Source organism: Carcharodon carcharias, chromosome 14, assembly GCF_017639515.1.
Source record: "Carcharodon carcharias isolate sCarCar2 chromosome 14, sCarCar2.pri, whole genome shotgun sequence".
Lineage (NCBI taxonomy): Eukaryota > Metazoa > Chordata > Chondrichthyes > Lamniformes > Lamnidae > Carcharodon > Carcharodon carcharias.
In genome coordinates, this window is record NC_054480.1 from 97,877,693 (window position 1) to 98,021,871 (window position 144,179).

Genomic DNA, 144,179 nt, shown 5'->3' on the forward strand with positions numbered 1-144,179 from the left:
GTTGCTGTGGCTTCAGCTGCCTAGTCCCTATGCACTGGAATTGCCTCCCTAAATTTCTCCACTTTGCTTTTCTCCTTTAAGACACTCCTTAAAACCTACCTTTGACCAAGATTTTGGTCCTCTGCCCTAATATCTCCTTATGTGGCTTGGTGTCAGATTTTGTTTTTCTCATGTTCCTGTGAAGCACCTCGCGATGTTTCATTAAGTTACAGGTGCTTTGTAAATATAAGTTGTTTGGTTTAAATAATGTATTCATTATATGTCGATCTATGATCCATGAACTTTAATAATTCTATAATGAATATTCCAATTCTCAACGTCCCATTTTTGAGATGGCCGCTGGGATTGGATATTGCGCGCAAGCGCAGACTTCACCTCACCGCGCCCGGCAGCCCCCGCCGCGCATGCGCAGTTTGTGGCGCCGGTTTCCCTTTCGAGCAGGTGGCGCCATTTTGTCCACTTCATCCCTGGCGGTCGGATCGCGGTGATGGCGGCGGAGAGCGGGGCAGTGGCGCAGACGGCGACGGCGGAAGAGTTGCGCAGCATCACCGAGCTACGGGTGGTGGATCTGAAAGCGGAGCTGAAGAAGAGAAACCTCGATACAAGCGGCAACAAGAGCGTCCTGGTGGAGCGGCTCCGCAAGGTGAGGAGGCCTCGGCGGCCATTCCAAACCGCCAGGCCTGAGGCATCGGCAGCACCGCGGGCCCCAGGGTCTCCCATTGAGGCCGGCTCTGTCTCTCTCTCTCCACCTCCCCCACTTCCCTCCTGGGGGTGAGGCCTCTGCCCTGCTGGATGAGGCCGCACATCCTCGGCAGTCGGTTTAGTTGCCCCGCTGCCGCACTTGCTTCGAGGCGAGGCGTTTTCGGATTCAGCTCAAATTCTTAATGGAACTGCGGTTGGTTATTTAATTCCCGTTTTTCCTCCAAACAAATGCCTTTTTTTTTAGCAGAAATGTCAATGAGTGGCCTTAGTTCCAGCCCAAACCCTCTCTCAAATCGTTCCTCTGAAATTTGGGCTGAGAATGTCCACTTGCTTCTATTTAAAATCCACATTGACTTTGTTTTCTCTTAAGCTTTAGAGCTAATTTGCAATTTTGTGCAAAAGCTTCTCTGGATTTCCTTTTGTCCCTATAAATGCCACGTGTTTTCTGGAACCAATTTGAACCCTGTTACTGCAGATTGTATTTCGCTAGCCAGATTAGCAATCTCCCTGAGAATTAATATACACCAGAAAGACCTTAATTAAATACCATTTGCAGTAAATGTGCAAGTCCTTTCATCCCCGGTGTTTCACTAGACCTTAAACTGAAGTATGTTTTAAGGAAATTGTTGATAATGTTATCCGATTCTAAACTGATTGGAGTAACTGAATGTTCTTTCTAATCTCCACAGCGTCAGTTGCAAAACTAAGAGAAATAGGGATGGTAGTCTAGTGTCTTGTGTTCATGCAGAAGCCAAAATTGATAGCTCCAGCAAAGTACCAGGAAAATATCAGTGCTGGAGATTAAAACACAAAGTAATGAAGTAGATTAATAGTTTATAATAACAATTTTAGTGATTCTCACGAGTTTGACAATTACAACACGAAAAAAAAGTGTTTGGGAATTAAAAAGGATGTCTAAATATGATGGAATTTGTAAGGTTGCAAACTTAACTTAATATAAGACTCAAATTTGGGCAAAACATGGTTGCAGTGTCTGCTACTTAGTCTAAATTATCTCCATTACAGCAATTCTGTATATTTTCCAGTATTGCAGTTATTTTTCAGCCACGTCTTGGAATTTCAGCCATTTTCCTTGCATTGGAAACTGTTTTCCTTGAAGTTGCTGGTTTGGGGAATATCTAAAAGTAATTCATGATGGTGTTGGGGTGGATTCAGGAGTTACATCTGAGCTAATGTAAATCTTGCAGGTTTTCCATCTAAATGCTTGAAATAAAGATTAACTTGCACTTACGTAGTTTATGCAAAATATATCATTTGAAGATGATTTACAAGAGGTTTGGTGAATTTCAGCAAGCAGAGAGCGTTAGTTAAAGGTGATGAACGCATGGTTAAAGAGGTAATATTTAGGGAGGATCTTGAACTATGAATTGGAATGCAGCCAGAAAATTGAAGCCTTTAACAGTGTGTTAGCCAAGGTTCTGCCAGTAATGGAATGGATGGGTTGGGTTAAATCATAGGGCAATTTCAAGAACCCCTATTGGTATCAAATTCCTCCATTTGGGTAATATACTTGAGTGGAGTTTCAACAAATTCCTCAACTGGTTTAATTATTTTAACTAATCGCTGGGATGTTCACCCCTTTTAAGTATTTAGTTTTTAGCACATATGCCCAAAAATATATTTTAGATGCAAGTTTTCTCCTCTTTTTGCCTTATAATAACTGGTTTCTGCCTTCAGGCAGTAGAAGAGGAAGGAGGGAATCCTGATGAAATTCCAATTGCGGCGGACACTCCAGGACGGAAGATATCAAAGCGGTCAGGAAAAGGTAGTTTGTGTAGATGACGTGTATGGCGTATACCTTGTAAATGGAATACCCAACACCTTCCCTGTGACCATTTCTTTATCTCACCCTTCTGGTTCCCCGTTAACTAATATTAAACATCTTATTCATATTTCTGTAATTTTGATTACACTCTTAAGCTCACCATGAATAATCTTAAACAAGATCTGTATGTGTGCATCCCGTCGTGTAATTTAAACCTTGAAGATTATTTATATTTTTTTGGTGGTAGGTCGGAGAGCAGAAGATGATGGAACTGATGATGGTTTGGAGGAAGATTCTGGCGATGGACAGGTTGGTGATTGGGCAAGGTTGATGTCTGCATTGTATATTTCATTCCATAGTATTACATTTGAAGATAAAGATACTAGTAGTGGAATTGTGCAGCAAAAAACTGATTGTGTTCCACATTTAGACTCCTTCATTGTTCCTAATAACCATGACTTGAATTTTAATTTTGACTGGTCTTGTAATTTATGGTTCTTTCAAAGTAATCTAGAAAGAGTCCAGTGTAGTGAGTTTACCCAAAAATGCATCTACACTACATTTCAAACATAATACACATTGCATTTATTTCTTGATATAAAAATGATGTATATTAATTGATGCCTTTGATTTTATAGGCACTTGCAAAGGGATAAATCCACAATTTAAAGAAAGTCTGTTCATTCAGTTAATTGTTCTGCAAAATACATTAGATAGTGGAACTTCTTTTGTTTGAGTCTAAATGGCACTTAATCTTGCCTATGTTTTATAGTGCATTGGCTCTGGGTTTTTTTTGTATATAGAGAAGAATAGATTTTAAAAAGTACTTGTCTGTGAAATAGTCTTAATCTGGTGTCTTGGAAGTTCTTTGGATCTATTTTGGGTAAGGCTCAGAAAAAAGAATTTTTTACAAGTTTGGATATGGATATTCTTCAAGGCCAACAATGTGTGCTTAATTTCTCTCAACTGTGTGCACTTAACTATGCCAGTCCCCTGTGTCCTGATTTTGTGCTCGCGTTGTAACACCTGATGCCTCAAGTCAACACCTGTTTTTACAGCACCTATTGGATCATTTTCTTGTTGCTTTCCTACTTTGATGTTCTGAATTGAGTGGCATTTCCACATCTCTCCATTGTATCATATTTTGTCATCTTTGCCTTGACACTGCCATTTTGTCTGCTAAGTGCATAAAAATTAAAAGAACATTTCTGAAATCTTTATATGATGTTTTTTCAGATTTTAAGCTTTGCATTAAATTGTCTTTAGGAGTTTTCTTTTCTTTGTGCATCCTATAAATAAATATCCAAGTAGCATCCTGACTGTTGTAGGATATGTAGAAAGCTACTTGGAACATTTTAATATAAAAACAGAACATTTCTGGAAGCACAGTGGCCAGGCAACATCTGCAGAGAGTGAAACAGTTAATGTTTCTGGATCAAAACCTCAGGTCTGACAGCATCTGCGGAGAGGGATGCAGTTGACGTGAAACGTCAATTGTATCCCTCTCTGCAGATGCTGTCAGACCTGCTGAGTTTTTCCAGGTATTTTTGTTTTTGTTCTAGATTTCCAGCATCTGCAGTATTTTGCTTTTATCTTAATGTTTCTGGATGGTCACCGTGGAGTTTTTATATTTTTCTCAAATTATCCAGCTTTGTGCATTTAGTACGCTTGTGTTTTATTCTCTTCTAACAAATAAATAACAAGGTAATAATGGGCTGGTACACTTAATTGGCAGGATGTGACTAGTGATGTGTAACAAGAGTGCCTTGAGGTCTCAGCTATTCATTGTACTTGCTTAGAACTTGGATGATTAGATAGAAAGCCACATCATAGTTTTCAGATTGCACAAACACACACAGCATTGTAAACAGTGTAGGTAGAAGCATAAAAATGTAGAGAGTTACTGAAAAATGAAGTGAATGGGTAAAACTGGACCTCACTTCAGACCTCCACTGTTTCTGGTTTATCGCCATTTAGAGATTACCCAGTTTTATCCTTTAGGTCTAAAGAGACAATTGATGTACATTGATTATTAAAATGCCCTGAAACAGGTACAAAAAATAATATAAAAGCTTATTGGAGTTCTGACCTTTATACCTGGAGGATTAGAATACAAGGGGGAAAAGTTATGCTACAGCTACAGAAAGCATTGGTTAGACCACACAGTATACCATGTGCAGCTTTGTGCATCACACCTCAGAAAGGATATATTGGTCTTGGGAGTACAGTGTGGCAACAAGCAGCCCTAGCAACACTGAAGTCAGTGGGAACTGGGGAAATGTCCGCTGGTTGAAGTCATACCTAGCACTAAGGAAGATAGTTGTGGTTGTTGGAGGTCCATCATCTCACCCCCAGGACATCAATACAGGAGTTCATCTGTGTGGTGTCCTAGGCCCAACCATCTTCAGCTGCTTCATCAATGACCTTCACTTGATCAAAAGGTCAGAAGTTGGGATGTTTGCTTACGATTACAGAATGTTCAGATATTGAAGCAGTCCTTCTCCAGGCCTTGCTGCATGTGGACAACATTCAGGCTTGGACTGACTTGAAATGGCAAGTAATATTTGCACTATAAAAGCACCAGGCGAGAATCTTAACCATCTTCCCTTCATTCAGTGGTATTATAGTCATGGAGATCCACATACACAGAAAAAGGGCCTTCGGCCCATCAAGCCTGCACCGGTCAAACAAGTATCTAACTATTCTAATCCCATTTTCCAGCACTAGGCCCATAGCCTTGTATGCCATGGCATTGCAACTGCACATTCAAATACTACTTAAATGTTATGAGGGTTTCTGCCTCTACCGCCCTTTCAGGCAGAGAGTTCCAGATTCCCACCACCCTCTCAGTGAAAAAATTCTTCCTCACATCCCCTCTAAACCTCCTGCCCCTTAACTTAAATCTATGCCCCCTGGTGTTGATCCCTCCATCAAGGGGAAAAGTTCCTTCCTGTCTACCCTATCTATGCCCGTCATAATTTTATACACCTCAATCATGCCCCCCCCCCCCAATCTCCTCTGCTCCAGGGAAAATAACTCCAGTCTACCCAACCTCATAACTCAAAACTCTCCAGCCCAGGCAACATCCTCGTAAATCTCTTCTGCACTCTCTACTGCAATCATATCCTTCCTATAATGCGGATTCCAGAACCGCACGCAATACTCTAGCTGTGGCCTAACCAGCGTTTTATACAGTTCCAGCATAACCTCCCTGCTCTTATATTCAGTGCCTCGGCTAATAAAGGCAAGTATCCTATATGCCTTCTTAACCACCTTATCTACCTGTCCCGCTACCTTAAGGGACCGGTACACACCCTCGGTACTTCCCGGGGACCTACCATTCATCACGTATTCCCGAGCCTTGTTTGTCCTGTCCAAGTTTTCACCTCACGCTTATCCGGATTAAATTCCATTTGCCACTGAGCAGCCCGTCTATCTCCTCTTGTAATCTAAGGCTATTCTCCTCGCTATTTACCACCCCACCAATTTTCGTGCCATCCGCAAACTTAATGATCAACCCTCCTACATTCAAGTCTAAATCGTTTGTATGTACCACAAACAGCAAGGGACCCAACACTGATTACCATTGCTGAATCCTCCACTGTCAACATTCAGGAGACTTTCATTGACCAGAAACTGAACTGGACCAGCCATAAAAATACTGTGGCTACAAGAACGGGTCAGAGGCTGGGAATTCTGCAGCAAGTAATTCTCTTGACTTCACAAAGCCTCTCCACTATCTACAGGATACAAGACAGGAGTGTGATGGAATACCCTCCACTGCCTGGCTGAGTGCAGCTCCAGCAACACTTGACAAGCTTGACACCATTCAGGCCAAAGCAGTCCACTTGATTGGCACCCCAGCACCTTAGTCACTCCTTCCACTGGCACACAGTAACAGCAGTGTGTACCATATACAAGATGCACTGCTGCAACTTGTCAAGGCTCTTTGACAGCACCTTCCAAACCTGCAACCTCTACCACTCAGAAGAACAAGGGCAGCAGATGCCTGTTCCCATTCAAACCGTTGACATTCCTTCACTTGCTGGGTCAAAATCTTGAGATTTTCTTCTTAACAGCAGTGGGTGTACTGAATGGACTGCAGCAGTTGAAGAAGGCAGCTCCACCACTATCTTCACTATAGAGTAATTGGGCATGGGAAGCAAATGTTGGTGCCTACGTTCCATGAAAGAATAAATAACAAAATATTGAAGTGAGTAGCTGTGTATTGAAGGCTTGTGAAATTAGCACAAAGACCAAGAAGGAAATGTAAATTGGAGTTGGGTGAATTATTGCCAAATCAGAACGAAAGAAAGTGTGGAATAAGAAAGGAAATGTCTCTTTAAAAATAACATCTTTGAAATCTCCAACAATTGGTTTGGCAGGTTGTTACTAAGTGTGCCACAAGGATCAGTGCTAGGTCTCAACTTTTTATAATCTATGCTTCTGACTTGGCTGTTTTACACTGGGTCACTTCGTCTAAGTTAAATAACCGACTCTACCAAACAAGGTTGGAGAGTCTTCAAAAGCATATAGATAGGTTAAATGACTTGGCAAGGAGTTGCCAGATCGAGTACAATGTGAGATTATTCATTTAAATCATTTTTTAAAAAAAAAGAGGCCCATTTGAGTCCTCCACCATTCAGCAAGACCATTGCAGCTCTGATTGAGGCTATAACTTCACTTCCCTGCCTGTCCCCATAACCCTGATTTCTTGTCAATCAAAAACCTGTAACTCAGCCTCGAATATATTCAATGACCCAGCCTCCACTGCTCTCTGGAGAAGGAATTCTAATGACTAACAGCCTTCTGGGAAAATAAATTATTCCTCATTTGTGCCTTAAATAGAAGACTCTTTGTTTTTGAACTGTGCGCCCGAGTTGTCAATTCTCCCACGAGAGGCAACATCCCCTCAGTATCTACCCCATCAAGCTCTCAGAATTTTTTATGTTTTGAATTTTCTAAACTTCAGAGAGTACGGGTTCAACCTACTCAACCTCAAGGCATCCTTCTCTGAGCTGCTTCCAATGCAAGTATATTCCTCCTCAAAGAGAAACTCTACACAGTACTCCAGGTGCAGTCTCACCAGTGCTCTGTACAGCTGTAGTAAGACTTCCCTACTTCTATATTCCAGTAAAGGTCAACATTCCATTTACCTTCCTAAAGTCATAAGCTGAGCAGGAGTGGGCCATTTGCACCATTGCTTTACCAATTAATTTCCTAACTTCTTGTTGTACCTGCATGCTAACTTTTTTGAATCATGTAGAAGGATACCCAGACCCGTCAACATTCTGCAGTCTCTTTCCACTTAAATAATATTTTGCTTTTCTGTTCTTCCTGCCAAAGTGAGCAACATCATATTTTCCCACATGATACTCCATCTGCAAATTTTTTTGTCCACTCACTTAACCTATCTGTGGTCCTGTAGACTGTGTCCTCCTCACAACCTGCTTTCCTATCTTTTTATCATCAAATTTGGCCACAATACCTTCTGTCCCTTTAACCAAGTCGTTAATATAGATTATAAATAGTTGAGGGCCCAGCACTGATCTCTGCAGCAATCCACTAGTGTGGTGATAAATAGAGAAAATATTTTTAAACAATTGGGACTCTATAAAATGTCTTCTGAGGAATTTGAGTGACCTTGTACAACAGTTTTTTTTTTATTCATTCATGGGATATGATTGTCACTAACAAGGCCAGCATTGTTGCCCTCGAGAAGATGGCAGTGAGCTGCCTTTTTTGAGCCCTTGAAGTCCATGTGGTGTAGGTACACTCGCACTGATGTTACGGTGTTCCAGGATGTGGGCCTAGTGAAATTCATACAACAGCATTGCTCAATTGTGTGGTAATACTTCTAAACAACCTCTCTGGCACTGAAAATTAACTACTGATAGTGTAAAGGTGTTTTTTTTTCAGATTTTAATTATATAAGTAGCTAAGAAATAGAAGGTGTAGTCTATATAGCTCCATGAATCTGCTCTGCTATTAAATAAGATCATGGCTGATATTTGATTTCAATTCCATTTTCCCTACAATCCGCATCTCTCTCAAGCCCTTTTAAGAGTCCAAACATTGTCTCAGCCTTGAATATACCCACCGGCTGAATATCCAAAGCCATCTGGGGTACAGAATTCCAACAATTCACAACCCAAGTTAAGAAATTAAGCAATTAGCAAGGTACAAGAGTAAGAGAATCTTGCTGTAATTGTACAAAACTTTTTGAAAACTAAATCTGGAGTATTGTGCACAGTTTTTGTCTCTGTACATAAAGAAGGCCTTGCAGGAGGCACAGTGAAGCTTCCGTAAATGGATTCCTGGATGGCCTTCGAGTTGACTGAGAGATGATCTCATTGAAAGATATGATTCGGAAAGGGCTTGACACGTTTTGGATGCTGAGAGGCTACATTCTGACTAGAGAGTCTAAAACACGGTGCAGAGCCTCCGGCTTTTGGGACAGTCATTTAAGACTGAGGTGAAGAGAAATTTCTTAACTTGGGTTGTGAATTGTTGGAATTCTGTACCCCAGATGGCTTTGGATATTCAGCCGATGGGTATATTCAAGGCTGAGACAAATGTTTGGACTCTTAAAAGGGCTTGAGAGAGATGCGGATTGTAGGGAAAGTGGAATTGAAATCAAAGATCAGCCATGATCTTATTAAATGGCAAAGCAGATTCATGGAGCTATATAGACTACATCTATTTCTTAGCTTCTTATATAATTAAAATAGGAAAAAAACACCTTTACACTATCAGTAGTTAATTTTCAGTGCCAGAGAGGATATTTAATAGTATTATCATCAATGCTGTTGTATGAATTTCAGTGCAGGTGCAATGTATGTCAGGTACATGGGCCATATGTTCCAACGATTGGCTGATCAAATCAAACAGCATGTCCTTTATGTTGTTTGTAATAGGCAGAGTACGGACCGTGCTCACTATCAGCCTATGCTTACAGAACGCAAAACAAAACAGCAATTGTTAGATGTGATTCCGCAATTGGGTAGCACTTGCAAAACAATCCTGAGTGCACTACACTAACGACCAGTTTAAGATAATCAGTCGAGTTTGTAATGTTGCTCATTAAGCTTGCTGGAAGTGACATACATTCATGTGCAGGGACCGATTCCCTGCAAACAAAAGGAGTATGTTCTAGCCTCGCACTTTTTTTTTTGAATTAGCCTCCCTTACTCTTGTACTCTATGGCCAGCGTACCATTTATCTTCCTAATTGCTTCATTAACACTGGGCTCAAATCATTGAACACCCTTCATGGGGAGCCTTTATTTCCTCATTGTTTTTCTTCGTGGTAACACCTCACCAATCAGATTCAATGAGCACCCTATCTCCTGTGGTCTAAATTATTGTGATCGTTTGAAGTTTGGCATTCTTGCATTTGTCCTGATTGCAAGATGAAAAGCTTTGGCAACGTATCTCTCTTTTCAGCGATATTAACAGTAATTAACATTTATAACTTCAACAAGGCGTACTCAGACTGGAATTGACCAGACTTAGCTTCCTATGGTGAGCTTTAGTTTACTGCACGGATGCAACAACTTTGTGCTATTCAGTGCATTTCCACATGAGGCAAATAGTGCAATGTCATTTTCGTGAAGCAAATGCACAACTTGGGCAGCACCTTCTGAGTGTTTGAGCTTAACCATGCATCTGCTCTTCTGAAGTTGCTGTACCATTTGCTACCTCGCACTGTTATTTTGACAATACGCTATTATTCCCAAATAATTGTTGCTAAATGACGTGTTGATTGAAGAGTTTTTGTGTTTATCAAAAGACAAGTCAACTGAAAGTTGAATTCCCAAAGCTTATTAAAAACTACTTTGTTTTGAACAGTTTACACAACAAGTAAAGCATGTGTAGAGCACCTGTCGTTTGTTGAGTTTGACAGGGAGGAAAAAAATTATTTTTAATCAAATGTAGATTTCTTTTGTGGAAAAGTTGAAAAATGATCTATTTTTCCAAACTTTTTAAATCAGGCAAGAAGACCACATTCTCACTGCTCCCAAGATTCTGACCTGATTTTTCCGTGCTCCTAGATACTGCTCTTACCATTGCTCCTAGGTCTCAGGACCTGCGTCAGTGTTCCTAGGACACTTCAGAGAAATTATAGAAAGTCATGACACCAAAAGGAGGTCATTCAGCCTATTGCTACAGGGTCTGCTTTCCTGCACTTAGCCCAAAGCTCATGGCTCTTCAAGAAGACGTCCAAGTACTCTTATTAATGGTGGTAATGTTTTCTGTCTCTACCACCCTTTCGGGCATATAATTCCCATGCCTCTCCCATGCTTTGGATTAAAATGTTTCCTTATCTCCCTTCCAGTTCCTCTACCAATTATTTTAAATCGATGCCCCCTGTTTTTTGACACCTCAGTTAGGTAAATAGGTCATCCCTATTTACTCTATCTAGGCTCCTCAATTTTATACACCTTGATCATTCACCCCTAAGCTCCCTCAGTTCCAAGGAAAACAACCCCAGCCTGTCTGGCTTTTTCTTATTGCTAAAGTTTTCTGGCCCTGGTAACATCCTCATAAATCTATACACTCTCCAGTGCAATCACATTTGTAATATGATGACCAGAATTGTATACAGTGCACAAGCTGTGCTCTGACCCCCAGTGTTGTTTACTGTTCCAGCATTTCCTTTATGCACGGCTAATTTTTAAAGTTTATTCATCCACAGAATGTGGGCGTTGCTGGCTAGGCCAGCATTTATTGCCCATCCCTAATTGCCTTTGAGGGGGTGGTGGTGAACTGCCACCTTGAACCACTGCAGCCCATATGACGTAGAGACACCCAAAGTGCTGTTAGGAAGGGAATAAAGTAAAATGTGCCATATGTCTTAACTTTTAGTGACCCGTTCTGCTACCTTTAAGGATCTGTGATCATACACTCCAAGGTTTCTCCAAACTGGTAAGTATCCTTCCATTTATTGTGTATTCCTTGCCTTGTAGCATCTCCCAAAATGCATCACCTCATACTTCTCTAGATTGGATTTCACTTTTCTGCTCAACTGATCTACGTTTTTTGTGCCTTTTTCCTCATTGTCAACCACATAGCTAATTTTTATATCTGCACATCTTTTTACTATAGCCCCTACATTTGAGATGAAGTAATTGATTTTGTTCTGATCTTGATAGTGACTTAATTTTAAAACGGGAAATCCAAACATCCAGTTAATAATGGAAAGAACTATGCCTCAACATTTCACACTTTTAAACAAATAAACCAACTCTAATGTGACTTAGTGCTATAATTTATAAATAGTGTATGCTATGAACTCAGTTGTACTCCCCTGCCCTGGCCAAGAGTTCCCTTACCTTATAAAACCTTGACGGTTCATTTGCTTTCCTGGTATGCCACAGCCCTCTGGAATTCACTTCATTTCTCCTCCGTGTTCCAGCTGTTCTGAGCTACAAGGTTCCATGGGAATCTTTCCATTAGCTTTTGGTTATCGACCCCCCCCCCCAACTTTCTTTTAAGGCCTCACTCAGAGACTCCTCAGCTCCTTATTCTGGTGTTTTACATATATAGCCTGCTTTTCCCAGTCTGCTCTAAGCTGATTGCTCAACAAAGCTAATTACCTTGTTGGGTGAGGTCCCCCAGTTTGTTAACTTCCCGAATGGGACCCCAATTTTGTTCTGACCCTGGACGAGATGCCTCCAGTTTGTTACAGTTGGTTCCCAGGTGATGTCCCCCAATTTGTTAGCTTTCCAAACGGGAGCCCAATTCTGTTATGCCCCCAGCTGTGGAGGAATGAGCTGGCTGCCCTTCATTCAACTCCCTTGGTTGGTCACAACAAGGTTAATTTAAGAGGGATTTCCCCCACCCCGCGGATACCTTTTTTCCAGTCCAAATGCATTTATGTTTTCGAAGGAGCCAATTTAACCAGGCATTCTTGAGTCAAAGAAAGAGTAAGGTTATTAGTTATTAAACACACGAGAAAAAATAATAAAAGCACAACGCACATACACACAAGTCAGAGACAAGAAGTTGAGTCCAAATAAGAGTTTTTACAAAAATATACAAATCAGACTTTGGCTTGTCCATGAGGTGTATCAATCGCGAAACATCGTTGCTATTAAGTTGGGTGATTCCAATAAACTGAGTTAGGCAGTTTAGCAGTTGGTTTAGAGACACTTTGTTCTGCAGGTTGGTTGAAGAAGCTGTTTTATTTCCTCTTTGATTGTGGCTTTTCTAACTTGCCTCCAGTAACACAGAGAGAGAGAGAGAGCCTTTGCCTGCAAGCTGCAAAGGGGTGCCTAGTTGGTCATCATCTGCTGTGACTCTCACAGCATACACTAGCTCACCAGAAGTAGAACACACATCAGTTCTGCAGCTGGCTTTTTAACCATTTCATTGTGTATTCCTGGACGGGAAAAGAACGAACACGTCTTTTGCCCAGAGTCTATTTTCTTTCAACTCAGATCATTCCCGCATTCTAAGTTATAACTCAACAGGAGATGGTTTTTGCTGAGATATAGTAATCAGTCTCCATTGTCTTCACAACCACAGAAGATTAAAGTCCAATCTTTTACATTTCATCTCTTACTTTCAAGTATCTGTTTGATGTAGGCCTTGACACCTTTTGAGGTGTACATTCCATGTGCTCTCTGGACTAGTTGGTCAAGTATAATCCACATAGGAATTTTCCAGAAAGTGGTCACTTTACATTCACAGCCAGCTTTTGTTCAGTGTCTTTGCTTGTATGTCTTTTTAAAAACACATGTCTTCCTTAAAAGGAGACAATCATCTTATCTCTGACACTTCCCTTCCCTGACCTCTCTGTCTCAATTTCTGGTGATAGACTGTCCACCAATATCCATTACAAGCCTACCGACTCCCACAGCTACCTCAACTACAGCTCCTCACACCCCGCTTCCTGTAAGGACTCCATCCCATTCTCTCAGTTCCTTCGCCTCCATCACATCTGTTCTAATGATGCTACCTTCAAAATCAGTTCCTCTGACATGTCGTCCTCCTTAGTTAACCGAGGTTTTCCACCCACGGTCGTTGACAGGGCCCTCAACTGTGTCCAGCCCATCTCCCGCGCATCCGCCCTCTCGCCTTCTCCGTCCCAGAATCATGATAGGGTCCCCCTTGTGCTCACGTATCACCCCACCAGCCTCCGCATTCAAAGGATCATCCTCCGCCAGTTCCGCCAACTCCAGCATGATGCCACCACCAAACACATCTTCCCTTCACCCCCCTGGCGGTAATCCGTAGGGATCGTTCCCTCCGGGACACCCTGGTCCACTCCTCCATCACCCCCTACTCCTCAACCCCTACCTATGGCACCTCCCCATGCCCACGCAAAAGATGCAACACCTGCCCCTTCACTTGCTCTCTCCTCACCGTCCAAGGGCCCAAACACTCCTTTGAAGTGAAGCAGCATTTCACTTGCATTTCCCCCAACTTAGTCTACTGCATTCGTTGCTCCCAATGCGGTCTCCTCTACATTGGAGAGACCAAACGTAAACTGGGTGACCGCTTTGCAGAACACCTGCAGTCTGTCCGCAAGAATGACCCAAACCTCCCTGTCGCTTGCCATTTTAACACTCCACGCTGCTCTCTTGCCCACATGTCTGTCCTTGGTTTGCTGCATTGTTCCAGTGAAGCCCAACGCAAACTGGAGGAACAGCACCTCATCTTCCGACTAGGCATTTTACAGCCTTCCGGACTGAATATTGAATTCAACAACTTTAGTTCTTGAACTCCCTCCTCCATCCCCACCCCCTTTCTGTTTCTTCCCCCTTCCTTTTGTTTTTTCCAATAATTTATATAGATTTTTCTTTTCCCACCTATTTCCATTATCTTTAAATCTATATCTTTTATGCCCTGTTAGCGTTTCCACCCCATCCCCACTAGAGCTGTACCTTGAGTGTCCTGTCATCCATTCTTAATTAGCACATTCGTTTAGATAATATCACCACCTTCAACACTTCTTTGTTCTTTTGTCTGTGACATCTTTTGATTATCTGCACCTATCACTGCTTGCTTGTCCCTACAACACCCCCCCCCCCCCCCCACTTAAACCTGCTTATATTTCACCCCTTTCCTAATATTCAATCAGTTCTGTTGAGGGGTCATGAGGACTCGAAACGTCAACTCTTTTCTCCGCCGATGTGCCAGACCTGCTGAGTTTTTCCAGGTAATTCTGTTTTTGTTTTGTCTTCCTCAAAAGTTCGATATGCCCCTAAGTAATAACTGCCCTGACAACCTTTCACTGTTGGAAGCTGCTGTAGATTTCTTCCTCTAACTCCAAGCTGGGCAAAGCTTTCAGCCTCTCTTCCTCTGACAAACTGTCTCCAAACTGAGCACAAGCTCCCATCTGCGCAATGATCAATGAAGGTAGTATTTTCTCTGTTTAAATAGAAGCAAAATACTGCAGATGCTGGAAGTCTGAAAGAAAAACAGAAAATACTGGAAAAACTCAGGCCTGACAGCATCTGTGGAGAAAAAAGAGTTGAGTCCATATGACTCTTTAGGGGCACTTCTTTAGAGCTCTTATATTTTAATATAAATTTATATTTTTTGTTCATTCATGGGATTTGGGCATCGCTGGCTAAGCCGGCATTTGTTACCCTTGTTCAGAGGGCATTTAAGAGTCACATGGCCAGACCAGATGGGTTTTTACAACAATTGGCAATGGTTTCATGATCACATGTAGGCCAGACAAGGTAAGATGGCAGATTTCCTTCGAGCTTCTGAAGGGCATTAGTTTTTACAATCGACAATGGTTTAATGGTCATTAGACTTTTAATTCCAGATTTTTATTGATTCAAGTTTCGCTGGGGTGAGATGTGAACCCTGGTGCCCAGAGCATTACCCTGGGTCCCTGGAATACTAGTCAGTGACTATGCCACCACCTCCCCATATATCTTTTGTTGAGATAAGTGTGGACCTTATGGCTCTATTAGAAGCTTAGACATAGGCCATTTATGGTTTAAATTTTCTCACTGCTAACTTTGACCTTGTAAGATAAACACAGGTTACCCTTCAACTGTAATTAATCCAGACTTGGTTGATTTACATTTACTTTAGGGTTGTTTATCAGTTTCTTAATGAAGCTTTTCTATTTATCCACATTTTAAAAATTCCAATTCCTAAAGCTAAAAGTTATATTCTATAACATATAAATTATGAAACTAGACATTTGCAACAAAATAAAACTACAAAAAGCACTGAGCATTGCCAAACCCCGCTGGTAACAGCCTTCCAGTTGCAAAAACACCTGTCAATCATTATCCTTTGTTTCCTGCCACTAAAGCCAATTTCGGATTCAATCTGCAACTTTCTCTTGGATCCCAAGGGCTTTTGCATTTTTGGTCAATCTGCCATGTGTCAAAAATCTTGTTAAAACCCATGTCGACTACATCCACTGCATTTCCCTCAACAATCATACTTGTGACCACTTCATAAAAGTTTAATCAAGTTTGTCAGATGCGAACTTCCCTTAAATCCATGCTGACTTACCTAGATTAATCTTTCCTCTCTAAATGAAGATTTTTACTACCCCTCAGAATTGATACTAATAATTAGGACAAATCCAAAGCTAAGCTAACTGGCCTTTAACCACTTGGATTATGCCTTCCTTTTTAAATAATGATACAACCTTAGTGGCTGTCCAATCCTCTGGCACACTCTAGCCAGGGAGGATTTAAATATCATGGTTGAAGCTGCAATTTCCTTCCTTTTAACAATCTAGGATATATTTCATCTGGGCCTAGTGATTTATCTACTTTCAGAGATGCAAAATCCTTTAATACTTGCTCTTGCAATGTTTATCCCATCCGATATTTCATATTCTTCCTGCATACTATGGTGTCATCAGCCCCTTCATTTGTGAAGATACCCTCAGAGTAGCCATTAAAACTACCCACATCCCCCAACTCCACACATAGGTTACCTTTGTGGTCCCTAGTAAGTCTCACTGTTTCCTTAGTTTTCCCCTTGCTCTTTACATATTTAAAAGAAACTTTGGATTTTCCTTAATTTTTACTTACCAGCATTTTCTCATGCATTCTTTGCTTTCCTAATTTCCCTTTTAATTTAGCCCTTCACTTTCTGTATCCTTCTAGGCCTTTCTTCCTGTCCAGCTTAATTCTTTAAAACTAAATCTGGAACTCCCCTTGTTGGGCTCGCCACATACTGGCTTAAAAGTTTCTCCTAAATGCAGCTTAGGAGTTCTGTTCTTTTTGCACTGACTGTATCCCAGTTAATATTAGCATTACCATTACTGCCTTGTTTTTGCATGTCAGAAATATGCCTACAAATTTGATCTTCTATCTCCCTCAGATTGTTTGGAGGTCCTACTGCCAGCAATGTGATTGCCCCTTTTTTATATAGCCTCATTTAATGATCCCTCTAACAAATCCTGTAATTGTTTCTTTTATGAATATTGACACCCAACAACTTTTTCTTTAATCTCCCTCAATCTCATCTGAAAACCCCGTAACCACGAACGCTAAGCTGTCATTCCTGCTGCTTTCTAAGCCATGTTTCAGCAATAGCTAAGAAATAACCATACTTCCAAGTGGCAATCTGTGCCCTGAGCTCACCTGCCTTATTCATTATATGCTTTGCATTTAGGTATATGTCATAAAACACAATCAAACTTTTTTTGTTTACCCTGCCTTCCACTTGCGTTGTTAATTTTCTCCCATCCATTTCCAAGCCTGCTTTTCTCTTTCCCAAATCTGCTCAGCTTTCTATCCCCGCCTAGCTAATTTAAAACATAGTATAACAACCCCGCCTGTGAGGATATTAGTTCCTGACCCTACTGAGGTACAATCTGTCCATCCTGTACAGATCCGACTTCCCCAGAACCAGTCCCAATTCCCCAAGAATCTAAAAGCCTCCCTCTGCACTATCTCTCCGTGCACACATTCATCTGCTCCATCCTGTGTCAGTCCTTACTTTTAGGTACTGCTTCTTAGTCTCTTTGCAAATTCCTTAAAATTTACCTGCAGAACCTCAAATGATTTTCTACCTATGTCATTGTTCCATGGTCATTGGCTGTTCACCCTCTTCCTCCAGCCGTTCTGTGATACCTTTGATCCTGACATGAAGGAGGCAACATACCTGCTCTGAAATCATGCCTGGTAACATGGAAACACCAGCCTTTTTCCCAATCTGTGGAATCCCTTATAACTACTGCTGTCTTGACCTTTCTCCTCCCTCTGTCCACATGAGCCACCAAAGTGCTGTGGACTTGGCTTTGGCTACACTCTCCATCAGTATTTAGAACTGAATACTGATTAGAAAGCAAAATGCTCTCGGGTTGCCCGAACTACCTGCCTGCAGTATTAGTCTGGTAGTCATCCAGTCCCTCCCTGTTCGCACTCTTCCTGAAACATGCAATCCATGAAACACTCATCCTCATGGATGGGCTACAGTGACAACAACTATTGTTCAAGCTCCAAAACGTAGAGCTTACATTCCTCCAGCTGATGACATGTCTTGTATTGTTTGGTTGTCTGTGACCTGGGAGCCTTCTGGAGTTACTTCATGACACAAGACGTGCATTCCATGAGTTTGAGATGTCCTGCCATATCTCTATTTATTAGATTAATCCACTTAAACCAGATATAATTAACATATTCTTTGTTAATATATTTACTGTTTTACTTCTAATTAACTACTGTGTGTTGCTCAGATACTTCTCTGCAGAGCCTCCTGTCAGAGTCTTGAGGTCCCGTCCAAAACCTGCAAGAACATTTCCCAGTGTTCCCAGATCCCAAAAGTGCCCTAATGCTGATAAATCATTGTCTTGAACATGTTGCTTAACTAAACAGCAGCCTATTTTATCAAGTCTTTCTTGAGCACAGCAATGGTGGTTACTTCGAGTAGACAGGCTTAAAACCTTAGTTAAGGGTTAGCCCTGTGTTGTCTGATCCAACTGTATGAAAGTGTAATAACTGTGTACCTCTTTGTGAGCCAAACCGCATACATATGTTTTCAATGCACTTCCGCTCTGCATGTAGACTAAGTAAACTTTTGGTGTGGCTAAATACAAATTATTAGGCTGCTTTAGTTAACAACAAGTGAGCATTCAGAGCAATGATTACGACCCAGCTCACTTTGTTGAATTAGTCGGTGCACCTTGTCTTCGTGCAGTAATGCAGCATAATAAACATGACATTTTTCCACTGCAGTGGGTTGTTTGGTTGGACTTCTAGCTACCCAGCTGTATGAAGCCTTAGGAACTCTGCCAGCTTCCAGCTCTTCAAATTCTATGTCATAAGTTTTAACTTTCTTTGAGCCACTTAGGGTGTTACAAGATCTACAGAATGGTTACTTGGCACTGTATCATATAACTGTTTGAGCGTTTCCTGGCCTGTTGATAGTCACATCCTAAATCAATGTACATATTTCATTACAGGAGGACATTGAAGCCAGTGTTGACCAATTACAGGACATTTCAGCATTGGATGTTAATTTTGGGCCTGAAGCTGACATCGAAGGTGCAATGGCAGGGTGTGCTGATGAAAATGAGATTGAACAAATCACAGCATCTTTAACTGAGAATATTGAACACGTAGGACTACCTGTAGATATCACTATGCAGCTGCCTTTGGAAATGGGTACAGAAGAACCTCTGGAATCACCTCTAATTCTAAGCACAGATCTTCCAGCTGAAGTATGAAGAATTTGAATTAACTCACTCTTTTCATGGATGTGTATTTGCATTCAATTGTGGATGGGTAAAATTTGTTGTAAAGGGAGCAAAGCTGAACTTGGAATTCAGTTTATTCTAGAAGGGACTTGAGAGTGTAGTGGATTAAAATACTTCCTTGACCTGGGTTTGGATATCGCCCAGACTCTCGAGATAAGCGTTGCCTCTTTAGCTCTGGTAACTAAACTTACACTTTCAGGAAGTTATTAATTTCAAGTAGATAAGACCATAAATAGATAAAAGGTGTTTTAGATTTTATAAATGATATGTAAAGAACTCAAATTTGTGCAAAATATAGGTGAGGCCACAGTTGAATTACTCTGTTCAGTTTTAACTGCAAATGGGATATCAAAACCATAGAGAGCGTATTGCATAGATTGACAAGGATGGTGCCTGGAATGGGAGGATATTCAAGTTGAGGAGGAGAAACTTTAGATACAAGAGCACTGAAGACTGGAAGAACATTTGAAGAGATTTTAAAGATAATGAGCAATCTTAATGAAGTGAACAGGGAAACACAGTTTCCTCTGGTCGTGGAGGGGGTGTCAGTAATCATCAATTTAATGAGAGAAATTCAAAAAATTCTTAGGGGCTGGAAGGGGTAGAAGTTGGCTCAGGGAGTGCTTTGCATCTTTTAATGAGAAATATCAATATTTGAAGGAGATGAATAATGGAAGAGTGGAAGAGCTGGCTAAACTTGAGACTCTGGTTTTAATTTCAATTTGACTTCTACTGAACTTTGCATGTATAGCACAGATTTACTCATAAATTGGCAATCTCAGCCATAGTAGGTGGCGTACGGCATGGGGAAGAAACTATTACAGTGGCAGAGATATTAGAAGAATGGGATTAAGCAAACCTGAGAGAGTAGAAAGAACCGCACTCATTAACCCTTGCCTGAATTGGATAGTGCTAATGATTTTAAATGCTGATGTTGGGTGTCAAATGTGCCCTCCAACCCAGCAATGCTGATCCTCAATTTACAAACGTTCAATTCTGCTGTTCTTGGGTAAAATGTCACATACTAAGAAACAGGCAGCTCTTTTTGACACAATTTCTATAACAATCTGCTTATCAGAAAGTCACCTTGCTTTTCAACTTCCAACATAAATAATATTAGTATGAGAATGAAATTTTGGAAGGGGCACCAGATGGGCTAAATCCATCTATTTCTGGAACTGCAAGGTAACTTTGCTGTTGGATTTGAAATAAAACTTGTTTACATGTAGCATTTTGACTGTATGTTCAATGGACATGTTTTGCATGTCAGTTCAATTTGAACCTTTTTTGCTTGAAAAATTTAATACTTGATATATTTCAGATCGTGGATGAACCAAAGGAGATGATTGACACAGAGATGCCTTCCGCTGCAGATGAGGAGTCTATGTCAATTAAAGAAGTAGGATGCCACTTTGTGATTGTTAACTTTTAAAGGTTATTAAAGGGCTTCTTGAAACAAAACTCATTTTGAAGCAGCATCTGTGGAGAGAGAAACAAAATTAACATTTCAGGTCATACGGACTCGAAACGTTAACTTTGTTTCTCCCTCCACAGAAGCTGTCAGACTTGCTGAGTTTTTGCAGTATTTTTTCTGTTTTTGTTTCAGATTTCCAGCATCCATAGTATTTTGCTTTTATCATTTTGAAACAGCAGCATATTTTGAAAGCTGTGTCAATTCATTTAAGTAATGGTAATACTCTGTTTAAAAACAAATCTATTTGTTGATCACAAGTTCCATAGGATTTTATTTATAGCAAAATTTTGTTTGCAGATGAGGCAGTATTATGAGGTAAAAAGCAAGAGTCAGTAACAAGTGTAGCCAATGTAGTGTGCTGCAAGTCCAAAAAGTGAAATGTTTATCAAAGGGAAGTTTTGAACTAGCAGAGATCTGCAAAACATTGGCTGTGAAATTATCTATTTGCAAACTACTTCTTTAAAACTTCCATCCTTCTGTCATGATATGCCCATCCCAATCCCCCATTCCACAAATTGTAGACTGCACCCCCCACGCCCCCCCAAATGCCTGCTGGTTTTCTTTCCTCCCACTGGTGCTGATTGCCTTCTCCAGCTCGCCCCTTGCATGCTGCTGCTACCTCATCACTGACATTCCTCACTGCCATGTTTCTTAAGCATAATTTTTACATTGTACAACACTGTCCAATTGCCATTATCTTCCGATATGCTTTGTAATACCTCAATCTCTGGTGATGCTCCAAGTTAGGAAACACAAAAATTTGAAACATTATGCTGTAAGTATAATTCATGTGACCAGTGCCAGTACCCTAGTGATATTCCAGGGAGTAACCCAGTCCATTTGTGTTACTGGCTTACCCTTGCATATCACCGCTTTACAAAAGAGGAAAATGCAAAAGATCGTTGGTCTCTGGAGTCTGGGCCATTAAATATTTTTAAGGCTGAATTAGATAAATTATTGATTGACAAGGGAGTCTTAAGGGTATAGGGGGTAGACGGGAAAGTGGAGTTGACACCACAATCAGGTGAGTCATGATCTTATGAAATGGTGGAGCAGACATGTGGGGCTGAATAGCCTGCTGCTCCTAACTCATATGTTTGTATGTGCAGGAATTTTTGGAGGTGTTGGGGAGATGATTGAAGATGAGGTCAGGGATAGGTTTTGAGGACTGTTCTGAACGTTGGGAGAATTGAAGCAAGATGTAGTGATTTTGGAAAAGCACTTGAGGTCAAACCTATGATACTTGGAGACTCTGGTTGGGATACAGCAGTCCCAGAGGAGGGCAAAAGCTGGGATGTAAACACAGAGGAGGTTGATGAGGTATGGTCAGATTGCACCATGTCAAATTATTTCAAATATTTTGAACTCCGAGTAGGGACTGAAGGGGGAGTGGGATGGGAGGTTTCAGAGGCCAGTGTTTTGAGGGTGAAAGGGTGCCAAAAGGTATATGAGGCTGACGTATGTTGAAATTGTGGCGTTTTATGTTGGGAGATGGGGAATCAATGTCATTGAGAAAGTGGGCAAGTATTTAGAATTGGGTAAGATGAAGGTGAGTCTTTCAGACTGCTCGGAGTTTGTGGTGGGTGGGAGACCAGCTGCAGTAGCATTGATAAAGAGCTGGAGGTGATGAGTAAGATTTCAATGACAGGCTGAAGTAGGATTGGAGGAGACCAATATTGCACAGTTGGAAATGAACGGTTTTGGTGATGGATGGAAATATAGAGTTTGAAACAGTCCATTTCAGCCTGAGTGATTATCTCGGGAGGGGGAAGAAGACACTGGCTTGGAAACAGTTATGGGGTTGGAGTGTGCGGACTTGTAAACGGCTTTTGGTCTTGGTCAGCTGGAGGAAGCTGTGATTCATAGATTTCAGCCTGATGGAGATGGTTTTGGAGACTCGAGGTGGAACTGGGATATCTGCATACTTGGGAAAATTTGCACAGTACCATCAGGTGATGTCATTTAGGGGGCAGAATATAGTTCCTTTAAGGACTGCAGTGGTGATCTTGCAGTTAGGATGAGAAGACATTGAATGAGATGCATTCGTTATATCGGGCGGATTAGAATGAACAGTGAAGAATTCTAAATGGATGCATAGAGAGGGAATTCAGGAGGAAAGTGTATTTTTTATACCTTACTCAAAAGTTCCTCTTTGTTCAAAATGTACCCTGGGGAAACATGTCTGTTTTAAGTATCTTGGTATATTCTTTGACAATTTTAATAGTGCAACTCGCATTTATGTAATGGTTTGCAACATTGGAAACCTGAAGTGAACTGAGATGGTGCACTTTAAGTTGATCGGTTTAGTTGTAGTTGGCAGTTACCAGAGCACTGCTTTAAACTTTTTTTGCAGTGTCCTAAATTGAGAGATTTAAATTGAGAGATTTTTGAATAGTTTATGTTTTTGCATCCTTCATCTGTGACAGAACCAGTTTTCTGAAATCAACTTGGCTTGTGGGTACATAATTTTCAAAATTTTTGGCTCCCTGGCTTATGCCAGAGTACAGAAACAGGAAATGATCACAAAAGACAGATTCTTCTCTATTAAAACATATATTAAAGTGTAATTCAGGCTTGGAAATTTTATTGTGCCTAGGTCAACCAAAGAAGAGCTTGAAAAGTTACTTAAATTTTGTATATGTTAGATGATCTATGGACCTTAATTATGTACAATCTTCTTGTCAGATATAAGGAGCATTAATGATTTCTAATCTCATTTATTTTCAGGATGCTGAAGATTTACTTGAAGAAACAGGTATTAAAGAAACCCTCCTTCCATCCATGTGCCCCAGTGCAACTTTTTTTCTCACTTTTTAAAAAAAAACGTGATCACATGCAAGTATTCTGGTGTGTAATAGCAATGGTTCAGAGCAGCACAGGTACAGGGAGACTGGAAAACTTAGGCATATCCCAGATCTTCTACATTAATTCAATTACTACAAGGCTCTAATTGCACAACTGACCCAACATGAACTGACAGCATTAGAACATCTGTTAGCTTTCCTAAATGGGAAGAACCAGCTATGCTGTATATATTTTGAATGCAATCTAATTCCTGTTGAAGTCTTAATTGATAAATTGTATATATAATGCCACTCGAAGTATGATTACAGTCTTGCACATTAGTTTTATGGAACTTTAATCGCTATTAAGGCACTTAGTAACAGATATGAGATGTGGGGTAAATATTAAACCTCAGCACCTGATTTCAAATTTATTTAAATTCTGTCAGTTGTATATTTTTAATGAATTGAAACTTGAGATCCATCAACCCGTGTAATCCATTGGGTTAGTAATTTAACTCGCTGATATGTTTTCTGTCATCCTAGGGCAATAATAAATGTGCAGGTGTTCTTTGCCTGAGTGATTTTGGCCTGGGAGTTCTCTTCAGGAAGAGGGGGAAGACAGTGACTCAGTTGTGCTATATAGGCATGTATATATTAAAAAATAAGGCCAGCACACATTCATGCTGTTATCCTTATTTCAATCTAATTGGGTTTTCTAACCTCGATCTGGTGATGTGTATGAGTACACAAGAGCACTCTGTTCATATGTCTAAATTCTATATAATGGGCAATGAGGTGAAAGTGCTATTAGGAAAGTTTAGACTCTAAACTGCACTATTGCCAGAGTAAAAGAAACTGACCAGTTTATGATATTTGAATAAAAACAAAATACAAAGTCAAGTGAACTAAGGAAATGCTGCAGATTAAAGCAAATAGAAGATCAATCTCCCCAGGAATATTAAAAGACTTGACGAACAATCTACCCACATATGTTTTGTTGGACTCTTGCTTCACTTGGAAGAAATGAAGTTAATCAGAAGACTTAGGACTCTCAAAAGGAAACATTTATTGAACACTCATGGATGCAGTTTGGAAATAATAATTTCTGATCATCTTGAACTGCAAAGGAATTTCTGACTTCAACTAATTACTTCTTGGAAATACATGGACATGTCATGGTTTTACTTGAACTACTACTTCCAAAGTTATCAGTTTGCAGCATTGAGGACTTCTGATACGTGAGGTTAATAAAATATTTATTGGTAAATTAGCGAAGAAATTACAATGAATTTGATTTTTCTAGGTAGTTGTGTGCTCCCTCAGTTTTCCAATCTCCCTGTGGTTCTAGTGAAAGCTAGGGGCAGTGTCCTGCATAGTTACACGGCAGACACAATAGCTCCGTGAATGTTCTTGCTGTATTTCAGTGGTAATTAAACCTTGTGCCATTCTATTCCCATTGATCCCGTAGAGAAGGAGAATGTAGCCGAGAGTTCGGGGGAAGCTTGTAGTTCAGTCCCTATCGAGGAGGAACCCCCTGAAGAGGCACAGCTATCTACACAAGAAATGATCAACATAGAGTCCTACCAGAAAGAAGAAGAAGATGACAACATCTCAGTTACTGTACAAGCAGAGGACGCGCTGACATTAGAACTCGACAATGACTTGCTTTTGGATGCGCCCAAGAAAGAATCAAAACCACCAGGGACTGACTCAGAGAAAACCTCCGATCAAGCACCATGTGGCAATAAAAATGAAACTGAAATGAATGCAACAGCAAATATGAGCGAAATAGAAAACGACCAACAGAAACAAGAGTTAGAAGTGGCAGGCATTGAGAGCACAGAGAAAGAACAGCAGCCAGGAACTGAGGAAAGCAAAGATGAAACAATGAAAACAGAAGATGAAGGTGATTCTAATGAAGCAGCTAAGAAAGAAACCTCGATTATAGAGGGCAGTGATCAGAACAAGAGGTTTGTTGTTTCTCAGTTCTAGATCAGAAGCTTTCTTTTTTTCATTCATACTAAGATTCCAGTAAACCTATCTCGTGAATTGGCCTGCACCGTGGTGGTAATTTTGATCTTTTTTGTTTTTGTTAAAAGTTCTTAATTTTCTTTACCTGTACTGTTAGAGGCGAATTCCTTTTACACTTTCTGCTCTCCTCCAACCTGCAGAGGTTGTTCACGAACTGGAATATTTTGCTTCCGTGTACTCTTCACCGACAGTACCAAAAATGTAATGAGGCATTTTTTTATACAGTTCCATTTGCAATTGGGATCTAAAATATCATTGATGCCCCTACATCCAATATGTTTGGTTTATTGCATTCTCAGTGATCTATAACTGACAGTAGCTGTATGCTTTGGTAGGTATTCAACAGATTGCTTGGATTGGAAAAAGTTCTGTTTTTTGCAAATGTACATTCCTGAAATCCTATTTGTTCTCTATCTAATAAATCTGATTTTGTACCTTTAGCTCTGTCAAGGATGGGAAAGATGCTAAAATCGCAGCAAAGGATGAGAAAGGTAGGCCACAGAACATAGCCAGTGTTTGGAGCCATTAATGACTGTAGTTCTGTCTTGATCCAAGTTAATAACAGTAGCTATGTTCTTGCGAACATGAAATAGGAGCAGACGTAGGCCATTCAACCCCTCCAGCCTCCTCTGGCATTCAGTAAGATCATGGCTTATCTGTTTGTTTCAGATTCCACATTCCCATCTACCCCAATAACCTTGAATTCCCTTGTCTAACAAGAATCTATCTACCTCCACCTTAAAAAAATATTCAATTATCCCACCTCCACCACCTTCAGAAGCAGAGAGTTTTAAAGTTGCACAACCCTCAGTGAAACTTTTCGTCCTAAAAGGGTGATTCCTAAATTTAAAACAGTGCCCCCTAGTTCTGGACTCACCCACAAGAGGAAACATTCTTTCGGCATCCACCTTGTCAAGACCATTCATGATCTTATATACATCAATTAAGTCACCCCTCACTATTCTAAACTCCAGTGGAAACGAGCCTAATCTGTCCAACCTTTCCCCATAAGGCAACCCGCTCATTCTAGGCATTAATTTAGTAAACCATCTCTGAACTGCTTCCAATGCATCTATGTCCTTTCTTAAATAAGGAGAACAAACTGCACACAGTATTCAAGATGTGGTCTCACCACTGCTCTGCATAATTGAAGCATAGCATCCTTAATTCATCTTTTAAAGGATAGCATTCCATTAGGCTTCTTAGTTACTTGCTGCACCTGCATACTAACTTTGTGATTCATGCACTAGAGCACCTAGGTCCCTCCGCACATCGGAATTCTGCAGCCATTCTCCATTTAAGTAATAATATGCTTTTTTATTCTTCCTGCCAAAGTTGTCATTTTCCCTTTCATTGAATCCATTCACTCAGAACTTGACGCTGTTGATAAGGGCCAATTTCAAGATTTTTGGAAGTGTTATTGTGCAAGTGATTTTTCTGCCCATCATTCTTAACTGATGTAAATCATATGATCAAAGAAATAAAATTGTGGTTTTGTTTGTATCCACTAAATAATTTACTGCAAACCTCTTTGTGTTTTACTATGTAAATGTTATACGTTTAACCCCGCACCCCCCCCCAAAGGAAATTAATTTGGGATCATTTGTTGACTCCTAAGAATTATATTAATATCTGTTCACTAGAGGGATTGTGGGTAATAGAAATATTAATAGCATTGCATTTTCAGAGGACAAAAAGGCAAGAAGTATATTTAAAGTAGGTGATTAACATATGTGGAAGAGAAGCACATGATGGAAAGATTATACCTAATCTGGATAGATAGCGTGTTTTCACATTTTTGATTTTCCTAGTCTTGGCTCAAATCAGAATTTCAGGTGGCAGCTGGCATAATAAAGAACACGATGATGTAACTATCTTGAAACTTCTATTATTCTACTTTTTTCAGTGCAATGGTTGTTGATTTGAGTATGAAATGCCTTAAATGAAGTGCAGTTTATTTACAAAGTAACAGTTTTTGGATTTCTTGATGCCTGCCCAATTATTTTGGATGAATGTTGATCCAGAAAAAAGTTTTTTTTGCTTACTAAAAATACTTTGTCATCCAGGCCGATCTGGTAGCACCAGCATTTCGGATGCTGCAGGCAAGAACCTTTGGGTGAGTGGCCTGTCCTCTGCCACCAGAGCAACTGACTTGAAGAACCTCTTCAGTAAATATGGCAAGGTAACGCCTGAAGTTTTTTAGTGGCTTGTAATGTGTGAAACAACTTTATGGGTTGATGCGCCTTAAGGTATAAAACTCTGGTTAAGCGATTTTTAGTTTATTAAAATTAAACTAAATCAACCTTACAGGGCTACGGGGATAGACTGTACAATTGGGACTGACTGGGTTGGTTTATGGAGTGTCGTCATGGACTTGATGTGCTGAATGTCCTCCTGTGTCATAATGATTCTGACTATGAGACTCATGATATTTGGTAGAGAGTATATTTTTAATACCATAAACGCCTAACAGAAATGTGCTGTCTCAAAGTTGATTGTCATTTGCTTTCTACCTTGTAGGTTTGGAAAATCTGGCAGTTAATCCTAAAAAATAACGTCTTCAGTTTCTCGCATAACAGAAAACATTATGTATTTAACCAGAGCCATACCAGCTAAAATAACTAATTGTTGTTTATGCCCAAGTGCAGAAAAGCAGAGAGATTTGGGTGATGCCAACCATCCTCCCATCCTTCACCCTCCCTTAACTCCAGCTTGTCTAAAACTCTTTTGTTTTCTATACTGTAACAAGTTCCACTCGTCTGTTTCCCAAAGTCAATAGTGACCAGCATTGGTTCCTGATCTTGTGGTGTCTCAAATTTAAAATAACTCTACTTTCAATCTTTCCATGATCACAGAACTTCCTACCTCCGTAATCACATCTAACACTACATCCTCTTTTCTGTTCGCCTCAAAAAATCTCCCCTGTGTGCTTTGAATTGTGTCACTCTGGTATTCCCTCTGAATCACTCTGACCTTACAGTTTCCAGTGATCTTCAGGAATGGGCTTTCAGGAGACTTATGTAAACCAAATGCCTGCAGAATCCTTTAGCCAGATCAATCTTCAGACATCCAAAAAGAACTCAAAATGGGAAAATGCACTTCTCTTAATGTCTACTATTTTGACACAGGATTCTGTTGATATTTCTCAAGGTTCAGCTACAATATCGATTGAAAGACTGTAAATGCATATTGCCCTGAATTTTAATTGACTTCTGCCTAGGTGCCCTGCTCCCATCTCTTGGTGTTCCAGAAACAGTGATGGGCAAGGAAGCACCCTGTAGTCCATTCACCTGTCCCATACAATTGTGATATATTTTATATCACAATATGTATACTCTCCACATCATCCAAAACATGTGATCTCCTGGGAGAGACGAAAAACCAGATTTTAAAACCCTGGCCAATTTGCAGGTGTCGTTTGGGGCCGGGGGGGTGACTGAAACCTGGGGCATTCCTGTCTGACCCATCGAGCTGATCAAAACTAATCCAGGAGGCCTTTCTGCCCTTGATGTAATTGGTGATGTTCATCAGACACCAGAAACTGACCTAGCTTACACTTGGAAGGAATTTAGTGAATCGGCATCTGCCACATGAGAAGATAGCCTGGAAGGCCCTCTATATTCTGGAGAAGGAATCACCTGCTGACATCTAACCCAGATCAGGCCTTTTTCCAACTTAAAATTGAGAGAAAATCAAAACACTAGATGCAGGGAATCTGAAACAAAAGCAGAAAATGCTGGGAAAACTCAAGTCTGGCAGTATCTGTGGGAGAGAGTGTTAACGTTTCAAGTCTGTATGACTCTTCAACCCCTAGTCCCCTCCTAATCTGTTTAATTGGAACAAGCTATAATCTAGATCCTTCATCACACAAACTTCAATCAGATTACTCCTAAGTCTACACTTTAGCTTATCTTGAATGCTAAGGTGCTTTATGCTAGAAATTAGTCTAGTGGTTTTCCACAGTACCCTTTTCAAAGCTTCAGTGGCAACATGTTCTTTTGAAAGTTTCTCACTATCAATAAAGAATGCCTGCCCCTCTAACACAACACCTTAGATCAAATGGTTCTCCAATACTACATGTCTTCCCAAATACCCGGATGAACCAAAAATCATTGTTTAGATTCTGGAAGAAACAACTTGTGGTTAATATTTTCATTTTCTATTTTCAGCTTGGTGGCCTTGTTACTTTAAACATAATATATGGTGCTTTCTTTTTAAAAAAAACATAAAAATTAACTCTTTCCAACCCTTTACCCTTTGCCTAACATTCTCTTGTTCCCCTTCTATCAGTTTACCTTCACTTTGCTCTCATTTCTTCACTCTCTCCTCTCTTTTCTAAACTGTTTTGGTCCTCTTTTTCCTTCTACCTCTTGCCCCTCTCCAATTCTCCAACATAAGCCTCACGCAAATCTTTTTTGAACTCTACCCCCACCTTATGCCTGCCTGATACACTGGTTTCCCAGGAAATCAAGACTTTAGTTTTCAGAACACTCATTATGCATGTAATGTATTTGTTGAGCATTCCCTGACATTTTGTTTTTTCACCTGCTTTGTTTCTTCTCAATATTTGAATATTTCCATTTTCCACCTCCCAAGAAAAGCTCATGCATGAGCATGTTAGAAGCTGTTTTTGCTTCAAAATTCAACTTGTTTCTTATGAAAAATGCATTGTCTCAGAGATTTTCTTCATTTCTCATTCTCAACAGTGTATAAATGTAACCTGAATGAAGATTTTGAAATTTATCCTCAAGGCTTTCTTCACAAAATGTTGAAAAACAACCAAATAAATTTTGTTCAAATGCTTCTCTCTCTATGTCTTATCTGGCTTGCATAAATGTGACTTTAATTCATTTTGGGAAATTTTGCGCACTTAGCATGTTTAGTCTGCCTTCAGTTAAGAGACAGCTTCAGGAAACAATATCAGGCCTGGACTTTTGGGAGATGCTGAAGCCTTCCAAGTAGAAAGGAACAGCATTAAAAGACCTGATACAAATTCAGTGGATAAGTTTAATGATGTCATTGTGAAATTCTAAATGTTTTTATTTAAACTCATTCCAATTTGCAAAAAAAAGGAAAAAATTGATAAACCACAAATAAGAACAGAAAATGGTAGAAACAGACACCTGTAAAAAGAAAAAATGTTATATTTTGGATATGCATCATTCTTCAAAACCCTCTTCTAATGAAGGTTACATAACTGAAATATGCATTTCTAGCAATTCCTGTACTTGTTACTGATGGAAAAATATCTAAGTTTTCCGGAAAGCGTGATTATCTGGAAAATAACACAAGAATTAGGAACAGGAATAATCCGTACAGCCTGTCGAGCCTGCTCTGCTATTCAATATGATCATGACTGATCTATGGCTTCAACTTTACTTTCCTAACTGCTCTCCATATTGTTTGATTTCCTGAAAAAGTTATTACAATGACACTATAAAATAACAGAAGCCAATTAATGTGGGGCATTTGCATTTTAAATGCAGAAATGGAAATTTACAATAAAGGGTTGACTCAAATCATAAAGTGACGAGTTTTATTGACAGGAAATGAGTACTGTTGGCTGTTTTTTAAAATATGGATATAGTAACCATGGTAGTAATTGAAAACCTAGAACATATTCTTGGAAGGAAAATGGAACCAGGTAGTTGGAAACATAGCCACCAAGTGGTGGACTGAGTGGAGAATGGACACAGAAGAGCCCTGCATTGAGTGAGATGGAATTATAGTACTGGAGAGGTTAGCAGTGCAGAGGTTTTTTTAACATTGAATTTTGGGAACCACCTGGTAACATTGTCATGATGTGCACTGAAGACACTTTGACTTTCAGCCATGATATCTGTTTAGCTGAATTGTACAGAATTTTTATATAACTTAATGGCCTAGTAAGTAGTTGAGTGATGATCGCATCTGGTTGTGGTAAAATCCATTTATTATGGCAGATAACTGGTGACAGGATTGCTTTCCATTACTACTTTTGCTGATTTTGCAAAAAATTCAATTGACACAAATTAGTGACATTTCATTGTTATGTAACAAGAGTAAAGTTTTATTATGTAAAGATGGAGGTTAACTGGTTTATTCCATGAAGAAAGGCGATGCCAATAATAAGTTGGTAAATATTCACTAACAGATGTGCTATGAAAACTAATTGCAATTTTCAGATAATGAAGTTAATTATATTCCATTCACTTAGATGAAATTCTGTTTCTGTATAGGTGGTTGGTGCAAAGGTAGTGACTAATGCTCGTAGTCCTGGAGCACGTTGCTATGGATTTGTGACCATGTCAACCAGTGAGGAGGCAACAAAATGTATCGGCAATCTGCACAGAACAGAGCTGCATGGGCGAATGATCTCTGTGGAGAAGGTGAGTGCAAAGTAGCACAGGATAAATTCAAATCTGAAATAAAAGTGTTGGACGTACACTGGTTCGTTAGTATCTATACAGAGAATTTAATGGTCAATGTTTCAAATGGGCGGTCAGCACTCAATAGTGCCTGAAAATTTCATTGATAAGAGAAGAGATTTATTTAGAATTGACCAGGAAGGCAATTTGCCAAAATATCTCGATATTTTCCTGAAAATTATAACCAATGAAACTGTTTGAAATTTACAAGCATTTCTTGTGCTTGATATTTAACTCAGATCTCCATATGATTCCTGCATAGCACTATGGTGAATGTAAAAGTACAAGGCTTTGCGCTCGGAAATATTTAAAGCTATTTGATGTGCCTTTTGATTAATCTGAAGCCTATAGTGATCACAAAACTTTTGTCATTTTTGAAACAATCTCATTAGTTGCTAAGCAGCTGATTTTATATTTAAGGTTCTAGGTCAATATTGCTAAGCCTGACCAGGTTGGGGGTTTTGTTTAATTACACATATTTGCTAAAGTAACTTGGAGCACCAACATTTTGGCAGCTATGAAAATTTATTGGTTCTTTTCTCCCCCAATCCCCAAACCTGGCAGCGCATGTCACTGCGGAGCCTTTTTCTCTCCATGCCTTGGCTTGCAATGTATCTCGACACAGTGTTATATGTTAAGGAGGAAGGCGCAGCCCAATGCATATCCAGTTTTGGGTGGCATACCAGGGCTCAAAACTCTGTACAAATGGCATTCTGTGCTGGATCATCAGGCCAGCACAAGGTTTCAGTCAGACTTTATTCTTTTTCTCCATTGCCATCTCTGCTAAAGAAACTCGATGTGAAAGATGTTTTTACCCAATGGGGGTATAAACCAAAGGGATGCAAGGCACCATGTAGCAACCAACAGCTATTGGGGGAAACTGAGTCATGCGATATTATTGTGACTTGCCACTGAAAGTGGAGTAATTCATTATCTGAGAGTGGAGTATAAATATGTGTGAATTATATTGAGTGGTAGATAGAGAAAAGTTGAAATATGAGACCTGCAGAATCTGGGAGTCTTACAGAAGAGATAAGAAATTCCTGCAGAAAGGCGCAGAGTAAGCGAGAGTCTTGGATAAAAAGACAGAAAATAGCAAGAAATGTGTCCACCATACAGGGAGAAAGTCTGCCATTGTGAATTAGAGAATGAGAAATAAGCAGCAAAGACACTTTTTGGAAAGACTATTTCTGTTGTTACTGGTGAGTAACACAAGTAATCAGCTAGCTCAGAATATGACTTCTTGAGGGTTGGAGTTGTCATGGCTGCTCTGAGTAGATGAGACTATAAAATTGTTCTGTTTTCAGGCTAAAAATGAGCCCTCAGGGAAGAAACCAGATAAGAAGGACGACTCAAAAAAGGATCCAAAGTCCGCTTCAAGTCGAGAACTCAGTGGTGACAGGCGCCATTCTGCAGAGTCCAAAACCGACAAGTGAGTAATCTGCAAAAGTTATTGCATTGGTAGCTTTTTCTGAAATGGTCAGTATGACATTACTAGGTGCTAAATGTTACATAACCTGGACTTTGGTCAATACTTGAACAGTCAGTAGCAATACTATCTGATGTTAAACAATAGGTAGATGGCGATACCTTTGACTACACAGTATTTCATATTTTTCTGACCAAACAGAGCCCTGGCCACAGTCTGAGACATTAAAAATGGCACCATATGTTGTTTAGGACAGGCAGTTGTTGCAAGATTGCACACAACACTCTCACTATTCATGTAAAATGTAAGAGGAAGATGGAACTTGGCAACAACATGGTGAATGCTGCTTTATTCAAAGCATAAATGGGAGGCAAAAGAATGCGACAGTGAACCATGCAGGCACTTGTTTAAGGGGTAATCTTTAATCTGTGATGAGTTAGCTAGCCAACATGTAATGGTATGCTAAACCTGACATACTAAGGAGAAAATATCCCTCGTTGCTATCTCTAGTGATATCAGCTACTGCATTATGATAAGGAAGAGTATAGCATGCTGGAAATTGCTACCCAGACTCGCTCAAGGAAAATAGCCAGTTAGGCAGAAGTAAATACTCCTGACCACCCAATGAACCATATCCTAGCTTTGACTACTTGGTATGGGGTGGGAAAGGAGTTGGATCTCTGCATTCAGAAATAGGCTATTTGCTGTACTTAAGATTAGTATCTTGAGTGATGGGGCTGGTGAGTTGTCGCCAGTTTTGCAGTTGGGTCTAAATAATGGCTGTATTCGGTGTAAACTTCAAAGATTTCTCTTCAGAAAGTCACACCAAGATAATGTGATGTATTGCTGCTTATCCGCAAGGAGAAAGAGAAAAACAGTCACTCCAGGCTGTGTTTTTGTGCAGTGCATAAACTCAGCTTCTTAATTGAGAGTGTTGTAGGGAGAAGTGAGATGAAATATTCTATTACATTTACGTCCTTTTCCCAAAACTACCCAAAGGCTCTCATACACCTTGTATGAACTAGAACTTCAATATTGTACATGTAGTAACCCATTCACTCCATGTTTTGGGGTTAACAATCTGCTACCTTATCATGAGTTACACCAGAAATTATGCCGGAAAAGCCATGTTACGGAATATAAATTGCAGGTTGACTAATGACAATATACAAGAAAGCTAGTTAACTTAGATTATATGACAATACACCTAACTCTCAGATACAGTTAATAAAGGATGAGATCAGAACAGCAGTGAGAAATTGCCTTGTTTCAGAGGATCAAAATGTAGAATCAGTTTGGGTGGAGATGAGCAGTAGCGAAGGAAATAAGTCACGGGAGTGACTAGGCCCCCTGACTGGTTCACTTTGTAAAGAAAAGAAAATGTGAGGAGGATAGCGTAGAACTTCAAAAGGCAAGTTGGTGGAATGGGTGGACAAATGGCAGATAAAACTCAGTGCAGAGAAGTATGAATCGGTTCATTTTGCTAGGAAGAACGCAAAGATAATATGGAAATGAAGGTACAATTCTAAAGGAGATGCAGGAGCAGAGGGACCTGGGTGTAAGTTGAAAGTGGCAGGACAGGTTGAGAGAATGGTTAAAGTATTCTGGGGACATAGAGTACAAGAGCAAGGAGGTTATGTATATATTTTATAAAACACTGGTTCGGCCTCAGTTGGAGTATTGTGTCCAGTTTTGGACACCACACTTTAGGAAAGATCTGAAGGCATTAGAGCGACTGCAGAAAAGATTTATAAGAATGATTACAGGGATCAGGAACTTCAGTTATGTAGATAGACTGGTGAAATTGCTGCTGTTTTCCTTGTAGAATAAAAGGTTGAGAGGAGATTAGACAGAGATATTTAAAATCATGAGGAGTCTGGACAGAATAGGTAGGGAAAAACTGTTTCCACTAGTGAAAGGATTGAGATTTAAGGTAATTGGCAAAAGAACCAATGGAGACATAATTTGATTTTTTTTTTAACTGTGGGCTCATGAATTCTGATTGCTATAATATCCTGCAAGTACATCTGATCCAATTGAACTTGAGAGTCTGACTGCTACTTGTAATATTGGACTTGCTAATCATACAACAGGGCAAATCTTAACTGAAAATCTTGAAGGCACAGATTCTCCCTGAGCAGACAAGTAAACAAGTTTTTAATCCTTGAAATCTTCAAGGTAGAGTACTAGGCATAAAGACTACTCGAGGCTACTCAATAGCCTTATTTGATCTCTTTAAACTATTGCTGCTTTTTAGTGTTTAAAAGCTTGTGTTCTCTGGCAGATTGATCAGAATCTAAAGAAAATGCATTTATATATCACCTCATAAATGTCCAAAAGTGCTTCACCAGCAGTAGATTATTTTTGTTTGGTTAAAATGAATCTACAAAATTAAACCACCCATTGCCCACAGAGATCCAAAACTTGGTTGACTATGTTCTGAGACTGCTGTGCACCTTCCACAAAGGCACAGGAAACTATGCCTTGCAAGCAATTAGCAAAAACTATTTTGATAGAATGCAGCACTGCCGGAGGTGAATCTTGGCTTTAACTACAGGCTCTTAAACTAAAAGGACACATTGACAGCCCCTCTAACCAAAACATCCATTTTTTAAAAACCCAACCTGGCTATAATCTGATCAAAAGGTTTTAGCAGGACAATTTATAACTTGAAATAGGATGTTTCCCTGTTTGTAAGCTATAATTATGATCATGGCAGAAGTCCTTATGACACAAGAACATAAGAAATAGGAGCAGGAGTAGTCCATTCAGCCCTTTGAGCCCGCTCTGCCATTCAGTGAGACCATTACTGATATTCTACTTCAGCGTTTTCCTGCACTATCCATATATCCTTTGATATTTTTAATATGTAGAAATCTATCGATCTCTGTCTTGAACATACTGAACAACTGAGCCTCCACAGCCCTCCGGGGCAGAGAATTCCAAAAATTCACCACCCTCATCGAATGAAGAAATACCTCATCTCAGTCCTAAATGATCTGTCCCTTATTCTGAGACTGTGTCCCCTGGTTCTAGACCACCCAGCCAGAGGAAAGATCCTTCCTGCATCTACCTGGTCAAGCAGAGTAAGCATTTTGTAAGTTTCAGTGGTAAGTCCTCTCATTCTTCTAAACTCCAGAGAATAAAAGCCCAGTCTATTTAATCTTTCCACCTAGGATAATCCTTCCACCCAGGGATTGGTTTGGTGAACATTCATTGCACTTCCTCTGTGGCAAGTATCTTTCATTGGGTAAACCCAAAACTGCACACAATACTCCAAGTGTGATCTCATCAAGGCTTTGTATAAGTGCAGTACAAGCCAACATCCCATTTGCCTTCAGAATTGCTCGCTGTACCTGCATGTTAGCTTTCAATGACTCGTGAACAAGGGCACCCACATGCCTTTGAAGTTCAACACTTCCAGACCTCCCACCATTTAAGAAATTCTCTAATTCTGTTTTTCCTGCCAAAGTGGATAACTTCCACATTGTCCGTCTACCAAATTTTTGCCCACTCACTTAGCTTCTCCAAATCCCCTTGAAATGTCCTTGCATTCTCTTCACAACTCACACTTCCACCTAATTTTGTGTCATCTGCAAACTTGGAAATAAGACATTTAATCCCCACAGCCAAATCATTGGTATATATTGTGACTAGCTGGGACGCAAGCACTGATCCTTGTGGTATCCCACTAGTCACAGCCTAAAAATGACCTATTTATTTGTATTGTTTTCTGTCCATTAACTGTTTCTCAATCCATGCGAGTATATTACTCCCAATCTCATGTTCAATTTTGTTTACTAATTTATGTGGGGCCATATCAAAAGCTTTCTGAAAATCTAAATATACCACATCCACTGGTTACATCCTCAAAAAACTCATACTGGTTTGTTAAACATTTTCCTTTCGTAAATCCATATTGACTGCCCAATCTTACCATTATTTTCTAAGTATCCTGTTATCCACATTCTTTATTATAGATTCTAGTATTTTCCTTATAACTGATGTTAGGCTAACAGGTGTGTAGTTCCCTGTTTCTCTCTCCCCTCCTTTCTTAAATAGTGGGGTTACATTTGCCACCTCCCAATCTGCAGAGACCATTCCAAAGTCTACAGAATTTTGAAAGATGACCGCCAATGCATCTGCCACCTCTACAGCCACGTCTTCAACATTCTGGGATGTAGATCATCAGGCCTAGGGGATCATCTACTTAAAGAATTTATACAATTGCCTTTATTGGAAATTAACCCATATTTTACAAATTTCTAGTTTCCTTTAACTGGTATGTACTTACAGATGAAGGGTACACATCTGCAGTGCAAGAAAATCAAATCAAATCTCTTAATTGAATACTCCACCTGCATTAAATGCTGCTTTCTCTTTTTCCACCATATAGTTTTGATAGAAACTGGAGTTCTATTTGGCACCATCTACACGTTATACATTTGATGGGCACACTCTTTGAAAATATGAAGAAATTTGAGATGAACAAATATCTTGTAGTCATACTGATTTTTTTAAAAGGCACAGTTCTCGAAAGAAGATTGTTTATTTTGGAGTTGATTGGTCTCCCAAGGAAGTAATAAAGGCCGGCATCAGGGGAGAAGATTCTCCATTGAAAGCTCTAAAGGTTCAGCAAAATGAAGCAAAAAAAAAGAACATTTTACGTATCGCCATGTAATCCTTAATTAAACTTTATTTTGTTGGCCTTCACTTTGGAAGGACGACGGACACAATTAGAAATAATCCTTTGTAGTGAAGAGGAATGTAAGCTTTAGTAGGAAAACCTATTTTCAGGGATTGGTATAGAGGTGGATCGTTTTATATTAGATTTTAGATGGGTGAGCTCATCCTAGAATTAGCCCCATGGTAAGGTAACAATATTCATATTTATGTAATGTCTTGTGACTGCAGGATTTCTTAATGTACTTCATGCCCAGTGAATTACTTTTAATGTGTAGTTGTATAAGTGCTACATTTAAGATCTTTACAGATAGTGAATTATATAATTAACCAGTTAATATTTTGTTTAGCAGTTAAGAAATGTATTGGTTAGGACACCAGGAAAACCTCTGAATATGCCTGGGAATCTCGCAGGCAGAACTTTGGTTTAATGTCTCATCTGAAAGTTAGCTACCTGACAATGCAGTTCTCCCACAGTATTGCACCAAAGCGTTGGTCTATATTTCATGTTCAAGTTTTGAAGGGGACTTAACCCATGACCAAATATGTTATGGGCAATTTTTATGTCCCATTCATTTTAATAGCTTCAATTAAAACAGTAAATTAGGTTAAAACAAAAAGCTGTATTCCTGGGCAACAGGAAACAGTGAACATGATAATCAAACTACTCAATGATTAATTATGCAGATATCCCTAGGCCTGTCAAAATAAAACACAGCTCTGATTATTGTATGAAGCAATAATGCCTCCATTGATTGTGACAAATCTCAGGAATAACTTGTGATAGGAGGATGAGTGACTGACCCGAAAGGGCTCAAAGCTGGGGTGGGAGAAATGTCCCAGATCATTCCACACCTTGATGTACAGAGAAACAAGCGGACAAGCACTGGCAAACAGTGAATTAATGAAGTCGTTCTACAACACATTTTCTTCTACATAGCGACCTTGTAGAGGTTTGTCCAAACTCCACATAAGCTTTAATAGTCAAGTGCAATTTGTGCTTTAGATCCAGCAGTGGGAAAAAAGATGACAAAAGAGAAGACTCCAAGAAATTGGATGACAGGAAGAAAGATTCAAAGGATGAAAAACGAGATGACAAAAAAGATTCAAAAAATGAGCGGAAGACTGGGTCCTCGCATGCTGGTGGAAGCAGATCAGGTAAGGCACGCTGAGTATCTGTTGGGAGAGGATGGAAACTTTAAGTGCTCTTTACACTGAAGTAGATGACATGATGGGTTCGTGTAAACTGGAGTGGTGCTTGTAGAATCTCACCTGCACATCCCTTGCTGCATAGGTTCAGACAGCTTGATAATCTAGCTTTGAAAACGCAGTTCAGGATTAGCTTTCACTTTTATATATTTTTTTACACTGGAATCGAATTCCCTGCGGAGATCATTCTGAAATTGATTTACACAGTGAACAAAAGTATGCTTCCTTATCTTTACCTTTTCAGGAAGTCGGGGTTCAGAGAGAATAGTAGTGATGGATAAATCTAAGGGAGAACCGGTCATCAGTGTGAAAACAAAGTCCAAAGATGAGTCGGTAAGCACTCTTAATGGTTCCACTCAACCAAGACAATCGTACAGCTCTGTCAAGATGACTTTAATATGTCCTTCCAAACAGTTGCAATCCAGTAAAATGCATTAAAAATCACATGGTATGAAAGAATGGGAAGCCTTTTTGAAGGAATTTGTTTCTCATGGCGAGAGATATTAGGAGTGGAATATCTTTGACATCAAATATTCTCAGGTAAAATATGGTGAGACACTGCACAAAGCTTTCTCTCTTTTCTGCCCAGCACGTTCCGTAAACCAACTCATACACCATTAGCTACATTTTTGCTTTCTGATGATAGCTGACCTATGACCCTGAGTGAGATTGCCACCATCATTCTTAAGATTAGATTTGAAATCAATGTTTCCTTAAGTTGCTGCCCAGTTTATTTGCTTCTACTTTGTACACTTAATTGCTAATGATCTTAGATGATTGCTCACAGTGATTATGTCACCATCATTAATTCTTCAGGTTGAATGCCTGGTATGTTAACCAAAGTGACACTGGACTTTGGGGTCGATGCTTTTGTAAACTTGCATCCATGAACTTCAAAGTGTGTATTCATGATTAGAAGGCTAGGTCGTATTGGAGTTCAAGTGCTTAGGTATTCAGTGAAGCTCAGGTAGTTTGTAACGTGACCTGAAACTAGGATCAGGTTGTAAGTCTTATTCATACTGATACCCTTTTCTATTACAGCTGGAAGAGTTGTAAATTGCATGGCTATGGATTTATACTGGGAGCTAGACCATGATTCCTTTATGGTACTTTCCATGCTAAATCAAGTTACTGCCCCAAACCATTGTCTGGTCTGGATCCTCCATAGGCCAATTTCACTGATGGGGGTAGCACAGCACAATCAGAATTGTAAATTAGGTTTTCATCAGTGGTGAAGTAAGGGCCCATTTTGTTGTAGAGCTGATCTGTGTATACTGCCTGAAAGAGTGGTAGAGGCAGAAAGCTTCATTGCAGCTAAAAGATACTTGGACATATACTTGAAGTACCATAACCTACAGGGCTACAGAGCAAGTGCGGGAAGTTGAGATTAAGCTGCATAACTCTCCTTTTGCTAGCATGGACATGTAGGCTGAACTGTCTCCTTCTGTGGTCATAAATCTGAGAAAACAGTATCTAAGACTTGCTCAACAGGTAATTGAAGAAAACAAGATTGAAACAAACAAAGCAATTTTAAGTAGGGTCTAACAGTAGATTTTCCTCTATTGGTGCCGACCTGGAGCAGGTGTACCACACTGGAGAGAAAGCAGTTGCCCATGATTGTTTTTGCCAGCCCAAGCAATTTTGGGGGAAAACGGGAGTTCAGTTGCACGCCTGGCTAGGCCCTTTTGAGATGAAAGCAAAAAACTGCGGATGCTGGAAATCCCAAACAGAAACAGAAATACCTGGAATAACTCAGCAGGTCTGGCAGCATCGGCGGAGAAGAGCACAGTTGACGTTTTGAGTCCTCATGACCCTTCAACAGAACAGAACCTTCTGCTGAAGGGTCATGAGGACTCGAAACGTCAACTGTGCTTTTCTCCGCCGATGCTGCCAGACCTGCCGAGTTTTTCCAGGTATTTCTGTTTTTGTTTAGGCACTTTTGAGTGCTGCTAGAGAACAGTAGCTAGCCAGCGGCTGAAAGACTTTTTCGGCTCTTTAGAGAGATGAGAGAGAATCATCAGAGGATAATTTAACTGAGCTGCTTGTTCTTCAGACTGCCCTCTGTACCCCTGCAAACGCTCCAGAGTCCATGGGCTGGCCCATGAATTTGGTATCTTCAGGGCCCCTTGGCCACAGCTACGTGAAAAGGTGACACAAGTTTAGGAATACATCTACCATTTAAGATGGAGATGAGAATTTGTTTCTCTCTCAAAGGATATGTGGAATTCACTTCCTCAGAAAGCAGTGGAGGCTGAGTTTATTTAAGGCAGAATTAGACAGATTTTTGATAGACAAGTGAGTCAAGGGTTAAGGGTTTTGCAAACTGTCCACTTGCCTGGTTTACTGTTGCTATATCCCATGTGTTAGCACGAGCAAGCGCTAGTAAGTCAATATCTCACATTATTGGCGCTTCCGGGTTATTTTGCGACTTCAGCCCTTTTTGTTAACAATTCTTAATTTCTGATTCTGCAGGCATTTCAGTTGTTTCTATATTGCCCATTACGGAGGTTGATACATCAGTAATGTTACTTGTACCAGTTTTTTGCTCAACTGGATCATAATTCAGCAAGTTTTTATTCACAGAAACAACTTCACAACTGTGACTCTCCATACCACACATTTCTTTCATTTTCTCCAGATTGTTTTGAAGCTCAAGAACGTTATTGCTCTTTTCAAGATGAGGTTCTAACAGTTCATTTTTGGTTTATAATTCTGCTTTCAATCAACTATTCTGATGCATCAACAATTCCTTTTCCTGTTCAAGGTATTTTCCACAATGCGTCATAGACTTCTGATGCTTGAAGTTCATCAAGTTCACTGATGATCAACCTTTAAGTTTGCTTCTACAAATTTATCATTTAGACATGCCAAGTCCTCAGTCAAGTGTTCTACTTTCTGGACTGATGCTCAATTATTCACACCAATTCTTGATTTTCATTAGCAATCACCTCTCATATGAAAGTTGATTCTCTACATCAGGTTTTCCTTCAAGGCTTATTGTTATCAACAATAAGCTTTTCATTTTTGGCCACAGTAATTTTTAGGCGCTGGCTAAGAGCAGCATATTGACCACCTGCTGTAATACAGTTGTCACCACATTAGTGTCTCCGCTAGACACATCATTACCCAGAGTAACATCATCTTACAATAGGTGATCTAGGAATAATTCCCACTGTAACAATTCCGTTTATGAAGTCACTTCGTAAATTGACTTTACACAAAGAAACAGGTTCATAAATTCCTCTAAATACCCCTTATTAATGTCTTTTCCTTCATAAAACTGTCTTGGAACACATTGTATCATCAGCCACCATCAATGGTTGATCTGCCCTAGTATCTCTCCAAATTTTAATTTGTTTACTTATTTTGTTGAAGGAGTAAGTAATTTGAAACAAATCATCCAGAACCTCTAGCAGCCTGACTCCCTTTACTATTAATGAAAGAAGAATTCTCTGGATTATCCTGAACCATATCCCCCCTTTCTCGTAGGTTCTGAGGGGACACATTTCACACGTACTTCTACTACAGTTTTAACAACCATTTCCTTTTCTGTATGCCCTTTTCTAAGGATTCCTTTAAGCATTTCTACTACTGCAGTAGGTCTGCCATTTAATTTCCAGCAATCTGCTTGAAGATGTTACAGTGGAAACACTTCAGGCCTTCGAATGTCACTTCTACCCTCAGCACCTTCCTTTCTGCTCTGAGGAGGAATTTCTGATGAATTCCCAGATGTTCCTCCTTTTCCCTGGCTATTTGCCTTCCTTTCACCTTCCCACCTTCTATCCTCCCCTGAGTTTGTGGGGGGGGCTGACAGGAAAAAAGATTTGTATTTATGAACCAGTTCATAATCGTCAGCCCTCTCTGCTGCCTGTCTAGCGGTTATAACCCACTGGTCTTCAACATGAGTTCTAACTAATGGAGGAAGTGAATTTTTAAAATCCTTCAAGGAGAATTATTTCCTTAAGAGCTTCATATGTTGTCTCTACATTTAATGCCCATACTCACCAGTCAAAACTACTTCGCTTTACCCTATCAAATTCAATACAGATCTGCCCAGGCTGTTTCCTTATGTTTTGAAATTTCTACCTGTATGCCTCAGGGACCAACTCATATACAGCAGGAATACCCTTTTTTACTGTATCGTAATCCACAGACACCTCTTCTGACAGTGATGCATAAACCTCACGAGCTCTGACTACCAACCTACTCTAGAGGAGCAACATTCAGGTTTCTTTTGGCCACTTCGTTTTCTTAACTACTTTCTCAAGCAAAATAAAGAATCCCTTTCCTCAAACTTTGGAAGGACTTGGTACAAATGTAAACATCTCCCCACTGGGCTTTGAGTTGGAGATGTTTGTTTTCATCAACAGAATTTTCTTCAGCAACTGAGACCTTTTTAAAATTTCAGCCTTTTAAGCCTTTCTATGAGTATTGAGGTCAAGTTTTCGCACTTCCATTTCTTCTCCTTTTTCAAGTTTTCTCATCTCTCTCTCTCTCTCTCTCTCTCCTCCAATTCAAGTTTTTTCAGTTCCTTTTCCTGTTCAAGCTGCTACATATGCAGTTGAATTTTTAAAATTCATTCATGGGATGCGGCCGTCACTGGCTAGGCCAGCATTTGTTGCCCATCCCCAATTGCTCTTGTTCAGAGGGCATTTATAAGAGTCAACCACATTCCTGTGGATCTAGAGTCACATGTAGGCCAGATCTGGTAAGAATGGCAAATTCCCTTCCCATTAGTGAACCAGATGGGTTTTTACAACAATCGACATTAATTCCAGATTTTTATTGAATTCAGATTCCACTATCTGCCATGATGGGACTTGATCCAGAGCATTATCCTGGGTCTCTGGAATACCAGTCCAGTAACAATGCCATTATGCCACCACTTCCCCCTAATCCCCAAAGATGCTTGTCACATTGCGAACCAACCGGTTTCACTGAAACTCTTTCTTTCTCATCAGGGCACCCACGCTCTAAGGTCTTGCCTTAGAATTCTCTCCCAAATGATGCTTTCACTGAGACATCTTCGACAAAGATTCACTTCCAGGTTTCAATCTTCTCTTTCTGATGTTCCTTCCCCCGAATCTTTATGGGCATTCAGACTTCACCTTCCATGCCCACTCTTGGCTATTCAACCGTGCCAAGCGGAATACCACTGCTCCAAAAGCCCCTAGTAAGGAGTCACCAACCTTTGGCTGTCTCCTCTGATCTTCTGGCTTCTCTCAAGCCTGCTTTGCTTTGTCTTCTCCCAGCAGTGCTCTCTTTAATTCGGAGTCTTTTCTTGTGCTCCTTACCGTTACCTTTGCTTAACAGACCTGTTTCAGATTCCTCTTCTGGTCCCTTGACTGCCTTCCTAGGACGTCTTTCTTTCCCTCTCCCATGTGCAACTTCTTATGACATTTTCTGCAGAATGGTGTTTCTCGTCTAGGTAACCTGACCTTTTTGCGCTGTTTCATTTTCTTCTCTCCTGCGAAGGCGCAGAGCTAGATCCCAACCTGAAAAAAGATTTTAAAAAACAAACTGCACATGTGCGCCGGGCCATTTACCAGCCTTGAGGTGTGAGCATACATCAACTGCACATGTGTGGCCAGTCTCCAACCAGACATGCGCAGAACCAAGAGAACAAAATAAAAAACGACCTACGCATCTGTGGCCTTTCCATAGCTGACACATGCGCAGAGACCACCACTGGGAATTGTAATCCTCAAACTCCGAGGGCCCGATCTCCAATTTAGAGGTATTTCCTTTTTTCTTTGGGGTCCATCATAGTATTATAAAAATAATAAGGAAGTTACGCTCCTCTGCTTTCTTATCAATTATAAACAGAATAACTCTTGCCTTGTGTCATGCAGGTCCCCCTGGAGTCCTTTCAACTTTGATGCAACATTGTTGCCTGATTACCTGTTGCTTAGTACAGCTTTTATTGCTTCTTATAAGCCTGAATCATCAGTTTTATTTAAGCTGATTCCCACTCATTTAACCACTCCTGCCTCTGTAACAAAATTCACCAACCTAACTTGGCAACTGCTGGGATCAAGAGAGTAGAGTTGTTCATGGATCACTGAGTTTGGACAATCACTGAAATCTTCAACCACTGTTCATTGCATCCAGCACATTGACCAGTGTGCATGGTCCAAAGCTAACCTATACCCACTATTCCTGCTGTCTTACAAAAGTAATCTCTGAAGGTTAAGTTTTTCGTAATAACATATTTAACATATTTAACTCCGAGGTTCCCCCCCCCCTCCTGTAGTCTCAAATCCTGCAGTAAGACAGTCCTCCTTTGTTACTGCAAAGCTCTTAGTGCTAATTTTTAATGTTCTAGGCCTAATTTTTGCTTTTTTTTCATGACCAGACACTTCTGAGATGAGGAATAATAAAGTACAACTTTGAAACTTCCTGATACCACTGCACCATTTACATTATGGCCGTATTAGCGTGCAGAGGCCGGGGATTTAATTAAAGTACTTAATTAAAGGAGTCAACCTACTCCTGGAGAAAATAAGTGCTGAATTATGACCCTTTCCATTAAGAAATGCCTTCACTCATGGTTTTGTTCAAACATGTATATTTTTACTATAATGAGGCAGACTTGCATAATATTCTGTTAACTAACAGTTTCAGCTGTGCAACATTAAAATTGGAGGGATTTTCTTTTTGTTAAAATTAGTCTGCAAAAAGTCAGGACAGCAAACCAGACAGCAAAGAAAAGGACAAGAAAGACATGCTCTCCTTTGACAAGATCAAAGAGCAACGGGAGCGTGAGCGACAAAGGCAACGCGAACGGGAGATTCGGGAGATAGAAAGGCGCAGGTAAGACCAATTACATAAATCTTAACAGAACCAATGTCTTTGGGTAGCAATTTAGGAAATTTCATTCCTGTAATATTGAAAAATACTTATTAATATCTGCATGCAATCTAACATAAAACAAGGTCTGAAAGCCAGAAATGTTTGGATTATTCTTTCTTCCTAATTCTGGCTCTCAGAACTGAAATGCATGGCTTATGAATTTATGTTTGGATCTGTTCTGTGATCCCCTCATAGTGTACTCCATGCTACAGAAAATTACTGTACCAAACCATTGACCGGCCTGTATCTGCTGTAAGCCTGGTTCACTGATGGGTTCAGTACACTACATTAAGATCCATATATATTACAATTGTGTTTTTTTTTTGTTGAGCATTCTAGGTATTTATCTAAATTGACCTTTGAACAAGTTCTGTTTGTAAAGCAAGAAAATCAGATCCATAGGAAATGCTGTTAGAGATTTGAGCACTATTTTTAGGGGGTCGTCCATTTAAGACAGAGATGAGGAGGAATTTCTTCTCTGAGGGTAGTGAACCTGTGGAATTCTTTACCGCAGAGAGCTGTAGAGGCTGGGCCATTAAGTATATTCAAGGCGGGATAGACAAATTTTTTATCGGTAAGGGAATAGAGGGTTATGGGGAAAAGGCAGGAAAGTGGAATTGAGGATTATCAGATCAGCCATGATCTCATTGAATGGCGGAGCAGACTCGATGGGCCAATTGGCCTACTTCTGCTCCTGTGCCTTATGGTCTTGTATGACACAAGATGCACGAGAGAGCGGAATCACAGTAGAGCAAAGTTGACTGCCCATTTGGTATAGATTGGGGGAGGCAATACCGTAGTGGTATTGTCACTGGACTAGTGATCCAGAGAGACAGAGTAATTCTCTGGAGACCTGGGTTCAAATCCCACCATGGCAGCTGGTGGAATTTGAATTCAATAAAAATCTGGAATTAAAAGTCTAATGACCATGAAATCATTGTCAATTGTTGTAAAAACCAATCTGGTTCACTAATGCCCTTCAGGGAAGGAAATCTGCCATCCTTGCCTGGCTTACATGTGACTCCAGACCCAGAGCAATGTGGTTGGCTCTTAAATGCCCTCTGAAATGGCCTCCGTTGTATTAGACCGCTGCAAAGTCTCAAAAAAGGAATGAAATCGGATGGACCACCCAGCATTGACCTAGGCACAAGAAATGACAAAGGCAAACTCAGCCCTGTTGACACTCCAGAGCCCTCCTTACTAACATCTGGAGGCTAGTGCCAAATTTGGGAGAGCTGCCTCACAGACTAGTCAAGCAACAGCCTGGCATAGGCATCCTCATGAAATCATACCTTATAGATAATGTCCCAGGCACCACCACCATCAACCCTGGATATGCATGTCCCACCAGCAGGACAGACCCAGCAGAGGTGGCTGCACAGTAGTATACAGTTGGGAGGGAATTGCCCTGGGAGTCCTCAACATCGACTCCGGACCCCATGAAGTCTCATGGCATCAGGACAAACATGGGCAAGGAAACCTCCTACCGATTACCACGTACCGCTCTTCTCAGCTGATGAATCAGTACTCCTCCATGTTGAACACCACTTGGAGGAAGCACTGAGGGTGGCAAGGGCACAGAATGTACTCTGGGTGGGGGACTTTAATATCCATCACCAAGAGTGGCTCAGTCCCACCACTACTGACCGAGCTGGCTGAGTCCTATATGACATAGCTGCTGGACTGGGTCTGTGGCAGATGCTTAGGGAACCAACAAGAAGGAAAAAGATGCTTGACCTCATCCTTACCAATCTGCCTACTGCAGATGCATCTGTCCATGATGGTACCGGTAAGAGTGACCACTGCATAGTCACAGTGGAGACGAAGTCCCGCCTTCACATTGGGGATGCCCTTCATCTTGCAGTGTGGCACTACCACCGTGCTAAATGGGATAGATTTCAAACAGATCTAACAACTACAGACTGGGCATCCATGAGACGCCGTGGGCCATGAGCAGCAGCAGAATTGTACTCGAGCACAATCTGTAACCTTGTGGTCTGGCATATCGCCCATTCTGCCATTACCATCAAGCCAGGGGATCAATCCTGGTTCAATGAAGAGTGTAAGAGGGCATTCCCGGAGCAGCACCAGGCATACCTAAAAATGAGGTGTCAACCTGGTGAAGCTATAACACAGGACGACTTGTGTGCCAAACAGCATAAGCAGCAAGTAATAGACAGAGCTAAGCAATCCCACAACCAAGAGATCAGATCTGAGCTCTGCAGTCCTGCCACGTCCAGTTGTGAATGGTAATGGACAATTAAACAACTCACCAGAGGAGGAGGCCCCACAAATATCCCAATCCCTCAAAAGATGTAGGAGTCCACATCAGTACAAAAGATAAGGCTGAAGCATTTGCTACAGTCTTCAGCCAGAAGTGCCGAGTGGATGATCCATCTCTGCCTCCTCCTCCTCCGGAGGTCCCCGGCATCACAGATGCCAGTCTTCAGCCAATTGGATTCACTCCACATGATATAAAGAAACGGCTAAAGGCACTGGATACTGCAAAGGCTATGGGCCTTGCCAATGTTTCAACAATAGCACTGAAGACTTGTGCTCCGGAACTTGCCGCGCCCCTAGCCAAGCTGTTTCAGTACAGCTACAACTCTGGCACCTACCCAGCTATCTGGGGAATTGCCCAAGTGTATCCAGTGCACAAAAAGCAGGACAAATCCAACCAGACCAATTACCGCCCTATCAATCTGCTCTCGATCATAAGTGAAGTAATGGAAGGGGTCATCAGTAATGCTGTCAAGCGGCACTTGCTTAGCAATAATCTGCTCATTGATGCCCAGTTTGGGTTCTGCCAGGGCCACTCAGCTCCTGACCTCATATAGCCTTTGTTCAAACATGGACAAAAGAGCTCAACTCCAGAGGTGAGGTGAGAATCACTACCCTTGACATCAAGGCCGCATCTGACCGAGCGTGGCATCAAGGCGCCCAAGCAAAACTGGAGTCAGTGGGAATCGAGGAAAACTCTCCGCTGGTTGGAGTCATACCTAGCGCAAAGGAAGATGGTTGTGGTTGTTGCAGGTCAGTCATCTCAGCTCCAGGACATCACTGCAGGAGTTTCTCAGGCAGAGTCCACGGCCCAACCATATTCAGCTGCATCATCATTGACTGACCTTCCATCACAAGGTCAGAAATGTGTTGTTTGCTGATAGTTGCACAATGTTCACCATTCACGATGCCTCAGATACTGAAGCAGTTCATGCCCAAATGCAGCAAGACCTGGATAATATCCAGGCTTCAGCTGACAAGTGGCAAGTAACATTCACACCACCAGCACGCCCCTTGATGTTCAATGGCATTACCATTACTGAATCCCCCCATGATCAACATCCTGGGGGTTACAATTGACCAAAAACTGACTGGACTAGCCATATAAATACTGTGACTACAAGAGCAGTCAGAGGCTAGGAATCCTACAACAAGTAACTCACCTCCTGACTCCCCAAAGCCTGCCCACCATCTGCAAGGCACAAGGTAGGTCTGTGATGGAATACTCCCCACTTGCCTGGGATGAGTGCAGCTTCCACAATACTGAAAGCTTGACACCATCCAGGACAAAGCCCACTTGATTGGCACCCCTTCCACAAACATTCACTCCCACCGCACAGTAGCAGCAATGTGTACCATCTACAAGATGCACTGCAGGAATTCACCAATGCTCCTTAGACAGCACCTTCCAAACCCACGACCGCTACCATCCCGAAGGACAAGGGCAGCAGATAGATGGGAACACCGCCACCTGGAAGTTCCCCTCCAAGTCACTCACCATACTGTGGGTGTACCTACACCACATGGACTGCAGTGGTTCAAGAAGGCAGCTCACCACCACCTTCTCATGGGCAACTAGGGATGGGCAACAAATGCTGGCCCAGCCAGTGAAGCCTAAGTCCCATGAATGAATTTTAAAAAAGGATTGGGATGTAGGCCTAGAGAAAGCCATGAAAGAATTTGTAAATAGGGTGAAGATTTTTATTTTGTGCATCATGAAATGGAACCAACTGAAGTTATTGAGATTTCATGCAGCACATGGTGTTGGGTTTGCAGGTCTGAATGAGTTGGAATACATGGGAGAAGCTGATGAAATCATAGGAGAAATTAAATCTAGAAGTAACAATTTTATAGAGTCACTGTTGCAGAGGTGAATGTAAGCTGCCCTTGTGCTTGAATAAATATGGGATCAAAACAGATTCTAACTTTGGACCCTGGTACATAGTGAGTTTCTGGCTGTGGAACTAACTTTGGGGAAAAGGTACTGTGTTTTTGCACAGAGGCCAATTTAAGATGGAGGCAGTCCAGTTTGTCCTTTTTGTTTAAAGTAGTGTTCTTCATTGCACGGCCCACGAGCCAGTGGCAGCTACCACCAACATGAAGTGCGATTCCCCAACCAGTGCTATAGTGCTGCTCCAGCATCTCCAACCAGGGCCCGGAGAGCAGATTGCGGTGGAGCAGAGGCATGAGGCCCGGAGAGGAGGGGCTGGCTGTGAGGTCGGCAGGGGGGTAAGTCCCTGCGAAGCGGAGCCCCAGGTTATGGGGTGGGGGAAGACTGAGTGTGTGTGTTGGAGTGAGAGAGAGCGAGTATGTGTGGGAGATCCAGGAAACCGACCCATTCGTTGAGGAGTGAGCCATCACCCACGGAGGTGCCACCTGGCATTTCGATGCAATTAGTTACTGAAAATGTTCAAGGGGCAGTTGCCATTACAGCAGGATGTGATGTACTTGAGTGCGCCATTATCTCCCCAAGAAAGAGAAGCTCTTTCTGCAGGTAAATCCCTCAACCCAGCACTGAGGCTCAGTCAAATCAGTCTACTTCAAGCCTGCATTATCTCCCCCCCCCACCCCCCCCAGAAAGAACAAATATATTCTGCTTTTCAATTAATGTCCCTTCATCCTTTATGTTATCACAAGCAGGAATGAATCAGACCTCTATTAAAGTAGTTGATATGCCTCTCATATTGCTTTTTTTTTTGCTAAAATGGCCCTTGCTTGAAAAATTGTTTAGAGTGATGGCAGTTTTGATGTTGGTCAGCTAACAGAATCATTTAAAATATCAAAGAGCACTGCAGCAATGGAGATGTTCAGCTGCTTTCTGCATTCTTTGACAATGGGGAAATTTGTGTTGAATGTATGTTAGTCGATAATTTTTTCTGTTAAATGATGCTTTTGTTTCAATAATTGGTGTTGCTTTGTTTTTGTAGTTAACTGGAAATCTATTTTCCCCTAACAGGGAACGTGAGAAGTGGGAGAGAGAGCGTATGCGAGAACGCGAAGAGCGGGAGCTGCTCCAGCGGGAGAGGGAGCGGCTTGAAATTGAAAGGAAGCGTCTTGAGAGGGAACGGCTAGAACGAGAAAGGCTAGAACGGGAGAGAATCAGAATAGAGCAGGTAAAACAAGGGCCAGGAAAGATATCAATTGTTAATTCATTCAAGGTGATGCTTTTAAAAAAAAGACAAATCTAGGGGTACACTTTCATCTATTTTTGTTTTAATAAGAGATATAGAAACACCCATCTAGTTGCATTTTGTGGCCTTTTAACCATCGTGACCAACTCCAACTATGATAGTTTAATATAAGAAATATGGAAAGGTATATGGTCCATATTGTTCAGTTCAAATAGAAATGATCGGTAGATTACATTTAGAATAAAATTAAGCTTTCTTTCCTCTATTATCTGCCATATAACCCTAAAATGTCTTCCTTTTGCACAGGAGAGGAGGCGAGAACAGGAGCGAATTAATAGAGAGAAAGAAGAACTCCGACGTCAGCAGGAGCAAATGCGCTATGAGCATGAACGTCGTGGTGGTATTAAAAGACCATATGATAGTGATAGGTAAATGTTTAATCTGTAATGCCACACACTGCCCTTTGCCTACTTGCTATTGTGTATAAACCTAAAAATGTTTTTCATCTTCCTCTTCTAGACGAGACGATCAGTACTGGCCTGATCAGAAACGTATAGCCCTTGACAGTGACAGCAGGTATGGCAGTCATGGATCAGACTTTGGCCGCCCAGAAAGGTTCAATGACTTTGATCACCGTGATCGAGGTCGGGGGTTTCCAGATATGCAGGTGGACAGGTGAGTTGCAGTTCAGTGTAGATTGTGATGCTTGTTGAGACTGGGCAAATTAAGGGTGGAAGTGAATTATGCTTGCACATCCTCCTTGGATTTAACACTTAGAGCACTGGTTGTTATGGGTATTTACAATTTGAGAATTCTACATCTGCAGTGGAGTTAAATTAGTGAATTATACAAATACACAAATAAGAAACTATGAAACTTCATTATCTTGATGAATAAACCTGCAAGAATGGTGCCAGGGGAAGTGGAAACTCAGCTTTTCCCACAAAGCACATTATTGTGGTTTCGAATGCTTCCAGCTTTTTGGCTAAAAATTAAGAAACCTCAAGTTAAGTTTTTAACTTCAGGTTTGTTTACACAGTTGACTTTTAAAATATTCACTTACTAAAATGTGTTTGGTTGCATGTCTGTAATTCACCTGATTGTCAGAATCTTCCCTAAAGTTACTGGTGTCAAGTATTAATTGTGGGAAAACTGTTGACTGAAACAAGTTTGTTGATGTTAGTGAAAAATCCTAAAGCTTAAAATAACTTAGATACAATTTCTTGGGAGACATTGGACATACCAGAAAATAATAGTAAGTTAAAGCTTTTATCATTATTTATTCAAATGGGTGCCTGACATCAGCCTAACTGTTAATTTATAAATTGCTTAATTATGATTAAAATTTAAAGGATTCTAGTGATGAGAAATGCAACGTTTTGCATTTCTTCTCATGTATCATACCATGCTGAGATAAGATACAGTATGAGTTCAATATAATGCGTTTTCCTACTCTGCCCTAAATCCAAATTTGCAACCACCAGTTGCCACCCATCATCTTCCACCACAGTCAGCTTTGCAGTTCTGTTTGAGCCATCAGTTGATAAATTGTTTTAATTAAACCTGAGCTAGAGTGACTGCCAGAGATTCTTTCTACTTGAGATTTTTTTTGCAGGTGGTAGAAAGGGGACACAATTATCATGTCAGTCGGGATTGTCTTGGGGCCCAGGTGCAAGATAAAATAGTGTTCCAGTCCTAAGATCTGTGTATTAAGGTGTCGATCTTGCTTGGGTTTTTGCATTATGCTTTGTTTCCACTGGCCTTAATGAATGTTTACACAAGTGAAAGTGAGTTTGGTCATATTGTTGCTTAACATCATCTTTCTCTCCCTTCTAGGCGAATGGATCGGTTTGACCGCAGAGATAGTGGCCCACCACGTCGGGATGAAGGGCCATTTGGAGGAAGATTTGACAAGAGGCTTGAAGGATTCCACGATAGACGAGGTGGCAGTCGGGGCCGTGATATTGTTATGAAATCAGGTAGAGACCACGATAGACACCTTGATCATGGCTCTCACCGCAACCACAGTCCTCGGCGCGAATCTCCACGAAGAGGGCCGCCACGTGGCAACTGGAAACCTGAGCGGATGCCAGACAGGCGTGATTCTGGGTATGAATTAAATTCTTAAAACCAGAAAAGATCTCAGAAATGTTATGTTCTTATGAACACTGGGATTTCTCAGGGTGGGAGAGGAAGAATTAAACACATGTAGAGATGTCACATGGGTCTGTTGAAATTTAGCATAATCTCTTAGGTGATAACCTGAAAATGACAACAGCTTTTTATTGAGTTTTTTTGATCTGTCCCAGCATTAGTCATTGTAACAATTGGGGTGAATGATGCACTAGGTTGTATTGTCTGATGAGTAGGATGAGCATTGATAGGTCTGATTACCGTTTCTGCATTTTTGAAATGCAATGAATGCAGTGGAATTAGATTCTAATGATGCTTCAGCTGAGTATGAATGCATTTTCCTACTGTAAATTGCTTCTATGCAGTCTATAAAAGTTTTACAAGTTGCTGTAGGATGCGCATGACCATTGCAGGAATCTCTTTGGTTTGCATTTAAATATCTGGAATGGCATGGAAAATGAACGAGTTGAGATGTGTAATGCAAGACAGAAAGCCAACTTTGCTGTTAAAACATTGAAAAGTTTACAAGAGAGAATGAGACGCTTAGTGCTTAAAAAGCTCTCCAATGCTTTTGAACTTCAGATTCAGTTGTTCAGCTGGAAAAGTGACCAATCTAAAATTAGCTGGAATCCTTCAACAAACTTTATGTGGCATAATCTGGTATGGCCTAGCTGTTTACATTGAGCATGAATGAGTGAGCACTTTTAAGAATTTTTATCTGGTCTACAAAGGATAGCACAGCAACAGATCGTATGGCTCAATCAGTCCATGCTGGTGCTTATGCACCACTCAAGCCTCCTATCTTTCCTCATCTAAATCTATCATTGTAACCCTCTGTTCCCTTCTCCTTCATATACTTGTCCAGCTTCCCCTTAAATGCATCGATACTATTCACTTAGCCACTCCAAATTCTCCTTCCAGTTCCAAATTCTCACCATTCTTTGAGTCAAAAAGCTTTCTCTGAATTCCCTATTGAATTTCTTGGTGATTCTATTAATATGTAATTGAAAATGAGTTGCTGTTGGATGCCATGCTGGTGCAAATCCTTTATCTTAATGGTGCTCTGTCGAGGTGTTTAACAGAACTTGAAATTATCCTTTAGGCCATTTAATAGAGTGGCAATCAAGTTTTCCAGTCTGTCTCAAGTGCTTACAGCTGGAAGAGGAAACCCTATCAAGACAGTCCACTGTAGTCATACTACCTAACAAAAGTCACAGTAGTTGAATGAAATATTTAAATAGTATTTTGGAAATTGATTTGCTAATGTGTATAGTATGTGTTTCTAGTTATGGCATTCTGAATGCTTATATTAATTTAATGATGTTGTGTTCCTTTCTTTCACAGTTCTCGAGGCATGATTGGTGATAGAGATGGACAGGTAACATATTTCACTTGCATGAATTTATTAGTTACGTATATGGATTTGGAACTATGGGATTGTCATTTTCAGATCTTAACCGAGGATTGTTGTATCTCTCCTAGCAAGACAAATCCAACCTGGCCAATTACCGCCACATCAGCCTACTCTCAATCATTAAAGTAATGGAAGGGGCTATCAACATTCCTATCAGGCGGCACTTGCTTAGCAATAACCTGCTCACTGATGCCCAGTTTGGGTTCTGCCAGGCCCATTCAGCTCCTGACCTCATTACAGCCTTGGTTCAAACATGGACAAAAGAGCTGAACTCCCAAGATGAAGTGAGAGTGACTGCCCTTGACATAAAGGCAGCATTTGACTGAATGTGGCATTAAGGAGCCCTAGCAAAACTGGAGTCACTGGGAATCAGGGTGAAAACTCTGCGGGTTAGAGTCATACCTAGCACAAAGGAAGATGGTTGTGGTTGCTGGAGGTCAGTTATCTTAATTCCAGGACATCGCTGCAGGAGTTCCTTAAGGTAGTGTCCTAGGCCCAGCCTGCTTCAGCAATGACCTTCCTTCCATCATAAAGTCAGAAGTGGGGATGTTCACTGATGATTGCACAATGGGCAGCACCATTTCTGACTCTCAAGACACTGAAGCAGCCCATGTCCAAATGCAGCAAGACCTGGGCACTATGCAGGCTTAGGCTGACAAGTGGCAAGTAACATTTGCACAACACAAGTGTCATACAATGACCATCTCCAACAAGAGAGAATCCAACTGTTGCCCCTTGATGTTCAATGGCATTATTATCACTGAATCCGCCACTATCAACATGCTGAGGGTTACCATTGACTAGAAACTGAACTGGATTAGCCATATAAATACTGTGGATACAAGAGAAGGTCAGAGGCTAGGAATCGTGTGACAAGTAACTCTACTCCTGACTCCCCAAAGCCTGTCCACCATCTACAAGGCACAAGTCAGGAGTGTGATGGAATACTCCCTGGATGAATGCAGCTCCCACAACACTGAAGAAGCTTGACACCGTCCAGGACAAAGCAACCCACTTGAGTGGCACCACATCCCTCCACCGCCGATGCACAGTAGCAGCAGTGTGCAGCATCTACAAGATGCACTGCAGGAATTCACCAAGACGCCTTAGACAGCACCTTCCAAACCCATGACCACTACCACCTAGAAGGACAAGGGCAGCAGATACCACCATCTGGAGGTTCCCCTCCAAGTAACTCTCCACCCTTTCTTGGAAATATATCACTGTTCCTTCACTGTCGCTGGGTGAAAATCCTGGAACTCCCTAACCGCACTCTGGGTGCACATACACCACAGGGACTGCAGCGGTTCAAGAAGGCCAGCTCACCACCATCTTCTCAAGGGCCACTAGAGGTGGGCAATAAATGCTCGCCCAGTCAGCGAAGCCCACATCCCATGAACAAATTTAAAAATAAATAAATATATGATCAGAAGGATATTTGATGGCTTTCAGTTACAGAGAATGAGATCTGTTACTGAACATCACGCAAGGGTGGGAAGATCAGATTCATGTTGAAGGCACCACATTGCTGAAGCCCCTCAGATGAGGGTCCTGCTGGAATTAATAGGCACATGGCATTGAACCTGTCAGAAGCATTCATATTGCAATGCTGCCCTCTGTAGGTCTTTCATAACCCTGAAGGCACATGCCACCTAGGGAAAATGAGAGAAATCATAGACTTGGGGTAAAGGTTCTAAAAGCAACACTTAAAAGGACAGGTTTAAGGACACATTTTTGCAACACCTGCCCCTTTACTTCCCCTCTCCTCACCGTCCAAGGGCCCAAACACTCATTTCAAGTGAAGCAGCATTTCACTTGCACTTCCCTCAACTTAGTCTACTGCATTCGTTGCTCCCAGTGCGGTTTCCTCTACTTTGGAGAGACCAAATGCAGACTGGGTGACCGCTTTGCAGAACACCTGCAAAGTGTGTCCGCAAGCATTACCCTGACCTCCCTGTCGCTTGCCATTTCAACACTCCACCCTGCTCTCGTGCCCACATGTCTGTCCTTGGCTTGCTGCATTGTTCCAGTGAAGCTCAACACAAACTGGAGGAACAGCACCTCATCTTCTGACTAGGCAGTATACAGCTTTCTGGACTGAATATTGAGTTCAATAATTTTAGATCATGAGCTCTCTCCTCCATCCCCACCCCCTTTCCGATTTTCCCCCTCTTTGTTTTTTCCAATAATTTATATAGATTTTTCTTTTCCCACCTATTTCCATTATTTTTAAATGTATTTCCATCCATTGTTTTATCTCTACCTTTTAGCCTTTTTTGATTCCTTTACCCCACCCCACCAGGGCTATCTGTACCTTGCTCGTCCTGTTTTCTACCTTTAATTAGCACATTCCTTTAGATAATATCACCACCTTCAACGTCTCTTTGTCTTTTTGTCTGTGACATCTTTTGGTTATCTCCACTGATCACTGGCCCTCTATCCAGCTCTTCTTGTCGTCGTCCCCCCCCCTTCCTTAAACCAGCTTATATTTCACTTCTCTTCTACTTATACTTAGTTCTGTTGAAGAGTCATGCGGACTCCAAACTTTAACTGTGCTCCTCTCCACAGATGCTGCCAGACCTGAGTTTTTCCAGATATTTTTGTTTGTTTTTGGATTTCCAGCATCTGCAGCTTTTTGCTTTTATCTTAGTGAGTCATGAGCCTTGTTTTTAATAGAAGTAGGATGCAAGGTGGAGGAAAAGCACAAACGTATTTGGAATTTTAAAGGAGCAAGAAAGAGGGTTCAGAAGAGCACTAACCATTCTGATATTGATAAAATTGGAGAACCGCAAAATGAAACAGTCAACATGTACTTGTCCAGGTTTCATCACTGAGCAGTAATCTGTTTCATTATCCCAATATGGGAACTATGTTAAAAACTGTTGTTGATCGCAACAATAATTTGAAAGGAATATATGGAAAAATTAAAGCATTAAATGAGTAATCTTTCTACATAGTTTCTTTAAGCAAACTTAAAATATTTGTATTATGTCTGTTCAGCATTATCCTGATGGAAGGCATGGAGGACCAGAACGCCACAACCGCGATTCAGGGTCACAGCGAGAGGGTTGGGGCGGGTCTGGTGGTGGCTATGGACCAGACATGAAACGTGTAGGAGACAACAGAGGAGGAATTATTCCTCGCCAATCAAGGTAAGTATTTGATAAAACTGCAAGAACAGGTTGAACTTAAGTCTAGAATTAGAGGAAAGAAGGACTGAGGCAAGGTATAAGAGTGGTGAATGTTGGAGATAGGCAGTTTATTGAGGACAGAATATTTTGGGTTATAGGGAGCTAAAGTCAGGAGGCAAAGTTTGGAGTGATATGTAAGTCATTATTCATGCATGCTGATGGTGAATTTGGAGGAATCATGGAGGAGCTTTTTGATTTATTTTGAATTGGGAGATGACCCAAGCAAGTATAAGGATTTCAGCTGAGGTAGGTGAACAGGCTATTCCTTTAAACCTATTCAGCTGTTAATTTAGATTGACTAATCTGTACCTCAACTCCATTCACCCACCTTTCTTTGGTATCCTTTGATACCCTGGCATAACAAAAATTTATCAACCTCAGTCTTGAAAAGTTCTATTTGACTCAGCATTCAGAACCTTTTAGAAGGTACAGGTTCCAGATTTCCCTAGACTAGATTAAGTGCTATGATGTAAAGCAAGAAGAGACAGTTTTGGAGCACAACACCAGTGTAGACCTGTTGGGTGAATGGTCAATTTTTGAGCTGTAAAATTCAATTCTATAGATCCCTTAATCATTCTAACATCTTGATTAGATATCCCTTTAATCAACACAAGAGAATATTAACCAAGCTTTTGCAACCTGTTAATTTAACCCTGGTATCATTCTGTTGCAGAGGCGGAAGTAATCATTTTGATGATCAGGATATTTTTGAATGGGCAGTTAGAGAGGGAGATGAAATATGGTGACAGTATAGAATCTTTGACCAAAATCAGTGCCTTTGGTATCTCCAGTGTTCACTTCAAGGAAATTCTGGTTATTGTGTATTTGAGAGGGAAAGATGTAGTACTGGATATTGTACATATTAAAGACACTCCTGTGCCCATGGTTCATGTAGCTGATGGGCATTGTATAACAAAGAAGCTTGAAGGCCAGTGTGTGAAATTTTAGGGTGTAATGCAGGAGGATGAGTATGTTTGGGGGAGTCGTTGCGACAGGAATTCCATTGTTGCTGCACTGGCTCACTAGGGCAAATGAGTGGAGCCACGTAAAAGCATACCTACAAAAATGGTAAGTGATTAGAGAAGGTAGAGACGAATGGCAAAAAAAGACAGGTAATCATGTTTCACAGGAGATACTGATCACGGGTGCTTGTTTTATGGATGGGTGCAAATCAATAGGGAGTTGCGGGAGAGATGAACAGCAGAGACATGTTTAATATCCTTAGGAAGATAGGAACAGGTGTAGACCATTCAACCCATCAGGCCTGAGTCGCCATAGGTCACATGACTCCAGGATGGTATGTTGCCTCCCTGGTGCCAGGGTCAAGGATGTCACTGAACAGCTGCAGGGCATTCTAAAGGGGGAGCACAAACAGACAAAGATCATGGTACATATTGGTGCCAACGACAAAGCTAGAAAGAGAGGTCCTGCAAGCAGAATTTAGGGAGCTGGGAAGCAGATTTAAAAAACAGGACCTCAAAGGTAGTAATCTGTGGATTACTTCTGGTGCCACGCGCTAGTGAGTATAGAAATAGATTAGTCCAATGAATGCGTGGCTGGAGAGATGGTGCAGGAGGGAGGGCTTTAGATTTCTGGGACATTGGGACTGTTTCTGGGGGTGGTGGGACCTGTACAAGGCGAACAGGTTGCACCTGAACCAGAATAGGACCAACATCCTTGCGGGCAGGTTTGCTAGTACCGGTGAGGGGGTGGGGGAATGTTTAAACTAACTTGGCAGAGGAATGGGATCCTGAGAGGAGGTTCAGCAGGCACAGCTAAAATTAGAAAAGAGAGCAAGTGAGTCTGGAAGGCATAGAAATTATAGACCAGTTAAGGCACAAGGGAGTTTGGCAGGGTTGGATGGTGTTTATTTTAATGCAAGGAGTCTGACAAATAAGGCAGAGGAGTTGAGGGCACAAATCAACACATGGAAGTATGATGTCATTGCTGTCACAGAGGCATGGTTGAGAGAAGGGCAGGATTGGCAGCTCAATATTCCAGGATATAGGGTCTTCAGGCAAGACAGGAAAGGAGATAAAAGAGGAGGGGGTATTGCAATATTGATCAAGGAATCAATTACAGCAGTAAGAAGGGATGACATCTTAGAAGGTTCCTCAAATGAAGCCATATGGGTAGAACTTAAAAACAAAAAAGGAGCTGGGAGTGTACTATAGGCCCCAGACAATCAAAGCGAAATAAAAGAGCAGATATGTAGGCAAATTTCAGGGAAGTGTAAAAGTAATAGTGGGGGATTTCAACCTCCCCAACCTTAACTGGGTTAGTCATACTGTGATAGGTTTAGAGGGAGCGGAATTCTTAAAATGCATCCAGGAGAGCTTTTTAAGCCAGTACATAGAAGGCCCTACAAGAGAGGAGCAGTCCTGGACTTAATTTTAGGGAATGAAGTCTGGCAAATAGTAGAGGTATCAGTGGGGGAACATTTTGCAGATAGTGATCATAACTCTGTTAGATTTAAGGATGATTTGGAAAAGGACAAGGATGGGCCAGAAATCAGAGTTCTAAACTGGGGGAGGGCCAATTTTAATAAGATCAGATATGATTTGGCCAGAGTGGAAAGGGAACAGCTATTTTTAGGTAAATCTGTCAGAGCAGTGGGACTCATTCAAGAAGGAAATAGGGAGAGTACAGGGCCAACATATTCCAGTAAAGATAAAGGGTGAGGCCAACAAATCTGGGGAACCTGGATTGGATAAAGAGAAAAGGGGAAGCTTATGGCAGATACCAAGGGCTGAAAACAATGGAATCCCTAGAGGAGTATACAATGTGAAGGGGGATCTTAAAAAATGAAATTAGGAGAGCAAAAAGGGGCATGAAAAAACATTGGCAGGTAAAATAAAGGAAAATCCAAAGTTATTTTACAAGTACATTGAGTAAGAGAATAACTAGGGAAAGAGTAGGGCCCATTAAGGGCAATAGTGGTAATTTGTGTGTGGAGCCAGAAGGAGGTTGGTAGGGTTCTAAATTAATACTTTGTGTCGATGTTCACAAGGGTGAGAGGGATGACATGGGTATGGAAATCAGGCAGAAGGACTGTGATATAATTATATACATTAGCATAGAAAGGGAGGAGGTTCTAAGTGGTCTGGCAGGCTTAAAAGTAGATAAATCTCCAGAAACAGATGAAATGTATCCCAGGCTGTTGAGTGACGTAAGGGAGGAGATAGCAGGGGCGCTGGCAAAAATTTTCAATATCTCTTAGGCTACAGGAGAGGTGCCAGAGGACTTGAGGACAGCCAATGCGGTTCCATAATTCAAGAAGGTAGGAAAGGATAAACCAGGGAACTACGGGCCAGTCAGTCTAACCTCAGTGGTGGGGAAACTATTGAAAGCAATTCTGAGGGACAGAATTAATCTACACTTGGAGAAGCAGGGGTTAATCAAGGACAGTCAGCATGGTTTTGTTAAGGGGAGGTCATGTCTGACCAATTTGATTGAATTTTTCAAAGAGGTGACCAGGTGTGTAGATGAGGGCAATGCATGTGACGTAGTCTACTTGGACTTCAGCAAGGCTTTTGACAAAGTCACACATGGGAGACTGATGACGAAAGTAAGAGCCTATGAGATCCAAGGCAAATTGGATCCAGAATTGGCTGAGCGGCTGGAAGCAGAGGGTGATTGTTGAGGGGTGTTTTTGTGACTGGATGCCTGTATCCAGTGGGGTTCCACAGGGATCGGTGTTGGGTCCCTTGCTGTTTGTAGTATATATAAGACTTGAATGTAGGAGGGTTGATCAGCAAGTTGGCGAATGACACAAAAATTGGTGGGGTGGTAAATAGTGAGGAGGATAGCCTTAGATTACAAGAGGATATAGAAGGGCTGCCAAGATGGGCTGATCAATGGCAAATGGAATTTAATCCGGGCATGTGTAAGGTGATGCACTCGGGCAGGACAAACAAGGCACAGGAATACACGATGAATGGTAGGACCATGGGAAGTACCAAGGATCAGAGAGACTTTAGTGTGCATGTCCGCCGTTCCCTTAAGGTAGCAGGACAGTTAGATAAGGTGGTTAATAAGGCATATGGGATACTTGCCTTTATTAGCCGAGGCATAGAATATAAGAGCAGGCAGGTTATGCTGGAACTGTATAAAATGCTGGTTAGGCCACAACTAGAGTATTGCGTGCAGTTCTGGAATCCGTATTATAGGAAGGATGTGATTGCACTAGAGAGAGTGTAGATGAGATTTACCAGGATGTTGCCTGGGCTGGAGATTTTTAGTTATGAGGAGAGATTGGATAGACTGGGGTTACTTTCCTTGGAGCAGAGGAGATTGAGGGGACACATGATTGAGGTGTATAAAATTATGAGGGGTAGACAGGAAGGAACTTTCCCCCTTGGTGGAGTGATTAGTAACCAGGGGGCATAGATTTAAGGTAAGGGACAGGAGCTTTAGAGGGGATGTGAGGAAGAATTTTTTCACCCAGAGGGTGATGGGAATCTGAAACTCACTGCCTGAAAGGGTGGCAGAGGCAGAAACCCTCAACATTTAAGAAGTATTTGGATGTGCACTTGTGATGCCATGGCATACAAGGCTATGGGCCTCGTGCTGGAAAATGGGATTAGAATAGTTAAGTACTTGTTTGATTGGCGCAGGCTCGATAGGCCGAAGGGCCTTTTTCTGTGCTGTAGACCTCTATGACACTGGCTAGGCCAGCATTTATCGCCTATCCCTAATTGCCCTTGAGAAGGTGATGATGAGCTGTCAACTTGCAATGCTGCAGTATATGTAGTGTAGGTACATCCACAGTGTGTTAGGTAGTTCCAGGATTTTGATCATGGCTGATCATCCACTTCAATGCTTTTCTCCCACGCTATCCCCACACTCCTTTATGTCATTGGTATTTAAAAATCATCTGTCAATCTCTGCTTTAAACATACTCAATGACTGAGCTTCCGTCGCCCTCTGGGATAGAGAATTCCAAAGATTCATAACCCTCTGAGTAAAAAAAAACTCTCACCTCAGCCCTAAGTAGCTTCCCCTCAGTTTGAAATTGTCACCTGGTTCTGGACTCCTCAGCCAGAGGGAACATCTTACCTTCATCTACCATGTCTGTCCTTTTAAGTATTTTGTAGGTTTCAATTAGATCACTTCTCATTCTTCAAAACTAGAGAATACAGGCCCAGTTTCCCCAATCTCGCTTCTTTGGCAGTCCTGCCATCCCGGGAACAAGTTCGGTGAATCTTCGTTGCATTCCTTGTATGGCAATATCCTTCCTAAGGTAAGGGGACCAAAACTGCTCACAGCTCCAGGTGTGGTTTAACCACGGTTCTATTGAAGCAGGACCTTACTCCCCCTGTACTCAATTCCTCTTGTGATAAAGGCTAATATACCATTAGCCTTGCAATTGCTTGTTGCACCTGCATGTTAGCTTGCAGCTCCAGCAACACTCAAGAAGCTTGACACCACCTAGGACAAAGCAACCTGCTTGATTGGCACCCCATCCAAAAACTTTCACTCCCTGCACAGTGGCAGCAGTTTGTACCATCTACAAGGTGCACTGCAGGAACTCACCAAAGCTCCTTAGCACCTTCCAAACCCACAACTGCTACCATCTAGAATGGCAAGGGCAGCAGACACGGGAACACCACCAGCTGGAAGTTCCTTCCATTCCGCACGCCATCCTGACTTGGAAATATGTCACCGTTACTTCACTGCCGCTGAGTCAAAATCCCTCGAACTCCCTTCCTAACAGCATTGTGAGTGTACCTATACCACATGGACTGCAGCAGTTCAAGAAGGTGATTCAACACCACTTAAGGGCAATTAGGGGAAAGGCAATAAATGCTGGTCTAGCCAGTGACGCCTACATCCCATGAGCGAATTAAAGTGACTTTTGTACACCCAGGTCCTTTATTTACATCTGCACTTTCTAATCTCTTAGCATTTAAGCAATACCCTTCACATCTGTTCCTCCCACCAAAGTGGATAACCTCACATTTTTCCACATTATGTTCCATCTGCCATGTTCTTGCCCACTCACTAAATCTGTCCAAATCCCCTTGAAGCCACTTTTCATTTCTGTCCCAACACGCATTTCACCTAGCTTTGTGTCACCCGTGAACTTGGAAATATTACATTTGGCCACCACATCCAAATCATTGATATATATTGTGAACAGCTGGGGCCCCAGTACTAATCCTTGCAGTACCCCACTAGTCACAGCTGCCTGCCAACATGAAAATGATCCATTTATTCCTACTATTTTCTGCCTGTCAACCAATCCTTAATCCATGCCAGTATATTACCTCCTATCCCATGTGCTTTCATTTTGCTAATCAACTGTAATGCTTTATCAAAAGCTTTCTGAAAATCCAAGTGTACCATGTCCACCGACTCGACTCCCCTTTATCAGTTCTGTTAGTAACATCCTCAAAAGACTTACAGGTTCGTCAAACATGATTTCCCATTCATAAATCATGTTGACTGTGCCCAATCGGATCATTATTATCCAAGTGTCCATTTATCACATCCTTTTAGAATAGATTATATAATTTCCCTGCTACTGATGTTAGGCTGACAGATCTGTGGTTCCCTGTTTTCTCTCTCCCTACCTTCTTAAATAGCAGGGTGACATTTGGAGAGGAAGGAGGTTGGAAATGGGGCAGTCAGCAGAGAAGATTAGCTGAGGATGGACTTTTTGGCGAGGTGACATTGGAGATATCCAAGGAAAAAAAGGCCCATTTACAATCGTAGGAAGCAAGGAAAGGCAGCTGATTAGGAATTTGGTAGGTGAATGATTGAGCGCTCAACTGAGTCTCATAAAGGAGATGAGTTTAGAGATTGCTGTAGCAGGGATGAAGAACTAGTGAGTATAGAGGGTTAAGGGAAGAACACGTAAAGCAGTACGTGAGTGAAATTATGGAGGGGTTAAGTTCATGCATAAAACTAAGAGTGATGTAGTGGCACAGAAATAGAATTGAATTATAGTCCCCCTTCCTGCCCCTTGCATATCTCTTGGAAATATCTTTAGATGTTGTCTCACTGGCTCATTTACATTGTAAAATATTACTTTTGCTTGTACAGAGATGGTAGGGATTGGAATAGTGACCATGGACGGAAGATGGAAGGCCATCCAGAACGCTCTTGGCAGGGTAACTTGGAAGCAGGAATGATGGGAAGAGATCCTGATCGTTGGCAAGGTAACCTTTTAGGACAGAGAAGTTTGTAATGAAAAGTCAGTGGTCTTTTTTTTTAAAGATTCCAATCATGATTGATTAGCCTGGTCATTCTTGAGCTTGTGATCAAGATCACCATTTTACCTTTATTTATTTCCAAATGCTTTTCTCAACATTTCATCTAGATCACTGATAACCAAATAATTGCAAGTTGCTGGCTAATCATTTTACACTTACAGCAGTTGTTTTCAGGTAATATGAGCTAAGCATGGCTTATTTTTTGAAGTAATTTTGCGGCAAGACTAGATCTTTGCCAGCCTTAAGTTAACTAGTAAGTTGTGTACTTTTAACTGGAGTGTCCAATTTTGCAACCATAGTCAAAATCTAAATTGTTTGCCTGACAGTCCAGGTTTAATGTCACAGTTGTCTATTTGAAATAGCTTTTTGTTTTAGAATTACAAGTTTTCTAAACTTGATCAAAAATTAAACCTGTTTGTTTTAGCATATCTTGTGTATGGTGCATGTCAAACTTCAAATATTCCCATTGTGGAAGAAACATTCAAAAAAATCTGTTCTTGCTGCCTCACCACACCTCCCCCAGTCTTCTGTGAAACCTACCAACTGACATGAGAGATCCACGTTTTTTTTAAGAGGTAGCATTAAACAAGCAGTGTACATTGCATGTCAGCCATAGCTCATTCAGTACACTTTTGCCTCTGAGTCACAAGGTTCTGGGTTCAAGTCCTACTCTAGGAATTGAGCACAAAAATCAAAGCTGTCCAGCGCAGTACTGAGGGAGTGCAGCAATTTCGATGATTTTTTGAATGAGAAATTAAACCTGTCTGCCGCCTCCAGTGGGTGTAAAAGATTCCATGGCACCTGCAAGTGCAGGTGAAATGTTGGACTTAAAGAGCAACCGTATGATTGTGTAGCACTGTGGGATCACTCTTTGCTTATCCATTTGCATGGCATGATTTATGGTGGGATCCATCCCATGATCTCTTCATAGTGTACTCCATGCAAAATCAAATCACTGCCCCAAACCATTGACTGGCCTGCATCCTCCATAGGCCTGCTTCACTGATGTGGGCAGCACAAAGAATAATTGGTTATTCTCAGTTTAAAATGATAAGGATATTCTGTACTTTGTATCAGACCATATAACTCTATTGATGGGATGGAAGATTGCTGTAGTGTTGAAATTTCTTAATTTTGATATCCTAAATTTTAATTTTTTTTCCCCTGGCTTTTTGTTGGAAGCAGATTTGAAATCTTGCTTTTGTATTTGCTACATGCACAAACTGTTCTTGAGCACTAATGTATCAACCATGTAACAAATACTTGTTATAATTAGGGACTTTTTGTACTTTTTTTTTTAGTTCAACTGAAGATCCATGTGTGCAGTTTTACATCCCATAAACTACCGCAACTCAAATTTAGATTTTAAATAGTAGGCAGTTCCTCATGGCAGATTTAAAAGGGAAAAAAAAGTTTGATAATTGCAATCAGTAATTTAATCCCTTCAGGTTCAATACATTCACAGTGAGTACAGTACCTGTTTAAAATATATTCCACCAAATATACCACTGAAAAAGAGTAGGTAACGTGAGTGTTGGCCCTTATAGAGTGAGAATGGGGAGTTAATAGTAGATAAATCTTCTTAGATGATTGGAAAATGGTGCTTTTAAACTGGTAAAGTGGGTATATCTAACTCTTGATTAAAAAGCTATTTATAATTTTAATTTATCTAGCACCTATTATATTCCCAAGACATCCCACAGCATTTTACACCAGGGTGTTAATTTTGAAGTGCAGTCACGATATTTAGGCAAATGTAACCGATTGCACACAAGAAGTGTTAAGAATCATTTTAGTCAGGACACTGGGAGACCTCTCCTCTGTAGTGCCATGAGATTTTTTTTACACCAGACTGAGCACACAGGCACTGTATTGGTTCATCTCTCTGAAAGGTGCCATCCCCAGCAAAGCAGATCTTTCTCACTGCTCTCTCTAGCTGCCTGGTTCAAGCAATGGTGCTAAAACCCAAATGGCTTTAAAGTTTGGAACTGCATTAGCCTTTACAGCTCAATGACTTTGCATTGTCATAAGTTTTAGGACACTGAACTTCACCCTCCTGTTAGATTGGGGTTGGAAGCTTTTGAGATGATGCTTTGGTTCTAATTTACTTTCATGCTGTTGTGGAAGGCATTTTCCCTGGAAATACAAGTAACGGCAAGCAACTGGTACCCCCAATAAGGAATAAATTTGATAAAAGTTTTTGTTGAATTAATTTAGGATTTTTAAAATAAAAATAATCAGTCATAAATATTTTTTTTGCTGAAAATAACCGAGTATTCTGCTTTTGTAGGAGGGGATAGGGGCATACCTGCCCCGTCTGGGCAAGGCCATATGATACAACGAGGAGGAATGCCTGGGTAAGAAGGAACATGTCTTAATAAGTGAAGAGTTTATCAGCCCTGCAACTGTTGGCTGCTGCTGAATCCTGCTGAGCACAAGTATAATTAAACAATATTTGATCAGGAGTTCTGAGTGCCCTTCCTAGTATTGTTCATAATTTGATTTAAAGGCAGAAATCACTTGGGTCTTGGTTTGGAACCAGTCCAGTTTAATGGGATGGAAGTAGGTTATTCTTTGGCTCTTGCAGGTCCTCAGTAAGTTTTTGGCAGTTCCTTGTGTGGACTTGCTGCATAAAACTCCATAATTTGGCACTAATTTGCCAGGCTGTGCTGAAAGGATTGTTGATAGGGCTACGATTAATCTATAGGCATCCATTGGTACAACTGTGTCCTATGTTCTGTTATTTTGAACCTGTGCTTGAATCAAGAAATCAAGAGAGGCACCATTCTCCAGAATGAACATATAGTCACCAAAAACCTTAAAATTGCAATTGTGAGATTTGTGCTGCTTCTATTCCATCTTTCTGAATTTAATTGGACCATACGCATCAGAATATTACATTGCACTACTCCTTTAAGTAATCTGATAGATATCAGCTGTAAATAAATCTAGAAATTGGTTAAATTTTGTGATATCTTCTCAGTAGAAGCCTCTGGCAAAAATTCAGTTTATTCATTCCCTATAAAGCAAATGCTTTAATTTAAATCGGACTTTCTTGAACTCCTTAATCAGATACTGTCTGCACGTATATGTACATCCATTAATATAAGCTGTCTTTTGTCTTCATTTCTTGGATCTTGTTCACAGTGCGAACTGCACATATCTGGTTTCCAAAAGCTAGCTATCATTTTTGTTTAGACCCAAGTATAAGCCATGTTTTCATTATGGCTAAAATGCCTGTGAAGCATGATTAGCTTTGTCCTGTGACTGACCTATAGTCTGTAATGCTTCCAGTATATTAGGGAGATTGTATTTGCAGAAGAAATATTGTGAAGAGCTTCATGTTTTCTTATGCAGTATCATTTTTCTGGGGAAATGTTTATTGGCATGGGGTGACGATTTAAAGCAGTTAATTATACCCTTTTTTATTTTTTAGTTAGCCACTTCTTTACAAACATTTTAAAAGCAGAAAACAATCTTGGGTTAATTTTCCATTTGTGACCTTACTTTATATCCATAAGGTTACATTTAACTTCTGCTTGAATGGTTTTGGCAGCTGTCTGGATGAATGGGTAAAACCTACATCCTGCAACTGAACATGAAGTTTATTTCGTAAATGAGGGTTACTTGGTAAGAATAAATTAAAATTGAATTATTTGATCATGGCTACTTTTGTGAAAAGGTTGATCCCAATCCTTCTCATTTTACCAGAGCAACTGAGTTCATTTGGCATTCTCGGAACAACTTGTGACTGATGTAAATATGCAGAATGGAGGTCAGTATAGTCTTCATTGCTGCTGGCATTAGTGAATGAAGTCAATGCCATTATCCATTCTGTTTTGCTCCACTTAGTGAGAAACAATTGACCAACTGCTCAAATGTACTTATTACAAAAATACCTGTATAGCAAAAGTAATTAAGCGATCATAGCATATGGTCAAGCATAATTATATTTGTGCTCATCAAGATTCAGCAAATTGAATTTTAAAACTGGTTTTTAAAGAAACAAGTTTAGAGAAGACACTTCTCAGTGATTGGGTGTGGATGCCGATGCCCCAGAGTGCTCTTTTTTGAGATCTCTTCTGTGTATATTGATGATTTAGATATAAGGCTAGAAGGAATGCTATCCAAATTAGAAGATGCTAAAGTAGGAACATAGCAAATAATTCTGAGGACTAGAGGAAGCTGCATTGAACATTGAAAAGATGATGGAATGGATTTTAAAAAAGATGCAGGTGTTGAGGTACCAGAGTGGGCATAACTCTATTCACTAGGATAATGCCTGGTATGGGGAAATATAAATAGGAGAGATCTGGAAAATTGGAACTGCTTTTGTTAGAATAGAGTGATTTTAAAAAGATGTTTATGAAAGAATGAAACAGCATATAAAGAAACATTGTTTCTAGTGTTTGAAGAGTCTAAGATGTAGATATAGGGTTAAAGGTACGAGAAACACAAGGCTATACTGGAGTTAGTAATTCAAATAGCCTATGTCAACGCTTAAGAATAAATTGGTTGAAAGCAAGGGGAATAAAAGGGAATGGGAACAGGTGGGGCATATTAGCAGAAAGGTCCACTGCTCATGTGAAGGGTAAACTCCATCATGAACTGGTTCATGCATTCTTTACATGACAGAGGCTCATTTCCTATAAAGGAAACACTTTTCCCCAGAGTAATTTTATGGCATTAAAAAGTTTCAGCTTCCAATCTGTTAATTTATGGTAAGATTTCATCCTTATCTCTGCTACCTGAAACTTAGAAAATGTTCTAATTTGATATTTGTCCATGTGGACCAGTAATATAAGTATTATTGGCACTGTTAAATATAGTGTTTGTCTTGTCCTATCGTTAGATGTTCTGTTGGCTATAGAGGTCTGATTTTTGTTAGGGCTCGCACCACTATTCTGTAGATTTACTTTGACTTGTGCATGTTCATTTCTTGGCATGTCCATCGGTACCGCTGAATTGAGACAATTATCCTTTTTCCACAGGCATGGAGGATTTGTACAAGGAGGGAACCAGGGGGTTGGTGGTCAACCAATGAACCGTACTGTCCAGATGATGGCAGGTGGTGGCATACAAGGATCGGGCAGCTTTGGTGACCAAGACAGAGTGCAGAGACTGTCCAACGATCCCCGCTTCCAACATCGCTACTAGCTCTTATTTCTATTAACTGATTTTAATGTAAAGGAAATCTTTAATAGTGGTGCGTAGTGCTAATCACAGTACCATGTTCTTGTGTATTTTTGTTTACTTCCTCTGAAACCAGAATTGTTTTGGAATTAATGATCATTTCATGGTTACTTTATTGTTAAAGTACTTGTATTGAGCCTAGACTCTGAAGGAGTCACTTCAATTTTCCATAAATAAAAGTAAAAATATACTTTGGGTGTCTGAACTTAATTTTAAAACTAGATACAAATTTGGGGGTTCTCCTTTGTGATGGTGTGACTGCCCATGATGTTTTCTAGTATGATTTGATGTCTGCTAGCTTTTGAGTTTTGGTTATAGAAGTGCATTATTAAAAGAATGGCTTTTGATGCACTTTTCTAGTCTTTCCTTCTCTTCTATCTGGTCCCCAAATAACATAACCGCTTCAGAGTTTATTTTGAAAAGTAATTTGGAGATGCAGAAATATGCCTTTCAGTGTGAGGATGCTTTGGGCAGTGGTTCCGCATAACATACAAACATACTAAATAAGAATAAAAGTAGGCCATTCGGTCCCTTGAGCCTGCTCCACCATTCAATAATCTGATATCGGTTGATCTGTTTGTGTTTTGAGTTCCATGTTCTCACCTATTCCTGATAAACTTTGATTCTGTTCTTTAACAAGGATCTATCTCCCTTAAAATTATTCAGTGGCCCCACCTCCACTGCCTTTTGAGGCAGAGTGTTTCGCAATGCACTGAGAGAAAAAATTCCCCCTCATCTCTGTCTTATAAGGGTAACCACTAATTTAAAACAGTGCCCGCTAGTTCTGAACTCACCCACAAGAGGAAACATCCATTCCATGTCCACCTTGTCAATACTGTTCAGGATCTTATATACTTCAATCAAGTCAGCCCTCATTTTTCTCATAAAACAATGCACTCATTCCAGGTTATAAATCTAGTAAATCTTAGAATTGCCTCCAAAGCATTTGCATCTTTCCTTAAATAAGGAGACCAAAACTCCACACAGTATACAAGATGACTCACCAATGCTCTGTGTAACTGAAACATAACATCCTTTTATGTTCAATTCCTCTCGTAATAAAGGATAACATTCCATTAGCTGTCTTGATTACATGCTGCACCTGCATGCTAACATTTTGTGACTCATGCATGAGAGCACCTAGACCCCTCTCTGCACCTTGGAATTCTGCAGTCATTTTCCATTTAAGTAATACTCTGCTTTTGTATTCTGCCTGCCAAAGTGAACAACTTCTCATTTTCCCACATTATATTCCATCTCCAGATTTTTTGCCCACTTACACAATTTATCTATAATCTGTCTGCAAGCTCCTTATGTCTTGAGAACGCACTTTCCTACCAATCTTTTGTGTTGTCTGCAAATTTAGCTACCATGCCTTCACTCCCCTCATCTCATCTAAGTCATTGATGTAAATTGTAAAAGTTGAGGCTCCAGCACAGACCTCCGTGGGACTCCACTTGTCATATCCTGCCAGTCAGACAAAGACCCATTTATGCATTATCTGTTTTCTGCCAGCCAGTCTTCTATCCAGGCTAATATGTTACCCCCTGCATTGAGCTTTTATTTTCAGCAATAACATTTGATGTGGCACCTTTTCAAATGCTTTCTGGAAATTCAGGTACAGTATGTCTACAGGCTCCCCTCTATCCACAGAAATGTTACTCCTTAAAAGAACTCTAATAAATTGGTTAAACATGATTTCCTTTTCATAAAACCATGCTGACTCTTCCAGATTACCTTGAGCTTTTCCAAGTGCCCAGCTATGATTGACTCTTAACACCTTCCTCACGATAGACGTCAAGCTAACTGACCTATAGTTACCTGTTTTCTGCCTCCTCTTGAATAGAGGGGGCTATATTTGCTACTTTCCAGTCTGATGGAACCTTTCCACAGTCTAGGGAATTTTGGAAAATTAACACCAACTACTACCTCATTAGCCACTTCTTTTAAGACCGTAACATGAAGGTCATCAGGACCCAGAGAATTGTCAGCCCATATATTCATCAGTTTGCTCAGTACTGCTTCCCTAGTGATTGTAATTTTACCAAGTTTTCCTCTCCCACACAGCTATTACTGGAATGTTTTTTGTATCCTCTATAGCGAAAACAGAAGCAAAATATTTGCTCATTTCGTCTGCCATTTTATTATTATTAATTCTCCATTCTCAATCTATAAGGGCCAACATTCACATTTTTAAATACCCTGCAGAAACTTCTGTCTTTTTACATTTCCAGCTAGCTTCCCCTCGTACTCTAATTTCTTTCTCCTGGTTATTCTTTTTAGCCATTCTCTGCAGTTCTTTATATTCTGACCAATCATCTGACCTGCCACTCACCTTTGTGCAGTTATATGCTTTTCCCTTAAGTTTGATGCTTTCCTTAACTTTAGTTAACCACAGGTGGTGGGTCCTCCCCTTAGAATTTTTCTTTACAGTAGGAATATACTTATCCTGAAATATCCTTTGAATGTCTGCCATTGCTTCTCTTGATCTATTGCCTAGTCTAGCATCCCAGTTCACTTCAGCTAGCTCAGCTTTCATGCCCACATAGTTGCCTTTAGTTAAGTTAAAAATACAAGCCTTAGAATCACCCTTTAAAATTGGATGTAAAATTCAAACATATTTTGGTCGCTGCTGATTAGGGATGCCTTTACTCTTAAGGTCATAAATTAATCCTGTCACATTACGTAATGCCAAATCTAATGTAACCTGTTCCCTGGTTGGTTCCAGAACATGCTGCTGTACACTGTATTTAATTATCTCTTGGACCCCGTTCATTATCCCTCCCTTAATGTTCTTGCAACTCTGAACACTGGATGGAGAAAACCCTGGTAGATCTTTCTTACAACTATCAAATTTTGAACTGGCATTCCCTGGTATTTGAACTCAAAGAGTCACTGAGTCATTTTGTTTTCCAACTCCTTCGTTCTACTTCCACTAGATTTCTTTGAATGAGAGGCCTTCAATGTGAAGAACATTTCCTTTACCTCACAAGTTAGTGGTGTTGAATCTTCATTGGTTTCTTAAGAAAGAAAAGTACAGCACAGGAACAGGCCCTTCAGCCCTCCAAGCCTGCACCGATCATATTGCCCTTAGAGTAGATATTATGTTCAAGTAAGTGACTGGGTTAGCATATTGCACTAAATAGACATCCAGCAAATTCCTTGTAAGCCACAGTGCAGATCTCTCTTACTCCTTGATCACAAGACATCAACTAGTCAGGTGGGCAGAAAAATGGAAATGGAATTCCATCCAGAGAAGTGAGAGGTAATACGTTTGGGCAAACAAAAGCGAAGGGAATACATAATAAATGGCAAAATTCTGAGATATGTAGAATAAAAGAGTGGATGTCCACAGATCCCTGAAGTAGCAGGACAGGTAGAAAAGGCAGGAAGGCATATGGAATACCTTATTCGCTGAGTCCTGGAATATAAGAGCAGAGAGGTTATTGTAGGACTGTATAAACATGAGTTAGATTGCAGCTAGACTACTGTACAGTACTTGTCACTAGATGGATATGATCATACTTGAGAAGGTACAGAGGAGAATTGCAAGGATATTGCCAGGAATGGAGAATTTTGGCTATGAGGAGAGTTTGTTGTATAAGCTGAGGTTGTTGCCTTTGGAACAGGGGAAGTGAAGGGGAGATTTAATTGTGATGTACAAATTTGAGGGGTTGAGATACAGTGGATTGGATAAGAAGGACCTGTTCCTGTTAGCAGAGAGGTCAATAACCATGGGCATGGGTTTAAAGTAATTGGTAGAAGGATTAGAAAGGATTTGAGTAATCATTTCACTCCAAACTCACTCAAACAGTGGCAGAGGCAGAAACGCTCATCTGAATTTTAAAAACAGTTATGTACTTTGTGTCATAATCTACAGGGCTATGGACCAAGGGCTGGAAAGTGAGGTTAGGTTGAGTAGCTCTCCTACTGGCAGGGCAGCAAGGGCCAAATAAGAAATAGGAGCAGGAGTAGGCCATTCGGCCCCTCAAGCCTGCCCCACCATTCAATAAGATCAAGGCTGATCTGCCCCAGGCCTCAACTCCTCTTTCATGTCAGCTCCTCATAGTCCTCAACTCCCCGATATTTCATAAAATCTATCTACAATTAAATGCTTTGTGATCTAGCTTCCACAACCTCTCGAGGTAGAGAATTCCAGATATTCACTACCCTCTGAGAGAAGAAATTCCTTTGCATCTCAGTTTTAAATGAGTGCCCCCTTATTCTGTAACAATGTCCCCGAGTTCAAGATTCCCCCACTACTGAAAACATCTTCTCAACATCTATCCTGTCAAGCCCCCTCAGAAACTTGCACGTTTCAATAAGATCACCCCTCATTCTTCAAAACTGTAATGAATAAAGACCTAACCTGTTTAGACGTTCTTGATAAGTCAACCCCTTCATCTCAGGAATCAGCCTAGTGAATCTCTTTTATACTGCCTCCCCAATGCCAGTATATCCTTTCTTAAAAATGGGGACCAAAATTCTATACAGCACTCCAGGTGCGGCCCCACCAACACCCTGTACAGTTGTAACAAGACTACCCCATTTTTAAACTCCAACCTCCTAACTATACTGGTCAAAATTCCACTTACCTTAATTACCTGCTGCACCTGCATGCTAACCTTTTGTGTTTCATGTACAAGAACACCCAGATCCCTCTGTGCTGCACTTTTTTGGAGTGTCTCCATTTAAATAATAGTCTGCCTTTTGATTTTTCCTACCAAAGTGCATAACCTCACACTTTCCTACATTAAACTCCATCTTCCAAGTTTTTGCCCACTCACTCAACTTGTCTATATCCCTTTGCAGATTCCTTATGTCCTCATCACAACATGCCCTCCCACCTATTTTTGTATCATGAGCAAATTTCGATACATTACACTCAGCTCCTTCCTCCAAGTCATTAAATATAGATAGTAAATAATTGAGGACTGATCCTTATGGCACCCCACTAGTTATATCTTTCCAACCTGAAAAAGACCCATTAATCCCAAATCTGTCTTCTGTGTGTTGACCAACACTCAATCCATGCTAATACATTACCCCCAATACTGTGAGCTCTTGTGGAATAACCTTTTAGGTGGCACCTTATGGAATGCCTTCTAGAAATCCAAATACACTTCATCTACCAATTCCCCTTTATCAACTCTGCTTATTATTTCCTCAAAGAACTCGAGTAAATTTGTCAAATATGATTTCCCTTTCACAAAACCGTGTTGAGATTGCATTAATCTTTTCTAAATGTCCTGCTGTTTCTTCATTAATAATGGACTCTAGCATTTTCCTGACAGATGTTAGGCTGACTGGCTAAGTTCTGCTTTTTGTCTCCCTCTCTTCTTGAACAGGGGCTTCACATTAACGGTTTTCCAATCTGCTGGGACCCTCCCGGAATCCAGTGAGTTCTAGAATATTTCCACCAATGCCTCCACTATCTCTGCAGCCACTTCCTTTACAACCCTTGGATGCAGGCCATCAGGTCCTGGCAACTTGTCTGCCTTTATTCCCAATAGTTTGTCAAATACTTTGTCCCTCGTGATAGAGACTGTTACAAGATCTTTCCTCCCATTAGCTCCTAGCTTCTCTGATATCTTTGGAATGGTTATAGTGTCCTCCACTGTGAAGACCAATGCAAAATATTGGTTTAAATTTTCTGCCAGTTCCCATTATTAATTCTCCAGTCGCATCCTCCAACGGTCCCACGCTCACTTTAGCTATTCTCTTTCTTTTTATATACCCGTAGAAGCTCTTGCTGTTTGTTTTTATATTTCTTGCCAATTTACTTTCATAATCAATTTTCTCCCTTGTTATTAGCTTTTTTAGTCATCTGCTGCTGGTTCCTGAAAACTTCCCAATCCTCTGGCCTACCATTAGTTTTTGCCACTTTGTATGCCTTAGTTTTTGATTGGGTACTCTCCTTGATCGCCTTTGTTAACCATGGGTGTTTCAGCCTTCTCATCGAGTTCTTGTTTTGACTAGGATAAATTTTTGCTGAACGTCATGAAATATCTGCTTAACTGTCTGCCTCTGCTCATCCACTGACCTTCCCATTAGTCTTATTTTCCCAGCCACTTTAGACAACTCTTTCTTCATAGCTCTGTAATTGCCCTTATTTAAGTTGAGGACACTGGTTTGAGACCCGAGTTGCTCACCCTCAAACTGAATTTGAAATTCTACCATGTTGTGATCACTATCCCCTAGAGGATCCTTAACTATGAGATCTCTTATTAATCCTATCTCATTACACATTACTAGATCTAAAATAGGCTGCTCCAGGGTAGGTTCTGCAGCGTATTGCTCTAAGAAACAATCCCTGATGCACTCTACAAATTCATCTTCCATGTTACCCCGCCAATCTGATCTGTCCAGTCAATATGCAGATTAAAATCACTCATGACAATTGTAGTGCTCTTCTTACACCCCTCCATTATTTCCTGATTTATGCTTTGTCCTACAGTGAGGCAACTCTTCAGGGGCCTATAGATGACACCCACCTGAGATTCCTTCCCCTTGCCATTCCTTATTTCTACCCAAACTGATTCCACATCACAATCTATTGCACCTATATCACTACTCACCACCGTGCTGATACCTTCCTTTTTTAACAAAGCTCCCTCACCTCCTTTTCCTTTTTGCCTATTTTTCCAGAACATCAAATACCCTTGAATATTGAGTTCCCAGTCTTGGTCACCCTGCAACCATGTCTCTGTATTAGCTATCAAGTCATTCATTTATTCATATTTGTGCCATCAACTCACCTATCTTGTTACAAATGCTATGTGCATTCAGATAAAGAGCTTTGATTTTTTTACCATTATTACTCATTCTGGTTCTAATTTCTTCTTATATTTTCTGCCCCTTCCTGTCACACTTTGATTATCATTTGCCTCTTCACTACCCTGCACCTCTGCTCTCTCGTTTATTTTTGACTTTTTAAACTTCCCTTCAGTTGAACTCTCCCCCCTTCCTCCACTAATTAGTTTAAAACCCCATCTACAACCCTGGTTATACGATTCGTCAAGACACTGGTCACAGCATGGTTCAAATGAAGTCTGCTCCAACGAAACAGCTCTCTCCTTCCCCAGTACTGGTGCCAGTGCCCCATGAATCGGATCCCATTTCTCCCACACCAATTTTTGAACCGCGTATTTACCTCTAATAATTTGTACATGGCTCAGGTAGTAATCCAGAGATCAGCCCAAAGACCTTTGTGGTCCTGCTTTTTAATTTAGCTCCATGCTGCTTGTAGTCCCTAAGCAGAACCTCTTTCCTAGTCCTGCCTATGTCGTTGGTGCCTACATGGACCACGACAACTGGCTATTTCCCTCCCACTCCAAGTTCCTCTCCAGCCCAGAAGAGATGCCCTTAACCTTGGCACCAGGTAGGCAACACAGCCTTCGGGACTCTCTGTCTTTGCTGCAGAGAACAGTATTTATTTCCTTATCTATGCTATCTACTATTACATTTCTCTTTCTCCCTACTTGAAGTGACTGATCTCTTTGGAAAGAGATAGTGGAGGCATTGGTGGAAATATTCCAGAACTCACTGGATCCCGGGAGGGTCCCAGCGGATTAGAAAACGGCTAATGTGACGCCCCCGTTCAATAAGGGAGGGAGACAAAAGCGACTTATTATTTAAATGGAGAGAAACTTCAGAATGCTTCAGTGCAGAGGGATCTGAGTGTCCTCGTGCATGAATCGCTGAAAGCTAGTATGCAGGTACAGCAGGTAATAAGGAAGGCCAATGGAATTTTGACATTTATTGCTAAAGGAATAAAGTATAAAAATAGGGAAGGGTTGTTGCAACTGTACAAGGCAGTGGTGAGACCGCACCTGGAGTACTGCACAGTTTTGGTCCCCTTAGAGGAAGGATGTAGTTGCATTGGAGGAGGTTCAGAGGAGGTTCACTAGATTGATTCCAGAGATGCGGGGCTTGTCTTATGAGGAGAGATTGAGCAGTTTAGGCCCATACTCGATAGAGTTTAGAAGGATGAGAAGAGATCTAATTGAGGTATATAAGATACTAAAGGGGATAGACAAACTAGATGTGGAGTGGATGTTTGCTCTTGTGGGGCATTCTAGAATGAGAGGCCATAGTTTTAGGCTAAGGGGCGGTAGATTTAAATCGGAGATGAGGGGGAATTACTTTTCTCAAAGGATCGTGAATCTGTGGAATTCACTACCTCAGAGTGCAGTGGATGCCGGGACGCTGAATAAATTTAAGGAGGAGATGGACAGATTTTTAATTAGTAACAGGCTGAAAGGTTATGGGGAGAGGGCAGGAAATTGGAGTTGAGGCCGAAATGAGATCAACCATGATCGTATTGAATGATGGGGCAGTCTTGGGGGGCTGAATTGCCTACTCCTGCCCCTAATTCTTATGTTCTAAAAAGCAGGAAACTATAGGCCAGTCAGCCTAACAACTGTCATTGAGAAAATGCTAGAGTCCATTATTAAGGAATAAATAGCAGGACATTTAGAAAAGCTTAATGCAATCAGAGTCAACATGGTTTTGTGAAAGGGAAATCACGTTTGACAAATTTGCTAGAGTTCTTTGAGGATGTAACAAACGGAGTTGATAAAGGGGAATCGGTAGATGTAGTGTATTTGGATTTCTAGAAGGCATTCGATAAGGTGCCACATAAAAGGTTATTCCACAAGGTAAGAGCTCATGGTTTTGGGGGTAATGTATTAGCATGGATTGAGGATAGGTTAACACTCAGAAGACAGAGATTCAGGATTAGAGGGTCTTTTTCAGGTTGGAAAGATGTAACTAGTGGAGTGCCACAAGGATCCGTCCTAGGGCCTCAATTATTTACTATCTATATTAATGACTTGGAGGAAGGAGCGGAGTGTAATGTATTGAAATTTGCTGATGATACAAAAATAGGTGGGAGAGCATGTTGTGATGAGGACATAAGGAATCTGCAAGGGGATATAGACAGGTCGAGTGAGTGGGCAAAAACTTGGCAGATGGAGTTTAATGTAGGAAATGTGAGGTCATGCACTTTGTAGGAAAATTCAACAGGCAAACTATTATTTAAATGGAGAGAGACTCCAAAAAAGTGCAGCACAGAAGGATCTGGGTGTTTTTGTGCATGAAACACAAAAAGTTAGTATGCAGGCGCAGCAAGTAGTTAAGAAGGCAAATGGAATTTTAACCTGTATTGCTAGGGAGTTGGAGTTTAAAAATGGGGTAGTCTTGTTACAACTGTACAGGGTGTTGGTGAGGCTGCACCTGGAGTACAGTGTACAGCTTTGGTCCCCGTGTTTAAGGAAGGATTTGTTGGCATTGGAGGCAGTTCAAAAGAGATTCACTAGGCTGATTCCTGGGATGAAGGGGTTGGCTTAGCAAGAGCGGCTAAACAGGCTAGGCCTTTATTCATTAGAGTTTAGAAGAATGAGGGGTGATCTTATTGAAACATACAAGATTCTGAGGGGGCTTGACATGGTAGATGTTGAGAAGATGTTTCCACTAGTGGGGGAAATCTTGAACTAGTAGCGTAGTTACAGAGTAAGGGGGACACTCATTTAAAACTGAGATGCAAAGGAATTTCTTCTCTCAGAGGGCAGTGAATGTCTGGAATTCTCTACTCCAGAGAGTTGTGGAGGCTAGATCACTGAAAGTATTTGAAGAGGAGGTAGATGGATTTTTAAAATATCGCGGAGTTGAGGGCTATGAGGAGCTGGCTAAGAGGAGTTGAGTCCTGAGCAGATCAGCCATGATCTTATTGAATGGCAGGGCAGGCTTAAGGGGCCGAATGGCCTATTCCTGCTCTTATTTCTAATGTTCTATGTTCTTAAGGGGCCAATGCATACTTTAGCTTCCTTTTTATTACAATCTGTTTTTATATTCCTGGCTAGTTTACTTTCATGTCCTATCTTTTCCCTTTTTGTGAACTTTCTGGCCACCCTTTTCCGGTATGTATGTATGATACTTCGCTTGAGGTTCACAGTTTCTATTCTCTTCAGCCCTCAGATGTTTCCTACTTTGACATTTTAACTCCCTTCCAAAAATGATCCAGTTTCAATCAAAGTTTTCACTCACTCACTGAAGGGCCTTGCTTTACTTAACATTGTATTTGTGCATTAGAATAACTCAGAGATGCTAACATTTCAGTAGATTCTCTACAGCCCCACATATTTCTTTACTTATTGTCACCAGGTTGAAGTAAATGGGAATCAGGGAAATCTTTCCACTTGTTGGAGTCATACCTAGAACAAAGGAAGATGGTTGTGGTTGTTGGAGGTCAATCATCTCAGTCCCAGGACATCATTGCAGGAGTTCCTCAGGATAGTGTTCAAGGCTCAACCATCTTCAGCTGCTTCATTAATGACCTTCCTTCCATCATAAGGTCAGAACTGGGGATGTTCACTGATGATTACAATGTTCAGCATGATTTGTGACTTCTCAAAAACTGAAGCAGTACATGTCCATATGCAGCAAGACCTGGACAACATTCAGGTTTGGGCTGATGTGTGGTGCGAATGTTAATTGCCACACAAGTGTCAGGCAATAACCATCTCCAACAAGAGAGAATATAACCATCTCCCCTTGACATTCAATGGCATTACCATCAATGAATCCCCACTATCAACATCCTGGGGGTTATCATTCACCAGAAATTTAACTGGACCAGCCACATAAATAGTTTGGCTACAACAGCAAGTCAGAGGCTAGGATTTCTGCGGTGACTAACTCACCTCCTGACTCCTCAAAGCCTGTCCACCACCTACAAGGCACAAGTTAGGAGCATGAAAGAACACTCAAGAAGCTCTACACCATTCAGTACAGAGCAGCCCATCTGATTAACACCCCATCTACCATCTTAAACATTCACTCCCTCCACCTCTGACGTACAGTAGCAGCAGTGTGTACCATCTACAATGTGCACTGCAACAACTCACCAAGCCTCCTTCATTAACACCTTCTAAACCCACAATCTCTAACACCTAGAAGGGCAAGAGCAACAGGCACATAGGAACACTATCACCTGAAAGTTCCCCTCCAAGCCACACACCATTCTGACTTGGAAATATATCGCAGTTCCTTCATTGTCACTGGGTCAAAATCCTGGAACTCCCTTCCTAACAGTACTGTGGGTGTACCTACACCATAGGGACTGCAGCGGTTCAAGAAGGCAGCTCACCACCACCTTCTCAAGGGCAATTAGGGATGGGCAATAAATGCTGGCCCAGCCAACGATGCCCACATCCCATGAAAGAATAATAATAAAAAATGGTACAGTATTGAAAATGCATCTTTGAGAAGGCTGAGCCAATGATTAACTAATAAATTCAACCCCTCTACTAAAGCTGGAAATCTGTAATATTGGCTCAACCTGTTAGAAACGGTCAGCAGGCACATGACATTTGTGGAGAGTGCAGAAAGTGCAATGTTTTAGCTGTGAACCCTTTATCAAAACTGGATTATTTGGGAACAGGACAGCCCACTCCTGACATCACTGGGAGTGGTATTTCTGAGATAATTTCCGTCTTCATGGTCATGAATTAACTGGAATCTTGGTCACTCTGTGTCTGTCTGTTGACTTTATACTTGTATCTGTTTGGCATGAATGAGATTTTGGTGAAAAATTGCAGGCCCTGAGTCACATTGTTAAGGTGGCAACTGTGATTCAGAGGGAGTTTTTTCACTTCTGAGTCAGAATTTAAGTCCACTCCAGACTGTCTTGAGCACAAAATCTAGGGCTAAACTTCAGTGCAGTATTGCAGGGGTACTGCACTGTCTGATGTGCCAACTTTCAGATGAGAAAGCAAGGTTCTCTCGGGTTTCATATGAGAAAAATGCCTTACATTTAAATGGTGCCTTTCATGACCACAGAATGTCCCAAAAAACTTCACAAGTACTTTTGAAATGTAGTCACTGTTGTTGCAATGTAGGAAATGCAGCAACCAATTTGTGCACAGCAAGATCCCAAAAACAGCTAAGTTGCCAAGTGATGTATTTTAATAATGTTGCTTCTGGGCAAAATATTGGCCAGGGCTCGGCAGAGATCCCCTGCTCCCCTTTGAATATTGTCATGGGATTCATTGCTTTAGAGGGTACACAGGGTCTTGGCTTAGCTCTTCCTGGTGTTTCAGTCAACATTTATCCCGCAGCTAATATAATTGAAATAGATTGTCTGGCCATCATCTCATTGCTGCTTGTGGACCTTGCTGTGTGGAAATTGGCTACCATGTTTTTACATTATGGCAGCAACTCCAAAAAAACCTGGTATTTGTACTGTGCAGTGCTTTTAACAAAATGATCTGCCCTAAGATATTTCACAGGAGTGGGGAGATGGTGGTGTGGTGGTGATGTCACTGGATCAGTAATCCAGGCAAATGATCTGGGGTCACAGGTTCAAATCCCATCATGGTAACTGGTGGAATTTAAATTCAATTAATAAATCAGGAATATAAAGCTAGTCTCAGTAATGGTGACCATAACAACTATCATTGATTGTCACAAAAATCCATCTGGTTCACTAATGTCTTTTTGGGAAGGAAATCTAATGTCCTCACCTGGTTTGGCCTACATGTGACTCCAGACCCACAGCAGTGTGGCTGACCCTTAACTGCCCTCTGAAATGGCCTTGCCACTGGGTTGTCAAGTGGCTCATCACCACCATCTCAAGGGCAATTAGGGATGGACAACAAATGCTGGCCCAGCCAACAGCACCCAGATCCTCTGAAAGAATAAAGGGAAAAAAGGAATGGTTATTAAACAAAATTTAATACTAAGTCACATAAGAAAACCTAAGGACAAGTGACCAAATGTTTGTTCAAACTGTTGGATTTTAAGAAGTGTCTTTAAAGGAGGTAGAGAGGTGGAGAGATTTAGGGAGTGAATTCCAGAGCTTAGGGCCTATTGACAGCTGCATAACACTTCAAAATGTTTCATTGCCTATAAATCAATTTAAGGCATCTTAAGGTCATTTCAAGTACAAGTTAAATGCGAGCTCTTTCCTTTTTTAAAGATTCACCCCTGTCAAATGACTCGAGTTTAGAGCATTAGGTGCTCTATCTAATAGTTTTAAGTTAAACCTATTTTTCAAAGCCATTTCATTACATTTACGTTCGTGTCAGATTGCTGCATTTCCCTTGGCAAATACCACAGCGCGATATCATTGAGTAAACCTGTGATGCTGCAGTTCAGTTTCTTAACGTGCACTTGCAAGTCACTTTCAGTTTCTATTCTTGGCTGAAGAAATGGCTACTGCTTCACCTCAAGTGTGGTTAGAAGAGGAGATGATTTGTTCCATCTGTCTACAGATTTACACTGATCCAGTGATACTGAACTGTAAACACAGCTTCTGTCAAGTCTGTATCAAGAAAACCTGGGATGAGGCAGTTTTTGATGCTTATCCCTGCCCTGAATGTAGGGCAGAGTACAGGAAGAGACCAATTCTACAGAAGAACTTCAAGCTTGCGAGTATAATCCAGAAATGCAAGGCTCAAGATCCTTCAATCTGTTTGCTTTCATGCACCAGCAAACCACACCCAGCTGTGAAAACCTGCCTGAAATGTGAATCTTCGATGTGCCCCGTACATCTCGGAAATTCTACCAATAGCACTGCAGACATGTCCCTGTGGAAATGCACAGAGCACCAGGAGCCACTGAAGATTTACTGTAAGGATGATAAAGTGTGTGTCTGCACACTCTGCACTCTGATTGGGAAACACAAGGGTCACAACTGTGGGAGCATCAACGAGGGGGAGAAGGAACTGAGGGTAAGAATGGGACATTAATAATTTCTTCACTAGATTTTTTTCAATCTATATGCATTGCTGTTGGTGTGGTGCATATTGCCTCTCTTCCGACCTGCAAGAGGGAGTTAGGCTGGTCCCTGACAGAAGCAGAGATTGCATCATACAGGAAGTAAGCAGTTTTTTGGATAACATTTGGCCCATGTGTAATCTCTTGCACTGGTTTTGATAACCTGAAGATTTCAGAGAGGAATTTGCTCGAGTAATTTTCTCCTTATTGATCCTGGTTTTTTCTCAAACTTTTTGCCACTTTCAGGTTGCCATGGGGGAGGCAAAAAGATGAGAGATTAGGGAAGAGTTGATAACTCAGCAGGTCTTTTCCTGCTCATGTGTTCTATCGAAAGAAGTATTTGTACTATATCTTACTGCAGAAGAACACTCTGCTCATCTTCAAATGGTTCGATCTTCACCTAAATCTCATCCCATTTAGCAAAGCTGGCACTTAAGAGTAACTTGTCCAAATCCTCAATTTTGGAAAGGTAGCACATGCCGCAGATTTGCCTTGGTAAAATTGAATGCTTGATGCACATTTAGATCTGGGAGTTACCTCACAGGAGCAGCTCCAAGGAGGTTTCCAGCCTGTGTTTCGCATAGAATTACATAGCATATACAGAAACAGGGTTATTTGGCCCAAGCAGTCCATAATGGCGTTTATGTTCCACTAAAGCCACTTCACATCTTCCTTCATCAAATTCTATCAGCAAAATCCTTTACTTCCTTCTCCCTTATATACTTATCTAGCTTCCCCTTAAATACATCTAAACCATTGGCCTCAATCATTCCCTGTGGTAGTGATAAAAGCCAAAAAACTGCAGATGATGTAAATCTGAAACAAAAACAGAAACTGCTGGAAAAACTCAGCAGGTCTGGCAGCATCCGTGGAGAGAGAAACAGAGTTAATGTTTTGAGTCTGTATGACCCTTCTTCAGAGCTGAAGAGAAGTAGAAATGTGATGAAATTTATATTGTTTGGTGGGGAGGTAGGGCAGGTGGGGCTGGATAGAAGGCCAGTGATAGGTGGGGACAAAAGAGGAATGGACAAAGATGTCATGAGCTAAAGGAATGTTAATGGTAATGGTTAGCACTAAAAAAGGTGCTGGTAGTGGCATAAAGGTAAGAAAGCAGAATTTGATAATAACAGAACAAGGTAGCATTGTGTGAAAGTACAACATAGAACAAGTAGCAGATGGCCCTGTGGGGTTTGGAGGAGAAGGCAGTGGTGGGGAAAAAAAGGATAGAAAATGGGACGGAATGGGGATAAAGAGGGGGATAAAACCACGGATAAATGAATAAAAATAAGAATGAAAAAGTGGATGAAAAATAAAAATGAATGTGGAAAAAAGGGAATGAGGATGGAGGAGAGAGTTCATGATCTAAAGTTGTTGAACTCAATGTTAAGTCCGGAAGGCTGTAAAGTGCCTAGTTGGAAGATGAGGTGCTGTTCCTCCAGTTTGCTTTGAGCTTCACTGGAACATTGCAGCAGGCCAAGGACGGACATGTGGGAATGAGAGCAGGGTGGTGTGTTGAAATGGCAAGTGACAGGGAGGTCTGGGTCATGCTTGCGGACAGACCGAAGGTGTTCCAGAAAAAGGTCACCCAGACTGCATTTGGTCTCCCCAATCTAAAGGAGACTGCATTGGGAGCAGCAGATGCAGTGGACTAAATTGAAGGAGGTGCAAGTAAAGCGATGAAGAGGTAAAGGGGCAGGTGTTGCACTTTCTGTGATTGCATGTGAAGGTGCTGTGGGAAGGTGGTGGGGTGTTGGAACCGATGGAGCTGTGGTCCAGGTGTGCAGGGGGAATGGTCCCTATGGAATGCGGTGGCTGCTGTGGGTGAGCAGTGAGGACAAGGAGAACACTATCATGGTTCTAGGAGGGAGGGGAAGGTGTGAGGGCAGAGGCGCAAGAGATGGGTCGGACATGGCTGAGGGCCCTGTCAACCACAGTGGGTTAGGGGAGCATCAGTTAAGGACGAGGGAAGACATGTCTGAATATTGGTGGACAGGCTATCACCAGAAATGGAGTCAGAGAGGTCAAGGAAGGGAAGGGAAGTGTCGGAGATGGATCATGTGAAGCTGACAGAGGGGTGAAAATTGGAAGCAAAATTGATAAATTTTTCTAGGTCCAGGTGAGAGCATGAAGTGGCACCGAAACAGCCATTGATGTAACGAGAAAAGTGTTGTGGGAGGGGGTCTGAGTAGGACTGGAACAAGGAATGTTCCACATACCCCATAAAGAGACAGGCATAACTGGGATCCATGCATGTACCCATAGGGCAGGATTTTCCCCCCATCGGGGGCGAAGTTGAAGTGTGGTCGTGCACAGGCGCGCCTCCAATTGGTGCCCCCGATTGGGGGTTGGGGCATCATTTTACGTGGGTGGGCCAATTAAGGCCTGCCCAGCGCGATGTCTGCACGGGAGCGCTATGCTGCCTCAGGGAGATCGCATCTACTGTCAAAAATATTTAAAATAAAGAAAAAAAATTCTCTGACATATCCCCTCACGTGACACTGTCACATGAGTTGGGACATGTCCATAATTTAAAAAAAAACTTTAATTAAATTTTTAAAACCGACATGAAACCTCATCCTGCCAGTGCTTTTTCTAATTTCTGCCAGGGCTTCTGGCCTGCCCTCCAACCTTAAGGTTGGACAGGCATGTCCATTAATTAATGATTCTGTCAATGGCCTCAACTGGCCATTGACAGGTCGGTGGGGGCACAGCAGGTTTTGCTGCACCCTCGCCTACCTGAAAACTTAAATGGAGCAGGGTGACGTCGGGAGTTCTGCCCGATGTCACTGCGTGTTATTTTACGCATCGGCGAGTGGGGGGTAGGGCCCACTCGCTGCCGGGAAAATCCTGCCCACTATGTTCACTAATTGGCGAGTCCACATCAAGGGGCATTTGCCTATATTTCAACAATGACTACACTTCAAAAATACTGAAGCCTTTGAGATGGCCTGAAGAAAGACACCCCCCGCTCGCCGATGGGAAAATCCTGTTCATAGCCACACCTTTTATTTGGAGGAAGTGAGGCAAGTTTAAGGAGAAATTGTTCAGTGAGAGAACAAGGGTCATACAGATTCGAAATGTTAACTTGTTTCTCCACAGATGCTGCCAGACCTGCTCTGTTTTTCCGGCATTTTCTGTTTTAGTCCCTGTGGTAGTGAGTTCCGATCTCTGGACAAAGAAATTCCTTCTAAATTCCCTACTGGATTTCTCGGTGACCACCTTATATTGATGGCCTCTAGTTTTGCTCTTTCCCACAAGTGGAAACAATCTCTTTGATTCTACTCTATCAAAATGTTTCATAATTTTAACAACTGCTATTAGGTCATCCTTCAGCTTTCCCTTTTTAAGAGAAAAGGGGCCCAGCCTGTTCCTCCTTTCTTGATAGGTATCACCATGCAATTCTAGCATCATCCTTGTCAATCTTTTTTGCACACTCTCCAGTGCCTCCATATCTTTCTTTTAGTATGGTGACCAGAATTGCATGTGGTACACCAAATGTGGTCTAATCAAGTTTTGATACATGTTTATTAAACTTCCCTAATTTTCAAGTATACCCATGTGGAAATAAACCTAGTTCTTGATTTTCCTTTCTTATGGCTCTGTTAAACTGTGTTGCTACTTCTAGCAACTTGCATATTTTTAACCTGAGATCCCTTTTCTCCTCAACTCCATTTAGATTCTTATTTGCCTAGTAATGTGTATTCTCATTTTTCTTACCCAGATACCTCACATTAACAGAATTACCTGAAAAAACTCAGCAGGTCTGGCAGCATCGGTGGAGAAGCAAAGAGTTGACATTTCGAGTCCTCATGACCCTTCAACAGAACTGAGTCCAGAACAGTTCTGTTGAAGGGTCATGAGGACTCAAAACGTCAACTCTTTTCTTCTCTGCCGATGCTGCCAGACCTGCTGAGTTTTTCCAGGTAATTCTGTTTTTGTTTTGGATTTCCAGCATTCGCAGTTTTTTTGTTTTTACCTCACATTAACCCATGTTGAAATTTTCTTGTCAATTATATGACCATTATAGAAGTTTAATAATGTATTTTTGTAAGGTGTTTCAGCCCTCCTCAGTATTAATTACCCACACATCCCACCCACCAATCCAATGAACCCCCCCAACCCTTTCCAAATATTACCTACAAATATAGAAATCGTGTTTTTGATTCCAATGTATAAAATGTGACTAGTAATCCTTATGGGAACTCACTTTTCATTTTCAGCCACTCTTAATAGCTATCCATAAGCCCACACTCTATACCTTCCATCTTGCAGCCTGCTATCCATTCTGCTACTTGTCCTATGGCTCCATGATCTGATATTATTCATTAGTCTATTGTGCGACACCCTATCAAAAGCCTTTTGGAATTATAGATAAATTATATCTATTACATTACATTACCCTTGTCTACTCTCTCCATTACCTCTTCAAATAATTCAATTAGGTTGTTCACAGAGTCCTAGTCATTACGGCAGGGAGGAAGGCCACTCGGTCCATTAAATCCATGCCGATTCTCTGTAGAGGATTCCAGCTAGTTCCATTTCCTCAACTCTAACCCTGTAGCTCTGCAAACTTATTTCCCTCAAGAGTCTATCCAATTTCCTTTTGAAATAATTGATCATCTCCACTTCCACCACCCTCTTGGGCAGTGAGTTCCAGATCATTACTACTTACTGTGTAAAATAGTTCTTGCCCCCTCCATCTCTTTCCCTTAAATCTATGCCCCCTGGTCCTTGAACCAACAGCTAATGGGAAGTTTTTTTTGCCAACCATATTTAAACCTGTCATAACTTGGCACAGCTCAATCACCTTTGCTCCAAGGACATGCACGACATCACCTTTTGAAATCCTTGCTGACTATTCATTAATATATTTTGGTTTCTAGATTCTTTTTTCTCCTTCAGCAGGGATTCCATTTCTTTCCTGTCACTGATGTTAATTTGACTATAGTTCCTTGGACATGTTCTACCTCCCTCATTAAGTATTGGCATGATGTTAACTGTCTCCTGTCCTTTTCCTAATGAATTATTAAATATGTGTAATGGTGACTCAGCTAACTCTTCTCTAGACTCTTCTAAATCTGAACTTTTCCCATTAACATTTGGATTTATAATTCTGAAGATATCAATGAGTTATCTGCACATATTTAAAATCAAGGGTGATTGAAATAACAAAATGATTCTATTCCAGACTTCCTTCAACAATCGAACAGAAAAGATCAGGAATAACATAGAAGTTGTACAGGTTACTCTTAGAGATCTTCAGAAAGAAAAGCTGAAAACACAGGTAGGCAGCTCCTGATAGTCACTATTGTAATGCAGAAATTGCAGCTGCCAATTTGCACACATTGGACAGAATTTCCTGGGTGACGTGCAATTGCAATATTTAGTTGGGCGGGTGCGCAATGAAGTGTGACGTGTGCCCGCCATTAATTAAAGGGCTAGTTAAGGCCCTTAACTCGGCAATCGACACCGATTTTCAGGCACCTGTGCAATCTTCAGCTCAGCGCCCGGGCACAACAGGCAGGCGGGTAAGACTTTTTAATAAAACTCATCCACAGGCGGGATACGTGGGCTCAGTGGGATTGTCAATCTGGTCTGTGAGTATTTATTGCAGAAAGAGTTTTAAACTTTCCTGTGTGATCTGCAGCAGTTCAAAACGAATTCCAGCAGCTTTCTGTGTACTTTGAAGTTTCAGCTCAGCACTCTTCAGTCAGGAATCCTTATCGGGCCTACAGCTTTCCGGAGGCCTCCCTTAGCCTGGGTATGGGTTCCGATATCTCCACTAGAGGCAGCTCCTCTGATGAGGAAGGGAGGGATAGAATAAGGAGGAGGGCAGGAGTGCGCAGTCAGCCTCCAGGAGAGCCACCTTTGGGAAGACAGGTGCAGGCACAAGGGGTGCAGGGCCAAGAGGTTGTCCAAGGTGGAAGGGGCCGCACTATCCTGCTGCCAGGGTATACAGGTGGCGAAGCAGCTACCTCAATATGTCAGCGGTGCAGTGCCGAAGGAGACTCCAATTGTCAAGGGAGACAGTCAACTACATCTGTCAGATGATTGGACTGAGATCTCTCCTACCTGTGTGGGTGGACACCCCATGCCTGCGGCCCTGAAGGTCACATTTGCCCTCCACTTCTATGCCTCTGGCTCTTTCCAGGGGTCGGTGAGTGATCTTTGCAGTGTCTCCCAATCAGCTGTCCACACTTGTATCAAGCAGGTCATAGATGCTCTTTCAGGCATGCATTGACCTTCATCCACTTCCGCTGTGACCAGGCAAGTCAGGCACAGCGAGCCAGAGGCTTTGTGGCCATTGCTGGCTTCCCCCGCATCCAGGGTGCAATAGACCGGACTCAATAGTCCACAGTAGACATATGTGGCCACCAAGGCTCCAGCAGGTGAGCCCAGTGCCTTCGTCAACAGGAAGGGCTTCCACTCCGTGAACGTGCAGATAGTGTGTGACCACAGGATGCTGATTCTACAAGTCTGTGCGAGGTACCCTAGGCAGCTCCCATGATGCTTACATCCTCAGACACTCCCAGGTGCCGGGCTCTTCAGTGCTCCAGCTTGCCTAGATGGATGGCTGCTGGGTGACAAGGGCTACCACCTCAGAAGGTGGCTCGAGACGCCTCTCCGCCATCCAAGAACAGAAGCTGAGCAGCAGTACAATAGGAGCCACAGCACCACAACGACTGTGGTGGAGAGAACCATCGGTCTTCTCAAGATGCGCTTCCGATGCTTGGACCGCTCAGGAGGTGCACTCCAGTACCCCCCAGATCGGGTCTCTGTAATAGTGGTAGCATGCTGCACTCTGCTCAATCTTGCGCTGGAAAGGGGAGACACAGTTGATGATGAAAATGCTGACACAGTGGATGTGGCTGCACACAATGAATCCAGCAGTGATTCGGAGGATGAGGAAGCACAGGGCAATGATGAGGGGCTGATTGCTGACCCAGCACTACACCATGGAGACAGGGACACCCTGGAGACTTTAACCCAATGAACCTTCAGCTAGCTCCGCACAAATGGATCTGCAGGACCAGCCTTGCCTGGAGCATCCTTACGTGGCACTTAAGTGCTACATCTGCCACTTCATCAGCTGCAACTAAGAGCTTTGGACATAAACCTCAATGTCCACTCAAACACTCATGACATGTCTGTGAAACATACAAATGCAGCACAAAGGAGCAACCCTCAGCTATGGTAACACATGTGGATTTTATTTTGACCCATCATATGGTCCAACAAAATGAATTCCTAATGTTGTTACAACGTCAAAAAATAAAAATTCCCTAAACTAGGGCCAACACAAAAGCAACAGTGAGAAACCCTTCGTGTGCCTAAGGTGCCTTATGCTTACGTTTGTGGATGCCTCGTCTTGGTGCCGCCCCATCGCTCGGATTGGCTTGTGAGACAGCCTGCTGACTCTGCTGTCCTGATGGCCTCAATGACCTTGGCAGATGTCCTCTGGCCCGTGGCCTCCTGCCTGAGAGGGAGTGGCCAGTTCCACAGCTGCCATCTTCCCAGTCATCGCAGCCTCAACGGATGCAATAGTCACTGGCAGAGGGGCAGAGGAGCTGCTGCCCTCATCCGGAGCACCCTGAGAGGAGATCACAGCAACGACAGGCAGCTGCTGTGCCGACGTGAAGTTGCTTCGGACCTCCCTGCTCACCATAGATGGATGGGCACTGAGCTGGGAAACTTGGTGCCCAGACCATCTCCCACATTGCCAACGACCAGCTGTGGCCACTGGCACTGTGAGGGCTTGCAGGTCCGAATGTATCCCCAGGAGAAGCTGGTTGTTCTGCTGGAAGCCCCTCTCCAGGAGAGTCATCACTCTCTCCATGGAGGAATCCTGATGCTCTGACATGAGGCTCATAGCATCACTCAAGCTCCACGTGGATTCCTCCACCATGGAGACCAAGCAAAGCATATTCTCATGTAACACTGCCAGATGGTCCCGCACTCCCGGCCGCATTTCCTGCAGCTGCTGCATCGCAGATGACTCCAGAGGCTCATTACCACAGCCCGACTCAGCATGTGCCTAGTCCCCTGCAGTCCTCCGGCTGCTGGCGCCATCGGCACTCTCTGTCTCTGCCATCTCCTCCAGCGATTGTGAAGTGCCCTCTCCACTGTGCCCCAGGACACTAGCCGATGTTACAATTCCCACCGCTGTGCTAGTCTCTGCACTGGTGCCTGCCTCGCTGAAATGGTGCGACACAGGTGACAGTTCAGGGCCCTCAGGTGTGAGAAGGGGCATCTGCAATTCCTCCTGGCAGCCATGCTCTGATGATGCTGAAATTAACAAGGACAGTGGATCAGTTAGCGTGCACACAGTAACACACTTCATCCCTTTTCCCCCAGGCTCATAATGCGCTCAACCTTCCAAAACCTAAAGAGACGAACATTGGTGGGGTGGCAAATAATCAGGAGGAGGCCCAAACATTAACGGCAGATACAGATGGGCTGGTCAGGTGGCTTAAGGAATGCCAAATGGAATGTTATGTGGATAAGTGTGAGGTGATGCACTTGGATAGGAGAAACAAGGTACTGGAATACACAGGGAATGGTAGGACCGTGGAAAGTAAGGACGATTAGAGAGACCTTGCTGGGCATGATGACAGGCCCGTTAAGGTAGCGGGACAGGAACATAAGGCGTTTAAGAAGGTAAAAGCCATACTTGCCTTTATTAGGTGAGGAATAGAATGTAGGAATGGGGAGGTCATGTTGTAAGTGCAGAAAACGCTGTCGAGGCCACAGCTGCACTTCTGCGTGCAGTTGTGATCAGCGCTTCTTGGGAGGGATGCGATTGGAGTGGAGAGAGTGCAGAGGTCGCTGACCAGGATGCATGCTAGCCTGGAGAGTTGGAGTTATGCGGACACATAGCATATGCTGGTAAAATTAGCCGTGGAGCACAGGAGATTGAGAGGCGACATTATTGAGCTTCATAACATTATGAGGGGCATAGATCGGGTGGACAGAAAGCAACTTTTCCCCTTGGCGGAGGGATGACTAACCTGGTGGCATTGATTTAAGGTAAGGAGCATGAGGTTGACAGGTGAGGTGATGAGGAACCTTTGGACAGAGTAATATGGGATGCACTGGCTGAAAGGGTGTTGGGGGCAGAAACCCTCCTAAGATGTAATAAGTATTTGGATGTGCAGTAACGATGCCATGGCATACAACACCATGGGGATAGCGGTCAGAAATGGGATAAGGCAACTTTGGAAGGTGCTAGAGACACGCATCTTCGAAGGGCTGAGGAACCTTTGTCTCTATGACCCACATGTCTGACTCTATCAGTCTGTTAATGAGCAGTGTTGCTACATTAACGATTCCAACAATCATCAGTGCTTTGGATGGTGGGAAGACAGAGCAGATGGGACTGTGGACCTGGCCGCTCTACCCCAGCCTCACGGACACCTGTGGACCTGGGCACATGGTGCCTTTCAAGCTCCAGGGCCTCCTGCTCAAAATGGCTCAATATCACCAACTGGGCCTGGCCACCTCCAGTGCTTGAGCGCTCATAAGCATTATGGCCAGCAAGTTCCCACAAACAGGAATGAGATAATGACCTAATAACCTGTTTTTTAGTGATATAGGTTGAGAGATGAATATTGTCCAGGTCACTGGGAAGAATTCACTTGCTCTTCTTTGGAATAATGTGAAGGGATATTTTGCATTCATCAGTTAGGGTAGACAGGGCTTTGGTTTAACATGCCATGCAAAGACAGCACCTCCAATAGCGCAGCACACCCTCAGTGCATCTGTTACAGTTCACCCGGGGAGTTGCTGTGGTAATATGCACTTTTACATGCATGTTGCAGTCTGGAGCTGTGGATAGTGATGGTAGAGGCTCCAACTTTCTTTCCATCTCATGACTGACCAGGAGTCTCTCCCACTTTTACCACCTGCTATTGGTGTGTGTTGGAATGATTTGCAGGTTGATAATCAACCTGTTTGGCCACTTTACTAATCCACTTTCCTTGGCTATCAAGTTCTGTGGTGTGACTCAAACCCAGGGCTTCTGGCTCAGAGGCAGGGTCACTACCCACTGCACCACAAGACCTAATAGACTCACTATTCTGGAATTCCAGCCTAGATACGGGGACTTGAACCAGCAATCAACCTGGCTCAGAGGTAACAGTGCCACGACTGAGCTATGGCTGGCATGTTCTGGGTGCAGTGGTTATGTTGCTGAGCTAGTAATCCTGAGAACATGAGTTTGAATTCCACCATGGTGGTTTGAGAACTTGCATTCAGTTTTAAATGAAATCTGGAAATAAATGCTGATATCAATAAAAGTGGCCATAAAACTGTCAGATTGTTGTAAAATCTGATTCACTTGTATCCTTTAGGGAAGAAAACCTGCTGTGATTACCCAGGTTGGCCTATATGTAACTCCAGTGCCACACCAACGTGTTACACTCTTAACTGGCTTGTTTAAGAAGCGTAGAAATGCATAAGTGTATCAAACCCATCACTACCTTGTCAGATCACATAGGTACAATGAATGTCAGTCATACCAACAATGTCGCAACTTAAAAATGAATTTTTATCAAATCAGAAACAAAAAGGACTGAATTATCCTTGAATTTGCTGCTAATTTTTGGTATTGTTGGGATAAATGGGGCAGTAACGGCAAACCTTGCATTAAAATTATTCTCTAGAAATAGCCATGACCTTTGTTAAAAACCACTGTAGTCCTACCACATTTAAGTGGGGTCAAATGGTCATGGCTCACCTCCCACCTCAACCCAAATGCAAGCAAGGTGGTTTGGAAGATGAGTTTTTAGAATGCTTTTGTGACAGTTTCCTGTGGATCTAACTAGGGATAAAACTATTTTAGATCAAGTATTGTGCACTGAGGCAGGGCTGATTAGTAATGTCATAGTAAAAGATCGCCTGGGAAATGGTGAATTGAATTCTACATTAATTTTGAAAATGACATACTCCAATCACAAAGAACAATTTTAAATTAAAAAAAAGCTAATTAATAGGTATGAGGGGAGAGCTGGCTAAGGTTGATTGGATAAATAGCCTAAAAGGTACAGCGGTAAATAAAGAGTGGAAAACAATAAAAAAAAATACAGAATGTTCAACAAAAATACATTCCATTGAAAAATAAAAACTCAGTGAGAAAGATCCATCTGTGACTCACTCAGGAGGTTAAGAATACTATTAGGTTAAAAGAAGAGGCTTATAAAGTTGCAAAGAATAGAAGTAAGTCTGAGGATTGGGAACATTTTAGAAACAAGCAAAGGGCCATCAAAAAGTTGATAAAAAGGGAGAAATAGAATATGAGAGTGAACTAACTAGAAATATAAAAACAGATTCTAAGAGCTTTTACAAGTAAATAAAAAGGAGGGGAGTACTTAAAGTAAATATTGGTCCCTTAGAAGCAGAGACAGGAGAAATTATCATGGGGATTGAGGAAATGGCAGAAGCATTGGACAAATATTTTCTGACTGACCTCACAGTAGAAGACACAAGTTACACACCAGAAATAAACGATAACCTACGGCCTGTAAGAATGAGCACAGAAGGTAATTCATATCAGCAGAGAAAAAGTATGGAGAAACTGAAGCAACTAAAATCTGACAAATCCCCGGGATCTGATGATCTACATCCTAGGGTTTTGAAAGAGATAGCTGCAGAGATAGTGGATGCACTGGCTATGATTTTCTAAAATTCCCTAGATTCTGGAACAGTCCCAGCAGACTGGAAGCTGGCAAATGTAACACTGCTATTGAAGAAAGGAGAGAGTGAGAAACAGGAAACTACAGACCAGTTAGCCTGACATCAGTCATTGAGAAAGTGCTAGAATCTATTATTAAGGAAGTTTTAACAATACATTTAGAAAAGCATAGTATGGTTAGAACAAGTATGGCTTTACAAAAGGGAAATCCTATTTGACAAATTTACTAAGAGTTTTTTGAGGACGTAACTAGTACAGTAGATAAAGGAGAACCAGTAGATCTAGTTTACTTGGATTTCAGTATTGCTGAAAAAAGAGACATGCTGATGAAGATTTTTGTTTTGTGCTCAACAGGACAGAGGCAAGAATACCAAATTTCAAAAGGAACAACAATTTATACCACATGAGTAAAGGGTGCTGATTGGTTGGCAAGTGAACTCTGACCAGTGGGGTACCACAGGGATCAGTGCTTGGGCCCCAGTTATTCACAATATATATCAATGATTTGGATGAGAGAACCAAATGTAATATTTCCAAGTTTGCTGATGACACACAACTGGGTGGGAATGTGAGTGGTGAGGAGAATGTTAAGAGCCTTCAAGGTGATTTAGACAGGTTGAGTGGGTGGGAAAATACATGGCAGATGCTGTATAAAGTGGATAAGTGTGAAGTTATCCACTTTGTTAGGAAAAACAGGATGGCAGAGTATTATTTAAATAACGATAGATTGGGAAACATTGATGCACAAAGGGATCTGGGTGCCCTTGTATACCAGTCACTGAAAGCAAACATACAGGTGCAGCAAGCAGTTAAGAAGGCAAATGGTATGTTGGCCTTCATTGTGAGAGGACTTGAGTATAGGAGCAAGGATGTCTTACTGCAGCTATATAGGGCCTTGGTGAGACCACACTTGGAGTATTGTGTGCAGTTTTGGTCTCCTTACCTAAGAAAGAATACACTTGCCAAAGAGGGAGTGCAGCGAAGGTTCACCAGACTGATTCCTGGGATGGTAGAATTGTTGTATGAGAAGAGATTGGGTTGACTAGGCCTGTATTCACTGGAGTTTAGAAGAGTGAGCTGGGATCTCATTGAAACATATAAAATTCTGATGGGGCTGGACAGACTGGATGCAGGGATGATATTTCCTCTGGCTGGGGGGGGGGGTCTAGAACAAGGAGTCACAATCTGAGTATATGGGTTATACCATTTAGGACTGAGATGAGGAGAAACTTCTTCACTCAGAGGGTGGTGAACCTGTGAAATTCTCTACCACAGAAAGCTGTGGAGGCCAAATCACTGAATATATTTAAGAAGGAAATAGATAGATTTCTGGACTCTAAAGGCATCAAGAGGTATGGGGAAAGAGCGAGAGTACGGCATTGAGATAGAGGATCAGTCATGATCATATTGAATGGCAGAGCAGGCTCGAAGGGCTGAATGAATTCATCCTTCTCCTATTTTCTATGTTTCCACAATTGGTTCAGGTATTGCCATGTAGAATGCACCAGGGAACAATGATTCCCCAAGCTTGCTTAAATTCAAGCAAGGCAGTAGTTCACATGTAACATCCTCGAGGTCCTGTTGGAAAAGGAGATGGTGGATCCTGTTGGATGGTTCCCTGAATAAACTGTCAAAGTCATTTGGCAGAATGCCTCATCACCAGAATTTTCAAACAAGTAGCTTGACTGGTGGTGAGAAGGGCCCCGTCAGATCCTTCCTGCATGCCCAGAGTTTCGCCCCCTCTTCATGTTGCCCTCAAGGTGGCTGCAGAGGTAAAGAGACCGTTGTCCTTCTGGAATGTGTTTTTGCAATGACTGCCTGGAAAGAGATGCAGTAGTTTTTGTCAAGGTTCACCCCTGTAACACAGGACTCTGTTCTACAGGCTGTTCTCAGGAATGCACACCAAGACAAATATCAACTGCTGCTGGAGCATCATCAACTTGATGAAAGATGCTCTTTCATCTGCCTGAAATTTGTTGGTCTTCCAAAGCAAAGCTTTGTCGATGATCGCATGATGCAGACTGACATATTGCAAGGCCCAGGATTTTGTGCTAAGGGACGCACTTAAGCTTGGGGCAACTGCCACAAAGGCTCATGGGGAAAGGTCACTGTCTAAACCACTCCTGCCATAGGAGATCGAGGGGCTGAAACCATAGCAATTAGAAGGAAGTGAATAATGATGTCCCACAAGGATTTGTGCTGGGGCCTTAACTATTCACCAATTTTATCAATGACTTAGGTAACACCAAAGAGGGCCATATGTCCAAGTTTGCTGAAAACACAAGTAAATTACAAAGAGACATTGATAGATTAAATGAGTGTGTAAAACTGTAGCAAACAGATTTCAACACAGGTAAGTGTGTGTAGTAATGATCTGTCCATGGCAGGTCCCCCTGCTCATGACCAACCCCATGATTAAGTTAATTCATTTAAAACAATCTTTTATTCGTTTAGTGCTGATCTGTCCATGGCAGGTCCCTCTGCTCATTTCTCCATGCCTTGCATCCTGCCCTTTCCTCTTCAGTTGCTCGTAAGAGCCTCCCAGTTTCAATTTCAATGAACAATATGACTAGAGGAAATGTCCTAGCTGTTCCACAATCACTGCCAAAAGCTTGCTGGTCCGCTGTTGGCCATGGCTCATAACCTGAACATAGGATTTTTGCCTGGGCCTGAGGCAACTCACAAAAGGGCAGTGACAAACACCCCCTGAGGTCTCAAATGGCCTTGCTATCATAAGGTAAGTGTGAGGTCAACCGTTTTGGACCAAAAAATGACAGAACTGAGTACTTTTTAAGTAGTGCAAAGCTGGAAACAGTGGAGGCCCAAAGAGATTTAGAGATCACTAAAATGAAGTAGTCAGGTACAAAATATAATCACAAAGGCTAATTTTAGCCTTTATAATTGAAGGTCCAGAATATAAGGGGAGGTGGTATTGCTACAGCTATAGGGCCGCACCCCTAGCCAAGCTGTTCCAGTATAGCTACAACATTGGCATCTACCCGGCAATGTGGAAAATTACCCAAGTATGTTCTGTCCACAAAAAGCAGGACAAATCCAACCCAGCTAATTATTGCTCCATCAGTCTACTCTCAATTATCAGTAATGTGATGGACAGGATCATCAACAGTGCTATCAAGTGGCACTTGCTTACCAATAACCTACTCACTGATGCCCAGTTTGGGTTCCACCAGTGTCACTCACCTTCTGACCTCATTACAGCCTTGGTTCAAACATGGACAAAAGAGCTGAACTCCAGAGACGGGATGAGAGTGACTGCCCTTGACATCAAGGCAGCATTTGACCAAGTGTGGCATCAAGGAGCCCTAGCAAAATTGGAGTCAATGGGAATCTGGGGAAAACTCTCCACTGGTTGGAGTCATACCTCGCACAAAGGAAGATGATTGTGGTTGTCGGAGATCAATCATCTCAGCTTCAGGACATCATTGCAGGAGTTCCTCAGGGTAGTGTCCTCGGCCCAACCATATTCAGCTGTTTCATCAATGAGCTTCCTCCCATCATTAGGTCAGAAGTGGGGATGTTTGTTGATGATTGCACCATGTTCAGCATCATTCGCAACTCCTCAGATACTGAAGCAGTCCATGTCTAAATGCAGCAAGACCTGGCTAATATCCATGCTTGGGCTGACAAGTGGCAAGTAACATTCGTGCCACACAAGTGCCAGGCAATAACCATCTCCAATAAGAGAGAATTAACCATCATCCTTTGACTTTCAATGGCATTACCATCGCTGAATGCCCCACTATCAACTTCCTTGACGTTACTATTGACCAGAAACTGAACTGGACTAGCCATATAAATACTGTGGCTACAAGAGCAGGTCAGAGACTGGGAATTCTGCAGTGAATAACTCACCTCCTGAGTCCCCAAATCCTGTCCACCATCTACAAGGCACAAGTCAGGAGTGTGATGGAATACTCTCCACTTGCCTGGATGAATGCAGCTTCAACAACACTGAGGAAGCTGGACACCGTCCAGGACAAAGCTTCCCGCTTGATTGGCACCACATCCACAAACATTCACTCCCTCCACTACCAATGCACAGCGATTGCAGTGTGTACCATCTACAAGGTGCACAGCAAGAATTCACCAAGGCACCTTTGACAGCACTTTCCAAACCCATGACCACTGCCACCTAGAAGCACAAGGGTAGTAGATAGATAGGAATACCACCACCTGGAAGTTCCCCTCCAAGCCACTCACCATCCTGGCTTGGAAATATATCGCTGTTCCTTCATTGTCACTGGGTCAAAATCTGGAACTCCCTTCCTCACAGCACTGTGGATGTACCTACATCACATGGACTGCAGTGATTCAAGAAGGCAGCTCACCAATACCTTCTCAAGGGCAATTAGCCAGTGACACCACATCCCATGAATGATTTTTAAAAATTCAAGTTAGGTCAGGACTGGTATACAATGTAAGCGTCTGGGAACAGCTCCTTAGGATATATTGACCATGAAAGGAGTCCAGCACAGATTGACTGGAATGTTAACAGGGCCCCAAGGCGTGTTATTAGGAGAAATTACATAAACTAGGCTTGTAATACCAGGATTACCAGGGGTGATTTGACTGAGGTTTTTGGGAGTTTGAAAGGAATTGATCAGGTATAGATAAAGAAAAACTTTTTCTGCTGGTTGGAGAGTCTAAGACAGGAGCACATAACCTTAAAATCAAAGCCATGCCATACAGGAGAGAATGTTGGAAAAACCTATTGAAAGGAAGGGTGCTAAAAGTGTAGAATTCTTTCCCACTAAAAGCAATAGATTCTGGCTCAATAAGTCATTTTAAACCTGAGAATAGTAGATTTTTGCCAGGGAAGGGTATTCAGGAATCTGGACCCAAGACAGATAAATGGAGTTAAGGTACAGATTTGCCATGACCTTACTGAAAGGCAGAACCTGCTTTTGAGACTGAATGGCTTTCTCTGTTCTAATGACCCCTTGTTCTAGACTCCCTACCAGAGGAAAATGTTCCTCTCTATCTGCCCTATTGATTCCTTTCAAAATCCTAAAACCCTCAATCAAATCATCCCTTCACCCTCTATATTTTAGGAAATAATTAAGTCCTTCAGGGGTCAGAGTGCAAACACTGAGCCACAACTGGCACATGAGGAACAGAATGAGATTGTAATGGAATCTGCCATGTCGGTATTATTTACAATTTGATGAACTTCTCCTTCCAAAAGGATGAAATAAAACAAAAGAAAATTAAAATAAAGGAGAAGAGTGATGCACTAAAGAAGAGAATTGAAAGTGAAGAAAGAGAAATTTTTGACTATCTGGACAGAGAAGAGAAGCATGTAATTGCAGAGATTGATGCCCAGATCCAAGATCTCAATGGCAAAATGAGCGATTTCAAGAAATACTTGACCAATCTGAATAACGTCTCCAAGAAAAAGGAAATCTTCTTCATACAGGTAACAATTTCTGCTTCTGTAACCGAGAAATAAATGAACTAGGATTGTTTACCTGAAGAATGACATCAGCCAATTAGAAGTTGTTCCTTTATCTAATTTGAGCACCAGCCTATGTTTGTGATGTAAACAGAATAGTCCCTCTTTGAGTTATACTTTCTTCTATCTTTTCCAGGATTTTAGGATTATGATGTTGGGATTGTTTAGCTTTGTGTTACGAACTTTTAAAACCCAAGCTTAGAGAGCATTAAACAGTATCCCCTGAATTATCCCTTACAGTTTTCAGCCTGTACTGTGAGTCTTGCATTTCAATTTAGTCTTAATAAATATGCAAAGGTCTACAGAAGCTATTATGCTCTTGAACACTTGCACTTTGTGCAGCTGCTAACACACATGTTATATATTAATACTCCTCCCCATTTGTATCTTATTCTAGATGTTTAATTCTGAAGCTGGCAGGTAAGTAGCAGATTGCTTCTTTTTTATTTGAATATTTTGGAAAGTCATGTCCACTAGCCCGCGGTCAGCTGCACCTGCTCTGACCAGATAGTGCCACTGGTCAGCTCTGTTTCTGTACTTTATCAGACTTGGCTGTTGTGTATAAACCCTACATATTGGGACAAAGGGATATGATCCAGCATTACTGAGGTAGGAACCGGGTAAGAAATTGATGAGAGAATGAAGAGAGAAACCCAGAATTTGATGTAAGAATGTCCAAGGGAGATTTTGACCATTGCAGAGACTGATTGAAATCGGAGAAAGGAGGGGTTGGCTACATGAAGTGGTGCATTGTTCCTTTACTTCTGACATTTGCGTTTATATCCAGCACAGCTGGTTTAATAAATTATACAGTGATGTTGAATTTGCGCGAGGTATTGGTTAGGCCCATAGCTGGGAGTATCGGGTATGGTTCTGTATTACTCTATTAACAGAAAGAAACTGGAGCCATGAAGAAAGTGGGTGTTTAAAATGGTATCAGGAATGAGAGACTATAGATAATACACAAGGCTTAAACACTGGGAACACTCTCACCATAACAAAAATGTGAAAGAGAGGATCAAATAGCTGTGTTCAAGATAACAGAGGGTTTTCCCAGAAAAAAAAGTGAAAGGTTGTCAGTGAATCGGTAATAAGGTAGCATCAACCGTGGGTTATCACAAGGAGAATGAAGGGAGGTGTTGGAAGATTTATTTTCTACAGAGAGTTATTACAACATGGAATGTTCTACCGCAGGGGCTACTCAGGAAGATCTTCTCACATCACTTAAATGGTAATTGGATGTGTATTTGAAGAGGAAGAATATAAAGAAATATGGGAAAAGGGCAGGGAATTGAATTGTAGTAAATAATTTAGGAATATCAGAGGTTCTATGTCTGGACTGTGCTGATTTAGATATTTTTTTTTGAAATAACACCTCCATGTCCTCAGGACATCTTAGGATCTCAGTGCAGTATTGAGTGAGTCCTGCCCTATTGGAAGTATTGTCCTTCAGATGATAAGTTAAACCAGGGCCCTGTCAACCCTATGGGGTGAACATAAAAGGTCTCATGGCATTAATTTGAAGGAGAGCAGGGGATTTCTGCCTAGAACCCGGACAATATTACCCTTACACCAACATCACTAAAACAGATGATCTGGTCATTGTCACAGGGCTGCTGTGAACTTCAGCTGCTAAATTTCATATATATAGCTATATATCAACTATATTTCAAAAGTATTTAATTGGCTGTAAAAAGCTTTGTGATGTCCTGAAGTATTAAGATGGGCTATGAAAATGCAAGTCTTTCTCCTTTATTTAAAAATAAATGTATGGAAAGTATTCCAGAATATTGAAAAGAAACATACATTCCAAAGTAAAGGGCAAATGTCAAAATGAAACAATTTTACCTTCTGCCAGTATAGGACTAATCTCTGTTGCATTCCTCAGAAGCTCATAAACTTTTTTAAAGGTGTTTGTGTGAATTATCAGATTGAGAAGCTTATCAAAACCGTTCGTATCGCTTCCATCTCCGTGCTTGGATGCAACTAAACTGCAGCAGTTGGCGCATTGGTCGCAGGAACAGGTGGAGAGGAACAGAGATATCTTGGTCTTACTGTGTAAGTAGTGAATCAATAGAGTCCCCATTATTTACACTATCCAGGCTTAGCATAAGCAGCTGCCTACGTTGGGCAAATGGGAGCTAGCTAATTGTAATTTCCATTAAAGTCAGTTACAAAGGCTTCCACTGGAGAAAGCAGTTAATCTGCAGGCCAAGCAAATATCAAGCAGATGACTGGTGTCTGTTTTGAGCATGGTATCAAAGAGTTTTACATCACATGTACATACCCGTGTTCAGTTCTAAGCCAGCAATAAATCAGGAAAACAAAAACTGGTGCTCACTTCTCCAGAAAAGAGAAGGCTGAGGGGTAACCTTGTTATGGTCTTTAAAATTATAAAGGTGTTTTATTGGATAAAGAAAATGTTTCCCCTTACTGGGGAATCCAAAATTAGGAGGACATAATTATAAGGTATTCACTAATAAATGCAATTGGAAACTCAGGAGAAACTTCTTTATCCAGGGAATGGTGAGAATTGGAACATGTTATCACACAGAGTAGCTAAGGTGAAAAGTATTAGATGTTTTTAAGGGGAATTGAATAAGTACATGAGAGAGAAAGGAATAGAAGGATATACTATAGGGTTAAATGGAGTAGTGATAGGAGGCTCATGTGGAGCATAAAGACCAGCATAGAACAACTGGGCCAAATGGTCTGTAAATTCTATGTAATTGTATGCAATTCTAGGTAAAGAATGAAGCCTCTTGACCCATTGTGTCTAAGCCATCTCTCTATCCACTTACTATGCCATCCTTCTATCTTTCCCCCTTTTAAATATACTTGTTTAAGTGTTATTGTAGCTTGCTTCACTGATCCCTTTTTTATTTATTCATGGGATGTGGGCACCATTAGCTAGGCCAACATTTTTTGCCTATCCCTAATTGCCATTTTTCAGAGGCATTTAAGAGTCAACCACATTTCTGTGGGTCTGGAGTCACATGTAGGCCAGACCAGGTAAAGACAGCAGGTTTCCTTCCCTAAAGGGCATTAGCAAACCAGGTGGGTTTTTACAACAATCAGCAATGGTTTCATGGTGATCATCAGACTTTTAATTCCAAATTTTTATTGAATTCAAATTTCACTATCTGCCATGGAGGGATTCGAAACCAGGTCCCCAAGGGTCTCTGGAATGTTGGTCTAGTGGCACTACCACTATACCACCATCTCTTGCAAAACTCCATCCCATTTCCAAACTTCCTTTCTTATCCAAAGTCCTTGAATGTGTTGCCATCTCCCAAATTCGTGCCCATCTTTTGCTGGGCTCCATGTTTGAATCCCTCCAATCAGGTTTCTAACACCACCACAGTACAGAAACAGCTCCACCAGAGTGACAAATGACATCCTATGTCACTGTGACAAAGGTAAATTATCCCTCCTCTTCTTTCTCTACCTGAATGCAACCTTTGACACTGTTGACCTATCATCTTCCTCCAATGCCTCTCTACTGCCATTCCAGCTCATTGGGACTGCATGCATCTGGTTCCATTCTTATCTATCTAATTGTATCCAGAGTATCACTTACAATAGTTTCTCTTCCTGCTCCTGCACTGTCACCTCTGGTATAAAAACAGAAAGTGCTGGAGAAATTCAGCCAGCCTGGTGACATCTGTGGAGACAGAAACAGAGTTAATGCTTTAAGTCCAATATTACTCTTCTTCAGAACTGAAGAGGGGTAGAAATGTGATGGGTTTTATGCTGTTGAAAAAGTGGGCTGGGGCAGGTGGAGAAAAAGGAAGGTCCGGATAGGTTAGAAGACAGAAGAGATCAAATAACAAAGATGTCATGGAACAAAAGGGAAAGGAGTGGTAATGGTAGTAGTAAAGAAACAAAACATTGGTCCAGAGTAAGTGTTATTGGCAGAATAAAGGACAGCTCTATGTGAAAGCAAAACATGAAAACAAGATTCAGGTTGACACTTGGCAAAAACACAAATCAAAATGGAGGGCAGAGTTTATGGTCTGAAGTTGTTGAACTCAGTGTTGAGTCCAGGAGGCTGTAAAGTATCTAATCGAAAGATGAGGTGCTATTCCTCCAACTTGCGTTGGGCTTCACTGGGGACAGAAATGTGAGCATGAGAGCAAGATGGTGAAACCAAATGGCAAGTAACTAGAAGGGCACTTTTGGTGTTCCCCAAGGATCTGCCCTTGGCATCCTCCTATATCTCGTCAACATGCTACCCCTAGACAACATCATCTGAAAGCACAGCATTAAATTCCACATATATGCTGATGACACCCAGCTCTCCCTCACCATCACTGTTGCTAAATTATCACACTGCTTATCTGACATTGTGTACTGGATCAGCATAAATTTCCTTTGATTAAATATTGGGAAGTCTGAAGCCATCGTCTTCAGCCCTTGTTCTATAATCCTTTCACTAGCTACCAATTCCATCCCTTTCCCTAGCAACAAGCAGAGACTCATCCAGTTTGTTCATAACCTTGGTGTCATAGTTGATCCTAAAATGAGATTCTGCCCTTATATCTGGGCCATTGCTAAGACTGCCTATTTCTACCTCTGAAACATTACCCAACTTTGCTCCATCTCGGCTCATCTTATACTGAAACGCTCATCCATCCCTTTTGTCATACCTAGATTCGACTATTCCAACACACTTCCACATTCTACCCTCTGTATACTTGAGGTAATTCAAAACTCTGCTGCCCATGCCTTAATTCCCACCAGGTCCCTTTCCCTATCATCCCTGTGCTCACTGACCTATATTGACAACATCTTGATTTTAAAATTCTCTTCCTTGTTTTCAATTTCCTCCTTGGCCTCATCCTTCCATATCTCTGTAATTTCCTTGAGCCCCACAACCCTCCAAGATATCCGTGCTTCGTTAATTCTGCGCCTTTTGAGCATCCCTGATGTTAATCATTCCACCATTGTCTTCAATTGCCTGAGCCCTAAGCTCTGGAATTTCCTCTCTAACCCTTTTTACTTCTTCCCCTCCTCTTTAAAACCTAACTCTTTGACCAAACTGTTGGTCATATGACCTAATAAATATCTCCTTATGTGGCTTGGCGTCAAATTTTTTATAATGTGAACCACTTTAGGATTTTTTATTACGTCGTAGGCACTCTACAAATATAAGTCGTTGTTGTTGCTTCTGATAGGACTTTCCATGCCCTAATTGTCTTCTGCATTGAACAAATTCTTCTTTGTTCTTTTGGACATAATCTTAAATTCACAGCCTTCATTGGCAACTCACCAGAGAGTGGAAACAATTTACCCCTATTTGCCATCTCAAAACCTCATAATTTCAAATATCTTTATCAAATCTCCTCTTAAACCTTCTTTATTTTAAGGATAAGAGCTCAGTCTTTCCATATAGTCTCTCATTCTTAGAATCATTTAAGTGAATCCCTTGTGCCCTCTCCATGGTCTGAAGTGAGGGACACATGACTGGACATAATGGGGCATAGAAACAGCAGTGACCCACATGGCAGATTGGTCAGGAAAGTAAAAGCCCAAGGTAATGTGGCAAACTGGATAAAAGGTTGGCTTTGTAACAGGAAACAAAGGGTAATGGTCAATGGATGCCCTTGCGAATGGAAAATTGTCTCAAGTGGTGTTCCACAGGGCTCGGTGTTGGGACCTTTGATGTTTGTGTTATATATTAATGATTTGGATGTGCATGTGGGGGACACGATTGGGGAATTTGCAGATGACACAAAGATTGGCCGAGTAGTGGATAGTGTAGAGGATAGCCATAATCTCCAAAACGATATAGATGGGTTGGTGGAGTGGGTGGTAAAGTGGCAGATGGATTTTAACATAGAGAAGTGTGAGGTCATCCATTTAGGGAGGTCAGACAGTTACAGGGATTACACAATAAATGGGAATATATTAAGAGGGGTATATGAAGTGAGAGATCTTGGCGTACAAGTACACAGGTCCCTGAAGGCAGCAGTTCAAGTAGACAAGGTTGTAAAGAAGGCATATGGAATGCTCTCCTTCATTGGCAGAGGTATAGAATATAAAAGTAAGGATATAATGTTGGAATTGTATAAAACATTGGTGAGGTCACAACTGGAGTATTGTGTGCAGTTCTGGTCACCACATTACAGGAAGGACGTAATAGCTCTGGAGAGATTGCAGAGGAGGTTTACAAGAATGTTGCCAGGGTTAGAAAAGTATAGCTACGAGGAGAGATTGGATAGGTTGGGGTTATTTTCCTGAGAACAAAGAAGGCTGAGAGGTGACTTGATTGAGGTATACAAAATTATGAGGGGAAAAGATAGAGTGGACAGGATAAAATTGTTTCCCTTGATGGAGAATTCTAGAACCAGGGGACATAGGTTCAAGATAAATGGGTAAATGTGTAGGGGGGACATGAGGAAGAACTTTTTTACACAGGGGTTAGTGGGTGTCTGGAATTCGTTGCACAAGTTGGTGGTAGAGGCAGAAACTTTAAACTCTTTTAAAAAGTACCTGGATCTGCACCTTAAGTGTTGTAAGCTGCAGGGCTATGGGCCGGGTGCAGGAAGGTGGGATTAGAAAGGGCACCTGGGTATCCTCGGGCAAAAGCGATTCCTTGGCTGTAAAGCACTTTGGGACATCCTAAGCTAATGAAAGACGCTTTAAAAATGCAAATTATTTCTTCTTTCTTTATTGCCTATCCTTTGTTGCCCTGAGAGACTGGCAACTCAGTATTTTTTTGATGAGCTGCTACAGACTTTGTGGAAATTGCAGGGTTTGAATCCAGCAATGATGAAGGGAAAGCAACCTAAATTTCATTCTTTCACCACTCCTGTGTAGATGCAATGCAACCTTTGATTTTAACATCAACACAGCAGCTAGCCTCAGGTCACTTAGATACCCCTGATACCCACATCATTTGTTTAAACACAGGAATCTAAACATGTACCTGTCAAACGAACATATGAACAAGGAGCAGGAATAGGCTTCGAGCCTGCTCAGCCATTTAAGAAGATCGTGTCTGATTCGATAGTAACCTGAAATCTACATCCCACTTACCCCTGATAACCTATTACCCCCTTGCTTACCAAAGATCTATCCATCTCTTCTTGAAAAGGTGGTGGAAGCAGAGCCTTTGAATATTTTTAAGGCAGAGAGTTTCAAAGACTCACGACCCTCTGAGTGAAAAATATTCACCTCAACTCTGTTTTAAATGGGTGAGCCCTTATTTTTAAACAGTGACCCTAGTTCTAGATTCTTCCACAAGAGGAAACATCCTCTCCACATCCACCCTGTCAAGACCCCTCAGGATCTTATATGCTTCATTCTTACTATTCTAAATTCCAGCAGATACAAGCCTAGTCTTTCCAACCTTTCCTCATAAGACAATCCACCCATTCCAGGTATTAGTCTGGTAAACTTTCTCTGAACTGCTTCCAATGCATTTACATCCTTCCTTAAATAAGGTGACCAATACTGTACACAGTACACCAAATATGGTCTCACTAGTGCCCTGCACAACTGAAGCATAACCTCCCTACTTTTGTATTCAATATTACCAACACTCACTTTGTTAACTCTTTTTCCTTTTTAAAATATTTATAAAAACTCTTACTACCTGTTTTTATATTTCTGGCTAGCTTTCTCTCAAACTCTAATTTTTCCCTCCTTATTAGTCTTTTAGTCATTCTTTGCTGCTCCCTATATTCTGTCCAATCTTCTGGCCTTCCACTTATCTTTGCATAATTACATGCTTTTTCTTTAAGTCTGATACTATCTTTAACCTTTCTAGTTAACCATGGTGTGTCCATCCCTTGGACTTTTTCTTACTCGTTGGAATATGTCTATTCTATGCATTCTGAAATATCCCCTTAAATGTTAGCCACTGCATCTCTGTTGACCTATCCCTTAAGCTAATTTGCCAATTCACTTTAGCCAGCTCAGCTTTCATGCCATTATAATTGCCCTTATTTAAGTTTAAAAACTTAGGGTGCAATTTTCCCAGGTTTGCACTACGTGCGGTAGCGGGCGGGTAAAATGGAGTCCTACCCGCTGATGAAAATGGTGGGTTTTCACGCCATATCCTCCGGAGCCTGCCTCATTACTTATTCACTCCTGGGAAACAAGCTGTTACCATGGCGGGCGGGCTCTCATGCGCCCGCTTGCCATCACCCCGCTGTTGCACCACGCTGGCCGCCATCTTTAAAAGGCAGCCACCAGCAAAGCGCTCATTGCCACCAGCTCACCACCGTTGCCTGGGAGACATGGCCGGCAAAGGCAAAAGGACTGCTGCCCCCCACTTCAACAATGGGTCCCTCGAGCGACTACTGGATGCCGTGGAGGCCCCCCGTGATGTGCTCTACCCCCACTCTGGCCGCAGGATGGGCAGCAAAGTCATCAGCCCAGCTTGGGAGGCAGTGGCAGCACAAACGCCCTTCAGAGGAGGACAGCCACCCAGTGCCACAAAAGGATGAATGATCTCCTCTGTTCCCCCAGGTAAGTCACTCTTTACATCACTCTCAACTCACACACTCTCAAACCCATCACACATCCACAGGGCCCTCACTCACTGCCAGTGCAAGAGACATCACCAATCACTCTTTCACACACACCGTCATTGTCCTCATCCTGTCCATGGGACCACTCATCACCCACACAGGCCAGGCATACTTATCATCTGACCCGGCAGGCATCCTGTTACACTCTCCCCATCTCAATCCATGCAGGACAAACTGGCTCACAACAGGAGAGAAAGGTCGCAGATGGGTGGAGGGATGCTGGAGATCAAAGTTCTTACAGAATTTGAAAACAGAGCCATCCAGCTGGCCGGTGATGACAGGGACTGGTCCTGTGCTGACGGTGAGGTTGGCACTGCTCTAACAAGTTAGAATCCAGCAGTGCAACATCCATCAAAAAACCATGCTGTGAGTGATGTGTCCTGTTTCACAGGCCACTGCCATGTACTAATTATCTCCCCTTGCTTTCGCAGGCACATCCGGGAAACAGCCAGCAGAGTCCATGACCCAGGGCCTCCAATCAAGGCCCATAGCAAGCTTTGCAGAGGAATCTGAAGGTACCCTCCATGAAGTCCCGTCACAGTGCTCACCCACACCCTCCACCAGCACAGAGACTCACTTCTCAGTGGGAACTAGCTTTAGAGTAGCCTCGGGATTACAATCTGTTGAGCACATCGCACTCACTGATCCACAGCGGGCAGAGGCAGGGACTTCCTAGGTCCCAGCACTCAGAGGACTGCTGGAGGCTAGAACAATTTTGAGTCTGAGTCAGATGACCAGCCTCTGGACTCAGTCATGTCACAGTTGCTGGAGCTGCAAAGGCAAGCTCGGGAACATCAGGAAAGGATGTCCGCTGCACTCCTCAGATTGCAAGGCATGGTGGAGGAGTCCGTCTGCCTTCAGGCTGAGATGATGGTGCTGGCATTGCATCACACCAAGGTCAACTGGCAGGATGGCAGCCACCATGGAGATCTTGGTCCAGGACATCACTCCTGCACTCCTGCATTGCTGATGCCATAGTTGGCCTCCAGCAGTGTACGTGAGAGGGGTGCTGGGCAGTTCAATCTCACTCCAGCTTCCCCTTCCGTTCACAGAGTCAGCAGTGCACACTCTGGGGCCATCCACCCAGGTGACTCTGGGAGTGTCCAGCCCATCCAAATCCCCTCTTCCTTTGACTCCACAGCTCCAGCTTCACAGCCTGATCATGGAGCGCAAGTGAGCTGCCCTCAGCCAGGCAGGAGTCAGACATTCTCAGGGGCTATGTGAAAATATATGGAGTGTCCTCACTGCATGTTGATATCATCCTCCTGCGATCGAGCGGCTATTAGGGCCTCCATGGCATCTCCATGACAGGAGCATTCTCGCAGACAGTATTGGCACTGCGATAAGCCATACTGGAGTCAAATGTTCACAACTGTGATGTGAGGATCTATGGGGACACCTCACTGCATGTCGTCATCATCCTCCACAAATCTGGCAGCTATGAGGGCCTCCGGAGCATGCCTGCCTCATCTACCCAGTGCGAGAGCTTCATCTCCTTCATCATCACCATGGAGAACCCCTCACCCTCATCCCTATCAGCGTCCTCCTCATCCAAGGAGACCTCCAGCTCTTCCATCTCCTCCTCAGCCAACTTGTCTCCCTGTTGCAGCGCCAGGTTGTAAAGGGTGCAGCAGGCGACGATGATGCGTGACACCCTCTCTGTGGACTATTGCAGGGCTCCACCAGACCGGTCCAGGCACCAGAACCACATCTCCAGCATCCCCATGGCCTACTCCACCAAGTTGCAAGTTGCAGCATGAGCCTCATTATAGCGTCACTCTGCTGCAGTCTGAGGCCGCTGCACGGGTGTCACCAGCCACGGCCTCCCTTGTCCCCAAGGAGCCAAACCTACAGCCTCTGTGGACCCTGGAAGATGTCAGGGGCCTGTGACTGATTGAGGATGTAGGAGTCGTGCACAATCCCTGGAAACCATGCACATACCTGCAGAATGCATACTAGCTACATGTTTAGTAAGTGGAAGCCCTTGTGGTTGATGTAGTCCACCATGTGCAGTGATGGAGACCTGAGCGCCACATGGGTGCAGTCAATTGTACCCTGCACCTGTGGGAACACCGAGATCAGAGTGAATCCAATGGCCCTTGCATCCTGGCTGTCCCGGTCCCGGGCGAAATGCACAAAGTTGTGTGCCATGGAGAAGATGGCATCCGTGATCTCATGGATGCATTTGTAGGTGGCGGAATGTGAAATCCCACAGGGGTCACCTGTGGAGCCCTGAAAGGAGTCACTGGCATAGAAATTGAGCACCCTGGTCACTTTCACAGCCACGGGTAGTAGATGCCCTCCATGTCCCCTTGGTTCCAAGTCCTGCAGTAAATGGCAGATGTGAGCCACCAGGTCCCTGGACATGCGCAGTCATTGGCAACACTGGTTCTCAGTCATCTGCAGGAATGGCAGGCGGTGTCTATAGGCCCTGGGTGTCGCTAGGTGCTGACCAGCCACGGCTCACTGTCATTCCAGGGCAGGGTGTGCGGGAAACCCTGTTGCCCTTTCTTCATGAGGTTGCTGTTCCTGCCTTTGTGAGGCCAGGAGCCTTAGTCGCCCTCTCTTCCATCTTCTACGCTCTCTGTAAGCCATCAGGCATACAACTAGATCACCAGGATCCATAATCCTGACGTGGTCCTCCTGCAGCATGAAAGACAGAGAGACGTGGTTATCATGGGTGTACTTAGCACCTTTCCTGGCCCTGTGTGACCACCTCTTAATGCTTCCCAGAGAGTGCTGCTCACCCCTCAGATGGCCAGAGATGAATGTGCTGCATAGCTGCCCTGTCAGACTGTGACATGGGGGACACTGGTCCAAACCTGGATGCTGAGATTGCAAGAGGCTGCGAGTGCCTCCAGCAGTGACTGCTACATGGCCAGTGATGATGAGGAGATTGTACAACGTATGCAGTCCAACTGCTCCGCAGTCCAAAAAAGTGGTGGCGGAGTCAACGTCTGTGCAGGGGCAGGGGTGGGGGTGGGTGGGTGGGGGGGGGGGGGGGGGGGGGGGGGGGGGTGGGGAGTCGTGTGGGGGTGGCGTGGGGTGGCAGCTGCGGGGTCGGGTAAAGTATGGATTGCTTAGTGGCCCCTTGGTGTCTCCGTATTGCTTGCATTGGCGGGCAGCTAGGAGCTTGACCCCATATCACTGAGGCTGCGACTGACCTGTCTCAGCTGCAGAGGCATGTTCAGTTTGTACAAGTGTCCCTAATGCATGGCGACTCCCCTTGCTTGCCCTGACCCCAATCCCAATTGCCTGTGTGCGGAATACAGCACCAGGGGAGCACTTGACCCCCCCACCACTGACAACAGTCGCCTCTGAGGCTGGCAAGCACTTGCCCCCAAACACCATCACCCCTCAGCAGTTGCCTCCGGAGCCAGGCATCAGTCTCCCTCCCCACCTCGGTGCCCCTGAGGCCCGTAAACAACTGGTGAGCTGTGGAGAACGCTGCTGCTCACTCACCTCAGTTCCCCCAAAGTGAAGGCCACCAAGTGCACATTGCCTGCCTGCTGTTGAGAAACGTCAACATGCTTTCCCGCCGATGTGGACAGACGATATGGTGGGGTTCCTAGAGCCTGGCGGGATGGCCTTTTATTTACAATTAGATCCCCACCCACCGATGGCGGGAAACACAGCCCACGGACAATCACGACCTGCCTTCACACCGTCGTGAAACAGTTTGCATCATATTTTCAGCGCACGCCACCTATCACACCCTCCACCAGCGGGCTCGGAAAGTTCCAGCCTTATTCTCAGACTCACTCCTCTCTCCCTCAAACTGAATGTAAAATTCAATCATATTATGGTGCTGCTACCAGGGCCATCTTCAGAATGAGGTCATTAATTACTCCCATCTCATTGCACAATACCAGCTCTAGTATAGCCTGCTCTCTGGTTGGCTCCTTCATGGTTTATTGCACATACACTAGGGGAGTGGCCCAAAACCAAATTCTGGAGATGAGGTCATTTGCATAGCGAGGCAGCCAGAGGATACAATGACTCATCAATGCCAGGCAGTCCAATCCATGCCAGTCCAGCCTCTCCTGGAACAGGACCCTTTGAAGAGTCAAAAGGGCTAAAGACAGAGATGCACGGATCTCTTCAACTCCTCTAGTTGAAGGTATTGATGAATTCCACGCCCACCACCCCTCTTGCCAGGATCAATTCCCTTAGTCTACTAGAAGCAACTCAGAAAGATATGCCAACTGGTGAGATTTCCAATGAGGTCTGTCAGTGGTGCCAAACTTAGGGGCTCCCTGACCCATACCCTTTACCTGATAATGAGGTGGGTGGGAAATCAGCCAAAAGCTTCATAAAGTGTGACTCTCCACACTCCTAGCCCCCTCACACCCTCTCCAGCCCCAATGCTTTTGAACCATAGAATCATAAAAATGTTATAGCACAGAAAGAGGTCTTTTAACCCCTCATTTGTGCGCTGGCCAAAAAAGGAATAAAAAAGAAGCTAGCCGCTCATTTCAATCCCACTTTCCAGCACCTGGCCTGTAGCCTTGCAGGTTACTGTACTTCAGGTGCAGATCCAGGTACCTTTTAAATGAGTTGAGTGTTTCAGCCTTGACCACCGATTTAAGCAGTGAATTCCAGATGCCCACAAAGTTTTTCCTCATGTCCCCTCTAATGCTTCTACCAATCATTTTAAATCTATGCCCCATGGTAATTGACCCCTCAGCTGGGAGAAACAGGTCTTTCCTGTTTACCCTATCCAGGCCCCTCATAATTTTGTTTCCCCTCAGCCTCCTCTGTTGCAAGGAAAACAACCCCAGCCTATTCATCTTTCCTCTTAGCTATAATTTTCAAGCCCTGGCAACATTCTTGTAAATCTCCTATGTACTCTCTCCAGAGCAATTATGTCCTTCCTATAATGTGGCAACCAGAACTGTACACAAAATTCCAGCTGTGGCCTAACCAGCAGTTTATACAGTTCCATCATTACATCCCCACTTTTGTATTCTGTACCTCGTCCAACAGAGGAAAGCAGTCCATATGCTTTCTTGACCACCTTATCTACCCATCCTGCCATCTTCAGGGAGCTGTGGACATGCACTCCAAGGTCTCTCACTTCCTCAACCCCCACCAAAATACACCCATTTATTGAGTATTCCCTTGCTTTGTTTGCCTTCCCCAAATGCATTACCTCACACTTCTCCAGATTGAATTCCATTTGTCACTTTTCCACCCATTCAACCAAACCATTGATAACATTCTGGGGACAACTATCCTCTTCACTATCAACTACACGACCAACTTTTGCGTCATCTGCAAATTTCCCAAACATGCCTCCCACATTTAAGTCCAAATCATTAATATATACAACAAACAACAAGGGATCCAACACTGAGCCCTGTGGAATGCCACTGGAAACTGCTTTTCATTCGCAAAAATATCCATCGACTATTACCCTTTGTTTCCTGTCGCTGAGCCAATTTTGGATCCAACTCGCCACATTCCCCTGTATCCCATGGGATCTCACTTTTCTGACCAGTCTGCCATGTTGGACTTTGTCAAAAGTCTGACTAAAATCCATGTAGACCACATCCACTGCACTACCCTCATCAATCCTCCTTGTTACTTCCTCAAAAAAGTTCTATTAAGTTAGTAAGACACAATCTTCCCCTAACAAAACCATGCTGACTATCCCTGACCAACCCATGTCTTTCTAAGTGACAGTTTATCCTGTCTCTCAGAATCGATTCCAGCAATTTGCCCACCACTGAAGTCAGACTGACAGGCTATAATTTTCAGAACTATCCCTCCACCATTTTTAAATAATAGCACAACATTTGCAGACCTCCAATCCTCTGGGACCTCTCCTGTATCTAATGAGGATTGGAAAATGATCGTCAGAGCATTTGCTATTTCCTCCCTGGCTTTCTTTAACAGCTTGGGATATGGCCCATCCAGCCCTGGTGATTTATCCATCTTCAAGAATGTCAGTCCCTCCAGGACTTCCTCTCTCATTATGCTTATTGCATCTAACATTTTACCCTCCTCCTCTAACTAGAATATCTGCTTCATCCCTCTCCTTAATGAAGATAAAGGCAAAGTACTCATTGAGAACCCTGCCTACACATTCAGCATCAGAGCACAAGTTACTATGTACATCCCTGATAGGTCCTACCCTTTCCTTAGTATTCTCTTGCTCTTAATTTCCTGGTAACCATAAAAGGTTTCCTTTGATTTTTACCGTATTTTTTCGTATTGTCTCTGCTTTTCTAGTGTCAGGTCTTCAGATCAGCTCCCAAGAATGAAGGGTAAGAATTTACTCAGATTTCTGCTTTTATTCACAGATGGACAGACACCGATTCTGGATCCAAACACAGCCCATCCTCAATTGGTTGTGTCTCTCAGTAAGAGGAATGTGACGCTAACTAGGCAGAAACGAAAGTATCCCGATAATCCAGGACGATTCGACTGTTTCCCACAGGTCATGTGTGCTGAAGGAATGAACTGCGGCCTCGCTTATTGGGAGGTTGAAGTTCCAGGAGGGTGTTGGAGGGTGGGAGTCTGTTACAAGAGCCTGAGCCGGAAGGGCCCAGGTGCTAAATGTTCCCTGGGAATGAATGATAAATCATGGAGCTTGTGCTCAGTGTTAGGCTCATATACTGCACTGCACAATGGGAACAAAATGAAAATAACTGCTGAAAACCCATCCAGAGTGGGAGTCTACGTGGATTTTGAGGCTGGAATAATTTCATTTTACAGTGTGTCTGACAGGAAACTAACCCTGTTATATTCCTTCCAACAGCAAACATTCATTGAAGCCCTCTACCCAGCTCTGACAGTTAATGAATGTGATGATTGCATCACCATATGTGACTTGAGTTTCACATTTTCATAAGTCTTGAATTATTAATTTTTGATCTGTTTGAAGAAAGTACTCAGGAGTTTGATCTCTTAGTTCTAATGATGTGACCAAGTAAAATGTTAATGGTCTCATTTTCTATTGGCTGCAGATTTTAGACATTTAAAGGCAAAATTATGAAGAAATGCTTCTAGACAAAGATCACTGGTGGTTTCTGCAAAATTGATCAGTTTATTTTTCATAATTTTGATATTTAAACTACATTCTATTTTTACGTCTTTTGTACGTTAAAAATCTTATGTTTGTGTATACTTCTTGTCTATACAATCTTACTTCCTGATGTTACATTTCTCTCAACCTTTATCCATAATAAATTGCTTCATCCACATTTATAACTAAAAATCCCTATTGTAAAACTGTACACTGACTTATCTGAGGTGGTATTCAATCCCCTATTTCTCTTTCTTAGGGGATCTAGTATCACAGAATTGTTACAGCACTGAAGGAGGCCATTCAGCCCCTCATGTCTGCACTGGCTCTCCAAATGAGCATTTCACCTAGTGTCACTCTCCTGCATTCTCCCCGTAACCTTGCACATTTTTTCTTTTTAGATAACAGTCTAATCCCCTTTGAAAGCCTCAACTGAACCTGCCTTCACCATACTCTCAGGCATTGTATTCCAGATCCCAACCACTCGCTGTGTGGAAAAGATTTCCCTCATATTACTTTTGCATCTTTTGTCAATTACTTTAAAGCTATGCCCTATCTTCTCAATCCTTTCATGAGTGGGAATAGTTTCTCCCTATCTACATTGCCCAGGCCCTCGCAATTTTGAATTACTCTTATCAAATCTCCTCTCACCCTCCCCTTCTCCTAGGAAAACAATCCCAACTTCTCCAATCTATCTTCATAACTGATGGTAGATAATAAGATAACTAATTTTCATCCCTGGAACCATTCTTGTAAATCTTTTCTCCACTCTCTCCAATGCCTTCACATCCTTCCTAAAGTGCGGCGCCCAGAACATCATTCATCAAAGCTAAGCTGTTTGTGATTTGAAAAACCCACCAGAAGACCTCATTGCTGTAAGACAAGAGTTCTTAAAGGAGAATTCTGAATAAACACCACTGTCTCCAATTAGAAACCCCGTGAACTAGCAGCTACTGTGGACCAGGACATTTCAGTTGTGAACAAACATCTAGACACTCCATGAATAATTTTTTTTCTGACTACTTGTTACCTGGCCAAGTTTTTAATATCTGATACTCTGCAGAGTTTTATTTTCTTTTTTGTGTGCTTGGGGGTTGAGGGGGGTGGGGTTGTGTCTGTGTTGATTTTTGCATTAATGGGTAACTGGACATATTTGTACATTTTAAACCTTTTGGTAATAATTTCTGCATTTTTACCTGAGTGAGTTCTAGCAATAAAAATAACTCTTTACATGTTAACTGAAGAAACATCACTGGCTTATTTCTTGCACCAAGGTATACACAGTTAAATATATATTAAATTTGCAATATCAACAGAGGAGTCAGTTCACCCCTGTTACCTGGTCATAACACCCCATTGAAGCTGGCTTTCTCCCAGTTAATTATTCTTATTCTGGACTGCTCTTTGCCCTTTTCCATAGTCAGCCTAAACCTTATGATGCAATGGTTACTGTCCCCTAAATGTTCTCCTACTGACACTTGATCCTCTTGGCCCACCTCATTCCTAGGAACCACCAGGTCTAGCAGTGCCTCCTTTCTCATTGGACTGGAAACATACTGCTGTAGAACATTTTGTGAACACACTCTAGGAACTCTTATCACTCTCTGCCCTTTACACTACTACAATCCTAGTCAATAGTCAAATAATTAAAGTCCCCCATTATAACTACTCTATCATTCTTGCACCTCTCTGTGCCTTCCTTGTGAATGTGTTCCCATACATTCTTTCCACTAGTTGGTGGCCCTTAGACTACACAAAGCAAAGTAATTGCACTTTTTTTGTTCTTTAGCTCTAGTCAAATAGACATAGAGGTCATATCTTCAGCATAGGATCCACTGGCAAAGATGGAGCTAACTTCAAATGGCCAAGAACCGGTACCATGGAGATTTTGACTCTCCAGGCAGATAGTCATGGAGAACTGAATCACAGAATAGTTACAGTAAAGAAACCATTCAGCCCATTGTGTCTGTGCTGGACCTCTGAAGGGGCAATTTACCTAGTGCCACACATTTACCATGTGCCTAGGCCTGCACATTCTTTCTTTTCAGATGATAATCCAATTTCTTCTTGAATGCCTTGATTGAACCTGCCTCCGTCATACTGTCAAGCAGGGCATTGCAGATCCCAACCGCTCGCTGCATGAAAAAACTTTTCTTCATGTCTCCATTGCTTCATTTGCCAATTATAGAGTTCCAGCACCACATCCAAGATCTTATTCCAGATGGCAAAATCAACTCTGTGGATAGGAGTTTCACTGCCAATCTTTCCTTTCCAGTAGGAGGTGTATCCCCCACTTGTTCCTTCAGCTGCCCCTCCCCAGAAGGCGGATCTCACTAAGGGTGTCAATTTGGAATCCTGATAACCCATGTGAAATGGTTGTTGTTCTTTCCGGACAGTCACTCTTGAGATTATCCATGAAGGTTCTAACTTTAAAGTTTTCTTTTTTTGACCATGAAAATGGTGATTCCACAGGGCATGGTTCCCCATCCAGGAGAAAGTGGGATGGCTTATTTTTAGGGCACCTTTTCTAGGCCCCTCCCCATTTGGGGTGAGCAGAGGGTATTCTGAAGAGGACTGCTCAGTCACGGAGGTTGCTGCCCAAAGACAATTCTGTCCTCACAGAGATGTCCAGTGGCCTTCATGCATCTGTCACTTGTGTGCAGATTCTTGACTAGGGACTCACAGGTTCACATCTTGTCCCTGTTACCAATCCGCCACCGCCACTGGACCCTGGTAAAATGGACCCTAGTAGAAGCTTGTACATGACTTTGTTTAATGTGGGAATCTTCAGAAACCATCATTGTTCACACAATCTTGATTCCGGTCAGATTTTGGAGACTTGTCAAACTGCAATGATCAAGAACACATTGTCACTGCAGTCTTCTTCAGCCTTCACAGCAGGTAAGATGCACAGTCTTCCTTCACCTGTTCTGGCATTGAGGAATTGTTGCCTGGCACCTCCACCGACATTGCTGCCATGGATGGTCCTACCAGGAGCAAAGTGTTCCCCATGGTATCGCTTGGAGTGCACACACATGTCCACCCTGCCAAGGTGCTGATCCACAGAAAAGAGCACAGTGGTAGTGCCATACAACACAATGGAGCATGCCCTAAATGTGAAGACAGTGACCATGTGATGGCCACTCCTGTGGCATGGACAGATGCACCTGTGATGGGTAGATTGGTGAAGACAATGCCATGTAGGTTTTTCCCTCATGTTGGTTCCCTCACCACCTGTCTTTCAGCCTGTCCTAAGAGACTGGGAAAATTCTGCCCTTAGTTTCTGATCTTTTAGGGACATTGGACTATCTTTTGTGAAGAATCTCCTGCAGCTGCTAAAGGATGTTCCTCTGCAGAATAAGGTCCCACTCCTGATTCACTTTCTACATCAGGGGTATTTGCACTCTGACCTTTCTACAGGTTCAATCATGCAAAACACACAGCATGCCTCTAATTTTCGGGAGACACAGCCAGTTGCATATTGCTGAGGCCCTTCCAGAATGATTCAGACCACAGGATCAGCTCTTTAGCAATGTGACTAATGACAGAATGGCTCTCATTGTACCAACAAGTGTGGTAAGAAATCACAAGTATCAGTGGAGGGTTAGGGTTAGGGTTAGCATTTGTTGGGTCTGAGTACCTTTCACTATTCCTCATCCAACTGGACTGTGCTTAAAAATCTGAGGATTCTTTGGAAGGATTTGTTCAAAATCATCAGTGATGTATCTGGGACTCTATCACATCAATTCACTACTTATCTCCAATTGAGTCCATTTCTGAGTTTCAGCTTATGAAAGCTCACAACCTGAACCCTACTTCTCCTCAGTTCAGCCAATTGCATCAACTGAAGCAACATGGCTAAAACTGTACAAAACGTTCCAATGATGCTGTCAACAAACATATCTCTCCCTACCAGCCATTTCAGCATAACAAAGGGGCATCCTGGTCCACTCATCAATCACCTCAACAATCCCTGACCTTCTCTTGGTACCTTCCCATGCAAGCACAGGGGATACAATGCCTGTCCTCTTGCCTACTCCCTCCCCACTGTCCAAGGCCCCAAACACCCCTTCAAGCCAAAAACCGTGATTACTGTACTTCTTTCATTTTAGTATTCTCTGCTCATACTGCAGTCTCCTCGACTCTGAACAAAGCAAACACTGATTGGATGAACAGCTCTGTTCAGTCCCAAAGTGTGACCCTGAGCTCCTGGCTGCCTATCATTTTAATTCACTGCCCCACTTCACTTTGACCCCAGCCTCCTCCATTGCTGCAATGAAGCTCAACATAAGCTTGAGGAACAGCAAATCATTTTTCGATGAGGTACTTTACAGCCTTCTGGATTCAACATTGAGTTCAACAATCTCTGACCATAATCTCTGCTCCAATCTTTTCAGTTGGTAGTGATTCTGATATTCCCATTTATACCTCCTCTAGATTCATCATTTGTTTTTTTATTTGCCATATTAGCAACTTCATTTGTCTTGCACCATCATCCCTTTTTGTCATTTAATCACTCCTGCCTTCCACCCTTTTCACAAGCATACCTTTTTGTTCCTTTCCTCCCTGACTCACTTTCCCTGCCACTGTACTTACCTAAAACCTGATACATCTCTAACAGTTGTCAGTTCAGATGCGACATCATTGACCTGAGACGTTGATTCTGTTTTTCTCTTCACAGGTGCTGCCGAACCAGCTGAGTATTCCCTGTGTTTTCTGCTTTTATTTTTTAAATCACTAGTCCAGCCTCAGTTGGAGTACTGTGAACAATTCTGGGTAACACACTTCAGGAAGGGTGTGAAGGTGTTAGCAAAGGGTACAGAGGAGATTTTCCAGGATGTTACCAGGGACATTAGTTAATGAGGAGAGGTTGGACAAGTTAGGACTGTTCTCAAGAAAGAAACAAGAAAGAAAGAAAAGTACAGTACAGGAACAGGCCCTGACAAAAAGGGATGATGGTGCAAGGCAAATGAAGTTGCTAATATGGCAAATAAAAAAACAAATGATGAATCTAGAGAAGGTATAAATGGGAATATCAGAATAACAACCAACTGAAAAGCTTGGAGCAGAGATTATGGTCAGAGATTGTTGAACTCAATGTTGAATCCAGAAGGCTGTAAAGTGCCTCCAAGCCTGCGCCGATCATATTGCCCGTCAACTAAAACATTTTGCACTTCCGGGGTCCGTATCCCTCTATTCTCATCTTATTCATGTATTTGTCAAGCTGCCTCTTAAACACCATTATCGTACCTGCTTCCACCACCTCCTCTGGCAGCGAATTCCAGACACTCACTACCCTCTGCGTAAAAAACTTGCCCTGCACATCTCCTCTAAAGTTTTCTCCTCTCACCTTAAATCTATGTCCCCTAGTAATTGACTCTTCCACCCTGGGAAAAAGCCTCTGACTATTTACTCTGTCCATGACACTCATAATTTTGTAAACTTCTATCAAGTCGCCCCTCAATCTCCATTGCTCTAGTGAGAACAATCTGAGTTTCTCCAACCTCTCCTCATAGCTAATAACCTCCAGACCAGGCAGCATCCTGGTAAACCTCCTCTGCACCCTCTCCAATGCCTCCATATCCTTCTGGTAATGTGGCGATCAGAATTGCATGCAATATTCCAAGTGTGGCCTAACTAAGGTTCTATACAGCTGCAGCATGACTTCCCAGCTTTTATACTCAATACCCCTGCCAATGAAGGCAAGCATGCTATATGTCTTCCTGACTACCTTATCCTGTTCTTCTTGCAACAGAGAAGGTTAATTAAGAAGCAATCTATTAGATGTTCCAATATGATGACAGTTGTGTAGAGTAAATAGGGGAAAAAAATCCTCTGACAAATGGGGGTTGATCAAAGAGGTTATGGATTGGAAAAAGACCTAGGGTGGGATCTTCCGCACCCGCTCGCTGCTGGGATCTTCCGGTCCCGCCGCAAGTCAATGGACTTCTGGCTGGGGCACCACCTCACCCACGGCAGGTCCCACCCACAACGGGGCAGGAAAATCCCAGCCCTAGAGGGGAGTTGATGGGAATTTTTTTCACATGAAGACTTGTTAGGATCTGGAACTTTCTACCTGAAAAGTTGGAACCTGATTCCATAAATAATTTTAAGAGGGAGTTGGACAGTGGGTGAGGAAGTTTCAGGGTTATGGAAAACATGTGGCAATGTGAGACTAAACACAGCATGTCTTTCAAAGAGCCAGCAGAGACACAGCATGTTGAATGGCAGCCTACTGTGCTGCAAATATTTTATGAATACCAGATCCTAGCAACGCCCAATACTACCATTTCCTAACAATAGCAAATAATGTCAAATTCCAATGAACACTGAATAATACCAGATTCTAGAATTACCCAGCAATATCACATTATAGCAGCTCTCAGTGATACAAGATCCAAGCAACCCCAATACTAGTAATCTTCAATAATGCCAGATTCTGGCAGCTGTAGCAATACCAGATTATATCATAACCCAATAATACCAGATCCAAACAACTCTCAATAGCAGATCCTAACAACACCCATTACTGCCAGATGCTGGCCAGTGCTGGATTTAGGCTTAAGCTAATTAAGCTACAATTTAAGGCCTCACAAAATGAGGTGCCTCTAAATAAGAAAAAAAACTGACTCAATATCAAGTTTTATCATAATCGCCTGATAAATAAAGATATGAGAAAATGACTCTAAATATAAACTTTTTGTTCTAATATGACAAAAAATCCATATATATGATTACAGCTATTAGTTATATTGAGTTCATAAATTTGTGCTGATATAACAATAATTCATCTCAAAGTTTCATGAAAATCCATTGAAAAACATTGAAGCCAGGCAAAATTAAAGATTTTGTTCAGTTACCCTTCTGCTATCCACAGAATTATTGTCTCTATCTTAAATGTGTCCCACTTTGAAGTTTTAACTTGTATACTGTGTATAATACCCAGCGGCCTGCTGGTTCCAGCTGCATGGCAGACTAGTTGTGTCTCCATCCAAGTCACACAGGGATTCCTCCTCTCTTTGACAAAAGGTAAATGTCTATATTATTGAATATTGTGTGTAAGTACAACAGTTCAGTGTGTTTAGAAGCTTTAAACGGAATACATCTTAAGACACAAGTTTGTAAAAACAAGGAATTGAAGTTGGAGGAATTAGAGTTTGTATTCATGTTGGAACTTTGGAATTGTGTGTTGGATCAATCCCACGAAACTGGCAAGGCCCTACAGGATGCGTAGATAGCCCTTAGTCCATGTGCAAAACTTTACACATCACTCTCTCTGATGAACTGAATACAAAGTAAAAAAATCTGCCTGATGCAGACTATAAATGTGAAAATAAATGGAAAAGGATTAGAAAAAAAGAAGTCAATGATAGTTGTGCATCAAATGTTAATGAACTACTTTCTCCAAGAGAAAGTATCAGGTGAAATTCTTTACCCCTATGATGGATGCACTTGAAACCAATTTGAAAAAAAGTGCAATCATATATGAAAATGTTGCTCTCGGAAAAATGGGTATGTGAAAGTGTAAAGCTTTTTTTAAATTCATTTATGAGATGTGGGCTTTGCTGGCTAGCCTGGCATTTATTGCCCATCCCCAATTGCCCTTGAGAAGGTGGTGATGAGCTGCCTTCTTGAACCACTGCAGTCCCTGAGGTGTAAGTACACCTACAGTGCTGTTAGGGAGAGAGTTCCAGAATTTTAACCCAGCGACAGTGAAGGGATGGCAATATATTTCCAAATCAGGATGGTGAATGGCTTGGAGGGGAACTTCCAGGTGATGGTGTTCCCATGTATCTGCTGCCCTTGTCCTTCTAGATAGTAGCAGTCATGGATTAGGAAGGTGCTGCCTAAGGAGCCTTGGTGAGTTTCTGCAGTGCATCTTGTAGATAATACACACTGCTGCTACTGTGCATCGGTGGTGGAGGGAATGAATGTTTGTGGAAGAGGTGTCAATTAAGTGGGCTGCTTTGTCCTGGAAAGTATCAAGCTTTTTGAGTATTGTTGGAACTGCACTTGTCCAGCCAAGTGAAGAATATTCCTTCACACTCCTGAATTGTGCCTTGTAGATGGTGGACAGGCTTTGGGGACTCAGGGGGTGAGTTACTCTCCACAAGGTCCCTAGACCCTGACCTGCTCTTGTAGCCACAATATTTATATGGCTAGTCCAGTTCAGTTTCTGGTCAATGGTAACCCCCAGGATGTTGATAGTGGGGGATTCAGTGATGGTAATGCCATTTAATGTCAAGGGGTAATGGTTAAATTCTCCCTTGTTGGAGATGGTTATTGCTTGGCATTTGTGTGGCATGAATGTTATTTTCCACTTGTCAGCCCAAGCCTGGATATTGTCCAGGTCTTGCTTCATTTGGACATGGACTGCTTCAGTGTCTGAGTCATCGCTAATGGTGATGAACATTGTGCAATCATTAGCAAACTGTCCCACTTCTGACCTTATGAAGAAAGGAAGGTCATTGATGAAGCAGCTGAAGATGGTTGGGCCTAGGACACTACCCTGAGGAACTCCTGCAGTAATGCGGCCTTGATATCAAGGGCAGTCACTCTCACCTCACCTTGGGAGTTCAGCTCTTTTGTCCATGTTTGAACCAAGGCTGTATAGAGGTCAGGAGCTGAGTGGTCTTGGGGGAACACAAATTGGGCATCAGTGAACAGGTTATTGCTAAGCAAGTGCCACTTGATAGCACTGTCGATGACCCCTTCCATCACTTTACTGATGATCGAGAGTGGACTGATGGGGCGGTAATTGGCCGGGATGGATTTGTCCTGCTTTTTGTGTACAGGGCCGACCTGGGTAATTTTCCACATAGTCAGGTAGATGCCAGTGTTGTAGCTGTACTGGAACACCTTGGCTAGGGGCACAGCAAGTTCTGGAGCACAAGTCTTCTGTACTATTGCTGGAATATTGTCAAGGCCCATAGCCTTTACAGTATCCAGTGCCTTCAGCCGTTTCTTGATATTACGTGGAGTGAATTGAATTGGTTGAAGACTGACATCTGTGATGTTGGAGTCTAGATGGATCATCCACTCGGCACTTCTGGCTGAAGATTGTTGCAAATGCTTCAGTCTTATCTTTTGCACTGATGTGCTGGGTTCTTGCATCATTGAGGATGGGGATATTTGTGGAGACTCTTTCCCCAGTGAGTTGTTTAATTGTCCACCATTCACATCTGGATGTGACAGGACTGCAGATGGCAGGAGGAGGTAATGGCATAGCGGTATTGTCGCTAGACTAATAACTCAGAGACTCTGGGCACTGGGGTTCAAATCCCAACATGGCAATAAAAACCTGGAATTAAAAGTCTAATAATGACCATTGTCAATTGTTGTAAAAAGCTAGTTTGTGTTCTGCCAGCCAAATTTCTGAACCTGGCTTTGGCCCATAACGTGGGCAAAAAGACTTGAACTCCAGCATTTGACTGAGTGTGGCATCGAGGAGACTTAGCAAAACTGAAATCTCTCTGCTGGTTAGAGTCATACCTAGCACAAAGAAAGTGGTCAGTCATCTCAGCTCCAGGGCATCACTGCAGGAGTTCCTCAGGGTAGTGTCCTAGGCCCAACCATCTTCAGCTACTTCATCAATCAGCCTTCCATCATAAGGTCAGAAGTGGGGATGTTCACTGATGATTGGGCTGACAAGTGGCAAGTAACATTTGCACCACAAAAGTGCCAGGCAATGACCATTTCCAACAAGGGAGAATCTAACCATCACCCCTTGATGCTCATGACATTACCATCACTGAATCCCCCACCACCAACATCCTGGGGGTTGTTAGCCAGAAACTGAATCAGACTAGCCAGATAAATATTGTGGCCACAAGAGCAAGTGTGATAAGTAACTCATCTCCTGACTCCCAAAAACCTGTCCACCATCTACAAGACACAATTGAGGAGTGTGATGGAATACTCCTCACTTGCCTGAATGAGTGCAGATCCCACAACACTCAAGGAGTTTGACACTGTCCAGGACAAAGCAGCCTGCTTGATTGGCACACATTCACTCCACCACCAATGTGCAGCAGCGTGCACCATCTGCAGGAATTTACCAAGGCTCCTAGGCTTCTACCTTCACTATACAGGATACAAAAAACATTGCAGTAATAGCTGTAAATCAGGAGGAGGAGGGGAGAGAGGAACTTGGTGAAATTACAATCACAAGGGAAGCGGTACTGAGCAAACTGATGGAGCTGCAGGCAGACAAGTCTCCGGGTCCAGATGGACTTCATCCTATGGTCTTACAAGAAGTGACTAATGAGGTAGTAGATGCATTGGTGTTAATTTTCAAAATTCCTAGATGCTGGAAAGGTTCCATCAGACTGGAAATTAGAAAATATAATGCCTCTATTCAAGAAGAGAGGGAGGCAGAAAACAGGAAACTATAGGCCAGTTAGCTTGACATCTGTCGTGAAGAAGGTGTTAGAATTGATCATTAAGGAAGTTATAGCTGGGCACTTAGAGAAACTCAAGGTCAGCATGGTTTTATGAAAAGGAAACCAGGTTTAACCAATTTGTAAAAGCTCTTTGAAGGAAGAACATGTGCTGTGGATAATGGGGAGTCTGTAGACGTGCTGTATTTGGATTTCCAGAAGGCATTTGATAAGGTGCCAAATCAAAGATTATTGCGAAAAATGAAAGGTCATGGTGTAGGCGGTAATTGGATAGAGGATTGGATGGCTGCAGAAAACAAAGAGTATGCATAAATGGTCTTTGCCTGATTAGCACGATATGACTAGTGGAGTCTCGCAGGGATCTGTCCTGGGGCCTCAACTTTTTACCATTTACACCAATGATTTAGATAAGGGGAGCAAAGACATGGTAGCTAAATTTGCAGGCAACACAAAGATAGGTAGGAAAGTATGTTGTGAAGAAGCCATAAGGAGTTTGCAGACTGATATAGAAAAGTTGAATGAGTGGCAAAAATATGGCAGATGTAGTATAATGTGGGAAAATATGAAGTTGTTCACTTTAGCAGGAGCAATAAAAAAAACAGAATGTCTGCAGAATTCCAAGGTGCAAAGGGACTTGGATGTTGCCATGCATGAGTCACAAAAAGTTAGTATGCAGGTACAATAAGTAATTAAGAAGGCTAATGGAATGCTATCTTTATTACGAGAGTAATTGAACATAAAAGTAAGGATGTTATATTTCAGTTATACAGGGCATTGATGAGACCACATCTCAAATATTGTGTGTAGTTTAGGTCTCCTTATTTAAGGAAGGATGTAAATGTGGTTCAGAGGAGGATTACAAGATTTCTGGAATGAGCAGGTTGTCTTATGAGGAAAGGTTGGACAGACTGAACTTGTTTTCACTGGAGTTTAGAAGGGTGAGGGGTGACTTGATTGGACGGCCTCGATAAGGTGAACGTGGAACAGATGTTTCCTTTCATGGGTGAGTCCAGAACTAGGGGACACTGTTTTAAAATAAAGGGTCACCCTTATAGGACAGAGAATTTTTTTCTCTCAGAGGGTTGTGCAACTTTGGAATTCTTTACCTCAGAAAGTGGTGGAGGCAGGTCATTGAATATTTTTAAGGCAGAGGTAGATAGATTCTTGTTGCACAAGAGATCAAAGTTTATCAGGGGTAGATGGGAATGTAGAACTCGAAACACAAACAGATCAGCCATGATCTTATCGAATGGCAGAGCAGGCTCAAGGGGTCGAGTAGCCTACTTCTGCTCCTATTTTGTATGTTCGTATGTTTGTATTTAAGCCGCCAGGGCCTGTATCAATTCATCATCCAAGATAAAATTCGGTTGGCTTTCCCAACTTGTAGAAACAACATTGTGGCTATTTTTGAGTCTAACCGTAACAAGCTGCTCAGGGAAAGGTCATTTTCATGACTGAGAAACACCAAGACTGAACTGTGGACAAAATGCTGTAAGGAAAGCTGTCTGCCCTAACCATTATGTGCATCGAACGTGATAAATTTCGTAGCTTATCATTTGAGGACATCATCGATGACTTTGCTCTCCAAAAATCATGAAAGGAAATGCTTTAAATTTTTGACATACACACAGACACACTGCATGTTGTATTACTGCTTCCTTTTGGTAAGCTGCTGAATTTTGGGACAGCTTTTCTCTTGGTGTTGAAACAAAGTTTTCATATGTAATAATTAAGAAATCATGAACGTATTTTAATTTGAAAGTATTATTTAAGGCAAACAGGTATTTTGTAAGATGTTTTAGTTAGATTATAATTTTTTCTTCGCTTTTGTATCCATGTAAACATAAAGCTTTCATATTTATATTTTCAGTGTCCTTTCTGTGAGAATAATAAAGTATTATTTTTTATTGTTTCAGGCCTCTTAAGCTTGAGATAGCTTAGGGCCACAGCATGTCATAATCCGGTCTTGATGCTGGCATTCCCCAGTAGTACTGGATCCTAACAAACCCCAATAACAGAAGTTCATAGCAACTCCCAGTCAAAGCCCACAGTTCTATCCACTAGTCCGTTATTCCTTAATTACCTAAAATAACCAAATCATGTTCCCTATGTCTGCTCCTCTGCAGTGAATCAAAACCCAAGGCATAAAATCTATCTCCATTGCTTCATATACTTAAAAAGACTTTGCAAGATCTTAAAATATCTTTAAAAGATATAACACCTTTTATGACCTCTGGATGTCCTACAAGCTATTAAGTATTTTTTGAAGAGCAGTCTCCATAATGTAGGAAATATGGCAACCAATTTACACACAGCCAGATTCCACAAACAGTAATGAGATAATCTGTTTTAGTGATTATAGTTGAGGGATAAATATTGGCCAGGACACTACAAGGAACTCCACTGCTCTTCATCCAATAGTGCAATGGGATCTTTTAAGTCCCCCTCAGAGGGCATCGGTTTAATGTCTCACCCAATAACTGACTGCCCAGATAGTATGGCACTCCTTCAGATTTGCTATATAGTATCAGACTAGAATTTGTGTGCAGGTCTCTCGAGTGGGGCTTAAATCCTGATCTTACTTAGAGAAACGATTGTTACCATTGTGCTGCAGCCGATGGCTCTATGTAAGTAAGGGATCATCCATGTTGCAATAAATCTCTACCTTCTCTGGAGCCACGATGTCCTTTTTGAGGTAGTGGGGACCAAAAGGGACCATAACACTTTAGATATCAGCTTAGGCTGATAAATAGCAAGTAACATTCACACCACACAAGTGCCAGGCAATGACCATCTCCAACAAGAGAGAATTTAACCATCTCTCCTTGGATTGACACCCCATTCAGCACCCACTCTTTCCACCACCAACACACACTGGTAGAAAAAAATAAAATTTTGCACTCTGCCTGTAACTTTAACCTAATCCCACTCGTGCTATACCTGAATTCTATGCACTTTAAGCACTTATGTGCATAATTGTTCACTTATCTACATTGGAAAACATTTGCTAATCTTAGGCCCACTCCTTTAATCTACCAAGTTGTAATCAACATCCTTGACCGCCCCCCCCTCCCAAATAATTTGATATGGTGTATGAAGTGGGATCAATGTACGCTATTTGTGTTCCAGGTGGGGATTGCACCAGTTCTTCTCCTTTGTGAACTAATTTTGACTTGCAGGTAAATCTTGGCTCCCATCTGGAAAAACATTAAGCAATTGCCACTAGAGAAGAGTAAAATTTGAAGAGCGAGTTGTCCTGATCTCTTTCTGACATCACTGCAGTTGGAAGAAGATGGAGGCCCATTGGAGAATAACTGGAGAATGCTGTACAGTGTCGGAAACCTTGCAACCAGGAAAAAGGAGAGAAAAATGTAAACAACTTAAAATATGTGGTACACCCTGATTTTATGAATGTGGTTGGCTGAGTCACAAGATCAAATTGTTACAAGTTAGGTAATGAAAAGGGAGGAGACTTAACTTATATTAACTCATACGCCAGGAACAATCCATATAGGTAACTGTAATCCCTCATCCCTGGAAATATTCTAATAAATCTCTTCTGTAGAATCTTTCACAACCTCAGGAGATCCAAAATACTTTGCAACCCATGAAGTATCTTTGAAATGTAGTTACTTTTGCAATGTAGGTAAAGGGACAGCTAATTTTCTCACAGCAAGTTCCCACTAACAGCAATGAGACAATGACCAGGTAACCTTTTTTTTAGTGATGTTGTTTGAAGAATATATATTGGTCAGGATATGGGAAGAGATCCCTTGCTCTTTCCTGAATAGTGCCATAGGATTAATATCACACATATTTCTGTCAGGTCAAGCAACCTCTCTGTATTTCCTGTAATTCAATCCTTTAAGCCTGAGGCTCTTTGCCAACAATCTGTTAACTTATTCGTCCTGTAAACACCTCTTTCCGTATTCCGTTCCAGTTAAAACATGGCTTCTGTTTTACCTCAGCAAGTTTTGGAAGGAGGTCTAGTGTGTCCCCTCTGCCTGCAGACTTGCAGCAATCTTGTGATACTCAGCTGTGGTCACATTTTCTGTCAGCCCTGTGTTCAATCCTGGAACAAGTCTGAAGATGGTGTTCTCTCCTGTCCAAAGCATGAAGAGGGCCCTGGCCTTACACTAGAGAACCTAAATCTGGAGATCCCCCAGGAAGCTGTCCAGTGTAACCACTGCACCGAGAAACTGCTCCCAGCTGAGAAAACCTGCATGGAATGTGAAAACTTGGTGTGCCCCATTCACTTAAAGGAACATACAGAGAACGTGGAGTTCATAAATCATCTGATTAATCCAACAATCTCAGACCTATCCTGGTAGAAAGGCACAGAATACAAGAAGTTGCTGGACAGTTACTGTAAGGATGATAACGTGTGTGTCTACACTCACTGCAGTCTAATCAGGAAACACAAGGACCAGAATTGTGGGAGCATCAGCGAGAAAGGCAAGGAATTGAGGGTAGGTTTAGCACTAACCATATCGGTTAACAATGGTTACCACAGTAATTAGAGGATATGGCCTGCATTTGAAGGGAGTCAAATTCCAAGCTAATCTGTAGAAACTGGCCTTCATATTAGCCCCCTCCCCCCACCCCACAACAATAGGTTGAAGAAGATAAAGACTTAACCCGGGCATTTAATTCCAAATCTCTGGCATATATGCCCGCTGTCTTTTATATGGCAGTAAATGTTTATTAACATATTTAAATTGGGTGCCAGATCAATTGGGGGTCTGATTTGAATTGTTGCTGTATAGGATTTCAAGGAATCAGGAAATTTGGCAGTGAAAGGAAAGCAGAAGCTGCAGGCTCCAAAAGCTAATTGTTTTCTCCGGCAATCCTTGTGGGCCAAGAGGAGCAGGAATGCTCTCCCGATGCTCCTTAAAGAAGCCTTCGGCCCCATTCTCCCAATCACAACCTTTCCCTCCCCCTTCCGCGATCACCAAGCACTGGCCCTGATATCAGATCTCCCTCTCCAAGTTGCAACCGCTGAGCTCCACCACCACCTCCTAATTTCTGGGGACTGTCCTCAAGGCTCTCAGGCTGTGGAATATTGGTGCCTGTCCATCTGTTTGGCAGCTGGGCAGAAAACAGATCAGAAAATAAATTCACAGAACCTTCATGTTGTTGGTCTTGCCAGGCTCTTTGGCCATTTTTAGCCCACCCACACCCTCCCCAATTATTTCAATGAGTGAATGTATGGAACAGGCTCACTGGAGAGGTGGTTAAAGCAGATAGAGTTCATTCATTCAAATGCAAATGAGATAAAATTCTATCATTGGAACATAAACAGGAACAGGAGGGGGCAATTCAACTCTTCCAGAATGTTCCACCATTCAATTTGATCATCCCTGATCTGTATTTTAACTCCTCCCATTTTAGACCCATAGTCATTAACATCCTTGATTAACAAAAATCTATCAATCTCTGACTTGAAATTTTCAATTGACTCAGCTTCAAGAGTTTTTTGGGAGAGAGAGTTCCAGAGTTATACTACTCCTTGTGTGACAAAGTGCTTTCTGCCTTCACCCCTGAATGGCCTGACCCTTAAAATTATGCCTCCTTGTTCTAGACTATCCCAAGAAGGAATAGTTTCACTGTATCTACTCTGTCATCATAAATACCTTAATTAGATTACCCTGCACACATAAGGGATATATACCTAGTCTATGCAATCTACTTTATTTTTTAACTCTTTTAGCCCTGGTGTAATTCTGGTGAATCAGCACTGTGCCACTTTCAATGGGTGGAATTTTCCCATCAGGCCCACAGTGGGTTCCATGACAAGCGGGAGCAGAGAATCCAGCGGCAGGAAAAAGTCGTAAATCCATCAGTGTAAAAACAGCTTGCAATTCTCCCATTGGTGTGTTTATGGCGGGTCGGTTATCCCACCAAAGTGACGTGAATGCCATTTGCGTTCATTAACATCTCATGAATGCTCATTAAAACAGCTGCTCGCCCCTTCCAATCTTCCATCACTCCAGTGGGAAAATACATCGGCCTCAAACCCGCTTGAAAAATGCACAAGTCAGACCTCAGTTCGCTGGTAACTTCGAGGTGAGTGCAACATGCATAGCCTACCTGCCATAGCGTAGCGCCAGTCTTGTTGCAATGCACGTCACACTGTTAGGGCTGTAGCGTTGGTCTGCTCCTGCTCTTTGCCTATGTTGTCCCAAGGAACATCACTGCGCTGTGGTACTCATGGGGGCCCCTACTTTCAAAAACTAGCACTTCAACCGGGGGTGGGCTATGAGGCGAGGGTGGGGTTGATGAACACAAGGTGGGCAATGCGGAAGGAAGACTATTGAATGGCAGTGAGGGTGAAGAGCGAACATGGGGGGAGCAACAGGAAGGGAAGGCTGAGGAACAGCAATGAAGGGGAAGGGCGAATGCAAGTGGGCCTCTCTGGGGTCATCCTCTAACTTCTTGTTGCCACTGGAGTACACTTAGAGAGAAAGAGGAAGACTGCCTTGTGATGAAGGCCACTGAAAGCCCCATGGCTTCATTAGAACTGTTAATGGGCTACTCAGAACTCAGTGGCTTCATATCACAGTCATTGCATCTCAAGAGTGACAGATAGGAACGTGGAATTTAGGAATGCAGGGAATAGTGAGGGAGACACAGCATTATCATATATGGCATTCCATCAATGAAGGCCTGTCACGCCTTCACTAGATTTGACACTCCTAATGAGCCAAAGGGCATCCACTCATTGACCATGTTGTGGTTGTTGGAGGTCAATCATCTCAGTTCCAGTACATCACTGCAGAAGTTCCTCAGGGTAGTGTCCTAGGCCCAAACATCTTCAGCTGCCTCATCAATGACCTTCCATCATAAGGTCAGAAGTGGGGATGTTTGCTGATGTTTGCACAATGTTCAGCACCATTCGCAATTCCTCAGATACTGGAGCAGCCCATTTCCAAATGCAGCAAGACCTGGACAATATCCAGGCTTGGGCTGACAAACGGAAAGTAACACTTGTGCCACACAAGCGCCAGGCAATGACCATCTCCAACTAGAGAGAATCTAACCATCACCCCTTGCCATTTTATGGCATTACCATCGCTGAATCCCTCACTGTCAACATCCTGGGGATTACAATTGACCAGGAACTGAACTAGACTAGCCATTTTAATACTGTGGCTACAGGAGCGGGTCAGAGGCTAGGAATCCTGTGGCGAGTAACTCACCTCCTGACTCCCCAAAGCCTCTCCCCTAATTTACAATGGATGAGTCAGGAGTGTGATGGAATACTCCCCACTTGCCTGGATGAGTGCAGCTCCAACGCTCAAGAGGCTCGACACCATCCAGCACAAAGCAGCCCACTTGATTGGCACCCCTTCCACAAAGATTCACTCCCTCCACCAACAAACAGTGGCAGCATTGTGTACCATCTACAAGATGCACTACAGAAACTCACCAAGGCTCCTTAGGCAGCACCTTCCAAACCCACAACCGCTACCATCTAGAAGGATAAGGGGCAGCAGACACATGGGAGACATCTGAAAGTTACCCTCCAAGTCACTCACCATCCTGACTTGGAAATATATCACTATTCCTTCACTGTCACTGGGTCAAAATCCTGGAACTCCCTTCCTAACAGCACTATGGGTGTACCTACACCACATGGACTGCAGTAGTTCAAGAAGGCAGCTCAACACCATTTTCTCAAGGGCAACTAGGGATGGGCAATAAATGCTGGCCCAGCCAGCGAAGCCTACATCTTGTAAACGAATAAAAACAAAACTGATTGGTCATTAATATGACTCATCAGAGATTGGAACACAGAGTTATGTTGGGTCACTCATCTCAATTAAACTTTAGCATCCCACGCAGGGCTCAAGATGTTACATATCTGGGATGCTGTCTTGGTCACCTTGATGTGTATGCTAGTGTTTCAGGGCCAAGTTGGCATCAGCAACCATGGAAGTAGGGCAGGAAAAATTATGGACCCTTACAGTCTCCAAACGGTCATCTTCTGAGCTTCACTTTCTTGTGTTTTGAATCATCAATTTTTAAAAATTCGTTCACGGGATGTGGGCTTCGCTGGCTGGGCCAATATTTATTGCCCATGTCTAGTTGCCTTTGAGAAGATGGTGGTGAGCTGCCTTCTTGAACCACTGCAGTCCTTGTGGTGTAGGTACACCTACAGTGCTTTTAGAAAGGGAGTTCCAGGATTTTGACCCAGCAACAATGAAGGCACGGCAATATACTTCCAAATCAGGATGATGAGTGACTTGCAGCGGAACTTCCAGGTGGTGGTGTTCCCATGTATTTGATGCCCTTGTCCATCCAGATGGTAGTGGTAATGGGTTTGGAAGGTGCTGTGGAAGGAGCCTTGGTGAATTCCTGCAGTGCATCTTGTAGATGATATAAACTGCTGCCTCTGTGCGTCGGTGGTGAAGGGGGTGAATGTTTGTGGATGTGGTGCCAATGAAGTGGGCTGCTTTGTCCTGGATGGTGTCCAGCTTCTTCAGTGTTGTAGGAGCTGCACTCATCCAGGCAAGTGGGGAGTATTCCATCACATCCCTGACTTGTGCCTTGTAGATGGTGAACAGGCTTTGGGGAGTCAGGAGATGGGTTACTTATCGCACTATTCCTAGCCTCTGACCTGCTCTTATGGCCACAGTATTTATATGGCTAGTCCAGTTCAGTTTCTGGTCAATGGTAGCCCCCAGGATGTTGATAGTGGGGGAATTCAGTGGTGGTAATGCCATTGAACATCAAGGGGTGATGGTTGGATTCTCTCTTGTTGGAGATAGTCATTGCCAGAGAGAAGGCAAAAGCAGATATGGATCCAGGGCTCAATGCTGCCTTTGTCAAGGTCCTAATGCAATGGAGGAGGCAAAGGAGGGAGAGGCAACTCCGTGCGCAGATCCAACAGGAGGAATATGGTCAAGTGGAGCCAGACCATGAACAGGAGGATCAGGAGGAGAGACCCAGACAATGGGGGTGACTTGCCAGACATGGAGTTTATCGTAAAAGAGTCTCCTATTTACAAATGAGCGAGAGGCAATGCTGTGCACATCTGCACTTGTCCTGCGGCTCTGGTACATCACATATGCTACGTTCTTCATGAAGACTTGTTGCCACATGGATTTGCAGGGTATCCCCTGCCAGTGGCTTTGATGGTGACCAGCGCTCAATTTCTTGGCCTCTGGTTCTTTCCAAAGATCAACAGATGACCTGTGCAGTATCTCTCAGTCTGTAACACATCAATGCATAAAGGAGGTCACAGATGCCTTTTACAGAGAGGCTCATCATTGTGTCAGGTTTGCTCTGGATGAAGATATCCAGGCTGCAAGATTCACCGGCTTCACCGCCATCTCAGGCTTCCCAAGAGTGCAGGGTGCAATAGACTGCACCCATGTGGCTATACGGGCTCCATGGTAGCAGCCCCTAATGTTTATAAACCGCAAGGGCTACCATTCCATCAATGTACAACTGGTGTGTGATCACCAGAAGCACACACTGCACATTTGGTACCCTGGGAGTTGCTACGACTCCTACATCCTGAGCCACTCCCAGATGCCTGAGATTTTCGAGGGGCCATTTTGTCTGCAGGAATGGCTGTTTGGGGATGAGGGGTACCCACTGAAATGCTGGCTGATGACACCAGTGCATTGCCCTCAGAGTCATTCTGAGGAGAGGCACAACACTGCTCACAGCTCCGCATCCTCCCTTATACAGCAGACCAGAGGGCTTCTGAAGATGCGTTTCAGATGCTTGGACCATTCAGATGGCTCATTCCAATACACTCCCGACAGGGTTTCCTGCATCATCGCAGTGTGCTGCGTCCTTCACAATCCGGCTATGTAAAGAGGTGAACCTCTGTCAGAGGATGAACTGGACGAGGATGAGAGAAAATCAGAAGGCAAAGATCTGGAGGTCCAGGAACCTCAGGGGGTGCTGAGAGTCAGTATGAAGGCGATCACGCCATGGAGGAAGGAAGACATGGGAGATGTGCCTGTGATACTATAATTGCTGATAGGTTCCAGGAAGAGTAAATTTAAGTGAGAGGAAATGGCCATATCTCTCCTAGCCCTCAATGCCATTTACTTTCATGTCAGGGGATGTTCACCCATTTGGAGCAGGAACGAGTCCCACATTCACACTTGCATGTTCTGGCCTCAAGAATCGCCAAGTCATGATCTTTGCTTTGGTCCATGAGGTCCTGTGAATGAGTTCACTCTGAGAACTGAGAGCCCACTTAGGAACAAGAGCGATGCGAGAGAAAACTTAAAGCCTTTGCCACAACCTAATGATGCAAACACTGCTGCAGCTGAGGTGAGGACATGCCGAGGGATCTCCTCCTCCCATGCATGTCTTTTCTGCTGCCACTACCACTGAGGAGACACACATGCTGCTAGATTATCAATGCTGATGGGCTGTCCTCACTCAATGATCTTCCTTGAGAAAGAAGGGTTAGAAATGTTTACATCGCACACTTCCAATAAAGATTTAAACACATTTCCCTGACACCTCTCAAGGGTGCAGGGACTAATTCAACTGAGGTTGACATCACAGAAATGTGAATCTCTCAGTGGGACACTATTACTGAGTGGGAGGAAGGCTAAACCTTGAAATAAGAGGATTCCAAAGTACAAAATTACAACGCCTTCAGTTGATAGGAACATTCATATAGTCATCAAATGCATTAACAGAAGTGCCATATATTTACATGTCTAGTACACCCATGATCCAAAGTGACATCAATTTTTCTTAACTTTCCTAACTCTAGCGCTATGCCTGGGTGCAGCCCCGACATCCGCAGCAGAGGTGGAGGCAGCCTGCTGACTACTACATCCTGACGTCTGTGATGACCTTGGCGGATGTCCTCTGGTGGCCCGAGGCCTGGAGGGCCCCGAGCCTGATAAGAGTCACCGGCTCAAAGGCAGAAAGTGTCTTCGGCGGCCTGAGAAGCTGGAGTTGACATGGTTACAGGCAGAGGGGTCTCCTGAGAGGAGGCCTCCGGGGTGTCTGACTGACATTCATCCTCTCTGTGGGTGCCCAAGAGCCCCACCCTGACTATCGCAGGAGATGGTACACCTGGAGGGGGGTCAAAGTGCCTTGTGCCCATGTTGCCTACATCTTGATGGTGCCCACCAGGATGTGTGGTCATGGAGTGTAGGGCTGAGCGCAAATCCAGCAAGACCTGTTGGAACAAGGTCTCCATGATGGTTGCCAGTCTTCCCATGGTGACCTCAAGGCACTTGCATGTTTGAGCCACAACATCACACAGAACACAGACAGATTGCTCTGATTGGTCATCATCTCCAATGCTGTTGTAGCATGTGGTAGAAGGCAAACTAGATGGGCAGAAAAACAGAAAGTGCCGGAAATACTCAGCACATCAGGCAGCATCTGTGGAGGGAAAAACAGAGTTAATGTGTCAGAACATCAGGTGTTATGACCAGTCCCCAGGTAAGGTTCCCCCAATTTGTTATAATCCCGGATGAGATAACCAAAATTGTCATCCTCCAGGGTAAGGAGAAATGTACTGGCGCCCTTTTTTATTCAACCCCCTCAGTTGGTCACAACAGGGTTAATTTAAAAAGGATTCCTTCCCTTGGGGATAACTTTTCCCAGTCCAAATCTATTTATGTTTTAAAAGGAGCCAATTTAACCAGGCTTTCTTGGGTTAAAGAAAGACTGAGTTTATTAGTTACTAAAACACGAGAAAAAAACACAACACATATACATGCAGATTAGAAATGAGAAGTGAGTCTGGAAATAAAAGTTAAAAAGTTAAACAAATCAGTCTTTGGCTGGTTCATGAGGAGTAGACGATGAAATGTTACGGCCATTAAGTTGGATGATTCCGCTAGAGCTGACTTTGGGCAGTTGACCAGTTGGTTTGGAGATTCTTGGTTCTGCAGGTTAGCTGAAAGGAGTTGCCCTCTTTCCTTTCTGGCTGTGGCTTTGCTGACTTATAACTTGCTTCTAGCAATCAGAGAAAGAGGACTTTTTTTACCTGCAAGCACAGGGATGCCTAGTTGATGTTCTTCAGCTGTGACCTTCACAGCACCGCCTCGCACACCAGCCCTGGAATACCAAAACTAACACACAGTCCAGGGTTGCAGTTGGCTTTTGATCCCTTTTAACCCCTTTTCTTGTGTATTCCTGGAAGGGATCTGCTTTCTTTTCAACTCACATCATATCCACAGTCTGGGATATAACTCATGGGACATGGCTTCTGCTGAGATGGTAATCAGCCTTCATTGTCTCTGCAACCACAGGAGATTACAGTTCAGATTTTGCATTGTGTCTTTTCCTTTGAAGTGTCTCTGTCTGTAGTAGCCTTGACACAATTTTAGGTGCGACATTCCATTCTCTGGACTAGTTGGTCAAATGTAATCCACATAGGAATTCTCCAGCAAGTGGCTACTTTACAGTCTCAGCCAGCTTTTGCTTGAATGTCCTTTAAAAAAAACACATCTTATTTAAAAGTTCAATATGTCCGTAAGTAATTCGGGGATATGATTCAGGGTCATGATACAGGATAGTTCTTTTATTCCCACTTAACTGTATTACAGAGTGATTTATGTGGTCAGCTGCAGAGCACACAGGATAACATTGAATTTGGACAAGGAGCTCTCAGAGATCTTAAGGGAAATAAATCTTACACACAGGTGAGTTCAGGTATGGTAGAATGTGTGTGTGACTGCGTCCTGCAGAGTAGGGTCGTCTCAAGTTCAATTCCTGATCTGTCCTGAGTTTGCTGATGTCAGGAGTTGGAGTACCAAATTTAACTTCAGTACCCTGGAATTATGGTGGGAAAATCAGCCAGAGTTAACAAAAAAAAATGCAGAAGCTGGCAGTTTTAAGACACATCACTCTAGAAATGACTGTTTGTGAAATCAGCAGGCAAATGCTCAATATGTTTGAACAGTATTGCTTGTTCATTTTTACTGTGTTTGCTCTCCATCAAAACATCAGGTACCGTCTCGAAAAAGTTGATCAAGATCTTTAAAATTATGAATGGTCAGGGTAAAAATAAAAGCGTTTCACTTCTGGAAGGGACCAGAACTTAGGGGTTTAAATATCAGATAGTCAAATCCATATGGAATTCCAGATAGATAAATCCAATATGGAATTCAGGAGAAACTTCATTACTAAGAAAGTAGTTAGAATATGGAACTCACTTTCACATGGAGCAATGCACAGCATTGGTGCATTTAAGGTGAAGCTAGAAATGTGCATGATGGTGAAAGAAAATGCTGATTGAATTAGATGTAGTAAAGTGGGAGGAGGTTTGTTGCAGCATAACCACTGACACTGACCTCAATGGTCTGTTTGCATTCTGTGAATTCTGTATATGAGTGTAACACAAACAAACCAAAGATTGAATGTGAAAATCAGAAACAGTCTATAGGGTGCATTTTGTGTCCCCACATTCCCAATGAAGAGCCACACTGGCCTGGAGTACACAAAGAGGTTCAGCCCTACAATTTTTGTCCCCAGAGTCTGTTCACATGCAGCTTCCCTGCTGGGAGCAGAGGAATGATGGAAATAACTCTAATGTATGTTTATAAACTTTAAACAAAAAGTAAGGACCTGTTGACATTTGATTTAAAGTAATCCCCGCAGCACCATTAACATGAAGATTCTTCAAACTGATGTATAGTGAGCTTGTCCCAATGTACTGAACCTCACAGACTGGTTAGATGAGAATTTGTGATATTGATTATCCACAGAAATAAAACAGAAGGGTTAAATCAGGATGAAGAACTTAAAAGTTAAAAATGATCCTGAATTTAAACATGATGAGGTGAATTCAATTGTTATGAAGGATGATTTGAATGTTTGGCTTATTGAAACAGTTTTCAAAGACTTGGACATTAAAAAGCATCTTGGCACAGAAGAAAATGGCACTCAGGAGATGCTGGTGTCATGCTAATGTCACTGGGCTAGTAATCCAGCCAGTTAAGGCTGTGGAGAACATGGGTTCAAATCCCAAAGTTGGTGGAATTCAAATTCAATTAATAAAATCTGGAATTGAAAGCTAGTCTCAGTGATAGTGACCATAGAAACGATCATTGATTGTTGTAAAAACCCATCTGGTTCACTAATGTTCTTTAGGGAAGGAAATCTACCATCTTTACCTGGTCTGGCCTACATGTGACTCCAGATCCACAGTAATTCTTAAGTGACTCTTAACTGCCTTCTGAAGTGATCTGGTTGACCACTCAGCCCCAGGGAAATGAGGGATGAATAAAAAATGCTGGCCTTGACAGTGACACCCACATCCCATTAAAGAATACACAATAGAGCGTCAAAAGAGAGGAGGCCAGCACATAGGTGCGGACACAAGAGAAAGCAGACAGAGACAGAAAGAGGTACACACAGGATTCTTGTGAGGTGAAGCCCGCAAAGCTCTCTAAGAAAAGGTTGGCTTTTTGTTTGACAGTAAGAAGAAAAATAGAATTCCAGGAACTCTTGGGAAATGATGTATGAGTAAGCTAAAAGGGACTGAATCTTAAAACTCAGTATGAATAAAAATCAGGCACGTGAAAGAGCTGAGAGTTGTATCAGAGGACCAGACCATGAAACGGGTATTGTTGATTGGTCATTTGAAAAGGAACTCTTGAAAGCTATGCCATCAAGACTGATAGACCTGAGTGAGAGAAGGTTTGTAGATGTGTGCCTTGTCAGTGTTAACCATATCTGGGAACCACAGATGGAATATGTCTGCTGATGAATGCGACTCAATGGCCAAATCGATTAAGTTGGAAAGACTGTGAGATTGCATATGGTGGTTTGATTGACAGACCATCAGCTGCAGATTAGAAAGAAAAAGTAGCATCTAGTCGTGCAGTTTCAATAAAACTCTTTTTGACATTTCCCAAGGACTATCATTATGTTATGAGTGTTTGAATGCTTGCCTAAGTTTCAAAAGCAGAGTTATCTCAGCTTAGGATTCTGAGGTCACAGTTTGATTGAGTTTAAATAGGCTATTAAATGATTAGCTGTGTTTGATGTGGGGTCTGAATAGAAGTTTATTTACTTTTATAAGAGATTGACTATTTGAGGAGAGTTAAACGTTTTGAATGGTTTTCTGGAATGAGAGTTTCTTTCATTATCAAGTGTGTAGAAGTGATAGCTGTATTAGATTGTTAGTTTTTTGGGGGGTGAGAGGTTATGTAATTGGCATGGTGGGGATGAGGGATCAAGGAGTGGGTGTGTTGGAGGCATGAGTTGGCATTGAGTTGGCATGGAAGGTGTGAGAGGCTGTGGGTGGAGGTGGTGGGGGATGAGGGCGTGTGAGGGGTGAGGGCTTCTGAAACAACTAAGGCAAAGTCCCAGAGAACCAAAGCAGGCCTTCTAACTGGCCCACTTCAGCACCATCCACCCCTGTGGTTACCTATGCTCTGTTTCCAGGGTCAGCAGGCCTGACTTCATCTAGCACCTGACACCCAGAATGAAAATTGCGTGATTTGGGATACATTTAACTGAGGCAGGTCCAGTGAGTCGTGAAATTTCCTGACTTGAGCAATCCACCTTGGTAGCAAAAATCTGGCCCATAATCTAGGCTAAAACTCCAGTGCAGCACAAGGAAGACATCAGTTGGATGAGATGTTGACCATCTCATGTTAGTGTAAAAAATCCAATGGCACTGCTCAAAGAAGAACAGGTGAGTTCTTTATGACTAAAAATTGGATTTTTTGGCCATTAGCACATTGTTTTTTGTAGGACCTTGCTGTGTGCAAATTGGCTGCAGCATTTCCTGCATTTCAATAGTGACATTGGTCAGGATTCGCATTCAGCGTGATGGAATTATATTCGTTGTTTATTATGCTTATGGCTGCATACCATCTTTTTGTGGGCCTGAGTAACAATCTACAGTTACTAAAGATCCTTCGCAGCATGGCACCCTCTACATAAGCTCTGTGATATGTGTGAGAAGACCAAGCAACAGCACCTCTATTCACTTATCAAATTGAAGAACCCTTATTGAGATACACAGGGTCTGTAAATTAGGATATTTAATCCAATATAAAATAAGAAAAACAAAGTGAGGGAAAGGAAGCTGGGATTAAGAGTGATAAAAGAGACCAAAGGAATAAAACAGATATATTTTTTAAAAAATTCCAACAATAACTAAAGTCTGAATGAATGAGACTCCGTACTTGAAAAGATACATTTTCAGTGACAGAGAGGTTGTTTGACTATAATTAAGATTTATCACACTGTTAGAAATGCATTTACAGCTGAATGCCCTAACTTTTTTGAGTATGTTTAATGAGAAATTAATGGTAAGTACCGCAGTTTCATGCCCATCATGTGTTTTAGTGCTGAGTCCATTGCTGTGATACTATTATAGCAAAGCTTGGGAAGGCACAGGGCAAATGGGACAGCAATTTCTTAATTTCAACGTTTATCTGTACATGAGCCAATTCCAGAAGTCACTGTCCAATTAATAACAATATGTACCAATAGCCTCACTATGGTTCTTAGCACACATTAGGCCTTGGTCTTCTCAATATTTAATTGGAGGATATTTCAGTTCATCCAACACTGGATGTCAGACAAAACACCTTGGGGTTTCATAATAATGGAACAGGGAAGTGGGGGTGAAAAGCTTTCGTAAAATATTGGTTGCTCTAATGGTTGTGAAGTGGCCGGTGGGGGGTGGGGGGGGGTGTGGG

At 42.3% G+C, this 144,179-nt stretch overlaps 2 protein-coding genes and 1 non-coding gene across 6 annotated transcripts; all 3 read left to right on the plus strand.

The window, feature by feature from the left end:
• The first annotated feature begins 405 nt into the window (after window positions 1–405).
• Window positions 406–70,800, plus strand: safb (scaffold attachment factor B). 4 transcript variants are annotated; one of them, XM_041204038.1, is made up of 24 exons: window positions 406–643; window positions 2,401–2,488; window positions 2,736–2,797; window positions 18,887–19,144; window positions 20,502–20,579; window positions 23,382–23,409; window positions 24,909–25,410; window positions 25,913–25,962; window positions 27,538–27,653; window positions 31,690–31,839; window positions 33,186–33,310; window positions 38,997–39,148; window positions 39,444–39,532; window positions 45,870–46,012; window positions 51,288–51,444; window positions 51,769–51,890; window positions 51,982–52,137; window positions 53,299–53,571; window positions 54,940–54,973; window positions 58,010–58,161; window positions 65,248–65,363; window positions 67,708–67,774; window positions 69,129–69,192; window positions 70,409–70,555. In XM_041204038.1, the coding sequence occupies exons 1-23, from the start codon at window positions 488–490 to the stop codon at window positions 69,166–69,168; spliced, it is 3,114 nt and encodes a 1,037-aa protein (XP_041059972.1). In that variant the 5' UTR covers window positions 406–487; the 3' UTR covers window positions 69,169–69,192; window positions 70,409–70,555. The 4 variants fall into 4 exon arrangements, with proteins under 4 accessions (XP_041059972.1, XP_041059974.1, XP_041059973.1 ...); XM_041204040.1 differs by lacking the exon at window positions 67,708–67,774 and having other exon boundaries at window positions 70,409–70,546; XM_041204037.1 differs by lacking the exon at window positions 69,129–69,192 and having other exon boundaries at window positions 407–643; window positions 70,409–70,800.
• On the plus strand, window positions 66,303–66,439 carry LOC121287708. The gene has a single exon (XR_005945239.1). It is a non-coding gene; the product is annotated as a small nucleolar RNA SNORA42/SNORA80 family (small nucleolar RNA).
• Window positions 70,801–83,821: 13,021 nt separating the features above from the next.
• Window positions 83,822–118,204, plus strand: LOC121287558 (tripartite motif-containing protein 60-like). The gene is made up of 6 exons (XM_041205489.1): window positions 83,822–84,343; window positions 89,578–89,673; window positions 101,285–101,515; window positions 101,949–101,971; window positions 103,482–103,609; window positions 116,397–118,204. The coding sequence occupies exons 1-6, from the start codon at window positions 83,822–83,824 to the stop codon at window positions 116,945–116,947; spliced, it is 1,551 nt and encodes a 516-aa protein (XP_041061423.1). The 3' UTR covers window positions 116,948–118,204.
• Window positions 118,205–144,179: the final 25,975 nt, after the last annotated feature.

Bases quoted from the DNA above. Each gene is read 5' to 3' on its own strand.
- LOC121287558 (XM_041205489.1), top strand. From the start codon at position 83,822: ATGGCTACTGCTTCACCTCAAGTGTGGTTAGAAGAGGAGATGATTTGT. The intron at 89,674-101,284 runs GTAGGCAGCTCC...TCCTTCCAAAAG, and splicing joins AAGAAAAGCTGAAAACACAG to GATGAAATAAAACAAAAGAA. The intron at 101,972-103,481 runs GTAAGTAGCAGA...GTGAATTATCAG, and splicing joins TTTAATTCTGAAGCTGGCAG to ATTGAGAAGCTTATCAAAAC.
- safb (XM_041204037.1), top strand. From the start codon at position 488: ATGGCGGCGGAGAGCGGGGCAGTGGCGCAGACGGCGACGGCGGAAGAG. The intron at 31,840-33,185 runs GTGAGTGCAAAG...TTCTGTTTTCAG, and splicing joins GAATGATCTCTGTGGAGAAG to GCTAAAAATGAGCCCTCAGG. The intron at 46,013-51,287 runs GTAAGACCAATT...TTCCCCTAACAG, and splicing joins CGGGAGATAGAAAGGCGCAG to GGAACGTGAGAAGTGGGAGA.